General features: G+C 56.7%; 3 protein-coding genes across 22 annotated transcripts in view; 1 reads left to right on the top strand and 2 right to left on the bottom strand.

Moving 5' to 3' along the window:
- Positions 1-1,326: 1,326 nt before the first annotated feature.
- On the bottom strand, positions 1,327-5,895 carry SOHLH1 (spermatogenesis and oogenesis specific basic helix-loop-helix 1). Of its 3 annotated transcripts, none has more exons than XM_072778627.1 (8): positions 5,782-5,895; positions 5,382-5,510; positions 4,766-4,913; positions 4,231-4,352; positions 4,053-4,144; positions 2,728-2,917; positions 2,206-2,294; positions 1,327-1,723 (listed from the first exon to the last, which is right to left on the bottom strand). In XM_072778627.1, the coding sequence occupies exons 1-8, from the start codon at positions 5,820-5,822 to the stop codon at positions 1,506-1,508; spliced, it is 1,029 nt and encodes a 342-aa protein (XP_072634728.1). In that variant the 5' UTR covers positions 5,823-5,895; the 3' UTR covers positions 1,327-1,505. The 3 variants fall into 3 exon arrangements, with proteins under 3 accessions (XP_072634728.1, XP_072634730.1, XP_072634731.1); XM_072778629.1 differs by having other exon boundaries at positions 1,328-1,723; positions 2,206-2,276; positions 5,782-5,892; XM_072778630.1 differs by lacking the exon at positions 5,382-5,510 and having other exon boundaries at positions 1,328-1,723; positions 5,782-5,894.
- Positions 5,896-6,960: 1,065 nt separating this feature from the next.
- Positions 6,961-67,397, top strand: KCNT1 (potassium sodium-activated channel subfamily T member 1). 14 transcript variants are annotated; one of them, XM_072778639.1, is made up of 33 exons: positions 6,964-7,103; positions 18,274-18,432; positions 41,925-42,004; positions 42,630-42,729; positions 44,867-44,905; positions 45,213-45,269; positions 46,030-46,078; positions 46,148-46,207; positions 46,385-46,459; positions 46,533-46,616; positions 47,211-47,305; positions 48,134-48,314; positions 49,922-50,086; positions 50,249-50,385; positions 51,477-51,540; positions 51,657-51,765; positions 52,267-52,375; positions 52,899-53,048; positions 53,203-53,441; positions 53,641-53,875; positions 54,995-55,100; positions 55,961-56,133; positions 56,500-56,571; positions 56,849-56,983; positions 57,224-57,335; positions 60,428-60,529; positions 60,847-60,930; positions 61,023-61,151; positions 61,466-61,486; positions 61,981-62,305; positions 63,427-63,489; positions 66,238-66,322; positions 66,401-67,397. In XM_072778639.1, the coding sequence occupies exons 1-33, from the start codon at positions 6,982-6,984 to the stop codon at positions 66,438-66,440; spliced, it is 3,756 nt and encodes a 1,251-aa protein (XP_072634740.1). In that variant the 5' UTR covers positions 6,964-6,981; the 3' UTR covers positions 66,441-67,397. The 14 variants fall into 14 exon arrangements, 13 of the variants coding, with proteins under 13 accessions (XP_072634743.1, XP_072634740.1, XP_072634739.1 ...); XM_072778636.1 differs by having other exon boundaries at positions 6,967-7,103; positions 66,423-67,397; XM_072778642.1 differs by lacking the exon at positions 63,427-63,489 and having other exon boundaries at positions 6,961-7,103.
- A 9,912-nt stretch (positions 67,398-77,309) lies between these two features.
- The window catches only part of CAMSAP1 (calmodulin regulated spectrin associated protein 1), a 63,688-nt gene continuing 1,416 nt past the window's right edge, over positions 77,310-139,581 (bottom strand). For 2 of the 5 annotated variants that reach the window (XM_072778631.1, XM_072778633.1), the window contains 17 exons: positions 118,798-119,060; positions 117,677-117,838; positions 105,802-105,882; positions 104,770-104,802; positions 102,012-102,153; positions 94,487-94,626; positions 94,302-94,398; positions 89,969-90,146; positions 89,532-89,623; positions 88,955-89,039; positions 85,574-87,959; positions 84,138-84,274; positions 83,687-83,895; positions 83,462-83,564; positions 82,094-82,209; positions 81,549-81,667; positions 77,310-78,454 (listed from right to left, as the gene is read on the bottom strand). In XM_072778631.1, coding sequence (XP_072634732.1) covers positions 78,152-78,454; positions 81,549-81,667; positions 82,094-82,209; positions 83,462-83,564; positions 83,687-83,895; positions 84,138-84,274; positions 85,574-87,959; positions 88,955-89,039; positions 89,532-89,623; positions 89,969-90,146; positions 94,302-94,398; positions 94,487-94,626; positions 102,012-102,153; positions 104,770-104,802; positions 105,802-105,882; positions 117,677-117,838; positions 118,798-119,060 — 4,646 coding nt within the window. In that variant the 3' untranslated portion in view covers positions 77,310-78,151. The remainder of the gene's footprint in view (positions 78,455-81,548; positions 81,668-82,093; positions 82,210-83,461; positions 83,565-83,686; positions 83,896-84,137; positions 84,275-85,573; positions 87,960-88,954; positions 89,040-89,531; positions 89,624-89,968; positions 90,147-94,301; positions 94,399-94,486; positions 94,627-102,011; positions 102,154-104,769; positions 104,803-105,801; positions 105,883-117,676; positions 117,839-118,797; positions 119,061-139,581) is intronic. The other 3 variants (XM_072778632.1, XM_072778634.1, XM_072778635.1) reach the window with 3 other exon arrangements.

The following is a 139,581-nucleotide window of genomic DNA, read 5'->3' on the forward strand; positions in this document are numbered from 1 at the left end:
ACTCCTGATCTCCCCTCCCTGGGTGCGGACCTGAGGTCAGCGTGGGCTTTGGGGGCCAAAAGCAAGACTGTTCTAGGTCAGCCTAGCCAAAATCAGCTGCCGTTTCCACAGAGCCATGCACCTACTCCCAGGTGGGGCTCACAGTCCCACCGTGGGTCTCCCTCCTGGCTCAGTGAGCCTGAACCTCACAGCGGCAGTACCCAGGCATTTGCTTCAGCCCTGACACAGCTGTGCCCAGGGTGCTGGGCTGACAGTAGGGTGCCCGAGCATCCCACCCCACCAAAAGGAGGCACGGCCTACGCTTGAGAAGCACACACACACACACACACGTGCACACGCCAGTGCTGATGCCCGCAATGCACGCACACGAGGACCACGAGGGTCCTCAGGACTATGGTCCGGGGGTGATCGCTGCCCCCATGGGCACCTGGCCACCCCCAGGCTCCCTCCCCCTAGCCCCCGCCAGGCTCCATGAAGGGCTCACTCTGCCAGTGCTTCCAGCCCACGCCAGCTGCTCCTCACCTTTGTTTGCAATGACTCATAGAATGAATCGAACTTTCCGGCTGCAGGAATGGAAATGCATTCAGGTGTGGGACAGGCAGCCTGGGCAGGAGACTCAGGACTCACAGTCAGGAGAACCTACTCTCCTGGAGGGCAGAGAGCCCTCTGGACCCTGAGGCACTCGCTGGCCTGGAGGGTCGCTAGAGGCCTGGAGCCCAGCATCTCTGGGAGGGAACGAGCAGGAGCAGAGTAGTGAGGCCCTGGCCAGCCTGGGGCTGAGCTGAGAGATGGTAGGATGCAGGGCAGGGTCAGCCCCGCTCGACCTCAGGGGCTTGGCATGCTCCTCCCAGTAACCCAGGCCTTCCCCAGATCCCAGTAGTCAGGAGCAGCTAGGACTGGGCTGTGCCCTCCAGGAGAAGACTCCAGATGTGGATGCCAGGTGACCTCTGCCACAGGCTCCCCCCACACTCGCCCCGAGTGACAAGTGCAGAGAACCCCATCTCAAAGGCAGAGAGGCCTGCCCTTCCCCGGCTGCAGCAGGACACCAGGACCATCCAGGGCAGCCTCCTGGGCCTCGCTCCAGGGCAGCTCCACAGCTCCACAGCTCAGACCAGCCTCAGCCACTGGAGAGGTGGGGTCCCCTGCCGGACTCTCTGAGGAGCAGGCCAGGAACCCAAAACTCTCGGCCCCAGAGCCCTCCCCAGACTGAGGAGCTATTTACGGACACCCAAGGCCAAAAACATCACAGAGACAAAACCCCAGGCAAGTGCCCGCACTCTGAGCGGAAGCTGCGCCATCTGCCCAGTGAATTGCACTGATTACACAGAAGCTCCGGAAGTTCTGCTTTCTGCAGGAGCACCGGCCTGCCTTTAATCTCAGCCTCCACCACCGTTACCCCGCCAGCCATGCGGGAGCAGGGCACAGCTGCCACCCGAACCCAAAATAAGCCACCAGGGTGTGTGACACACGTGTGCAACACAGGCCCAGTCCCCCGCCCCCCCGGCCTAGAAGGGAAAGAAGTCAGGGAAGATGCTGTCCACCTCCTCCCGCAGGGCCAGGCTGGGGCAGCCCACGTCCGAGCCCCACGGCTCCAGGGGGCCGCCCAGGAGCTCCTGGGAGCCGGGCTCGGGGTCTGTCAGGAAGCTGGGCTCTGCCCTGTCCAGCAGACTGCTCCTGGCTGTGCTCCGAGAAGGGACACTGGCGCCTCTGCCCTCCAGAGACCCTGGAAGCAGATGCAACATGTCAGCCTGGGTACCTGGGCCAGGCATGGCGGGGTCAAGGTACAAGAGGCCCACCTCTGCCTGTCTGTCCTGTCCTGTCCGACTTGGCTCCTGAGGGCCATGACAGGCAGGCGAGCCCACACCTGTGGCCCTGCTGGAGACCCAGGAGGGCCCATCCGACCACAACAGAAAACCACTGCCCACAATGCTAAATCTCAGACATTCCATTCATCACGGATCCGGTGTCCTCAAGGGGATGTTTAAAGAAACAACACAGACCCCCCCACCACTCCCCACTGCCCTGGAACAGCAGGAGACACATAAGCAGCTCCACGCACTAGGCTCACACGTGGCTCCTCGTGCACACAGGTCACCTTGCACCCCCACCCTGATGACAACCACCAGCAAAAGAAATCAGCTCAGACGCAGACACCAGATCTCAGTGTCCCACAGCAAAGAAAAACGCTCACGTCTCCCCGCTCACCCAGCCACCAGTCAGGACTGGCGTTCAGCAAGAAGGACATCCCGTCTTCCACATCACATCCTGCTGCAGGCCTGGATGGGAGCAGAGAACTTCACCCTTGGTGATCCCAGGCGACCCCACTCCTCAAACCACAGGAGGAAGGTACGGGCCCTCGAGGGTGGCTTCAGGTGCAGGATGAACAAACAGGGTGCCCCCCACCAGACCCTGAGCCCTCCCGCCAAGGACAGACTGGCCCACCACGCTGCCTCTGTTGGTTTCCCTCCAACCTCTGCCACGCTCCCTTCCCACGGCCCAGCTGGTGCGTGCTCACAAAACACAAACTCGTTTACTACCAGCCGAAACACAGACCGCCTAGAACACGACAACGTTTTCAGAAACGCGTCAGAAAACCACACGGCAGCGTCTGGCTCGAACCGGTCTGGGCTGGCAGCTGCGGCCCAGGCACAGATGGTGAGGGAGGGGTGCAGACTTCCCGGGGGGTGGGGGTGCGGGGCTGCTGCACACGCCCACCAGGGCACCCACCTGGGGTCCAGCGTCATGATGGAATTGGCCCCCTCTGCCGGGGGCTCCCCAGCCTGGCACAGGCAGCTCTGAGCCTCTTCGCTCACCAGGGGGGAGGATGGCTGCCAGGAGTGGGCAGGCCAGGGTGGGGGCGGCCTCAGGACCTTGGAGGGACTTGGGCCTGGGGGCTGGGAAAGCAGGCTGCAGGGCTCTACGACAGAAGTGAGATGCAGGGGAGCCTTCCCCACGTGGGGAGCAGCCCTCCTCTGGAGACCCCCACACCCATGTGGTGCCCGGAGCAGGGATGAGAGAGCTCGGGGCAGCACACAGACAGATGACCCGGACACGAACGCCCAGGGCCAGTCAGGCTTCTTGAAGCAGATACCCACCTGGCCTCAGTCAGCCCCTGGAGCTCTGATCCGGGACCCTACCCATCTGCCCTCGTCCCTACCCCGGCCTCCGCCCTCAGACCTAACTCCCTGCCCCATGACCTCTGCACTCTCCTGCCCTGCCCGTGGCTGCCAAAGGTCCCTGGAGGCCCCAGCTCCGCCGCCAGCCCTGGGGACAGCAAGCCCCCGCTGCTCCTCCGTGGGCACATTCAGGCAATCAGCAGGCACATCCTTGGTTCCTGTGGTGCTCAGACACTGCGGCACAGCAGTCACATGCATGAGGCCTGAATGCCAGCACCGCCAGTCGTGCCCACAGAGTGACAAATAGCTAGGATCCGGGGTCCGGCACAAGGGAGGCACAACCATCAGAGGTGCCCCGCGGGCTTGGCTGGCACAGTACCAGAGAACAAAAGCCCTCCCTGTGCAGAGTCTGTGACTCACTCAATTACAGGACAAAGGAGCAGGACGATGCCTGAGAAGGGCAGGCCAGGCGGGGGCTGCTCAGGACAGTGAGCACAACAGGGACGAGGAGGACGGGACGTGCTTCCTGCAGGACCCAGGGACCCCGAGAGGTCCAAGGTGAAGGAGACCCGAGGAGTCGTCCTGGGGGAGCAGCAGCTTGGACCCTGCTCCCCAGCAGAGAATGGGACAAGGATGCCCCAAGAACAACCCACCACCTGCAGCAGAGAAGCCAGGGCAGCTCAGCCTGCACCCCTGCCCCCCATAGCTCCCATTAACCTGTTTTCACCACAGCTGAGGGCAGCGCAGGGTCCCTGAGCTACACCCCAACACACAGGTTTGTCACGATGAGAACGCCAACAGTACGGGTTCCACCCCCATTGGGGAACACACTCCGCCACTCCCAGGGTCAGACCCAAGGCCGTCCTGCAGCGCCTGTCTGTCTCCCCTCTGGCAAGGACACCAACCTCACAGGCACCGGTACCCACTCTTGCTTACCAGGGAGGGCTGGTGGCCCATCCAGCACCTCGGCCACCCCCAATGGGGCTTCACCCACTCCTGCAGTGGCACAGTTTGGAGGAGCCTGTGGCCTAGGTGACACAAAGACAGATGGGGAGCCCTGAAGGGTCTGTGTCTGCAGTCCTCAAGAGTGCCCAGCTACACAAGGAACACTAACATGGTCAGGCCACACGCTTCCAAGTCACAGTCTGGTGCCACTGCTGCAGCTGGACCCAACATAGCCAGTTGTGTGACGTCCTTCTGCCACTTGTGCCACGGCTCCTTGGAAGAAGCAAAAACCTAAAAACGAATACAAGTGTAATGGGTAACAGGTCATTATGCTTAATCATCCGACACCTGAGAAGAGTAGGGTGGGCTGTGGTCTGTCACCCGCTGCCCTACTAGGGTGGCAGGGGCTCAGCTCAAGTGCAGATCCTGGGCTAGAAAAGCAGAGCACGGACGACAGGGCTGTAAGGGACTGACATGGAGACCAGACTTGTTTCCCGGGGCTCCTGCCTCACTTGGGGAGGCCACCTGCTGACAGGGGGAACCACCACAAATGGAGGATTGCCAGCCAAGATCACAGTTCCCCTGGCAGCACCACACGCAGAGGGGAGACCAGGACCTCAGGACTGCAGGGAAGTCAGGGCTGCCCCTCAGGGGGTGAGCTGCCCCCCAGCAGAGCAGGGACCGGCAGCACAAACACCACTCACGGTGTGCTGCTCCTGGCCCGGCAGCAGGGTGCCCACGAGCCGCAGGAACTGCACGGACATCTCCAGGACCGAGGCCATGTCCTCCCGCCGGCCATCAAACCGGGGCAGCAGAGCCCGCAGGCGCTCACAGCTCACGGAGATGCGCTTCCTGCTTGCAAACAGCCGTGTCTGTCAGTCCACATGGCCTGGACCAGGGGGGAGGACCCCAGACGCCAGAACACCCCTCAGAGCCGCCCCCAGGGCCTCCTCAAGTAGAACAAACCTGCTAGTTAGCTCTCCAAACAATATGAGCCCTTCAGGGTCACCCGCCACAGGTTACCCTTACGTTTGTGCAGCAGTGGCCAGCCCTGCCCTGGATGCCCCCACCCCACCCCACCCCACTAGAGACCCCAAAGGCACAACCTTCAGCTGGTCAGGAGGGCTACAGAGGTGGGCGTTCTGGCTCAGCCCAGGAGGAACTAATTGTCCCCTGGCCACAGGGCAACCTCGCCCCCTGCCCCAGCTGCCTACAGCCCCTGGTCCCAGCCTCCATCTGATAGCCTCGCGCCCCCCTCCCCCGCCCCCCAGCAGCTCCCCTGCAAGCCAGAGATGCCCTCGGGCCTCCAGGGCCACCCACCTGCGCTCCCTCTCGCTGAGCACATTCCGCGGGAGGCCAGGGCCTGGCCGCTCGGGGGCCGCCTTGACCCGGCCGGAGCCCTGGCCTCGCTCCTCGCTGCAGCCCTGGGCGCTGGGCGGGGAAGGCCCGCTGCCAGCAGAGACAGAGCAACGCGCTCTGTCAACTCGGGAAACAAGCCGGGCCCCCCGGGGTCCCCATGGACATGACGTCTCTGAGGGGCCCCGGGGCGGGGTGCTGGACCTGGTCCTGCTGGGCCCGCCCTCCCCCAAAGGCCCTGCTGCAGGCGCCCTACCCCAAAGGGTCACGCCGGCTGAGGCCCTGCAGGTCACTGTTAGGACTGGGGACCCACACACACCCCAGGCAGAGGCCTTCCACCTGACCCGGCACCCCAGGCCCTCACCTGCACCCCACAACGCCAGCCTCAGAGCTCCGGAACGCCATGAGCGCAGCTGCAGAGACGCAAGCACACGCCCAGGACCCCCACGTGCCGCCCCACGTGCCGCCCCACACTCGTGCGCACGCGTCTCTGCCGCTGGCTCCGCCCCGCACATGTGCCCCGCCCCGCCCAGCACGTGCCCCGCCCCGCCCCCACCGGCCCCGGGGCCCCAGGTGTCTCCCTGGATAAGTTGCTATGAAGCAGCCACGACCGCCTGGGTCCTCCTCCCTCCTCTTCCCGGGGGTCCCCTTCTTGGGGGTCGCCGCTCCTCTAGGTGTGGCCTCCCTAGGCGCCGCCCCCTAGGGAGGGGGCACGAAAGTAAAGGTCCTAAAGGTTAACTTTGGGAAGGGAACGAGCGGGAGAGGAGAGTGGCGGTTTTCTGGAACCCTCAAGCAGCACACATAGGAGCCCAGGCTCCTGCCTGCGCGGGCACGTGGGCCAGGTGTCAGGCCACAGGTAGGGCTCCCTTGGCGGAGCAGTTAGGTGTTCCCTGAGCTGTGGGAAAGGATTAGATGGGAGTTTCTGGAACATTGTTTGGCCAGGAACCCAGCGCGGGGGTCCCAGGGGAGAGCGGGAAGGCGGGCCGAGACCTTCCCTGACCCAGGTCTGTGGAGGACACCCACCTGCCCCTGGGGCCAGCATCTGCAGCGCACCTGCACCTGGCCCCGGAAGCATGTCCTCTCCCCCGCGCTCCACCCAGGAGCCAGGGGCATGCCCACAGCTCCCCCTGCGCCTCTGCACACCGGCTTCCCTGCCCGCGCCGTGCCCCCGCCTGCCCTGGGCCCCCGATTCTCGCCACCCTCTCAGCTCGCTCCCCAGGGTCGCGCGGGTCTCGGGCCGTTATAGGTGCCCGTGCCCTCCTGGGGCTGACCTCCAGGGACGGGTGGGCGGCGTCTGCTCGGAGGACTGAGGCCCCCCCCCAGCAGGGGCGAGGGGTCCTGCGCCAGCGCCACCGGGGACCCGCCCCGTCCTCCGCCCGGCCCTACGCCGCCGCCGTTCGCCGCGCGGCAGGCAGGGGGCGCGCCCTGCCCGGCGCCCGAGCCCCGACCCTGGAACAGCCGTTTTTTTCCTGTTTGGGGAGAGAAAAGTGCAGTGTTTCGGGGGAAAGCAGCAAAGCGCAGAAGCTTCTCCCTCGGTTCCAGATTCGAGCCGCCCCCGCCGCGCATGCCGCTCCCCGACGGGGCGCGCAGCCCGGGAGACTCTTCCAGGGGGTCGCGGCCTGGGGCGCGCGGCAGGGGCCACACCAACCGGACCTTCGAGTTCGACGACGGCCGATGCGGCCCCAGGTACAGCCGGTGCGCCCCTCCCCAGGCGGAGGGACCCCAGGACCCTCGCACCCCAGAACCCCCTTCACCCTGGGGCCCCCGCAGCCCAGGTCCACCTCCACGCCCGCCGCCACCTACCGCGGGGACATAGGACCCGGCGCCTGGAGGGAGAGGCGGGGAGTGGGGAGGTGAGGAGAGGGGGTAGGGAGGGCGGGGCTGGCGTCTGTACCACGCGGCGCGCAAAGGTGCCTCAGCATCTCCCAGGCGCCAGGAGGTGCTGCCCTGGGGGGGCTGGGGCTGCGCGGGCCTCCACCGAACAAACCGGGGGTGGGGGAGTGGCACGATACTCCACACAGAAGCAGGTGTTCAAGGGCCGCACTTCCCAGGACCGACCCAGATGGGCTGTGGGAGGCAGGTGTACAATTACGCAAAGGACAGGAGTCCTGGCTTTTTAATCAGGAGTATTGTCTTATCCTTTTTTGGGAGGGGGGAGGGGTGGTCCCCGTTTGCCCAGGGGGTGAGAAGAGGACCAGCTGATATGGCTTCTAGGTGGCTTGGGAGCCAGCCGCGGTTGGCCACTTTTCACCCAGGCTACCTGTCCCAGGATGCCGTTTTCCTGTCCAGCCAAGTGACTGGCCCAGAGGGCACATCGCTTTGGCAAGGCCTGGGGAAGGCAGAGTCCTAGCTGACTTGATGGGTAGCTGTCCCAACCAAAGGAAGGTCATGCTGGGTGGTAGGTCAGCCTGAATGGGGAGGTTCCGGAAAAGGTCATGCTGGGTGGCAGGCTAGGTTGGATGGGAAGCCCCTGGGGGAAGGTCATGCCGGATGGTAGGTTGGGCTGGATGGGGAGGGCCCAGAGAAGGTGAGGCTGGGTGAAGATCCACCTCCGGGAAAAGGGAGGCTGGGTGAGGGCCCCCTAGGGAAGGTCAGGCTGGGTAAGGACCATCCCTGCGCCGCCCAAGGAAAGGTGGGGTTGGGCTGGAGTGGGAGCTGCTGCGACAAGGCTGCTGGGTTAGGGAGACAGGCTGTAGCTGGGAGAAGGAAGAGCTTTCTGGGGGGAATGAGGGCCTGGGTTGGGGAGCTTCTGTGGGGCAGCTTCCTGTACCAGGCTTCACAGCAGGGGCCCCTCTGGAGTCCAGGGGCCTGGCTTTGCTCCATCTCTGGACCTTGGGTGGGATTCTGTTTTGAAAGGTGCTGCATGGTATCAGTAACAGTGCTGTGGTTCTAGGCAGAGGTGGGGGTGGTGGGATAGCCCTGCCTGCTGCTGGCGGCCAGCCCCCAGGCTGTAAGATGAAGCACGGAGGGTCCTGGGGAGGGCTTCTGGCTCTCTGGGCTACAGGAATCTCTATCTTGGTGTCTGGACCCTAGGTCTATCCCTGGGATGTGGGATCCCAGGCCCCAGCCACCCTGTAAGATCACTGGATATAGTCCTTATTTTCTTCTTTCCCCAGGAGTAGATGTCACTGCCCAGCAGGTGACAGCTGTTATGGAAGGTGCAGGGGCCTGGGGAGGCCCTGTCCTGCCCCAGAGCTAACCAGTGCTAGCCTTCTGGTCCAAGCCCTCTGGCCTTTCCCAAAACTGCCCATTCCCCGCAGCCCTGCCCCTCCCCACAGAGGGCTGGTGTGGCACCCTATGCACCCTGATGGCAGAGGGTGCAAAGATCCGGGGCTGGCATCCTGCCAGGGTATGTGCCTGGCTGGAGGTCTTGGCCAGCCCTCCAGTCCCATATTAGGGAGCAGTGCCTGCAAGGCAGCAGGAAGTGGCCCAGGCCCTGTGGGAAAGGTTCTCAGGGCTTGAGGTACAGCATAGCTCTGGCCAGCAAGAGGGCGGTTTCCTGTCCTGGGGAACTGGAGGGAGCTCCAGGGTCTGCCTTTGGTCGGGAGAGTTTGCAGCAGCAGCTCAGGAAGACAGAGGTGAGTGAGAGGGGGACAGAGGCGAGGAGTACCCCCTTGGAGCTGTGTTTCTGTCTGGGGGCTGGTCCGTGGGTGTGACCTGTGTCTGCCCGTCCAGCTACGCCACAGCTTCCGGGCATGCAGGTCTGTTTACCAGCTAGCTTGTCCACACGTCTACATCTGAGTAACACGTGGAGTCGCCCAGGAAGATCGTGGGGTGGCTGAGGTTGGGCTTTGTCATTGTGACTTCCTTTTCCCACGAAAGGCTAGTGACTGGGCGTGAGTTCTTTCCCCGAGCTTTCTCGCTAGGCTTCCAGGGGAGGCAGGGGTTTGCAGGCCGCTCCCTGAGGGCTGCCTGCCTTCAGAGTGCCAGTGCTTCTGTTCTCTCTGATGAGCCCCAGGTTTTGAGCCCTGGGACAATCTGCCTGAGAGTGTCTGGAGCCCTGCGGATGCAGGGGGCTGCTGGGCGGGTAGTGGCCAGACCTGAGTGTGTATGTGGCTCTGTGCTCACATGTCCCAGGAGGAGAGCTGGACGGGACAGGGTCAAGGCTCCTGATGTGTGTGTGTGGGGGGGGGGGGGGGACTATGTGTGGATGAGGCCACCCACATGCTCACCTAAAATCTTGATCCGCTGTGGACAGGACGTGAGGCTCATACTAGGTGCAGGTGGGTTTAGAACGTTTCCGGGGGGTGGAGGCAGGGCCGGGCTGGCTCCCTAGACTGGAGTCCCTGGAGAGGCCTTCTGCAGAAGTTGGCTCTGTCATCTGGAGCTGCCACAGGGGGACGTGTTCAAGAATCCTTCGTGTACTCACTCTGGCCCGTTCTGCGTGGGGCAGTGGGGTCTGGAGGCCTGTGGACGTGCCAGCCGCCCTAGATGCCAGCTCTTGCTGGCCCGTGGCATTGCCCAACATGTTGACAGTGACTGGGCCAGAGGCTCCTTGCTGAGGACCTCAGCTGGTACTGGTTCCCTGAGGGGAAGGGCAGCCACCGTGTCTTCGCTGATAGAGGGCGGAGGGGAGAGAGAGAGAGAGAGAGAGAGAGAGAGAGAGAGATCCAGAAGCCCCAAGGGACCCAGTTCCAGGCTGCTGGGAAGCCGCAGGTGTCATGGCCAGGAAGGACCCTACCAACGTGTGAGGCGGCTGAGACACAGCGCTAGCATCCTAGCATGTCACTTTTGTCCACTTTGTCCCTGCCAAGTAGCCGAGCCGCTGGAGCTGTCACATCAGGACAGAGCATGATCTCCTGTTTCTCCCTAGGGCTCAGGACAAGAGGTGGGGTAGGAGAGCAGATCAGGTTCAGCATCCACATGGAGCGTGTGTAATTACCACCCTGGGTGGTGCCAGGAGGTTGGCCACAGTCGGGGGAACAGAGGTACCTGTGGTTTCAGGTCCAGTGGCTGAGGACCTAGAGGACCTGGTGGCCTGAAGAGGTCTTCCTTGACCCTGTGGGTCAAGCAAGGCTCAGGGAAGCTGAACACCACCCAGCCAGGTAACTGCCCCTTTGGAGACCCTGGCTGCGGTCTGGGGCATTGTGCTGGTGTTGACAGTGACATCTTTGGGCTCACAGTGGCCTAGGGTCCTGGAGAGGTGGACAGCCCAGCGTGGAGTCCTTGGGGGAGCCCTCAGGGCATTGGTGAGATGTGACCCTGGAGATACTGGCCAGTGTCAGAGGACAGGGAGGCTGGCCACAAAGTTGGGCTCTCTTGGATGCTGAGAGCATGTGGCTCTAAGAGCCAAGGGGCTGCCAGGAATAAGGTGTCACGCGTGGGCAGAGTAACAGCCCCACCTGGGCTTCCGTTCCAGATAGGGCCCCGGGGTACCCCTGCTGGCCATGCCAGTTCTCAGAGGCACTCAGTGTGGCCAGCACGGGGACTTGTGGTGGTCCTGAGGGCTGGTCAGGGGCAAGACAGGGGCAGATGGGCAGCCCTTCCCCAGGTGGAGCCCCTCACTGGGCGCCTCCAAGCAGCCACCGTGCATCCAGCTGGAGGGGCAGGTGCTCGGGCATCTTGGCCAGAGAATGGGATGCAGCTCATGGGCAGGATCAGCTATGGGTTGTAGGCCTAGTAATCTGGACATGGACCTATCGCCTGACCCTGAGTGCCCCAGACACGCTGTGTCCTTCTTGTGGGGGTTGGGGGGAGTTGTGCAATGGGGAGGGTCTCCTTAAAAGGCAGGCCCAAGTGCAGATGGGCAGGCAGGCAGGAACTGCAAATCCCCGTGGTTTCTGCATCCTCACAGGTGGATCTGGGCTCAGGGAAGGCCAGTGGTGGGGATAGGTCCCTGGGCCGGAGGCCCTGTGTCCACACCACTCCCGGGTCCTGCCTGCCCGCCCTCTGGGTTTGCTTGGTGCACAGAGAAAGCTGCCATGAAGTGTCCATTCCCAGCTGCCTTCTGAGCTTTCACTTTGGAGCTTGACGTTTCTGGGAGATGGTGGGGAGCTGCCATCCATAGCATTGACTCAGAGCCCCTTGCCCTGAGAAGAGGGTGGACGTTCCCCAGAGATGCCTGCCCGCCTGCTGCTGAGTAGCTTGAATGGCTCGGACTTTTTAATTACTGTGCAAAGGAAGCACTTAGCTTTTCTGTTGTGGTCAGCAGTGCGATTCAGCTTTCCGCTTCCCCGGGCACCAAGCCCAGCTCTCCATGGCCCCCCACCCCGACCATGCTGCTGTGTCTTCACGACTCTCCTGGCTGTGGAGTGGGGCTGCTTGAGGATGTTCTCACACCCATACCCATGTTCACGGGCATACTCATGCACGCACATGCATCCACGGGTGCACAGATTCCCCATTCCCTGTGCCTCTGACAAATGTGGCTCTGCAGGCTGCTTGGGAATTCTGAATTGCGTGTGAATCACAGAGGAGCATGTCATAGGAGAGGGACCAGTTCCCTTACAGGAGATGCCCCTCCATCCCTGCAGGCCCTGGGACAGTTTGAGCACTGTAAGCAGTGCAGACCCCTGCAAGGAGCCCTGGGGGAAGAAGGAATGTTCTCTGGGACACCACACGCCTGGCGTGAGGAGCAGCTTCTCCCCAGAGGCCTGCTGGGAAGTGAGCCCAGGACTGGGGGTGGAGACTGGGGCTCCAGCCTGGGGAAGCTGGGGGTAGAGGTGGTCCTGACCTCCAGTGATGGGTCTCACGTGACCTGGGCTCCCGTGAAGCACTGTGGGCAAGACATGGCCTCTCATCCCTGCTGCCACTCCTAACCCGAGGTCGCTGTGCAGTGGGGACAGTCCATGCATGGCAGGCAAGGGTGCCCAGACAGAACTTCCTCTTGTGGAGGTTCTTTTGGAGAGGAGTATGTGCTGCCTTTAACATAGGGGCCCCTGAAGGGACGCTTCTGTGTTGATAGATCTGTGTCCATGTGCGTCACACAGATGCACGTGTTCTCAGCACAGTGGTGTCCTGAGTTAGCGTGCGTTCAGACTGTTCACAGCCACGTCCTGAGGCGGCGGTGGAAATTTGGGGAGGGGCAGCCCCACTGTTGCATCATAGCCCACGCAGATCCAGTGGCACTTCCCGTATCCACGCGGCAGACATGGGCCCGAGAGCTGGGTGCACACCCTCTCTCCCTGCTGTGGGCATTCTCTGACCGCACGTGGCCACCAGCACATGACAGCACCCGACTGTCTCCCCAGCAACCAGTGAGGTGGAAAGCTTTCCCACATATACTTGGCCGATTTTTGTGTGTTCTTTGACCTGCCACTTGCCCTTCCTCAGAGTTCATCTGTGCTTGTGTGTCTTTCCCCCGTGACCTGCAGGTGTTCCCGCAGGTGGCCTGGTGGTGATGGCTGTGCCAGCAGTTGTCCCTGGGGATCACAGTTCTGTCCTCTGTTCTGTTCCTTGACATGCTCTGGTCTTCACGTATTAGATGCTTTCTCAACACCAGACAGCTCTCCCTGCACCCTGTTCCAGTCCTCTCCTCCGTATGGGGCCGCAGGGTGGGGTCTCAGGTTGGCTGCAGCGTGGCCTGAGTACCCAGTTTCCAGCACCAGCCCCCCAGGCCAGGCCCATGTCTCCATGTCCCATCAGTGTGGTTGGGGGACCACCATGGCCACCTCCACTCTCCACTACGTGTCCTTTTCCTCACCAGACCCTAGGCCTCCCACAGCTGTGGCTCTTAGTCCCGACAGCTGCAAGGCGCATCTTGGCTCTTGTTGCACGTTTATTTTTTGGTCTGAATTTCAGAAACAATGAGTCACATCTTGAGAAATTGACCTTGTGCATCAATGGGAGCTGATCACCCCTGTGGAAAATGAGCACCTCGTCCTGCTAGTGACAGCTTCCGGCTTCGGGTGTCCCCTTCGTCCTGTCTGGTGTCCCCAACGGTCTGTCAGCTCTGGAGCCTTGGGTTTACATGGCCGCTGAGAGCAGGGTCTTCCCAAGACACTTGCCACCTTGTTGCACCTGCTCCTGGCTTGTGGGATGTGCTCAGGTGGGGCCCGGTTATTAGAGGCTCTTATTTGTTATAATAGTTTTTCAGTGGATTCTCTTGGGCTTTCTAGATAAGCAGCTGTGCCGGCCACACACCATTAGAGCCATGTTTCTTCTCTTCGGTGTTCATTGCTCTTGCTGTTTTCTTTGTCTGGCGAGCTGGCCAGGACTCCCACCGGGGCAGGCAGACTGGCGTCTCAGGTTGAGACGGAGCAGCTCAGCCTGTTCACCACAAGCACAATGTTGGCCTAGATTTCTGGAATATTCTTTTTGCTATTAGTTAATTTGGGAATGTTTCTTTCTACGTCTGACTGACTTATCAGTGGGTTTTGAATCTTGAAGGTTTTTTTCTGGATCTGCCAATATGATCCACGTGGACATCCTCCTTGAATTTCTGAGTGTAGTGAAGCATGTCATGCTTTTTTAAGATACACATTCTACTTAATTCTGGCCAAGTATAGATCCCATTTGCTGAGAGTTTGCTCTGGCAAACTTGTCTCAGAGGAGACTGCCCAGCATCAGCACTGGTTCTGTGCGTGTGCGATCGTAGTGATGGGCTTGGGCCAGCCTTGGCAAATCAACAGAGTAGCTTCCATCTCTTTATGGGCTCTGGAGTGATTTGACTGAGAGGGTAGAGCTTGAGCATAAAACCACTAGGGCCTGGTGCCTTTGGTGGGAGGAGCAGGTCTTGGGCTATTTACCTTCCCATAGTCCTGCCAATTGACTCCTCGAGCACCAAGTAGGCAGATGTGAGAGGAAGAGAAGCAGAAACCCCTGGCTCTTGGTGGTTCCCCTCACCTCTCAAAGGCAGCCAGCGCATCTGGTGGTAAAGAGGATAGCTCCCCACCCCAGTGGGCCACTACCTAACTGCGGGCACTCTATGAGGCTCCTTAGGCTCATCTCAGACCATAGGAATGTGTGAGTCCTGGCTCTACGCAGATTGCTCTTGGGATCCCGTGCCCTAGCTTGCAGTGGTGGTGCCTGGCATGTGGCTGGCACTTGCTGGCAAGGCCCAGGGTACCACATGTGCACCAAAGTGCTGAGGAGGACTTCCCTCGCATGTTCCGGGCCGTGCACCTCCCTTCTCATTGCCAGCCTCTCTGGCTGGGTCCCCCAGGTCAGCGTTACCGATCCAAGCTCCCCAAAGGGGCCTCCAGCTGACCTGGAGAGGGCAAGCAGGGCGTTGGGCATCCCAAGGAGCCTGATGCTCGGCACTTGGCTGGATGCTGCCGACCAGCCCTGGATTAGATGCTGAAGCGGACTAAGCCATCTTGTGCTGGGGGTTACACTAAATCTCTCATACTCACCTCCTTTTTGCCTCTTTATAACCAGCTTGGGAGGATGGATGGCCTCCTCACTACAGATGAGGGGCCTGAGGCTCAGAGAGGGGTGATGACTCCCATGGGGCCACCCAGTGTGACCTGATGGGATGGGACTGAACCACCCTCAAGTCCTCAGGACCCCTGGCTGCTGCCTGGGCCTCCTGTGTGTGTGCCCTGAGAGTCCCCAGGAGGAGTGGGGACCCCCTTCCCTGCCCGAGGACCGGGGCGCTGCTGTGCCCTGGCGCCAAGAGGTGGCAGGTCCCAGGGATGGGGTTCCATGTCTTGTCCTGAGGGCACATGAGAGCTGGGGAGGCTGCCAGAGCACTCAGCTCTCATAGAAAGCAGCACATCTTTGCATCTTTGGTGTGGTCGTGACAGGAGACATAGAGATAATGGGCACAGGCTTTCCAGACTTCCTCTTCACCTCCCTTAGGTCAGGCAGGGAGAAGAGAGAGGGAAGGGGGGCTGTGGACTGTGTCTGGGCCAATAGGCCAATAGAATAGAGAGGGAAGGGGGGCTGTGGACTGTGTCTGGGCTCAGACTGTGTCTGAGCGGACTCGCTCAGCCTTGGCAGGGACGGGACAGCTTGTTGCTCCCACAGGTCTGGAAGCCCTTAGGGAGGGACACACACCTTGGGGCTTAGGGGGAGGTCTCAACCAGACCCTGATGGCTTGGGGAGTACTGCTCGGCCATGCCCCTCCTACTGCAGGCACCTTCCCAGGAGCCCCCCTGGACCCTGGCCCTCAGCTAGCACCCGGCCCTGGCTGTCAGCCCTGCTGGGGGAACGAGGCAGGATGCCAGGTGGCCTGGGGGGGGGGGGTCTGTTCACTACACTACGCTGGCCTGAGTGTCCAGTGTCACAGTGGCACCGTCAGGGAGGAGGGGCCCCACACCCTCATCACCCGCCCCGGGCCTTCCCCACCGCCGGTGTATTTCCTGTTCCCCACGTTCCCCTGAAGCAGAGGATCTACCCTCTGAGCTTGTCCATGGACCCCGCAGGCCTGGGCCTTGAGGCTGGGGGAGAGAGAAAACCCACAGCTGCTCAAAACAGGGAAGGAACCGGGCAGCGGTGCCCAGGGAGCCAGCCGACGGTGGGGGTCCTGCCATCGAGAGAGGCTTTCTGCAAGAGAGGGGCAGGACAGAAATGACAGCCCCCAGGCTCCAGCCACGTGGTCCCCTGCCTGCCCGCACCTCCCCACAGCCTGGCCAGCTTGTGACTAAGGAAAAACATGCAGGCACACTGATGTAATTAGGAAAATGTTATTTTTCAGACACTGCCAGATCCTCAGGGTTGACCTTATAACCTGGGAAAATAGCACGCGGGCGTGTTGGACCTGCGCCTGCCACTTGCAGCTCTGGCCTGGGGCAGTCCTTGAGCAGCTCTGAGGGCTATAGGATGGGGGTGCCACAACCCCCCTGCTGTGTGTCCAGGGGACAGGGAGCACGGGACAGGCCCTTGCTGGGGGCTCAGGGAATGTGCTTGCCCCTCGGGATATGAGGAGGAGAGGAGGTTTCTAGGCACCCGCTGGCCTGCCTACTGCTTGTGTGGACCTTGTGCTCCAGGTGAGTGAGAACCCCCCTCCACCAGCCACTCCTAGTCTCTGGGCACAGCCTGCCCTCAATTTCCCAGCTCAGGGAGGGGAGTATGATCACCCTGCCCAGAGCCCAACTCCTGTGTCCTCCTGTTGAGGCAGAGAACACCGTCCCCCAGCTCCTCCTGCTTTCCCTACAGCAACTTAGGAGGGGCCCAGGAGGCCCAGCCCAGGGCCCACCCATAGCTGGTGTGGGGTCTTGGCTCTTAGAGGAGCCTGGTGAGGGTGAGCCTAGCAGGTGGAGGCGGTGAGGGGAGAATTCTGGCTTTGTCACAAGCATCCCATCGTGGGCTATCTGGGAAGAAACACCCGGGGGTGACCCGGGGCTGGACTCACCTGGAAGGTCAACTGATGCCAGAAGACCAGGAGTCCAGGGTGCTGGTTGAGGTCAGGAGCTGGGTCTCTGTTTGTACATCTATGCCATGAGGATGCGTTAAGAGATGTGCAACTGCTCTGCTGGGTCAGGTGCCACCGTGCTGTTGTGGGGACTCAAGGGGTGGCTAGTGATCCTCTCACCTGGAGAGCAGAGAGGGCTGATGTGCAGAGGGCTTTGGGGGCTGCTGCCCTAGAAGGCCAGGAGCCTGAGGTGGCTCTGCTGGCACCTACCCCCTTGTGTTATGGGTTACTAGCTAGAACTCACTTTGAGAGATGGGCCCAGGAAAGGGGCAGGAGCCCTGGAAGACACATGCATGTGCTTCAGAAAGCTGCAGGCCACCAGGGACCCCCTCGGTTTGCCTAGTCTGGCCCCCAACCCACCACAGCCAGGTCTCTTCAACTCAGGTGATGGGGCAGGGGTCTCTGTGGTCTCAGAATCCAGGTGACACCAGCAGGGGCTGCTGGGCCAAGGCCCAGAAAGGTCCTGTCCTTCCCCAGGGACACCCTCTCCCAAGTTCTGATTCAAGCCAAGCCACTCATCACCAGGGATGCCAAGGACAAAGACCTTTAAGTCTCCTGGTCAGTCATCCCAACGCCCCCCCCCCCCCCGCCAGTAGCCTGAGGGTCTGGGAGGAGGTCTTCTGGTCAAAAACAGGTGTTCTTGCTCTGGAGGAGAGCTGAGCAGACAGCCTCAGTAGCAAGGACTGTGGAGGGGGCTGCTGGGAGGGCTTCATGACGCTGAATTGGTCTTGAGGAACCTCCTCCTGTGCCCTGGAGGTGATTTAGAATGACCCCAGGCCGGTGTGCATCCCCATGGCCACAGGCCTGGCAGGCAGGGTGGGGCTGCAGAGGGCAGGGCAGGGGCTGTGGGAGGTAGGGCCTGGGCTGGGAGGGGGTCTGGGGGGGTGCAGGCCCAGGAATGCATGCTGACCAGGCAGGGTGGAACTTGTGGAAGGAGGGGCAGAAGGCAGGGATGAGGGGGGTGCAGGGGCATGGAGGGGGGAAACCGGTGCCTGGTTGACCTAGCAGGGGGTCTACAGGAGGTGGGGCCTGCATGGGGCTGGGGGTGGGGGAGGTAGAAGGGGGTACTTAGGAGTGTGGGCCAGGCAACTCTGGGCTGACGGGGGTGGGAGGAGAGGGGGCAGGGGTCTGGGGAAGGTGAGGGATATTGGGGGGGACAGGGGAGTGCAGGCTGGGGCCTCTCTCAGCTGTCCTGTGTAGGGGGGGCTGGGAGGTTTGCAGAGTGGGGGTGAGGAGATCTTGGGGAATGGAGGCTGGGACCTCCCTTGGCTGACCCATGAGGGGGAGGGTGCAGGGCGTCTCTGGGAGGTGGAACAGTGGAGGGGGGAGGTGGAAGGGGTTACTTAGAGGTACAGGCTGAGACCTCTCTCTACTGACCCATGCAGGGGGCGTGGTCTGTGGAATGAGGGGGTGGAGGGGGATGGGGGGATGCAGGCTGGGACCTCTCTAGACTGACCCATGGGGGGGCGGGGGGAGGGCAGGGGTCTGCGGGAGGCGGGGGGGGGGGGGGGGTGGCGCGAGCACAGCGCAGGCTGAGGGGGCGCTGGCGTGTGCCCGCAGGCAGCCTGGCGGCAGGGACAGCGGCGGTGGGGACGGTGCGCACCCGGACACTGCCAGCCTCAAGATGAGTGACCTGGACTCGGAGGTGCTGCCCTTGCCGCCACGGTACCGCTTCCGGGATCTGCTGCTGGGAGATCAGTCCTTCCAGAACGACGACAGGTAGGGGGGGCGGCAGCGGGCTGCACGGAGCTGTCCACGGTGCTGAAGGCCAGCGTGCCGCTACCCTTCAACTTTCCCGGGCTTCCGGTGGGGAAGTTGGGGGGCTGGGCGGTGGGGGGGGCATCTTAGGGGAGGGCCCAGAGGATGGGATGGGGCATCCTCTGGAAGACCGCCCCCTGGGCCCCAGCCCCACTCGCAGCTCTTCCGTTCTGGGGGACAGGAACGGACCAGGGCCGGAAGCAAGCCCGTGGTGAGTCCTCCAGAGTCCTCCAGACTCTGGCTGGGGCTGTTTATTATTAGCCAAGGGAGTGTCTTTCAGGTTTCTGTCTTGGTGACTTACAGGGGACGGTGGGGGTGGGGGTGGGGGGGGGAGTGGGAGGGGTCAGGAGAGACCACATTCCCTCACCTCAAATTCTGCTGGCTGGAGAAAAGCAAAATGAATCCGAGCCTGTCGGTAAGAGACCAGCAAAACCAGCTCTTGGGAATAATGCATCTGCCCAGGGAGCTGGCAGGAAGCTGAAGGAAACGTTGCTTTTCTCTGCCTTTTCCCCAAATAGCTGTCTTGGGTAAACACCCAGCACTTTAGCTCTGTCAGCCTCAGGGGAGGTGCTTTTACGCCTGCCAGTGAAGGCAGCACAGGGACTCACGCGGAGCTGGAGCCTGTGGGGTTTGGGAAGGAGCCGGTTCTCCTCGCTTCCTGTGTCATGTGTCAAGCCCGCCCCCCCTCCCCCCGCCCACCATCCTTGGCACCTGCAGGTCCTCCCCCGTCCAGCCGAGGACTAGCCGAGTAGGGGTCCAGGTCCCCCCATGATGCAGGCCTTCCCATCAGCACATAGGGTACGCAGGTTGAAACTGCCAGATGCAGATGGAGCCCTCTGGATGATCTTTGCTGAAGCTTCAGCTGGGGAGAGTCACATTTGTGAATGAGGTCTATGTGTAAGGGCCGTGCCCGGGAGGAGCAGCCAAAGCGTGTGGAAAGAGGTTTTAAGATCACTGTGCCCCCCACCAGAAACCAAGCATCCGGCCAGATCACACCACATCTGGTAGTGTTCTCCATAAGTGGGGAGGAGAGAGATGCTCACAGTGCTTCCACACTCACCGTCAGAGTGGCTGTATGTTCAGAGGGGCTTTCTGAGCTCTGCTTCCCCCTGTGGGACTGAGTATTGCAGTAGTTAGGAAGCCCACTCGAGAGCACACGCCCAGGAAAGAGTCCCACTTTGTTCTCTGGGGAGGCAGAGGCAGAGGGGTCAGGAGGGTCCTGGTGTCTGGATGTGGTCGGGGCTCTCCTGCCCCCCTGGAATGCAGGGCAGGGCTGGCGGCTTTCCTGGGTCGAACGCCTGTGCTGAGCATCTTCTTCAGGCAGCGCCAGCCCCTCAGCGCCTACCCCCCTGGGTCTCAGTCAAGTCTTGGAAACAGCAGCCCCAAGGATTTTTCCAACGTGGGCAGGAATGGCGTCTGTCACCCCAACTAGGCCCGAGGCCTCCGGTTGCATCGATAAATGCCAGTGCCTGTGGTTGATATGATTAGAGCGACACATCTTTCTGCTTTCAGGAGTAGATGGTTAGAGGTCTTATCCCTACTCACCCAGAGAGGGGGCATGGGGCCTGGGTAGAGATGATGGCCCTTGGAGGATCCAGGGGGCTCCCTGGTGGGGAGAGGGCTTCCTGTTTGCACATCTCTTGCTGGCTTCCTGGTGATGCTACCCCTGTTCACATGGGGGTCAGAGAGGAGCCTGTGAGGCACTGTGCTGACTGCCCAGGGTTCCAGGAGCAGCCAGCTTGGGTGGGGAGCTTTCTTCTACCCCCTGGCAGCCACTGTACCAGGACCCCAGTCAGAAGGCCTTCTCTGTTTTCAGACTTGGCTCAAGTGTGGCCTTGTCCCTCTCATGAATCCCTCCTGCTCACAGGCTGTGCTCTTAGGTCTTAAGGGGAAGGCAGTGCTGGAAGCCAGGACTCTGTTGGGGAGTGGGGGCGGCTGAGACCACCTGAGACCCCCATCCATAAGGACACATTCGCAGGGAGGCCCAGGCTGTACTCTGAGGAGTACCCCAAGCTCAGGGAGGAGGAGCCAGGGGAGGCCTGACTGTTGGAGGTGCCCTCCTGGATGCTTGTGACATGCATCTCTAGAGCCTCTCCCTCAGTCCCCTCTTCATCCTCTTTGCTGTGGATCACTGAATCCCAAAGTAGGGGATGGAGGCAGGACCCGTTCTACACATAGAAACCTTGTAAGGATGTTTTGGGGTCAGGGTGCTGGCATGGCATCCTGGGACTACAGGCTGTCTCTCTGTATCATGAGGCCTGGGGGCCTGAAGGGACCCCACACACCATCAGCAGCATTGTTCTGGGGCCCTTTCCTCACCCAGCCCTCCACTTGCAGCCTCTGTGCCCCTTGGCAGGCTCTGTAGGGTGAGCGGGGGTGCAGCTGCCCTGACTCTTGGCAGGCTGTGAGTGGGCGGGCAGGGCTGTGGGCTTCCTGCTCTCCAGAGAAATAAAGCCACCAGCAGTGAGTCACTGCAGCCTCACACGCTGTGGCCTTGGAGGGAGGGAGGGACTCAGCCCACGTGAGCCAAGGAGGCTGCCTTGGCCTCTAGGGGGCCTGGGAGGGGGCCAGGCAAGGGAGGAGGACAGAGCCAGAGCTCACAGACCTTCCAGGGAGCAGCTAAGATCTCAGGGCGACCTTCACCACTGCCTGCGGGGCAGGGCTCTCAGCAGAAGTGCACCTGTACTGTGCAAGGCCTGGACTCAGGGCTCCCCACCCCATCCGGAACAGCTCACTGGCCTTGTGCCCAGAAACCAAGGAGCAGCCCCCACCCCCATCCACAGCTGACCTTCTGTGCCCTGGACACCTGAGCTGTCTGGGCAACAGACAGGGGTCTGAGTGCTTCAGAGCTGGAGGCTGCAAGGCCCGGCCCACTCTGAGCCCTCCTCTTGGAAGAGGTAGTGACAGCACACGGCACCCCACAAGGTCACAGAGAGGAGACAGTGACTCAGGTAGGGGCTTTTGTCATGGTAAGTGTTTCTCCACCTCCTCTCCTGGAATGCGGATGGGAGGCTTTCAGGCCCACCCACCCCCCAAGTCAGGAGGATGCAGGTGGGCTCTGTGCCCCAAGGATGGGGGGACACAGGGGCTGTCACGCTACAAGGAGCAGAACTGTGGGGTGGGGAGAGCCACAGGTGAGGACAAATGGCCTGGCGTGTGGCCACTCCTGGCCTACATGCCCCTGATCACCTGCTCTCCACAGCTGCCTGCCTGGCCAGGACCCAGCCCAGCAGGGGCCAGAACAGCTGGAGGCCATGTCAGGGTCAGTGCCCGCTCCTCTCCCCAGGCATCTGTGTGGAGGATGGGTGGACTCTGAGAAGCATCTGAGGATTGGGAGGCCGGTGGCAGCAGGAGGGACACAGAGGCCAGGCCTCCAGGGTTCGGGATGCCATCCAGAAGGACCCCATTCAGCTGTTTGCCTTCGTTCCTCTGACAGCAGAGGATGGAGCCTGACTTGTTTCTCTGGAGTTGAGCAACGCCAAATATTATTTCACACCACAAGCTGGGAAGCGGGAAGACAGGCAGTCCTGCACTGCAGGAGCGGAGGACAGACCCCTGCCAGCCCTGCTGCACCAGTGATGGACAGACAGGGCCCCTGGGGCAGGGACTCCTCAATGCTCGGTCCACTGGGGACCCTCAGAGCCTGCCTGGGTGCACAGAGGAACTGGCAGGGCTGGGGTTTCTGCAGGATGCGTGCCCCTCCCGGTCAGCCAAGCAGAAGGGGTCTGGTGTGGGGTGAAAGCCCGTCTGGAGTAGGAGCCTCTTGGAACAGTGCTGCCCTCCTGAGGGACAGAAACTTCTGCAGCTCAGCTGTAACTGTTAAAAAGTGAACGTTACTGAGCCTCTCCTGAGATGCACCAGCCCAGGCACAGCTCGCAGGATGTGAAGCATCCCAGGCTGCTCCCTGAGGTCCTTCCCCCACCTGGGGCTCCTGCAGATGTGGGAGAAGCACCCTGGGAGGGCAGCAGGTTGGGGGTGGGGGACGTGTTCTTACTGTTGCAGGGCCCAGGGCTGAGGACCCTCCTGAGAGCTGGAGAGGGCAAGCACTTGTGGGGAGCTCTCCTCTGGAGGGGTGTGCGGGGAATATTGGGGGCTGTGGAGGGAAGCCACAGGGACAACAGGCTGGCCTGCGGTTTGCACCTGTGGGTCCTCTGTGGACTGATGAATGCAGAGGGCACTGTCCCAGCAGAGGGTGACCACAGCCATGCCCCTATCCGTGCTGGCCAGGCCAAAAGAGGGGCTGGCTTGGCATCGGAGGAGCCCCGCTGCTTTGCTCTGGGAACCCTGGGTCCTTCCTGCATGCAACTGCTGGGCTCAGGCCTCCTGGGGGTCTGCCTCTTGTTCCATACCATGACTCATGGGCAGGACTGGGCTGGTGGCTCCATAGGGTGGGTCAGGGTGGGACCCCCAACTCTGCCCCAGCACCTTCTCCTTGCCCTACCCTGGCTGGCGGCCTGTGTCCACTGCAAGCTCACAGGCCTCCGAGGACACAGCTGGTGGGGCCCAAGCCTGGTTGGGGGTCTCCTGCCACGTCAGCTCCGTGCACAATAGGATTGAATGAAGCCTGGACAGGGGGGACATGGAGCTAAAGCCAAACCCCTAACCTGCCCCCAGAGACCCTGCTCAACCCACAGCAGCATCCAGGCACCCCTGCACAGTCCATTGCCCCCTGGACACCTGCCTGCTGTCACGTGGTCTCTCTGATGGCTCCCCCATCTTTGTCCTTGGTCCCCTGACTCAGACTCAAAATTCCTACATCCACCATGGCTCTACCCCACCTCAACCCCGAGGCCTTCTGCCTCCTGCCTCCAGGATCCAGTCCTACGTACCCCCAGCCCCCATGCACAATCTGGGCAGTTTCTGGCTTTATGCCGTCAGAGCTGTGGCCAGGGCGCCGGCGTATGGGCACCGGGAGCTGATGTTGGACGCCACAAGGCTGCTTCTCTGGGGTTCTGTCTGCCTGGGACATGATTGAATCAAGGAAAAGCCTGGGGTGGTGCCAGGTTCTGGCCAATTCTGGGAGTTTCAAGGAGCTTTTAGGGAGTAAAATTTGTGTCGTGGTTTTTCCAGTCACCTCCCAGGCCCAGGGCTCATCACCTGCGTCTCCCCCAGGGTCCTGTGAGCGGGCTGGGGCCCCCCACAGGGAGCAAGGGCCTGGGACACCTGGGACGTGGCCAGGTAACCCCTCTGGAGACCGGGCTCCTGGGGGCAGGTCGTGCCTTCCTCCAAGTGGGGGGACTGGGGCCCCCTCTCACAGCCTGGGAAGGTGAGCAGCAGGAAGATGGAGAGTAAAGGGACCACAGTGGGGGTGGGGGTGGAGAGAGCGCAGGTCCATGTGTGCAAGACCCGTCAGCCGGGTTCTGGGACCTATGTGTGCACTTGTGACCCGGGCACACCGCTCAGTCTTCTGAGAACTGGGGGAGCCTTGGTCCATGTGCCAGCAGCCCCCTGCCCATGCCTTGGATGTGTCTGGGAGTCCCCACGATGGAGACCTGGGTGTCCCCCAGGAGCCACGCTCCCCATCCTGCCCCTGGACCATTCAGGGCAGCATGCATCTTGGCCTCCATGCCTGCATCCAGAGATGCGTGTGTGTGACTCAGAATTCAGTTCCTCCCGAAATAGTGCAGGGCATGCACAGACACCCAGTGAGGGGGCAACCTGCACCCTTCAGAGTCCCAAAAACCATGATCCATTCTGGTTTCAAATTATAATTCCCTTTGGCACCTGATGTGCATGCTTTCCACGATGTATCATCTAGCACTGGAGGTGTGTTGTTCGTGGACCGTCCCGCCTCACACCCACCTGGAACAGAGGCGGGAGGCTGTTGCATTCAGGCCACGCCGCAGTCAGCTCCAGCTGCAGGACAAAACACCAGGCAGCTTAAACCAGAGACACTAATTTCTCACAGTTCTGGAAGCCAGAGCTCGGAGGTCAGGGTGCCAACACGGTACTGTCCTGCCGATGGCCCTCTGCCGGGTCACAGCTGCCTTCCCGTGTCTTCACGTGGTGGGCAGAGGGAGCTCTCTGGCCTTAGCTGACTCCGCTCACTCCCGGGGCCCCCCTCCTAACAGCATCACACTGGTGAAACGGGGGGGATGCACATGTTCCATCCACAGTGGGCTTGGGGGGTACGAGGTGATACCACAGAAGTGGCAGGTGACCCTTTGTGGGATGAAGCAGCTGTGCTTTGACTTCAAATTCTGTAAGCTTTGAGGGTGTCCCAGGAGAAGCTCAAGGGAGAGCCTGCCTGAAGCGCCCTGTGCCCTCCAGGCTGGGTTCGCACATGTTGGTTAGGGTGGGTGCTAAGCCCCGGGACAAGTATCCTCACACAGCTAAAGCCACGTGAAGACAAGGGTAGAGGCTGCAGGGATGTGGCCCCAGGCCAGCAGCAGGGGCCCTGGGAGTAAGGAGAGGCAAGAAGGACCCACCCTAGGAGCCTCCAGAGGGAGTGTGGCTCTGCCCACACCTTAATTTCGGACTTCTGGTCTCAAGACTGTTGTCTTAGGTCTCCCAGTTATGGTGGCCCCAGAAGGTTGACACCCCCGTCACAGGGTAAAGTGGGGCAGGGGGGCAGGCGGCCTTGAGAAGCCAGGGACCCAGGGACCTGGCACCTGCCCCCTTCTCTGGTCACTAAGGGAGTTTCCGGTGTGGGCTTATGGGGGGTGCCCTGACCCTGTCGGGTGGGACCCCAGGCCCTTGGAGGGTGGATGGAATTTGTGAATAACATGGCCCGTCCTTTTGCTGGGGTCCTTTCCGGGGCAGGTCCTCCCTCACATTGAAAATACACTTGTAAGCGGAAGTGCCGGAAAAGAGGCCCCCTCCCACTGGACGGGTGAGCCCAGAGCTGGAGCCGCTGCCTCCCACGCGGGCAAAACAATGGCTCCTGGCTCTGAGGGCTCCAGAGGAGGGGCTGTAGGGGCCCCCTGCGTCCTCTGTGACCTTGACCCCCATGAGAGCCCAGGAAGGAGGCCACTCTGCAACCAGGGAACAGCAGGGGGGAGGGGAGGACAGAGTGGGAAGGGGTCTGCACTGTGGGCGGGGGGGAGTTGGGGCCTTGTGCAGGTGCATGGGTGTCCAAGAGGACAGGTATAGATGGCCCAGCTCCTCCTCACAGCCATGTGGTCCCCAGGGGCAGCCCCCCCCCCCCCCCCGAGCCTGGCGAGGCCCTGTCTGCCTTTTCTAGGGACAGGAACTCACCCCCAGGCCCCTAGGAGTCCAAGTCTTGGCTCCTTCTCTCCTCCCCATCCCCATTCCAGCCTCAGTGGGTCCCTCAGCCTACTTTGGGGCCACAGAGGCTGAGGTGAAGTCCCCTGTGGATGGCCCCTGCATCCAGCCCCTGCAGACCCCCAGACCTTGCAGAGGCCCTGCCCCACCCCATCCACTAACTAGCCTCTCACTGTCTGTCTTTCTCTGCTTCTCTGACCAGTCTGTCCTTTGTTCCAGGGGCCCCTTCCAGAGCAGTTAGCCAGGGTCCAGGAGCAGCGAGGAGGACCCCAGCCCTGTGTCCCCTTCTGGAGGGCAGGGTGGCTAAGGACTCCAGCTGAGCCTGGCCGTGGCCATAATGCCCATGAGGGGAGATGTGGTGTCATGGCCAGGCAGCCAGCTGACCCCGTGTGGTGTCAGCACCCCCACATGCCAGTCCTCACATCCCTCTGGACCCTCCGGGCAGGAATGGGGCACGCAGGCAGACTGGGGGAGCTGCCCCAGGAAGACAGCTAGGCAGGGCCCAGGACCCCTCCCAGGTGGGCCAGATGCTAGCCCTCAAGGGATGTCCACATCCTAACCCATGGAACCATGAACATGGCCTTAGATGGCAGAGACTGCAGGTGGGACCCCAGTAAGGATTTTAAGATGGGAAAGTACCTTGGTGGCCGTAAGTGCTCTCACAAGTGTCCTCATAAGGACGCAAGAGATGTTAAAACGATAAATCTCGTGATACACGTTTTACCACAATTTGTAAAGAGAGGCAGAGGGAGACTTTACAGAGAAGCTCGTGAGGACGGGGGCAGAGATCAGAGGGATGTGGCCACAAACCAAGGGACACGGGAGCCCCCAGAGGCAGCGGGGGTCCCCCTGGAGCCTCTGGGGGGCACAGCCCCACGATGCCTGGATTTTAGCCCAGCAGTACCGACTGTGGACTCAGAACTGGGCGGGGAGGATCTGTTGGGGGGGGGTGTCCCCTGCGATGGCAGCTGCAGACACTCGCACACTGGAGCACAGAGAATTATCGGGGAAGTGAGTGTGGAGAGGAGTCGCCTCGTTTCTGTGTGGGGTATGGAAGCCCCAGCTGTCAAGCACCCCAGGCACCCCGGCCAGCCCCTTGCTGGGAAGTGTCTCCTGGAAGCACATTCCCGGTGGCATGGATGGGGCCTCCCTGAGATCCACACTCCGTGCTGGGTCCGGGAATTGATAAAGGGCACGGAGGGAGAGAGTGGCCAGTGCGGGTGGGGGGGGGGGGGGAGGGTGGTCCGGGGAAACGAGCAGGGCAGCCTGGAGGACAGGAGAGAGTCTGCCCCTCGCGGCCAGTCTGCTCAGCCCAGAGTATCGTGTCCTGTCTGGTTATTAGGACCCACGAACCCATCTTGATCCAGCGCAGCTCCTACCGGGCATGGCCCCCAAGATCTGCATGGCTGCCCAGAACTGTGACTATGATGACAAGTTACACCCGGGTCTGTGAGATGCTCCGCCGTGTCAGAGGCTGAACCTCGTTCTGAAAGTGACATGAAAGTCACATGTTTGACTTCTAATCCCCACCCCCCCAGGGCCTTAGAAGGTGACCTTGTGTGGAAGTAGGGTCATCACAGGTCATCAGTGCTCATGAGGTCGAGGGGGACCCCGCTCCAATATGACTGAGGCCCTTTAGAAAGGGGGAATTTGGAGACAGGCACAAAGAGAAGACCCCCGTCTGCAGGAGAGGAGGAGGCCCCAGAAGGATCCACCCCGCCAGCGCAGCGGCCCTGGGTGTCCAGCCTCCAGGACCTGAGACCTGCCTTTCTGTTGCGTGAACCACCCCATCCCTGCTGCTTCCTCGCAAGTGGCATAAGGGATCCTGCCTTGGGATGAAGGTGACCAATCTGCTACCTTTGAGTTCATCGAAAGTTGATGATCTGAGTGGGCCCAGGCTAACCTCACGAGCCCTCTGAAAGTGGTGCGTTTTCTCTGGCGGGAGGTGGGAGAGGTGGCAATTTGGGGCATGGGGGCACCTGGTGTGCCACTATGGGCATTAGCAATGGAGGGGCCACGGGCCCAGGTATGAGGCAGCCCTCCGGAGCTGAGCGGGTGGCAGCCAGCAAGAATGGAGGCCCGTCCTACTGCCGCCAGGAACCAAATCCCGCCGGGGTCTGGGTGAGCCGCCAGGCAGGGTCCCGCCCAGAGCTGCAAGCGAGAGCCCAGCCCCACTGATGGGGCCTCAGCCTCAGAGGTCCTGAGGAAAGACCCAGCCATGCTGTGCTCGGACTTCACCCCTGCAGCGGTGAGTTACAGGGAAGTCGTTTTAATCTATAAAGTTGGTGGTCGCCTCTCCCAGGGCACGTCAGCCTGTCCCTCCACCTCCACCTTTCCTCGTACTCTGGCTCTGGGGTCCAAAGGCCCAAAGGACCGAATGAGAATGGCCTGGGCCAGAGCACATCATAGGTGACGTCATGGCCACCGTGTTGCCTTGTGGCCTAGGTGGCCTGCACTGCCACAACTGGTGGCACACCCCTGGCACTGCACGGACCCTGCCTGCACCCCACCTGCCTCGTCCTGTGTCGTCCCTGAGCATGAGACACGCTCTTCTGTGAGTGCAGCTTCTCCTTCATCGAGGGAGCCGGTCACACACCCTGACCCGTCTTTCCTGATGAAAAGGCAGGAAAACGTGCACCATCGTTTCATTGCCAGCTTCCCGACTGAGGCAGCATGTTAGGGCGGCCTCAGTGGTGGCAGCACAGTGGCTGCCTTTTTGGGTCCTCCTCCCAGGAACGAGGTGCTTGTCCAGAGAGTCACATAGATCCAGCAGCGTCCCCTCAACACGGGCACATCCCTGTCCCTGGCCTCCCAGGGCACGTTCCCTCAGGTGCAAGAGGGACTTGATGAGGTTAAGGCTCTCGGTGGGGGGGGGGCTCCTGGATCATCTCTGTGGCCCCGCGTTGCCATGGGGTCCTCAGGGAAGGGACAGGGAGAAGCTGGCAGAGGAGGGGGGATCCCCTCCCCCACAGCCTCCTCAGGGAACCGGCCCTGCCCACGCTTGGATTCTAGGACTCTGACCTCCAGGACTTTGAGATGGTTAATCTGCGTTGTTTTAAGCCACTAAAATTGGGGTGATTTGTCACAGCAGCAGCAGGAAACTGCTTCACCCTGATTTAATCTTTGCCAGTCCCAGCTTGGTCCAGTGAGAGCCCTTCCAGCTGGGACCTGCACCTTCTGTCCAAAACTCCTATTGTGGTTGATGCACGTAACATAAAATTTGTCATCTTAACTATTCTAGAGGGCACAGATCAGGGCTCCAGGCATATTGACATCATGCAGCCGTCCCCTGCAGGACCTGTTCATCTTCCCAAACTAAACTGTCCCCATGAAGCACTGGCCACGTCCCTCACCCCACCCCCCCCCACTTCATGTCTGTGGATCCGACTCCTCTGGGGCCTCCTGGGAGTTCCCGCTTATACAGCATCTGTCCTCCTGTGCCGGCTCATCTCTCTCATCGCTGTGTCCTCAGGTCCATCCACAGCATAGCAGGTGCCGGGATTTCCTTCCTTTTAGGGCTGAGTGATGGTCCGTGGTGTGGACGGAACACATATTACCCATTCTTCTGTCGACGGACCCTTGGGATGCTTCCGTGTTCGGCTGTTGCAACAGTGCGATGGACACAGATGTGCAACCATCTCTTTGACCCCTTGCTTTCAGTTCTTGGGGCACGTACCCAGAGGTGGAGCTGCTGGATCCTATGGTAACCCTAGTTCTTTGAGGAAGCTCCAGACCCTTCCATCTCGGCTATAGCATCTCACATTCCCAGGAAAGAACACAAGGTTCCAATTTCTTCACATCTGGGCCGGCACCTTTATTTTGTGTGTGTGGAGAGCAGCCATCCTGGTAAGAGCGAAGTGGCATTTCATTGCACTTCTGATTTGCTCTCCCCTAGTCTGGCGATGTTGAGCATCTTTTCATGGGCTTGAGGTTCATGGGCCTGGGGCAGCAGCCTGGGAGGCCTCGCTTCCATCCGGGGACAGCCAGGCGCCACCTCAGCCAGCTGACAGTGACAGTGATCAGGATACCCTCCAGTGCACCTCTCCCGATGTGGGGCTGTGGGTGAGGATCCCTAGGACCCCATGGGCACACACCAGCTTGGCTTCAGTGGCAGGGCACCTGCTGCTCCGGAAAGCCTGCAACCCTGGCCTGTGCTCTGCCAGCCACTTGAGTTATTCGGCGCTACCTTTCATTAAGTCTCTGCATCTCCCCGGGTTCAAGAGGCTCCCGGGCCAGCCCTCCCACCTGCCCACCCACCTGTAGGCATCCCACCTGCAGGCCTCACCTGCTCCCAGGTCCCTCTCCAGCCCAGCTGCCCTCACAGTGCCAGGCGTGGGCGCCTAGCGCCCCACAAGACGGTGTCTGGCAGGCGCTTGAAGGATGTCCAGAGTGGAGCCAGTAGCCTGCCCCATCTGCTCCTCCCATCCTCCCCATCTTGGGGCGCCAGCACCCACCCATTCTCTCAGCCTTGATGGATTACCCCGCCATCCACTCCTCCTGTGCTACTTCTACCTGTCCTCTCCTCCTGTGCCCAGCCCAGCCCCTCTTGGCACAGAAGATGCAAAATGACGACCTGCCCCCCCACACACACACCGGGCTGCTCGTCTGTGGCAGGAGTGAAGCAGCATTTGTAGTGCTTGAGAAAAGGGAGACTGCTCTTTTTGTCTGCCCCTCCTGCCACAGCCTTGGTGCTCGAGCATGTCTGACCCTAGTGGGAGTGAGCAGTTGGGGATGCTCCCCATGGTGAGCCACGGTCAGGGAACATGGCACCTCGGGCTGCTGCCCCATGCCCGGGGTGGGGGGTGTCCCCCTCCACATACAGGAAATGGACCATCTTCTAAACTGGATGATCATTTTCAAAATAAATCAAACCTTACATAAGTGATGCAGCGGGCCAGCTGGAAGGGCCTCTGCCACCCACGGGCAGACGGAGCAGCACTGACAGTTGCCTGGTGGTCCTGTGCACATCGGCCAATGGTTTCCATTAGGTCACATCATACAATGTTAGAAGAAACCTTCCCTCGTCACCTGACTCTTCCCCTGGACTGCAGCAGCCATCACTCCATGAGGACCAACTGCCCTCTCAAAGTCCAGGGACAGGAGGACACAGCAGCTGTGGCGACTCAGAGGACGGGCTAGATGTGTGGGCTCCGTGCCGTGGCTGGGAAGTGTTGCCGGCCCGTGCTCGTCCAGGTGGACACTGCTGCCCGGTGCCTTCTCCGCCGGGCTGCCGCTCACAGTCATTGCTCGAGGCGCGTGAGCTCGTGTCCTGTCTGTGGGTGAAAACCCATCCCAAGGAGCCCTGCACCTGCTGGGGTGGCCAGGCGAGCATCCCTGCCACCCAGCGCTGCTCCATTATTGACTGACACCAGGGCATAGCCCAGTGGCCGGTGCCCCAGAGCTGGAGAGGCATGGAGCTCTGCCCAAAGCCCACTTGCTTTGTTTTGTGCTCCACATCCTGCATCTCGCTCACCGGCAGGAGCCCTTCCAGCGCTCATCACCCACAGACGCTCCGTGTCACTCCACGGGAAGGGTGATGCGTGGCCACCATGTCCTCGCCCTTCCCACCAGGGGCAGGCAGGGGGCTTGGCCCACGTAAACACCTCATTCCCCTAGGGCAGATTCCTAACAGAGAACGCAGTCCAGAGAGGTGATGGGGGTTTGCTGAGACCACCAAGTGGGGAGACCACCGTCCGTGCCTGGGCAGGTGGGCACCTTCCTCCCACAGACCTTCCGTAAGCCAGGCAAGTTGGAGCCTGTGGTCTGGGTGTGGGTTTGGGCAGGTCGAGAAGGCCTGGAGCCCCTGGCCACTGTGGAGGACAGCTGTGCAGCTCAGCACCCCCTGCACCCAACGGCTCCAGCCAGAGCCTGGCACCCCCAGCACCAACACCTGGCGGCCGTCCTCACCTCCCGGGGCCTTTGCTCTGCTGCCCCCTGCCTCCGGCCCTGGGGAAGCCACCTCCTACCTCAGCACCTCATCTCCCCACTTTGCAAATCCGAAATCTGCGCTGTGTCCCTGAGTTCTTCCTGTGCTGTGGGGTGACCAGGGCCACCCCAGCAGGCCAGAGGCGCAGACAGGGATCCTCAGAGTAGCTGCTTTGTTGGAGGCAGGGCTCTCGTGCCTGGCCCGGGGCCCAGTCCAGCATCTGGGCCCTGCCTGGTGAGTGCCCCCTGGGCTCCAGGACAGATACAGGGACAGGTAGCAGGGAGGTAAGGAATGGGGGAGCTCGGAAGACAGAACACGCATCTCCCACCTGGCCGGGGAAGGGGGGTGCACCTCGGGGCGGCCATCCCGAGCCTCCCTCCCCACTCCGGTGATCCCGGGACCTGCACGCAGGCGGCCTGTGGCTTGGGCCGGCGGCCAGCCCCAGGGCTCCCGGGGCTCAGAGGCTCCTGCCTGCGGAGGTGAGTGGCCGGAGCCACCAGCTGTCACAGCGCCACTACTGCGCCCCTCCCCCAGCGCCGCCGTGACTGTCGTGATTCTTACTACTACTTCCGTTACAGGGCGGCCCTGGCCACGGGGCGCCGAGACCCCTCCCGCCGGGGCTCCTCGCGTCCACCCCCGCCTCCCGGCGCCCCCCGCCTGGCCAGGCCGACCCACTGCGGCGGCGGCGGCGCGGGGAGCGCGGGGAGCGCGGGAGCGCGGGGCGGGGCGCGGAGATGGGAGCGCCGCCCCCGCCGCCTCCCGCCCGTGCGCTCCCGCAGGATGGCGCGGGCCAAGCTGCCGCGCTCGCCGTCCGAGGGCAAGGCGGGCCCGGGGGGCGCCCCGGCCGGAGCCTCGGCACCGGAGGAGCCGCACGGGCTCAGCCCGCTGCTGCCGGCCCGCGGCGGGGGCTCCGTGGGCAGCGACGTGGGCCAGAGGTAGGGGCGCGCGCCTGGGGACCCGCGTGCCGCCGGGAGGGGCTTTGCTTCTGCCGCTCGCATCCCGCACGGGCTTGCTCGGCTGCACCTGCCAGGTCGCCTGCGGCCCGCGGAAGGGAAGGGAAGGGGGGGACGGCTGGGTTCCCCCCTCGGAACCCTTACCCAGGGGCCCCGAGCCTGTGCTCCCCCCACACACACTCCTGCTCCCAGTAGCCGGTACCGTGGGCCTGCAGGTAGGACTGGAGGGGAGAAGGAAGAGAGGACCCGGACACTACCAGGGGGCTCCGTGCTCCCAGCCTGGCCCTGGCCCCGGCCCCCTGAGTCCCACTCCTGTTGGTTCCGGCAGCTGCTTGTGGGGAGACAGGGCCAGCATCTGCATCCCCACTTCAGAGGTGGGCAGCATGAGGCCCAGGGAGGCCGCGGTCCTGGCCAAAGGCTGCAGAGCAGATTGGAGCTGGGACTATGCCTGGAGCTCAGGCAGCCAGGGTGCAGGAGGCCAGTTTCTTGGGGAGGGGGTATCACAGGCCCTTCCGCAGCTCCTCAGAGGGCAAGGTTGAACGCAGCACCCCCATTTCACGGATGAGGACACTGAGGCCCGATCTGCAGCTCTAGTATTTAGCCAGCACCTCCTTTATGCAGGGAGCCTTTCTAGATGCTGCTGGGGGGGAACAGAGATGAATCAGACCCGCCCTGGTGTGGGCACACGTGGGCATAGGAACCTGTGTCTGGCAGAGACGTGCAGGCTGAGCTGGGGTGAGGAGAGCGGGGGCTCCCAGGGCTGCTGTCCTTCAGGGAGGGGCACCAGGAGGCGGTCGGGCCCTCCAGGCAGGGGCAGGAGCCAGGGCCAGAGCCCGGGGGGTGGGGGCGCAAGGCCTGGTCAGTGTTGGCAGGAACTTGGCTTGGCAGATGGCAGGGTCAGGGGTGCCCAGGGAGCCTCCGCCCTGCACCTCTGCCCTACCTTCACATCCCATTCCTGGCCCCTGGGAGCACCCCCAGGGAAGGCTGCTGCCCAGCAGTTACTCCCATTTGCCAGAGCAGACTGCTAAGGCTGGAGCTTAAGTGCCCAAGAGGCCCTGGAGCAGCTAATGGGCAGCCTGGGTGTGGGTGGGAGGGAAGTGAGTGCTGCCAAGGCGCTGAGGACAGATTCTTCTCTCCATCCACCTCTCGGACGCTGTGGGGGGCAGTGGTTCCAGAGGCTCTGGTTACAGCCAGTCCAGCCCCTGCAAGAGATTGGCTCCCCTGCTGTCCCCGTTCCTGCAGGGACGCAGAGATGGCAGGTCCTGCCCAGGCTGCCTCAGCCCGCAGTGCAGAATGGAACTGAGATGTCAAGGCCACCTCCTCCAGGAAGCCCTCTCCCATCCCATCCTTGTGCTCTTCTACCCCCAGGTCTGTACTGGGCTACCTTACGCCATCCCCAGCAACCCCGGAAGTATAGGGTCCTTGTCAGATGCCTCCTGCAGAGTAAAGGGAACTGTCTGTAGCTGCACAGTGTTAGGGCCTGAAGCCCTGCAACCTCGTGTCCCCAAACGTCAGACACGTGCCAGGGAGTTCGTTCTGGATGGGAGCAGAGAGCACCACAACAGGTTCCCCAGCAGAGAAGCACTTGCAGGGTTTTTGCTCCTTGGGAACTCCAGTGTGACAGAGTGTCCCCCGCAACCAGGGCAGGTGATAGGGGACCTTCTGTCAGAGGGAGCCAGCAGCTGGAGCTCCAGAGCTGGCCGCATGTGCCTGCCTGCCGCCTTCTAGGGCCAGCGGGCATCAGAGCTCCCTGGGCCTTGAGGCAGCATCGGCCTTCCCCAGGCTGGCCCAGAACCTCCTGGAGGCCTCACCATTGGTGGAGGGACTACAAGGCATGAGGAGATCCTGCTCCCAGTGCCATGCCCGAGCCCCCCACCAACCCTCAACACAGTGCACCCTAGTCACAGGGGTGTTGGGGGTCTCCCACACACACACACACACACCACCAACCTGAGCTCCTTGGGCTCTGAGTCCTAAGTCTCCCCCTCCTCCCTCTGTCCCTCCCCTCCTGCATGTCTTACAAGTCCAGGACAAGGAGAGGGCAATGGTTTGAAATTGTGACCCGGGGGCAGGAGTGCTGGGGTCCAGTAAACTCCCCACGTGGGTCAGTGCTGCTGGGGCTGGGTGGCCTTGCCCTTCCCAGGTGCTGCTGCATGCCAGGTATGCTGATCCAAAGGACAGACAGGGATGGAGAGGAAGGGCCTGGTTACTGGGCACTCCCCCCCCCCCCCAGGTATGGATACGTTCTGCACCGAAGGAGGGGCTCACTGGTTCATCCTTGGAGGGGAAGGCACGATGGCAGCCCCGTTGAGATGGGGAGGGCCGCAGAAGGATCTAGGAGGGAGAATCCAGGGAGTAGTGGGCAGTGGTGGCAGGGTGTGAGGGGCACCCTGTGGACGGCTGAGTTTGGGGTAACTGGAAGCATAGCCGGGAGGAGAGAACCCCAGGGGCAGGGCCCAGGCTGACTAGTGGGACCCTCCTGTGGGTGTAGATGCCCCAAGGGGGGAGGGGAGGGACAGGCAGCCAGAGGCCAGGGTGTCCCTGGAGCAGAAAGAGAGGAAGAGGGGTCCCCAGGGTGGAGGGGGAGCACGAGGGCCTGGGCAGAAGTCTTTGCCCCACCATTGGCAGTTTCAGAGGAGGGGACGTCCTCAGAGGGGTCCCACTCAGAGCTGGGCTGACAGGCAGGGTTTGAGGGTGAGGGGATCTCCAGCTGCGGGGGCTCTGCCAAAGGCCTGGGGGGTGGGGGGTCTGAGGGGCAGGGCTAGAACAGGTGGTGGCAGCACCCGGCAGGATGGGAATCCGTGAGCCCCCCTCCCCCATGGGGACTGCATCGAGTGGCCACTGAGGACAGTCCATCCCTCAGGGCTGCATCTCTGGCCACTAAGGATGGGCCTGGCCCCTGGGCCAGGACTGCAGGGAGGACCTTCCAGCGGCCAAGTGGGCCTGCCCCACTCCCCACCCCTGGGCCTCCCCAGGCACCCAAGCCCAGCATGAGCCTCCACATGTCAAGGTCCTGCTTGCCAGCTGTTCTGGTCTGGACCCTGTGTGTTTGCCATGACCCCAGCCTGTCTGTCACACTCCAACAACAACAGGTCCACTCCCCTCTCCCCCCGCCGGGGTCATGAGGCCTCCGTGCTCCTCCAGGAACCCCACCAACCCCCACATCCCCCTAGCACCCCCCACCCACTCTCCGGGAGTTCCTGGTCCCAACATGACAGCTGTGGCCCTGCCAGGCTCCTGCCACCCCCTGGTGCAGCTGTCACCCCAGCTCAGGGCTTGGGGCAGTGCCTGGGCCAACACAAGGGAACCTGAGCCAGACAAACATGTAGAATCTGTTGGAAGCTCCCAGTGACTTTAAGCTGAGGCCTGGGGACGCCCCTTCTTCCCCTGCTCCGTATGGAACCTGGCACCTCAGCACACCCCATCCAGACTTCGTCCTCCCGACTGTCCCACGGCCCAGCCTTGCCCACCCGAGCACCAGGAGCTATAGGGGTGGGCATGTGCCTGTGGCCTGGCCCAGGGTGAGGGGCTGACCCAGCCCTATAGGCCGGCCCCTTCCTCCCTGCCCATGGCCCTGGGAAGGCAGTGGTCCTCTCTGAACCTTGGCTTCCTCTTCTGAACCTTGGCTGCTTTGAGGATTAAGAGAGGTCCTGAGGTCCTCTGTGGAGTTGCTGGCCCCAGACGGACACATCATCAGCAATGAGAAGACTTGGTGCACACACACGCGCACACACACAGACACACACACCACTGCCAGCCCCTCGGGCCAGTCCTTGGAGCCCCCCTACCTCCCACCAGCCCAAGGCCAAACATCTTGGTGTCAGCTGCCTGTGGCCAGGCTGGGAGAACCCTAGGGCAGGCTGCCCAGGGGGCAGCAGCTGTGTGGTTGCTGGCCCAGTGGAGGGGGCACACCTGGGCACCCCCTAAGAAGCACCAGCGCCCAGCTTAGCCTATCCTCCTGCTGAGAAGTCACGGTGCCCTGCTGGTTGGCTCTGTGGCTAGGCCCATAGAGAGCAGGGGAGCAGAGGGGAGGTGGGCAGACCTGACAAGGATGTCCTGGCTGCGGCACCTCGTGTGGGGACTGCCCCTTGTTGCATCAGCTTCTGGGTAGACAGGGGGGCTGCCGGTGCCTTTCCCTGGAGCCAGGGTTGTGGCGCCTGGGGTAGGCTTGGCGGGAGCAGGGACAGGGAGTGCTTGCCAAATGGGCTGATCCTTTCCTAATCCCTGGCTGAAGGCCGGTGGCCTTGGCCTTGGCCTTGGGTGGGATCCAGCCTGGGCAGGGGGCGCATGTGTCTGCACTGCTGCTGCACTGTGCTGCTTTCTCGGGCACCGAGAGAGCCAGGCCTGGTCACTGCCCCGCTGCACACGGCCTCCTGTGGGCACCTCTGCCTGCCTGGGGGCTCCGCGAGTGTGGGGTGGGCTGCACATGGGTGCAGACGGACCCTGCCCGTCTCGGACCCTGCCCAGAGCCTCCTCAAGGGCCTGTGCCCCGGCCTGTTCCAGGAGTCCAGGCCCTCGGTCCATCCATCTTCCACGTGGACGTGACCTCTTGTGTCTGTCCCCAGGCTTCACGTGGAAGATTTCAGCCTGGACTCCTCTGTGTCTCAGTAAGTGCTTGTGGGGAGGGGCTGTGTCTGGGATGGACAGGTGTCCTCACACCCCCAGCAGTCCCTGGGAGGAGGGGGCTCAGACCCTGCCAGCTGTGGGGAAGACCCCAGTCTGCCCAGCACCACTTGCCCTGCAGCTGGCCAGGAGCTGGCATGAGGTGCCCCCAGCCACCACCTCCTGGCAGACAGGGGCCGCCAGCCTGGGGAATGATCTGAGGACAGGACAGTGGGACAGTTGTGGGTCCCCAGGGAGAAGCCCTGGAGTTGGAAACCGGGCTATCTGGAGGCGGAGACCCACAGCCCCCCTCGGTGGTGGCCAGAACCCTTGGGAGCAGCCAGCTGACTCCCAGCCTCTGCCTATAGGGTGCAGGAATGGGGACCCCCAGCCTCTGCCTATAGGGGACAGGTGCAGATGACTGCATGGATCTCCTGCCTCAGCCAGCCTGGGTTATGTGTGTAGGTCAGATCTAGGTCAAGTGGAGGGTGGCTTTGAGGCCGGGGAGATCAGAGTCTTCCTCAGAGCAGCCATACCCTGCCTAGGCTCTCAGCATTCTGTGTGGCCACCAAGTGGGCCCCAATTCTATTCATTAACTTTGTCAGCAGCTGCTGTTTTCCCTGCTGCCTGTGACTGGGGCCTGGGGTTATCCCAGCAGGAGTGTGGGAGCTGGGAGCCTGGGCCACAGGCCCCCATGGTGCGGCTCTGATGGATGGGGTGGAAGGCCCCTCCACCACCTGCACAGCTCCCTGGGGGTATGTGGACAGTGCACTCATCCGAGGGGCCAAGGCTGAAGGTCTTACCCCCCACTCCCCAGAGTTGGCAGTGGCAGCACAGACACCCCGCGCTCCCCCAGCCACCCGGCCCAGCCTTGGGGGCCAGAGCAAGGTCAGCAGGTAGCCCTGCAGAAGCTAGCCCATGGCAGTGGCCAGAGGAAAGCCTTTCAGTCCCCCAACCTCCCACTCACCCACTGAGGTGGACCCAGAGCCACCCTGATGAAGGTTGGGGGTGCCGGGAGGGAAGTGGCCACCAACCCCCCACATTGAGTCTACAGGCTTGGGGCTTGGAGTGGTGGCGACAGAACAGCCTTCGTTCCCACCCCGCCAGCCCCAGTGCCCCCCACCCAACAGGCACCCCTGCCAGGGCCCTGTGCCTCCAAGCCCGGCACCCTGCCGGGGCACCTCCAGGAAGTGCCAGTGCAAGGGGGTGGAGCAAGCTGCATGTCTGTGCTGATCTGGGTCCCTGGGCCAGTCACAGGCTCTGCCCTTTCTCAGAATAGACAGCCTCAGGTGGTGGTGAGGCCTGTCTCTGGCCGGTCAGTCTGCGGGTTCCAGCGTGGAGGGAGCCCCCAGGCACCTGCCCGAGAGCCACCAGCACACAGCGGCAGATCAAGGGAAGCAGGCAGTCAGATTGCGACCCCATGTGAGTGCCCGGCTGCTGTGGCCAGGCGGGAGGGCCTGCCTGTAGCTACGTGCTTAGTGTCTGGCCACCCTCCCCCAAGGCCAACCGCCTGGCTCTGCCTCTGGAGCTTCCCGGCGGCCATCTGGAATCCCTGGAAGGCCTGTTCCCTGGGCCTGCCTGTGGGCCAACCGGTCAGCTTGCTGATCAGCAGGGAGACATGCAGCCCCCAGCCTCCCCCTGCCCAGCTCGTCACTGGGCAGCTGCCCTGGCCTGGCAGGTCCCATCCTGGTATCTGGTGGGTGAGGTTTGAGCTGTTTTGCTGGCACGGGGGGCGGGGGGGGCTGCTTGGGTCCATTCCAGCGTGGGCATGACCGTGGGCATAGGCAGGCGGGGGGCTCAGGCTACACAGGGGGCCTGGGCCCGTGTAGACAGCAGCCAGGTGCGCCCACTCAGACAGCAAAGCCAGCTGGGGATTGACCTTCCACCGCAAATATTTGAGAGGCCCTGGTCCCAGGGGGAGCTCAGAGCCCATGATGCCTGGGACCCCCTGGGTGATCCTAGCCAGTCTCGGGCCTGGCTGGACTTTCATCTCCGTGCACATAGGGAGCCCTCTGAGGGCCCCATGGCAGGGCTCTGAGATGGCCCTTCTATCTGCAGTCTGAACCCCTGTCCTCGCCAGGGCTGAGGACTGTCCCAGGGATAGGCCCTAGGTTCGGCCTGTCCAGTCCTCGGGGCCAGTGGCCTGACCCCAGGCACTCCTCCAGGGGCTGAGGCCCTGTAGCCTCTGGGCTCCAGACCAGGCCTATCTGGTGCATGCCCATGGGGCACCCCTGCTGTAGACCTTCCTGGGCCCCTGGCCACATGCAGCAGGGGCCTTGGGTATGCCCAGCTGTCCCCTCCAGGCCTCCTGCCTGGTGAATGAACAAGAGCAGACCCGTAGGAAGGTAGACCCTCTGCCCCACGCTGGCCTGTGGCACCCAGGCAGTGCTCGCTGGCAGCTGGAGGCCGCAGCACTGTGTGTGGGAGTCCACCCCACCTGTTTGTGACACCTTGTGTCACCCGCTGGCGTCCAGCCTTCCAGCAGGAGCAGGCAGGGAAGGCAGTTGTGGTGGGACCTCGGGAAGGGGGGCTCCCCACGGCGCAGGGGGTGGGCACGTGGGAGGCAGGTGTGAGTCTGACATGGGGGAGGGAGCAGCCTCTGGCCTGGGGAGGTGCTGGCCCAGTGGGCAATGTCAGGGGGGGTCAGCAGGGGCTCAGAGGAGAGCTGGGGTCTAGAAGTCAGCTTGCACAAACAGACCAGGTGGGCATCAGAAGGGACCTGTGAGCAGCGCTGGGCACCCCATGTTCAGAGATAGGATGGGGAGAGCTGAGGAATCTGGGGGAGTCAGAGGTGACCAGAGCCAGTGGGTCAGGGAGGGCAGCGTGATCAGTGCCTGGGAGGCTGAGGAGGAAGCAACCAGATGGCCACCAGCCACGTGGGCAGGCAGGGCCTTGCTGGCTAGGAAACGAACCTGAGGGGATAGCACGGGTGGGGCAGGAGACCCCTGTTGAGGTTTTGCTGTGACAGGGCAGGAGAGTGGCAAGGAGGGTGTGTTCCTAAGCTGGGTGCTCTGGGGCCCCGGGGAGTCCTCAGGCTCACTGAGTTGCATCTGCCCCCTGACCTGACCAGACTAGGCCCAGGTCCTGCCGGACTTGTCAGACCAACTTCCCAAAGAGCCCCTCAGGGACCCCCTTGACCCAGCTCCAGGTGGCACCTAGAGAGGAGGGTGGGATTCAGGGGTTTCACAGAAGCCCAGAGAGCAGGAGGAGGGCTCTGAGGAGAGAGAGGAAAGGAGTCTGTGCTGGGGTACAGTGGGGCTCCAGGGGTGCTGAGTACTAGGGTGTGCTGGGGTACCATGGGGTATGCTGGGGTACAGGGTGTAGTGTGGTACCAGGGGGTGTACTGGGGTGCCATGGGGTATGCTGCAGTGCAGAGTGTTGGTGGGTTGCAGGGGGTGTGCTGGGGTACCATGGGGTATACTGGGGTACAGAGGTGTACTGGGGTACAGGGGGTGTGCTGGGGTACCACCGGGTGTGCTGCAGTGCAGGGTGTGTGCTGGGGTATCATGGGTATACTGGGATACAGGAGGTGCAGGGGGTTGCTGGCTTACAGGGGGTACACTAGCCACTGGCTCTGGGTTTGGACCCCACTGGCCCACTATTCCGGCTGCAGGAGTCCAGGGTGGGGCTGGACCTGCACCAGGACCCAGTGGGGAGGGTCCACAGCACCCCTACCTCCTCAAGGGACCCTCCTCGAGCCCTGTGACCAGCTGAGGCCCCTGTGGCTGCCCGAGGCCCCAAGCCCACAGCAGGTCAGGGTGTGCCAGCACCCCGCCCGAGGCCCCCCAGGCAGGTCCAGACAGCTACGGTGCCTGCATCTGTGCCCAGCCTAGGACGGGCTTTGGAGACCAAGGATGATGCCCGCCGCTCCTCAGAAGTGAGGTGGCCAGCCCTAGGCAGGGCAGCTCCGGTCAGCTGTCAGGGGGACAGCCTGCTGATCTCTGCTGGTGGGAGCTGGAGCCCAGGTGCAGGGGAGATCGCCCATGTATCTGGGGCCTGCCCTGGAGGGTGACGGGGCAGGCGGCAGCCCTGGCTCCAGGCCCTCACTCCCCCGGGGCCTGCCTGCTGTCCACACCTTCCACCCTGCTAGAGCAGCACCCCCACCAGGCCAGCGTGGGCCCAGTGGCCGCAGGAAGCCCTGACTGAGGCCAGGCCATGTCCCCCCAGGTACCAGGTGGCCCCCACAGCGACTCCCTCATGACCTGTGGGTCTGCTGTGGTCCATTCCCTGGATGCTGGGAGCCTGGGCAGGACTCAGAGCCTGTGGGCACCACCAAGGGTCGGGTGGGCCCGTGGGGGGAGGGGAAGGCCACGTCTTGCCAGTCCATCTGCCTGACCATCTTGCAGGCTGCAGCGAGTCTCAGGGCACAGCCACCAGGGGCCATCAGAAGAAGCAAATGACCGTCAGTTTCCAGAACTTTCTGTACAGATGATCTGGCATGTTTTGAGGTTGTGCTGAGGGCCACACAGGACATATTTCATCCGGGTGGCTGGCTGCCCGTGACCATCATGGCTGGGGGCCCATGGGTGTTCACCTCCGGGGGCCCTGGAGGGCTCTGGTGTCCAGCAGGCAGCAGCCGTGCCCAGTGGCTTTGCATGGGTGGGCAGGCAGGTGCGTGGGACACCGGGGGACCTCCTTGTCCTGCCACCGCCCTCTGTCTGCTCTACTCCTGGGGTGTGGGAGCCGGTCCGGCCCTGCTTGAGCCTCCCACTGGCCAGAGCCCCCCATGTCCCTCTCCCTGCCTCCAGGGTCCAGGTGGAGTTCTACGTCAATGAGAACACCTTCAAAGAGCGACTCAAGCTGTTCTTCATCAAAAACCAGAGATCCAGTGAGCAGGGGTTGGGGGGATGGGGCCCAGGGACTGGTGTGGGGCAGGGGTGAGGTGGCCAAGTCAATGATTCGGGGGCCTATGGAGGTGAGGCCCAGGAGCCTGCGCAGAGGAGAAGTTAGGTCAGTGAGTGGTGGGTGCAGGGCATGGTGGGAGGGTCCCTGGTTTCAGCTTCAGGCCACCTTGCCCCAGTGGGAGGTGGGACCCAGAAACTATGGGGACCCTGCCCCCCTGCTGGACACCAGGCTGGGCTGGGGCCATCCAGGCCACGGGCACAGCCTCCTCCATGGCACCCCACCCATCCCCCAACAGGTACCTGCTTTCTCAGCAGGAGCTTGGCCATCTCAGACCCTTCCTGGGGTACAGGATGGGGGATGGAGAGTGTCCCCCCAGGTCCTAGTCCATGAGGTGCCCCCCAGGCCTCCACCCTCCTATCCCATCTGTAAGGCAGGACAGAGATGGAGGCTCTTAGAGGCTGGCCAGGTGGCATCCCCCCCAAGAGCCCCTCAGTCTCTGGGGGCAGTTACACCCAGGGTGTCCCAGGGGCACCAGGAAGTCTGTAGACAGGGCCTGTAGTGTGCCTCCGGTGGCCCAGGAGCCCCGACTTGTCCCCCGTCCACTGCAGGCCTGAGGATCCGGCTGTTCAACTTCTCCCTGAAGCTGCTCACCTGCTTGCTGTATATCGTCCGCGTGCTGCTGGATGACCCAGCGCTGGGGATTGGATGGTGGGTGACCTGGGGAACTGGGGAACTGCACCGGCAGCTCTGCCGGTGCAGAGGCCAGTGGGGTCGGCCTGGGATATGTGCCCCTCGGGGAGTCCCTCATTCCCAGCATCCTCCTGCACGGAGCAGGGCCGAGGATGTTTTGCTCGGGAGGAGGGCGCCCTGGCCATGGACTGTGGCCAATGTGCACCTACTGGTGCTTGGAAGGGCCCTGCCAGTGGCTCTGCGCCACCTTCATCCAGGGTGGGGGAGCAGGATATAGCCAGGCAGGGCCTCCTGGTTCCTTTCCCAGGGCTGCACGGGGCCCCATCTGTCCCTCCTGGGCTCCTCACTGCAGGGAGCACACTCCGCCCGCCCCCTTCAGGTCTGAGCTTTCTCTCTCGCTCACGGGCTCACAGATGCAGCCCCTCTCGCTGCGCTGTCTCCCTGCCACTGTTGCTGCCTGGCATCCTTGTGGGAGGCACTTCTCCTCCCTGCAGGCTGGTGGAGTCCTCTCTGTGCCCATGTGGCAGCCTCTGGGACACCCTGCTGTGGCCCCTCTCTCCCACGCCAGAAATGGTGTCACGGCCTCGGAAGATTGCACCCCTTCCCCTCCACTGTCTCTGGGCCTCCGATGCCTGGGTGTGTGGCTCTGGACCATCCCATCCCCCCTGTCTCTCTTGTACTCTTTCCAGGCAACTCCCTTAGCTCTGCCTCCAGCTCTGGCTCAGTCTCTCCGCACCATGCTTTAATTCCTGAGAGTTCTGTCTTGCTTTAGGCAGACACTGCCTTCCCGCTTCTCCGGAGGTGATGCCTGTAACCCGGATTCTTTCTTATGTTTTTTTCTCTTTGGCTCCGTCTCTGCTTCTCCTGAGCTCCTGCTGAGTGAGTTTCCTCAGCCGCTCACACCAGGGGTGGGAACTCAGATGCTGAGGGCCCTGAGGTCAGGTTGGGCAGCCTGGTCATCACTGTCAACCAGATGAACTGAGAAACCAGAGGCTTGCTCCTCAGTGCAGTCTTCCCACCTCTTCCCTGGGGCTTAAGCGTGGCCACCAGGCTCCCAGGCCAAGCCAGGGCCTCAGGACAATGCAAGTGGAATTTAACCCCCTACATGCAGCTGGGCTTGGTGACCCCAAGTCAGACACTCTTCATCCCTTGTCTTCATCCCAGGTGGGGTTGCACAGATCCAGCCATGGTGGTTTGAAAAGGAAAACAGGGATCTAACAGAATCTCAAACCACTTTCCTGAGTTTATCCCACCTTCTCCCATTCCCAGAGGCTCCTGGGGCATCTGGTTCCAGATCCCTAGAGGAACCAGGTCTATTATTTTCATTGCCCAGGGTCTAGCATGTGGATGGGCAAGTGGGTGGGCAAATGGATGGAGGAGGGGACTGGTGGAGGTATGGGTAGAATGGACAGATAGGTGGGCACATGGATGAATTATGAATGGATGTGTGGTAGATGAATGGTTGGATGGATGAATAATGGATTGAGGGATGGAGAATGAATGTGGATGAGTAGTTGGTTAGATAGAAGGCAGATGGTGGGTGGATGGTGGATGAGTGGTTGGAAGGACGGTGTATGGATGGATAGATGGATGGTTGGAGGAATGGATGGATGGGTGTGTGGATAGATGGATGGATGGATTGATGAATGGTTGGATGGACAGTGTATGGATGGGTGGGTGGGTAGATGGATGGATGAATGGGTGGGTAAATGGATGATGGTCGGATGGGTGGGTAGATGGATGGATGGATGAATGGTTGGATGGACAGATGCGTGGATGGATGGGTAGATGGATGGTGGATGGGTGGGGTGACAGCCAGCCACTTCAGTGAGCACTGAGTTTGCAACAATAGCCCCAGTAAGGCTGAGGGGGAAGTGGGTCAGTTGGAAAACAAGGGAGAGGGAGCTGCCTGTCACCATGGGGCTTGGTGAGAGTGAGGTCCCCTTAGTCAGTCAGCCTGGTGTTGGTTACATCCAGGGGCAGAAGGAACAGGTCTACTGTGTCCCTGCCACTGTCCCAGAGGCTGGGCATCCAGCTGGTATAGAGGTTTGATCTTGGGAGTGACTCAGAGCGTGCATCCTGGGGCCTAACCTCCGGGTGGGGCTCAGCTTTCGCTCCCTGTCCCACGTGCACCGTCCATCCTTGTTTGTGGCAGCTCCCATCTCCGACTCTGGGAGGCCCTGAGCGTTCTACGGTCAGTCTCTGATCACACCACGCACAACCCTCCCCAGCTACCTCCTGTCACGCCAGACAGGATCCCAGCTCCTCCCTGGACCCTGTCTTTCCCATCCCCAAGCCCCGCCTGCCTGGGGGTCTGCAGCGGGGCTGGGGGGTTGGTTGGGTTGCAGGCTGCCTCTTAGCCTGTCTGAGATGCTAGTAGCTGGCCCGGAGTGTGGCGGGGAGGGTGGCCTGCCGTGCTCCCTGAGCCCACAGCAACCTTGGGAAGGGTCTCTGCGGGGGCTCAGGGGCTCGGCTGGCCGGCTCTGTCTCCCTCTCTGCAGCTGGGGCTGCCCAAAGCAGAATTACACCTTCAATGGCTCATCCTCCGAGATCAACTGGTGAGTTCCTGCCCACAAACCAGACTTCCCCTGGCCCAGTCCTGGGGACTGTCCGCAGAGTACCTGAGGCCTTGGGGCAGTTCTAGAGTTACAGGCATCACCACAAGTGACTTGACTCACACCCCACCCCCTCCACCGCCAGCTCAGCCCCCAGGCCATGGGTGGGGAGGGGACCAGTAGGGAGGGCTGCTCCTGTTCCTGACACTCTCACCCAAGGAGAGCTATGCTCCCGTCACGCAGTGGATGTGACCCCAGAGAGACCGTGGTGCCTGGTCCGGAGTTTAGGATGTGTCCCCAGAGGCTCGGCCACCTCCTGGATGGATCGGCTTCTGGCTTCCTGCCTCAGTCTGTTCGTCCCCAGCACCCAGAGCCTGTCTGCAGACAGCCCTGTCCTTGCTACCCTTAGGGCCACCCTCCTTCCGACAGACCCCACCCTGGGGAGCTCTGCTGGCCTGGGGAAGGAGGGAGGCCAGCCTCAGTCTGTGCTTGCCCCAGCAAGCCTGCCCAGGGTGAAGGGCCCCTGAGCCCGCAGCCCTGCCCCATGGCCCTCAGCCTTGGGCCTGGCCTCCTTTCCTGGGGAACCTCCTCCACCCATCCTGATCCCTGATTCATCCTGACCAACCGTCCTGTCCTTTTCCTATCTCTGGGGGGGGTGGGGGGGTGGCTGGTACCCTCCATCCACCTGAGCAGCAGCTAGCAGTCAGCAGATCCCCGGGGGGCTGGGGGCCACAGCCCAAGGCTCACCTCCCTCCCTCCCCAGGGCGCCCATCCTTTGGGTGGAAAGAAAGATGACTCTGTGGGCGATTCAGGTGAGTGGGGGGCGTGGCTCCGGGTGGGCCTTGCCCCCCCCAGCCCCACTCAGTCTCCGCCCCTCCTAGGTCATCGTGGCCATAATAAGCTTCCTGGAGACCATGCTGCTCATTTACCTCAGCTACAAAGTGAGTACCCCCTGGCCTGAGCCTCCCCTCTGACCCTCTGACCTCGTCTCTGACCCCTCCCTGACCTCCTGGCTAGCCTGCCTCCCCCCCACTCCCTGACTTGGCTGGCCTGTCCTACCCCCACTCCCTGACCTCCTGGCTGGCTTGTCTTTCTCTTCTTGCCCTCATGGCCCCCAGGGGAACATCTGGGAGCAGATCTTCCGTGTCTCTTTTATCCTGGAGATGATCAACACGCTGCCCTTCATTGTCACGGTGGGTGAGCAGCCGGCTGAGGAGTGGGCTCCCCCAGTCCCAGCCCCAGCCCCCTGACCCGTCTCCTCCACAGATATTCTGGGCGCCCCTGAGGAACCTGTTCATCCCTGTGTTTCTGAACTGCTGGCTGGCCAAGCATGCCCTGGAAAACATGATTGTAAGCCATGCCGGGCCACTCCTGTCGTCCCGTCGTCCTGTCCTCCCATCCTCCCGCCCTCCTGTCCTGGGACCCCCGGGGAGCTGGCTCCCTGCCCTGGGTGTCCCAGGAGGCAGAAGTGTGCGGTCACCGTGGGAGGCCTGTCTCTGTCCTGAGGCCCATCACTGAGCCCCGGCCTCCGTGGCACAGAGGAGGTTCAGCCTGGAGCACTGCCTGACCAGGAGTACGTGGCGTAGGGATGGGGGCTGAGGGCCAGTGGCCCACAGAGACCAGGCCCACGTGACCCAGGGCCATGGACAAATCCTCTGCTGAATGTCTGGCCAAGATCCCTTAGCAGCCTGGCAGCAGGAGCCGTCTGCCCCAGCGCAGGCCCCCTTGACCCCCCATCCTGACTAAAGCCGGCGCCTCCTGTCCTGTGCCCTCGGCCCTGCACCCGGGGGACGCAGGGGGGTTGCGGGGAGCAGGGGGCTGAGTGCAGATGTCCGCAGCGGGCCCCCACCCCCTCTCTCACCCGGAGCACTGGGATGCACCGCCGAAGGGCCCGGGTTCGGTGGCAGGTCCCCGCTGCGCCCCTGACAGCCCCGTGTCCCGCAGAACGACTTCCACCGCGCCATCCTGCGCACGCAGTCGGCCATGTTCAACCAGGTCCTCATCCTGTTCTGCACGCTGCTCTGCCTGGTGTTCACGGGGTGAGTGTGCCCTGCAGGGGCCACCAGCTGGGGCAGAGCCGGGCCTTGGGCCTTGGTGTCCAAGAGCTCAGGAGGGCCTGGCGGTGGCAGGTGGCAGTCAGGCCCCAGGCCCGGGAGGAGAGAGAGAGGGCCACGTGCTTCTCCCACACCCTGGGGACCCGCAGACCTCAGCGGAGACACCCAGCTGGCTCACCCCCAGCAGCCAGGGCATCCACCTGGGCCCCGGGGGATCTCTAGGCATCTCCCTGGCCTACCCCATGGCATGCACTGGGGGCCCCCTAGGCCCTGCCATCAGCACCTTCTGTGTGGGGACTGGGACTCCGGGTCACAGGTGTGGGAAGTAGAGCTGTCCGGTTCTGAGCCCAGGGGAGGGCTGGGCAAGCCCGACGCCCAGTGTGACCTCCTGGGTGAGGGTGAGGGGTGGGGTGGCATGTGGGGGCTCACCGCTGGTGGCACACCACCACCACCCCCTGGTCCCCAGGCCCACACTTCGCCAGTGCAGCTCTGCATTGGCACTCAGGGCACGTCTTCCAGGGGCCTTGAGAGCGCCACGGGCTGGAAGAGACCATCCGGCGGCAGATCTGCAGGGCTGATCTGGGGGTGGGGGCATCAGGAGCCCACGTGGACTGAGCTGGACTCAGAACTCGGGGGTGGGGTCCCCCTGGCAGTGATGAGGGCACCTGGGCTCTGCCCTGTGCCTCAGGCTTCCCAGCAGCGCTCAGCCCAGCGTACGGGTGCTGAGGTCCCATGGGCAGGCAGGGCTCCACCCCAGGGGCTGGGAGGTGGCCGAGGCCCTACCCGCAGCCCTCCAACTGCCCGGACCCCCAGGACCTGTGGCATCCAGCACCTGGAGCGAGCAGGTGAGAACCTGTCCCTCCTCACGGCCTTCTACTTTTGCATCGTTACCTTCTCCACTGTGGGCTATGGTGACGTGACGCCCAAGATCTGGCCATCCCAGCTGCTGGTGGTCATCATGATCTGCGTGGCCCTTGTGGTGCTTCCGCTGCAGGTGAGCCTCCGCCCCCCGCCTTGCACGGGAGCAAGCAAGGCCAGGGAGAACCAAGTGGGACAGGAGGTGGTGACCCCTTCACAGCAGGCCCTGTTGGTGGGGGCTGGGGCTGGTGAGGCCAAGGCCAGTGGGGCGAGGGCCAGGGGTGCGTTCTCCATGGGGGACAGTGGGCTGACAGTCCTTTGGGCTGGGGGCCAATGCTCAGGAGCAAGGATGTGGCCGAGCTCACTGTGGGAGCGGCTGCTCCCCACCCCCATGGAAGGGGTGGTCCCCACCCCCTCGCTGTGTTCTTCGGCTTAGTCCACGCCCAGTTAGCGCACTCAGAGGATTGCTGAGACCATGGCATGCTCGCTCAGTTTCCATCCACGGGGGGGGGGGGGGGCCACCGCAGAGCACCCTCCCCGGATGGCCATGGGCAGACATCCTGTCCCCTGGTCTGCCCTGGGGCCCCTGCAGGAGGCTCCCTTTCATGCCCCCATATCTGGAACTGCCGGGAGCTTGTGGCTGCATCCCTCCCATCCCTCACGTGCCTCCTCCCTGCGTGTCCCTCTGTGTCCTCTGTCCTCCTTTCAGGGGCCCCAGACGTTGGAGGAGGGTCCACCCCAGTCGGGTCTGACCCCACCTGACCTAGTCACACCCGCAGAGACCCTGTTTCCACATAAGGTCCCATGGGGAGGTCCCGAGTAGACGTGAATCTTAGGGGACATGGTTGAATCAGCATGGTCAGGCCATCAGGTCACCCCCATCCCACACCTCGTGCCATCTTACAGATGAGGAGGCTGAGCCCAGAGCCCGTGACCCACAGCCCCCAACCCACCCAGATGACCCCTGGGCCCCTCTGGCCGTGTGGCCGGACCTGTGCTTCAAGGCCACGGGGTCCTGTCACTGGAACCTAGTAGATGTGCCATAAATTCAGACGCAGTCCCATTTCAGGGAGATACTAGCATGTGGCCCTGACAGGTGAGCCCCTGGGGGAGCTGCTGCCGCTGACCTAAGCTGTTACACTCATGGCTTCAAGGCTGGAGGTGGAAACAGCTGGAGATGAGTCAGCCCGCAGGACAGGCCCTGGGCACCCCGCAACCTGGCGGACCACGGAGCCCTGCCCCCTTTGCTAGGCCACGTCTGTCCCTCTTGCTCCTGATTTAGAAGGACATGTTGCAAGGCCGGCATCAGGAAGCATGGGCGGGTGGGCGGCATCCCCAGACCTCGCAGTCTGGACGTGGGCTTAGCCCCTGCGTGCTGGAAATGCCCTTCCATGCCGGGAGTCTGAATTTCTGACTGTGCCTGAGAGTTTCCTAAGACACCCTCAAGCTTCTCCAAAAGGGGTCTTCGGAGCTGATGGCGACCCAGAGGTCTCCTGGTCACCTGCATGTCCTGTGCCGGCTTGGGCATTGCCTGATGGTCCTTGGTCTCCAGGGCTGGACGCTGGGTGTCCATTTGGCCCCTGGTGGTCCGTGTGTGGCCTGTGCTGCCAGCGCACCTTGCTCTGTGCTGTGGTGGGTAGGGGGGTCTCCACGTGTGCCACTCCCAGGAAGGACAAGACCCTCCCTCATATGGCCCCCCGAGCCCTGGGCTGCCTGGAACGCACTTGCTGTCCCTCCCTACAGTTTGAGGAGCTGGTCTACCTGTGGATGGAGCGCCAGAAGTCAGGAGGGAACTACAGCCGCCACCGGGCCCAGACGGAGAAGCACGTGATCTTGTGTGTCAGCTCTCTCAAGATCGACCTACTCATGGACTTCCTGAATGAGTTCTATGCTCACCCGCGGCTCCAGGTGAGGCACCCTGGGTGCTGCCTCGGTTTCCCCACCCATGCGGGGAGGGGGTCTCCGAGGCCGCACCATGGGCAGGCCCACCTTGCTCTCCTGTCACCCACACCGTCCCGGGAGGTCTGGGGGTCCTGACACGTGACCGGACTGACCCGGGCCCACCTGCAGGACTACTATGTGGTCATCCTGTGTCCCACCGAGATGGACATCCAGGTCCGCAGGGTCCTGCAGATCCCCCTGTGGTCCCAGCGGGTCATCTACCTCCAGGGCTCTGCGCTCAAGGACCAGGACCTCATGCGAGCCAAGTGAGCGGCAGCCCGGGGGTGAGGGTGTGGCCCTAAGCCTGTCTGAGTGGGGGCCCAGGGTGGGGCAGGGGGGTCGGCTGGTGTGCAACAGGGCCATCAGGGATGGGCCATCGGAGACGGGCCATCGGGGACCGGCCATCGAGGACTGGCAGCAGCTCCAGCTCTGTGCCCGCCGCCCGCCCAGGCCAGCCAGGCCCCACGCTGGCCTCACCTGGGAGCGCCTGCCCTCCTGTGCCCCAGGGTCAGGCTGCCAGAACTCCCACCCCCACAGCTCTGGCGTCTGGGGGACGCTGCCATATTTCAGGAGTAGCTGGAGCTGGAGCCAAGGTGGGAAGACGCGGGCTGTGGGCAAGGTTTCTTTTAAAGACAAATTAACAGAGTGACTTGAGGCAAGGAGACTAAGTTAGATGGAACTTTCCAGAATGTGCCAGGAGAGTCCCACTCATCACATCTTCGTGCCAGGAACCTCTGCTCATCCTTTGTGATGGAATGTGGGTTGTCGGGGCCAAGGGGAAGCAGGAGACCAGATGCCTGGGGCGCCCACCTGCCCACCTCCTGAGCCCTGGGTCCCACTGTCCACCTATAAAATTCTCAGGGAGTAGGCCAGCACAGAGGTGGCAGTGGCCAGCAGCCTGAGAGAGGCAGGGGCCTGGCAGGGACAAGCAATAAGCCAGGGTGGGTGGGGCACTGAGTGACATGGTGGGGAGACCAGGCCTCCCTGCCCTGGGGCGTGAGCAGTCCCTCGATGCCCCTGCTGCAGCCAGCGGCTCTCAGGTAGGAAAGGAGACCAGAACTGGTCATCCAGGTCCCCAGACCTTGGGAAGGACAGGACAGCAAGCGGGCAAAGTCCGGCATCTTCACCACCAAGCACTGCCCACCCCACTCTGGCCCCAGCCCAGCCCTGGCTTAATGGGGTCTTAGAGGGTGGGCTCCCTGTGACTGGTCAGTGCCCTGACACCAAGTCGTCAGCCCAGAGGGAGGTGGGGTCTCGACAGGGCCCACCCCCTTCAGCCTCTGCCCCAGAGTCCCTGACACTGTCTGAGACAGGAGCGCGGACGGTCCAGGCAGCGCTCAGACCTGGTGCTTTGCAGGATGGACAATGGGGAGGCCTGCTTTATCCTCAGCAGCCGCAATGAGGTGGATCGCACAGCGGCGGTGAGTGCCGGCCCCCCAGCCCTGGGGCGGGAGCTGGACGACACCTGAGGGCAGAGCCCCTCCCCTCAGCCTGCTGCCACCCTTAGAGCTGACCGGCCACCCCCCGCTGCTCCCAGGACCACCAGACCATCCTGCGTGCCTGGGCTGTGAAGGACTTTGCGCCCAACTGCCCCCTCTACGTCCAGATTCTCAAGCCCGAGAACAAGTTCCACGTCAAGTTTGCAGGTAGGTTGGGGGCTGAGGGTATGCACGCAGGTGACTGTGCATCTTGGCAGGTGGGGGGTTCGTGAGGGCTGGAGCCCCCCAGAGCCCGCCAGGGCCTAGCGGGGGCACGGCTAAGTGTGCTCAGCAAGGCGTGGGGGGCAGTGGGGCCCTGCAGGTCTCGCCGCGTGAGAGGACCGTCCTGTACCCAGGGCCCAGGATCGGTGGTGCGTCCGAGGGGCATCTCGGAGGGCACGTTCCCGCTGGGTCCCCCGGGGGCAGGGCAGCACGCAGCACGCAGCCCTGGAGCCCTCACCATGCGGGAGTCAAGCACAGCAGGGCTGGGGCGGGCAAGGGGGCGCCCCAGGGAGGGCAGCGTCCGCATGTACAGATGCTGCTCAGGCAATGAAGTGTACCACGTGCGCATGGGTGACAGCGGGCAAGGGGGCACCCCAGGGAGGTCAGGAGGCATCTGCTGTGGGGGCAGCGGGGGCCGGGGCGGCAACCTGGCCCCTCCTGCCGCAGACCACGTGGTGTGTGAGGAGGAGTGCAAGTACGCCATGCTGGCTCTCAACTGCATCTGTCCTGCCACGTCCACGCTCATCACACTGCTGGTGCACACATCCCGCGGCCAGTGAGTGTGGGGGCGGGGGGATGTGGGAGGGGCGGGGCAGGGAGCAGCCAGGGGGCTGCTGGGCATCACAGGCAGGGCGGGGACGGGGTGATGGGACAGCCCTGGATTGCTGGGGGGAAGGTGCGTTTGGTTCACCCGAGGCACCACTGGAGGCTCCCCAGGGACCAGGTGGGGGGCCCCTCATGAAGGTCCTCAACTCCTGGGGGGGCCCAGGCAGGGGTGCAAGACGCGGGCCTGGAGCTCCCAGGAGAACCCACAGGCCGCCAAGGTCAGACTCAGCCCCAAAACACGTGGGCACCCCCTACAAGTCAGACCATTGTGTTTATAGCTTTTAAAACCTGCTCGGGTGACCCCTCAGGCCTCCCCCTTGCCCAGGTTTAGCCATGCAGGGAGGGGTCAGAGCTGGCCTTGGGGCCTCCACCCACAGCCCGCAGCTGACCCGGGGAGGGGTGGGGGCCCTTGGCAGCCCCTATGGAGCAGGAGGGTGGGCCTGCCTAGGTGACACCCACCTGCCTGGCCCCAGGGAAGGCCAAGAGTCCCCAGAGCAGTGGCAGCGCATGTACGGACGCTGCTCAGGCAATGAAGTGTACCACGTGCGCATGGGTGACAGCAAGTTCTTCCGCGAGTACGAGGGCAAGAGCTTCACCTACGCCGCCTTCCATGCGCACAAGAAGTACGCACTCCGGTGGTGGGGGGCGGGCAGGGGCCTGGGGTGCCCTGGGGGCTGGGGGCTCTGGCATCCTGATGGTCAGCCCGTGCCCTGTGGCACCATCCGCCCGACCCACTTGAGCCGCCCCCACCCCACCCCACCCCACCCACCCACCCAGGTACGGCGTGTGCCTCATCGGGCTGAAGCGGGAGGACAACAAGAGCATCCTGCTGAACCCTGGGCCCCGGCACATCCTGGCCGCCTCGGACACCTGCTTCTATATCAACATCACCAAGGAGGAGAACTCAGCCTTCATCTTCAAGCAGGAGGAGAAGCAGAAGAGGAAGGGCCTCTCCGGGCAGGGCCTATACGACGGCTCCTCCCGCCTGCCTATGCACAGCATCGTCGCCTCCATGGGTGAGGCCCCGGGTCCCTGGTTGCCCATCTGTCCCACAAGGCTGTCCCCACCTTCCCGCAGGGCCCTCATCGGCATGGGCAACGCCAGTGAGCGGGGAGGCTGGCCTGTTCCCGGGGTCCCCCCTCTGCTCTGGGGGCCAGTCGCCCCCTGGAGAGCCTTGAGAGGGGCTGCCTTCCAAGCCCAGCCGCTCTGTTCCAGGGACAGTGGCCATGGACCTCCAGAACACGGAGTGCCGGCCAGCACAGGGCGGCGGGGGCGGTGGAGGCGGCAAGCTAACGCTGCCCACAGAGAACGGCTCAGGCAGCCGGCGGCCCAGCATTGCGCCTGTTCTGGAGCTGGCCGATAGCTCAGCCCTGCTGCCCTGCGACCTGCTGAGTGACCAGTCAGAGGACGAGATGACGCCATCGGATGATGAGGGGCTGTCTGTGGTGGAGTAAGTGCCATGTGCAGGGACAGAAGCTTTCTTACGGGGCGGTGCTGGGGGCTGCGGCCAGCATGTGTGGAGGGAAGTGTCCCCATGGGCCGAGTTGGGACTTCATGGGAGGCCGTGTTGGCAGATGGACCCTTGTGGGGAGGGACTCTGCACAGTGTGAAAGCCTAGCTGTGCCGCCTGTCCCCCTCCCCCGTTCCTCCTGAGCCCTGGGCAGCTACACCTCCATACCAGGCCTGCTCCGCGGAGGTGGTGGTGCTGAGCATCGTCCGTCCATGCAGGTCACAGGGAGGGGGGCCTCAGTGAGGCGCCTGGAGGCCCCTGGGCCATCCTGAGCCATCTCTGCCCTGGCCTTGGGGCCAGGACTTCCTGCTGCCCCATCCTCAGCTACTTGGCCTGGGCCTGGACAGACAGACAGCGCCCTGACTGCAGGGCCACAGCCAGGTGCCAGGGCTGCCCCAGCGAGGCTGTGGCCACTGCCCCTCTGCCCCTGGCCTCTGGCTCCTCGATGGAGCGAATGTGCCTTAAAGATGGACTGGACCAGCTCTGAGATCCAGGAGGGTGCCCAGGGCTGCTGGACACCAGGGGCAGGTGGCGTGGCTGGCCACTGAGGCCGTGTCCCTTAAGCCAGCTGCAGACAGAACAGATCCGCTCCTGCTGCTGGGGGTCTGGCTGTGGCAGGTGCCGCCCCCGTGTGGTGTGTACTGGGTGCTGCTGGGGAGCCCAGCCCAGGGCATCCAGCACAGAGAGGCCGAGGGCCAGCATCTGGCCACAGCTGGGGTGCTGAGGGCCTCGGGGAGGGCACGACTGGCCATCAGAGTCCCGTTAGGTCATGCCCACGATTCCAGGCCCTGTGTAAGCTCATACGTGTGTCCACGTGTATGCGTGTGCATGTGCAGGATGCCTGGATTCTCACCTTGGGCCCCAGGGAAAAGGCTGTGGTCCTCCCCCCACACGCAGCCCCCAGAGCAGGGCCCAAGCCACGGGGTCTAGTGCTTCCATGTGGCCCCCAGGGATGGCCCTGCTGTGCTGTGGGGCCTGGGGCAGGGTGGCCAGGCCGGGGTGGCCGGGGCCAGGGCAGGGGGCTAAGATGTAGCTGGAGCCCCCTGTCTCTCGTGCCAGGTACGTGAAGGGCTACCCCCCCAACTCGCCCTACATCGGCAGCTCCCCTACCCTATGCCACCTGCTGCCTGTGAAGGCGCCCTTCTGCTGCCTGCGGCTGGACAAGGTGGGTGGACCCACTGCGCTCTGTGTGACTTTGTGTTTTGAGGGAATTGCAAACTTATGGAAAAAAGTTGCAAGAGGAGAAGGAGATCCTGACCTTTGTCCAGATGTGTGCATTTGCTCCCGTCCTCCACAGATGTGGGGCCACCTGAGAGCAGGGATGTCCCTCAGCTCCCCTGCAGGTCCCTGGCCGCCTGGAGCGCACCCCTCGTCCCACAGGCCTCATGTCCTCCACCGCAGCGCGTTCCCCCCTTCGCTGCGCCCTGCCGTCGTCCTCATCTCACTTGGCTTGGGCGTTCAGAGGCGTGGGCCATGGTTTGGTGGCACTGCCCTCGGGTGGGGGGGGTCTGCGAGAAGACCTTTCTCGTGAAGAAGAAGGTCTTTCTCGTGAGAAGACCCCGCATGTGCACCCCGGGGCCCAGTGTCCAAAGGTGACACGTGTGCTTGGGGGCATGACACATCCCCAGGGGCGCCAATGTTGAGCGTGTGGGACAAGTGGTCACCCGGGTCCCTCCATTTTCGCCTTTGTGGAGAGTGAGTCACTGGTGGGAAGGTGCGTAGAGATGCGGTCACTGAGCTGCCCGTCGCCTGGTGTCTCTTGTCCAATTAGCTTTGCCAGTGTGCTGCTGTGGGCAGCACCTCCCCTTCCACTGGGCCTCGAGAAGCCTCTCCTCACCCGCCGGCGGGGCCGCAGGGAGAGGCTCCCCCAAGGGACTTTTAGTATAGAGGAGCCCCTCTCAGCTCACCCCTTCTCCCAACCGAACTGCAATGCTCTCTTCTTCCCAATTAACCCTGGTTTTACTGGTAAAGGAACACAGTTATATTTGCAACTAAGGGCTGCCTCGGCCTCCCGCCTCCCCGCAGGGCTGCAAGCACAACAGCTACGAGGACGCCAAGGCCTATGGCTTCAAGAACAAGCTGATCATCGTCTCTGCGGAGACGGCGGGCAACGGGCTGTACAACTTCATCGTCCCGCTGCGCGCCTACTATAGATCCCGCAAGGAGCTCAACCCCATCGTGCTGCTGCTGGACAACAAGTGAGGCCGCCTGCCTGCAGATGCCCAGCCCCTCCCCTGCTGCCCCTGGGCCTCTGGTCCTGGGGAGCACCCCCTCTTCCTCCTTCTGCCCCTGCCCACTGCAAGCCCCAAGGGGGCCAACGCCTGCCCCCAGCATCTCTGCCTCTGGAGCCCAGGGTCTGACCTGGGCAAGTCCCCCGGCCCTGGGGCCTTGGTCTTCCCTTGGGTGAGATAAAGATCAGCCCCCTCCCCGTCTCTAAAGACCCCCCCAGGCCTGACAATCCATGGGCCTGGGGTCCCCTGCTCACCCGGAGCAGGACCCAAGCTGGGTGTGGGGGGCAAGCGGCCGAGCAGGACAGGCACCCCCAGGACCTGCCCTCCCCACAGGCCTGACCACCACTTCCTGGAGGCCATCTGCTGCTTCCCCATGGTCTACTACATGGAGGGCTCCGTGGACAAGTAAGATGCTGCACCACCTTGCCGTGTCCTCACCATGTCCCTGCACAGCCCAGAGTGGAGTGGGGGCATCAGCCTATTCCTCGGCGCCTCCTCTCCCATCCTCTCCCCTCCTCTCTTGTCCCTCCTCCAGTCTCCCGCTCCCCAGGTGTGGGGAGGTCAGGTGGTTGCAGACCACCCCCCATGGAGGGGGAGGGAGGGCAAGGTGCACCTAAAGGAAGCTCCCAGGACCCCCAGCCTGGCCCTGATCCACCACCCCTGGCCACACGCTCTCCCCCAGCCTGGACAGCCTGCTGCAGTGTGGCATCATCTACGCGGACAACCTGGTGGTGGTAGACAAGGAGAGCACCATGAGCGCAGAGGAGGACTACATGGCTGACGCCAAGACCATTGTCAATGTGCAGACCATGTTCCGGTGAGAGGCCGTGGGCTCACAGCCAGGGCTGGTCCTGGGCCAGCCCTCCAGCCATCAGGGAGCCCACCCCACAGCTGCAGCTGTGCCAGGGGACCCCGCCCTGGACCCCTCCTCCCCCATCCATGACCAGGGGGCCCCGTCCTGACCCCCTCCCCACCCGTGACCGGGGGACCTCTCCTGAACACCTCCCCCACCTGTGACCAGGGGACCCCCCCCCCCCCGCCAAACCTCCTCCCTCAGGCTGTTCCCCAGCTTAAGCATCACCACGGAGCTCACCCACCCTTCCAACATGCGCTTCATGCAGTTCCGAGCCAAGGACAGCTACTCTCTGGCTCTTTCCAAGCTGGAAAAGGTGAGCAGCCCTATCTTCCCTTCCCTCCCCCTGCCCCACCTGAGCTATCAGGATGCAGAGCCTGGGGGTGGGCAGGGGGCTCTGTGGGCACAGGGGCCATGGGCGGCCCAGGCACCTGCTCTCTGGCCAGAGGGCATAAGAGATGGGGACTCAGCTCCTGTGTGAGGCTCCTGTGTCACCCAGGCCAGGGGCAGACATGGCCCCCTGAAAGCAGGGTCCAGGCCTGGCTGTGCCCGGGGCCAAGGCTGCTGTCGAGTCCATAACAACCAGCACGGGGGACGCTGAAGACGCCCAAATGGAAACACAACTGGCCTCAGGCCAGGTGCTCACAAAGAACAGGGTTAGAGAGGAAGTCTCCTCGGGTCACACGGTGGAGCCAGGGCAGGGTGAGGTCCACTGTCGGTTCTTGGGGCCCTGATGAGGGCGTCAGCGGGTGTCAGTGTGGAGCTCCGGGGCACAGGGACTGGCCAACAGGGATGCGGGTCCCGGCGATATTTCCCCCACTTGGGTACCAGCACTAGCACCACACAGCAAGGAACAGGCCACGCGCTAGGGCGAGACCAGGGAGCAGAGGGCACTCACCGTGAGCCCCGCACTCCCGGGCCTGGGCTGGCCCCACAGCCGCCCTCTGCCTCAGCCGGGCCACCAACACTGAGCTTCACCCTGAACCCAGGTGGACAGCACAGGTGCCTCCCACCTGGTGGCCGACCAAGGGGCCCCCAGGGACCTGGCACTCTGCATGCCGCAGGGGCAGGTGGAAGCTGGGCAGGTGGCCTCAGGCCCTTGGAGGACACAGAGGGGCTCCTGGCTCGGCACAGTGGCCAGAGGGACCTGGGTTTCCCGTCCCACCCAGGCCCTCCCTGGAGTGTGTCCTGCTAGGCCCCCAGGGCTGGTTCTGGTCCCGAGGCCATTGGCCGCCCGTGGGCCGAGCGTCTGTCTACTGGAATGACTGGAAGGTGGATGTTGGCCTCAGCAGCCCCAGCGTGCCCAGATTCTGTCCAAACGCTGGGGCTGCTGCCCGGGATCTGAGGAAGATGCTCTGGTCCCACCGGAGCAAGGATGGGGTGGCTGGCACAGCATCAGGCTCTAGGCTGGGGGTCTGGCCCTCACACGCCACCCCTCCGAGGCCTCACGCACTGCCTGTTCCAGGACACTGGCTTCCAGGCGGTCAGGCCTGCTTCTGCTGGCAGGTGTACCCCTGCCTCGCTCAGGATGTGGGCCCCATCGTGTGGCTTCGTGCTCTGGGCCTGGCTGCCAGCGTGTGTGACTACAGCTCTGGCTCCTCCTGACTGATGTGGGCCAGGGCCCCCCACTGTGGGTCCCCTGCCCTCCGGGCACAGCCTGCCTCCTGATGGCTCAGACAGACGACCAGGGAGCGGCGTCTCCCCACAGGAGCAGCAAGACTAGCTGGGCTCATGTCTTTAAAGAATTAACGGCGGCAGCTTATTTTTATTTTTATAAGAGCATGTGTGTCTTCTGCTTCAAGGAACATTGAGACGACAACCAAGTTTTTGGAAAGGCACTCCAGGGGTCTCCTGGGCACAGCAGGGGGACGGCCAGGGAGGCGGGACCCAGCTGTACAGAACCCCTTCCGCCCACGGGAGCGGCTTGTCCACGCCAGGCCCGCCCTGCTCACAGCCTTGAGTCCCTCTTGTGCCAGCCACAGAATTGGCTGCATGAACACGCAGGCCCCGTGCCGGAAAGGCCAGGGACGTGCTGTTAAAGGCGCAAAGCCCGGCACCTCCCCTGCCACCTCTGAGATCCCGCGTGCTCCTCCGATGGCACCGCTGGTGAGGATGCAGGTGTCGCCGTGCACCTGTGTGAGGCTGCTCTCGGGCCTGGGCCTGCAGAGCCACATGGTGTGTGTCGTGCCAGATGCATCTCGCTTCCCCGGACAGGGCAACGCTGCCAGAACCTGCTCCACAGCATCGTACCCCGATGCCCACACCCTGTGCCCCCTGCCGTCAGCGGGCTGGGGAGGTCACACGGGCGGGAAAGGCCCTTGGGCAGCTCCTGGGTCTCCTGTGTCCATTGCCCCGCCTTCTGCCTTTGCAGTGAGTCTGGTCCCCGTGGGAAGGGGACTGTGGGCTGATGAATCTTGGTGACAGGGTTGGTACCATGGTCCCAACTAGAGGTTGGTCATGGTCTAGACAGAGCACCGTGTGTGGCTGAGGGACCCTATAGACAGGGATGGTCCTGCGTTGTCAAGTGCACCTGACGTCCTCACTGGGGACCTGACAGGAGGGAGGTGGAGGGTCAGTGTTGGCAGACGCGCTGCCGGCTGTGGGGTCAGAGGGAAGGGCTGCAAGCTGAGGGACACCGTCAGCTTCTAGAAACGAAAACAGGAGAGGACTGTCCCCTGGAGCCACCAGGAGGAGCACAGCCCGCTGACCCCTGCATGCCACCCCATGAAGTGCACTTTGGACTTGGACTTGTGGAGCTGCGAGGTTGGATCTGTGCCCAGCTGGAAGCTGTAGTGACTTGTTTCTGCAGCTGCGGAGCCTCCTTCGGTGGGTCCTGGAGCTCTGTGCTCACGGAGCATCGTGGGCACCACGGAGGAGGAGCAGGGATGCGGGAGCAGCGCACGCATTCCAATGATTTCTGCACATCCCCGCTCCACTGTCCCACCCGACTTCACTTAAACACACAAGCTTGGGGATAAAATTACTAAGATTATTTTGAATCTTGAGAAGCCAGAAGCAGAGCATCAGAGCACATGTGGGCCCCTGGGATGTGCAGGTCACACACCATGGGGGGCGGGCCCTGGTCCCTCCTGCTGAGCTCTGGCCTCCAGGGCATCTTGAGGGGGAACACACAGCTGGATGCTGGTGCCTGAGGTCGGCCCGTGCCGGTGCCCAAGGTCGAGTGCTGGTGCCCGAGGTCAGCCCGTGCTGGTGCCCGAGGTCGGGTGCCGGTGCCTGAGGTTGGCCCATGCCAGTGCCCGGGGTCGGGTGCTGGTGCCTGAGGTCAGGTGCTGGTGCCTGAGGTTGGCCTGTGCTGGTGGGCACTCAGCCTGCACCGGCATGCACCCCAGCCACCTGTCCTGAGCCACTGTGGTGCAGGCACCAGCCTGAGGCCCCCCCTTCCTGCAGAGGGAACGAGAGAATGGCTCCAACCTGGCTTTCATGTTCCGCCTGCCATTCGCTGCAGGCCGCGTCTTCAGCATCAGCATGTTGGACACGCTGCTTTACCAGGTCAGCAGGGTCAGGGGCCGAGGGGGCGCCCAGTGGGAGCCCCAGCCTCCTCTCCATCCCCAGCCAACCAAGCCCAGTTCCAAGCGTCCGTCCTGGGTCCTAGCCGAGCAGCACATGCTCGCCCCTGGCGTCCCCCACAGTCCTCCTCTCGGCAGCCCCTGGGTTTCCAATCCCTTCTGACCAAACACACGGCCAAGTGAACTACTGAAGCTGGCCAAGGCTTCCCAGTGGGAGGCTGTGGGCACCTGGCAGGCATGTGAGGGGCACGGCCTGTCCCCGGGTGCCCCCACCTCACCACAGCCTCCCTCTCCGACCAGTCCTTTGTGAAGGACTACATGATCTCCATCACCAGGCTGCTGCTGGGCCTCGACACCACGCCAGGCTCCGGCTACCTCTGCGCTGTGAGTGGACGGGGCCGGGTGGGCAGGCAGGCAGGTGGGTGGTCCTCAGGGCTTCCCCGGGGCTCTCCAGCTCAGGGCCCCACTCATTCTAGATGAAAGTCACTGAGGAAGATCTGTGGATCCGCACGTACGGCCGCCTCTTCCAGAAGCTGTGCTCCTCCAGCGCCGAGATCCCCATCGGCATCTATAGGACCGAGTGCCACGTCTTCTCCACGTCAGAGGTTCGAGGTGGGGCAGGGTGCTCCTTACATGGGGGCTTGCGCTGAAGCTGCCCATATGCTGCCACCGCCATGTGCAATTGTGGGGTCCTGGCCTTTGCTGTCTGGCCAGCCTGGGGTCAGGGTCATGTGTCCCCCGCATGTGGTTGGATGGCTGTGACCCTCAGGTGGGGCTGGGGTGCTCGAGGACGAGCCGGAGCCACTGTGGGCAGCCTGCCACGCTGGTCCCGAGCCCACGAGGGGCTCAGCAGTGTCCAGGGCTGGGGGCTGGGGCAGAGGCGCCCACAGCACCCAGGAACCTCTGGTCTATTTTGCAGTCCCATGACCTCAGAGCCCAGGTGAGTGGCCCCCTGAGCCTCACATGAAGCCGTGCTGATGCGTGGTGTCCTGGCTGTGCTCCCCCACCCCAAGCCTGGGGGTTGTGGGCCCTGGGCAACAGCCGGATCAGGGAGCATGTCCCCAGGATGGTTGGCCGTGGCGCAGCTCAGAGAGGTCCCATCGTGGCAGGCGGCCTCCTCCCTGCCGGCCTGGACCTACCTCCATACCTTAGCCCCTCAGGGGAGCTGCCCGGGTGGGGGTCCCCACTGGCACTCCCCATTCTACCACACTGCCTGTCCCTGCCCTCCTGCTCTGCGCAAAGGGGAGTCAGAGGCACATGGGGTGGCCGTCCGTGGTGGGTGGAAGGAAGCAGCCCCGTCCACGGGGATAGACCTGGGGGGCCGGCGGCTCAGGAGAAAAGCGTGGAGCTGGCACCCCCGCTGGCCAGGGACGGCAGGCACTCACGCCTCCGGGGCCCCGGGTGCCATCCCCATCATCCCCCCACCTCGGCCAGTCCCAGATCTCCGTGAGCGTGGAGGACTGCCAGGACACGCAGGAAGTGACCGGGCCCTGGGGCGCACGAGCGGGTGCTGGTGGCAGCACCCACAGCCGGCACGGGGTCGGTGCAGACCCTGCTGAGCACCCACTGCTGCGGCGCAAGAGCCTGCACTGGGCTCGGAAGCTGAGCCGCAAGGGCCCCAAGGCCGCGGGGAAGGCGGCAGCGGCCGAGTGGGCCAGCCAGCAGCGGCTCAGCCTGTGCCGACGCTCCGAGCGGCAGGAGCTCTCCGAGCTGGTCAAGAACCGCATGAAGCACCTGGGGCTGCCCACCACTGGCTACGGTAAGCGCCCGGGCGCCGCGGGGCCCCCACGAGGCCCGCTGGAGCCCCCAGGCCTGGCTCTGAGCCCTGGCCTCAGCGCTCTGGGCCTCGGTCTCCTCATCCGAGGCACAACAGCTGCAGAGAGCCCAAGCCCGGCCTGCGGGACCCCAGGAAGCGGTGACGGGGGGCCGGGCCGGGCGCAGTCCTTGCTCGGGGACAGGTTAGCCACCTGGTCAGAAGCACCGGGCGCTGTGTCCTGGCGGAGAGCAGGACGGTGGCGGGAGACCCGATGGCCCGCCGCCACCCCTCCTGGCCTTCCCAGCCGCTGGGGCCTGTGGGGCGCGTCGGGGGGCTGGACCAGGGCTGGGACTCGCCTCCATCTATCGTGTCGGGCCCACAGTTGCCCCCGAGACACAGCCGCCTGCCTCGGCAGTGACCGCTAGGTGTCGGGTCCTGTCGGCAGCCCCATGTCTGGGGAGCTTATCTGGGAAAGTTCCCAAGCTCAGCCGAGAGGTGCTGCCTCCGTCGGCCGAGGGGCACCCAGGGTCCCCGCCGGGGTCCCCACTGCTGCCCGTCCGCACCCACACGCCGGGCTGGTCGAGCCTCCATGGCCGTTGGGCTCGTCTCGGGGCCTCTGCCTGCCGCTCTCCCCGCCCTGCTTCCTGTGTGGCCCAGGTCAGGGGCCCTGGTGCCCCCCCTAGGGTGGGACGGCAGGCTGGAGTCTGAGGGCCAGGCGACTCCCGCCCGCCAGGCCAGGCTGCACGGTTCACCTCAGTCTCGCTCAGCGCCCCCTGCCCCTTGGTGCTGTCCCCCCTTTCAGGGATGATGGGGGAGCAGATGCCAGGACTCCGGGGGTGTGCGCGGCCCCTCGGCGGGGAGCAGCAGATAGCAGTACTGGGCCGCGACCCCAGGGCTGCGCCCCTCCCACGTGCCCCCCGCCTTCCCCAGAGTTTGGCAGGGGGGAACCCACTTTGCTGCAGACCAACTCGCTTCCCTGGCGGCTGGCGCTGGCTGCCATCTGTCCCCGTGTGGATGGCCTTCGGGTGCCGCTGGCTGGCCCACCCCCACCGCCCTGCCGGCCGCCACGCTGCTTGCTGACCTGTCTCTCTCTCTGTCTCTGTCTGTCCCTCTGTGTTCCGTAGAGGATGTAGCAAATTTAACAGCCAGTGATGTCATGAATCGGGTAAACCTGGGATATTTGCAAGGTAATTCTGCTCCAGCGGACGTCAGCTGCCACACGAGGGGACAAGCCAGCCCGTGGCCAGCGGGCAGCCTAGTAGTGCCCAGGCAGGCAGGCAGGCAGACAGGAGCGGAGACAGGACAGGGTCCCCACAGGCAGGGCTCCACGCTCCTGGACCCCCCCTCCCGTCACGCAGGGACCCTGACCCCCTCCTCTGCGTCTGCAGAGGGCGGGACTGACCCTGGGGAAGGTGAAGTCCATGCCGACACCCCGACGTCACTGTGTGCTCCAGGGCTCCCCAGTGCTTTGACCCCCCTGGGTTCTGAGGCCAAGCCCCACTGTCCATGTGTCGGCCCTGACCCCACCACGGCTGGCCTGAGATCCCGGGGACCCTGAACTCACCCAGACCAAGGGAGGCACCCAGACAGCTGGTGCCAAGCCTGGGTCTCCTCACACGCACTCGGAGTGCGGTGAGGCTGGGCCAGCACCTCGGGAACCGGGGTTTGCTCTCCCCTGGGCCGAGTCAGGTAGACCCTTGTTGTCCATTCCCCAGTGGGACTTCGAGAGGGACAGTCCATCCTCTTTGCCTGAGACAAAGCCTGTCCATGCCCCCAGGTCTGCCCCAAGACCCCCGAGGAGTCAGTCCAGGCCACAGGCCCTGCTGTCAGGACTCCTTCCTTCCCTGGGACTCCAAGCTCATGTCCAGGCGCCTGGAGTGGCTCCCCTAACCCCTGTCCAGGGCTGACCCCAAAGGGGCTGGTCCTTGTGGGCTGGAAGACAGGTCGGGCCCAGTAGGGAGAACTGTCAGGGTGCTGTCAGGGGCTGGCCCAGCGGGGCCCGAGCCCATAAGCATAGGCATCTCCTTAACCTGGAACCGTGATGGCGTTCATGGACGAGCCCCGGGGCCACATGGGTCCACGTCTAGCAGCTTCCATGAACAGGTCGCCCCCTGTACCCAGCCGCATTCGTGCCTCCCGACGAGGCTCCCAGGCCAGGGTGGCCTCACCTGCAGGGTCAGCAGAACTCAGTGGTGTTTCCTGAGGGTCCCCCCACGTGTGGACATTGAGCAGTACCTGGGGTGGGATGCAAAACCAGAGCACAGGGAGCCCTGTGAGCCAGGCCCCCGGGAGGGCATCATCTGGTGGATGGCCCTCTGCTGCCACTGTGCACCCTCTCCCCACGCTCGCTGCCAGCCTCGAGGTGGTCAGGTGGTCAGGCATGGGGCTGGGGGTCAGGAGCCAGGGGACGGGGCGAGGGAAGCACTGGTCTGTGGGATGGAGGCCGGGGAAGGCCAGAGTAGCAGGGGGTGGGGGCAGAGGAGGGTGACACCTCCCTCGGTCATTGGCCAGGACAGCTGCCATCAGCCCCCTCCCCAACCCGAGCTCAGTCGTCCCAGTGTAGCTGACCCGCCTTGGAGAACCCAGGGTCAGGGGCTAGTGACCCAGCACCTGCCAGCTCCTGGCACGACCACTGGGTCCCCACCCCACGCACCCCCCTCGCAGCCCAGACCCCCAGACACACAAACCGGGCCTGGCTCCGTGCGGCCCCAGGCTCTGCTGGTCATCACCTCACGGAGGAACAGGGTCCAGGCTGGGTGGAGATGGCCCCACGAGGCAGGGCCAGCAAGTGGGGACGGGCGCCCAGCTCGGGCTACCTGGCAGCGGAGGGGGGCCCGTGGGCACTGGGAGGGCAGCCAGTGGCTCCAGCCCCAACACCAGCCTCTCCAGTTTCTGTTTCCCAACCCCGTGCATGTGCCTGCATGGCCGTCCCGCTGATGCCCGCAGTGAGTCTCCAGGAGCCGCCTCCCCCTCCACCTGGCACCCTGCATGCTCCCTGAATCACCCCCGAAGATGCACCCGGGCCCAGGGCTGGGAGCTGTGCACTCCCCACACAGCCACCCTGCTCTGAGGCTGGCAGCTTCCACCCCAGGGCCCCTGATGCGGGTCGTGGGAAAGGAGCAGAGGGAGCCGCAGTCGCCGAGCAGAGTGAGTCAGTCTCCAGCTGACCCTTGAGTGGACACAGGCTGGCCAGGGTCCCTGCCTGCCCAGGAAGCTGCAAGGCTCAGACTCAGCCTCAAACTTCCTCGGCTTGGAGCCCAGACACAGCCCCAGCCAAGCTGGCCAACTGGCCGCTTCTCCTGCTTCCCAGGGAATCCCTTCCTTGGGGGCCTGGCCGGTGCAGAGAGGACAAGACCCGGGGCGTGGGCCACCAGGGCCAGACCCTGCTGGAGGGCCATCCCCTCGATGGCCGCCCTGGGTCAGAAGGTGCCTTAGATACAGCCGCATGGGTTCTCTGAGGTCACAGGCCGTCGTGGTCCCAGAACGCATTCCCCTCACGCTGGGCCGCATCCCCACAGCCACCCGTGAGCCGGACACTAGGCTGGCCCCGCGCGCACCGAGGGGCCCATCTGTGGGGAGGGGCCTGGGGGACCCTGCGTGCTGATGCTGCAGGAGCAGGTGTGGGGAAAGAGGACGTGCATCCAAAGCAGACGCAAGCGAAGGGTGAGGGTGGCTCGCCCGGCCCGGGGGTGGGGGTGCAGGGCAACGAGCAGGTTGGCTGGGTCAGGTGTGTGCAGGCGGCAGGTGTGCTCCATGCCTCTGCTTGGGGCCACCACGTGGGAGCTGCTGGCTGCGCAGGTGTGGGTGCAGCCAGCGCTGCTGCCCCTCATGGCCAACCCTTGCCTGGGCCCTGTCGGGAGGCCCGGAGCCCCCTGGCCCCGCGTAGGGTGGGCAGCGGCTGAGACGTGACCACCTGGGGCCCGTGTCCTTTACAGATGAGATGAACGACCACCAGAACACACTCTCCTACGTTCTCATCAACCCCCCACCCGACACGAGGCTGGAGCCCAACGACATCGTGTGAGTACCTTGTCCCCCGGCCAGCAGACGCCGTGTCCCTGCGCTGGGTGCCCGGCCCGGGGGGAGGGCAGCGTTCAGGGCTCTCATGCTCCCCCCGCAGGTACCTCATTCGCTCTGACCCCCTGGCCCACGTGGCCAGCAGCGCCGAGAGCCGCAAGAGCAGCTGCAGCCACAGGCTGGCCTCCTGCAACCCCGAGACCCGCGACGAGACGCAGCTCTGAGACAGCCCCGGGAGGAGTCCTATCCCCACGTCGGCATGCATCACACTGCATGGAGGGCAGGGTCCCTGCCGCGGCCACAGTGGCCTCACCCATGGGGCTGAGGGAGGAGTGAGCCCCCAGCACCCAGAGAGGCCGGCGGGGTGGCCTTTTTAACCTGTTTTTACGGACCTTGCCACCTGCATCCCCACACGTCGGACCACAACTCGTGACCAGGTCTGGCTGCGGCGGAGGGAGGGGTGCCCACCACGGCTGCGCTGCAGGGGGAGGCTGGGTGCGTGGGGAGGGGAGGGGCCGAGCCCCCGGCAGCCCCACACGCTCCCACACGGCCCTGCATGCTCACCGGCTCACGTGGAGGCCGTGCTCTACGGCCACGTGTGGACACCCGTGGACCTGCTCCAGCCCGGACAGGCCCCAGCTCCCTGCGGTGGGCAGGAGACGGCAGCCGGGAGCACAACGGACATTGGAAGCCAGGGAGGGTCTCCTGGCTCGGCCAGGGTACCCCTACCCGGGGCTGGGCTGCTCGAGGGCCCCCCTGACCTACAGGGGCTCCGGCGACGAAGGACTCTGTGGCTCAGAACAAGAAGACGTCCCCCTGCTGCGGCCTCATGTGAACTGCTGCAGCCCCGCAGGCGTCCCAGGGGTGGGGGGGCACGTGTCCACGGCCGCTGGATGCCCGCGCGCACCCGACCGGAAGCATAATGCCCACTGGGTTGCTGGCCCTGGTTCCTGTCTGCGGAGGAAGGACGCAGCACCCGTCACCTGTGACCTGCCCCTGGGCTTCCCTTCGACTGTGGCAGGTGTTGCACGGTCAATGCTGGAACCTTCTATTAAATGGATGCTGTCTGCAGATACAAGGGTCGGTCATGGGGGGTTACCTCTGTGGCCTCGTGCTCTAAGCCTGGGCCCACCCCCGGTCCCCCAAACTCGAGGGTGAGACCCACCTGCTGTGGCCCCTACCCCACCCGACCCTGCAGGGAAGCCCCCACCCGGGGCAATGCTGCAGGCCGGCGCCAGGAGCAGGAAGCAAGCCCTGTGGCCACTGGGCAGCCAGGCAGTGCAGGGTGGGGGCCCCAGGGTGAGCACAGGGACCCCCGGCTCTGCCAGAGTCCAGCACCTGTGTGCTGGGCACCCACCTGCTGGGTAGGGCTGCCACGGGGACAGGCACCGGCACGAGGACATCCGTGCTCATTCTGAGGGGTGCTGCTGGTCACGAGCATACCCCAAGAAGCTGGGTGAAGGGGCAGGGTCGACGCAGCCTCCAGAAGGCAGCAGAGAGGCCTGCAGCAGGGAGGGGTGTGCGCCCCACGCCCGGCCTACCGGGACTCCTGCCCACGGTGATCTGCCAGCCCTTGGGGTGGCAGCTTGGGGCCAGCCCAGGCCGAGCGGGGTGTCTGTGGCTCACGGGGTTGTGCCGGTGAGCACTTCCTCCCACACCAGCACCAGCCGTAGGCGCCATCCTGGGTGTTGGGGGTGGCGGGGGGACATGCCCTGCAAAGCTCGAGCTGGGCCCACCCGTGGAAGTAGAGGATGCACCAAAACGCCTCCAAGAGTCCAAGTGACGTGCTGGGAGATGAAACGATACAGAATTGTGTAAAATGCCCTCAAAATAGCAGAAGGCAGGAGGGAGGACACAACAGCAAGGGGCAGGAGCCGGGTGTCTGTAGGAGGAGCTCCCGAGCCCGTGCAGGCTCCCCGGGACCACTGAGGCAGGCGGCCCCCCACATCCCAGGCCTCGTCCTCACCCTGGTGCACACCCTGGGGTGTCCTGTAAGCAGCAGGCCGGGCTGGGCTGCGGGCCTAGGAAGACGGCTGCTGAATGCCGGATGGGACCTGTGGGGCAGGCCGCACACTGACATCTTGGTCCGGGGCTGGGTGGGGCTAGGGGAGCACCGCTGGCATCCCAGACCCCTGGGGCAGCACCCCCAATGAGGTCAGCAGGAGCTTGGGGACCCCCCCAAACATGGGGTCTCCATCCACTCCCGTTGCAGTCTTCTGTCCCAGGTGTGTGGGCATCTGCCACAGACCCCCCTTGCAGCCCACCTTGGGGTCCTGGGGCGCCCACCCTCCGCCCAGAGCTCCAAGGTGGCCCCAGTGCCTCCTCAGGGCTGTGCTGAGCTCGTGGGACCCCGGGGAAGTGAAGGTGGACAAGAGGCACCAGATCCAGGGCCGTCTTTTCCTTGTCCTTGACCCAGACCAGGATCAGCTCACTGAGCTTTGGGCAAAGTCTCTGGGGACTCGTGCTCAGGGCTGCAGTCCCTTTGCAGACCCACATGGGAGGACGGTGTCGATGACCGGCCACCGCCCCACCTCCAAGTGCCTTAAGCACCTGCAGGTTCCTTACTGGGCCTCTTTCCAACACGCCAGCCTCGCTCCTCCTGACCCGTCTGCACAGTGCGTGTTCTGACACAGCTCGTTACGAGTGGGTCTCGAATCACTGGTCCACACGGAGGCTGTCAACCAGCCACCTCGCTGGACTCCAATACCTGCCGTCTGTCCGTTTTTGCTTTTCTACGAGGGCTTTCACATTTCTGCAAATAATGACTTGGGTTTTCCTTTTCCCTCCTTTTGTTGACCTTAAAAAAAGAAACACCGTTGTGGGGCAGCGGGGGAGCTATTTTAGTGGTAAAATGAGTTTATTTGAGAATAGCAGGGAATTGCAACTCAGGACGGGCAGGGTCAGGCCGCCTCGCCGAGTTGTTGGGGTCCCTCCTCCTCCTCCTGCAGGGCAGGCTCTTCCTGTTGCAACCAAGGGGAGTCCCACGTCACAGCTCGTTTCTCCTCCTCTCACGATGGAGGCTTGGGGGGGGGAGGCGGTCCAGGGAAACCCTGGCCAGTCACAGCAGCCGGAGGCAACCAGGCCTCCCTCCTGACCCACATGGAGATCCTTCCTGTTCAACATGGGGTTTGCTGGGGGCCCCCGGCAGGTGGCATCAAATGACACAAGTTGTAACCGCACAATGACGACGTAGGAGCAGGTAGAGAGTGTCAGCGCCTGGTCAGCTTGCGGTGTCCTCTCTCACGCTGTCGCTGTGAGTTGCACCATGACGGTCTCATTCCTGAGTGTGGCGTCCTAATCTTCCAAAAGCGTGACTTCAGCTCGGCTTCTGCAGGAAGTGGACGCAACACCCGGGTCTCGAGCCTCCTCTGTCGGGCTCTGGTGCACAGCTGCGCTGGCTTCACCCACTGGCTCTGCTGGGTTCTGTTAGTTCGTCAACACACTGCATTTCTTCAACTTTTACTATTATTTTAGCCTCCTCGATGAAAGCTCATTTCGTTTTTTCTTCAGTCTTAATTTTTAACAAACGCATATAAGACTGCAAGTTTCTGATGGCTTTGTGAGCACGTAGACAGTGACACTCCAGAAGATTCAAGACATTCTTTTTTTTTTTTTTTTTTAAGATCTTCTTTATTTACAAGAGACACACACAGAGAGAGAGAGGGAGGCAGAGGCACAGGCAGAGGGAGAAGCAGGCTCCCCACAGGAAGCCCAATGTGGGACTCGATCCCAGGACCCCGGGATCACGCCCTGAGCTGAAGGCAGATGCTCAACCGCTAAGCCACCCAGGGATCCCAGATTCAAGACATTCTTGGCGGGAGCACCTGCTTTCCCAAATATCACGACTTACGAGCAGACCCCAGGAAGTAAGACCTGGGTGAAGGGTGCAGAGATAGGCAGATGCCATATCCTCTGCCGCTGCAACCCCACGAATGTCCTGTCTCGCCAGGTCTGGAGCTCAGGATGGCAGCACAGACCTCACTGGTCAGATCCAGGTGCACAGGCTTCAGTCCTGTCGGGAAGTGCAAGGGCACCATCTGTTGTCTTGCCCTCTCCAGACCCTGGAGGGCAGCCACATTCCGTGGCACTCTATGCCCCCCCTTGTTGCCACATCTCCTCTGATCGCACATCGGAGGACATCCTGGGCTCCCCAGACAAGCGGGGTCACTTCCCGTCTCAAGGTCAGCTGACAGGCAAGCCCAGTCCCTTCCACAGCCTGACTCCCTTCACCATCAACCGAGCACAGTCATGCACAGGTTCTGGGGATGAGGCCGTGGACGCCTGTGGGGCCATCCCTCTGTCTGACATGTCACAGCGGGAGGCTGGGGGCGGAGGAGGTGTCTAAAGGGCTCAGGGCCATCAGGCCTCTACAGACACACGGAACCAGCTGCTGCCTCACACTCGGCCACAGAGGCCCGTGCCAGGTACAAAGGCCCAAACACAGAAGCCCAGGGTCCAGGTGTGAGAAGTCACTTCCCAAACAGCTCCATAAACTCATGGTAGCTCCAGAAAGAACTATGATCATTGGGCCAAATAAGCCTGAATGACGTCTGTTTATCACGATGCCAATAGGACCATAGAAAGCCACAGAATGAGCCATTCATATTATCTTTTCTGTATTAACCTTCAAAACCTTTTCTGCTGTAAATAAATTAGAAAAAGACAGACAATCCAGCAGAAAAATAAGCAAAAAAACTTGGGACAGCTTACAAAAGAGGAAAACTGAAGTGACCAACATGGAGACACAGGGACAAGACATGGGGACATGGGGACACGGAGACATGGGGTCGTGGAGACACAGGGACACAGGGACACACTCTCCCCCACTGAGCAGGCAGATGCTCCATAGAAGCCCTGAGAGATAGGGGTGTGCTCCCAACGCCAACAGTTGCAGTAAAAAAGCCACGATTTGGCCTATGTTCAACTTGCGTCATCAAAGATTCCTGTTTAGGTTATTTTAAAAATTTCTATGAATTAAGAAAAAAGCACCAAGCAATGAAACCAATCTCCTGGAACGGTGGGCACAGGCTGGGAGGATGCCCCCAAGGAGCACGCACGTGTGACCGCACACACCCGGGACGAGGCTCCCACCCCGAAGCCGGATCACGGGCCCCCCACGAGCCCCTGAGCTGTACACAGGCTCTGGGCACCCAGAACAGGGTGAAGTCCTGCCCTCGACCTGCCCTGAGACACCAGAGCCCATGGGCACGTCTCCCTCCCTGTCCCTGCACCGTCTGCCCAGAGCACCCCACCCTCCCCATGGGCCTCAAATGCATTCGCCGCGTCTCCCCCAACATTTGAGCATCTCCCAAGTCACGACTGTCTGAGGACCAGTGGGGCTTCTTTCCCGGAGACTTGAGGCCTCGGTGCATCTGGAGACCATGGACGTCCTCACCATCCCTGCCGCTCCGCCAGCACAGGACCCGGTGCCCCTCGTGTGACATCCAAGCCCGCAGACACCCGGGGCGCCGTGAGCCGTGCCCCTCGGCCCTCAGCGCCCAACTATTCACACATCTCATACTTTCCGTGAAACTCTTAGTTTCTAAATAAACAAAAATCACATTTAATTGTCTGAAAAGCAGGGATTGTTTTATTTAACGAATGCACTCCTAGTCCAGGTAAGAACAGAATTCCCAGTAGGCAGGAGCACCCAGCATCCCCTGCAGGGCGGCGCGGGCCCTGGGAGAGCTGCCCACCCTCGTGGGGAACCTGGCATCCCTGGCTTCACATTTCAGGGTGAGGCCCTCTGCCTGCCTTGACCCAAGTGACAGACGAGCAGCCTCCTCGCGGCCTCTGAACCAGCTCTGTGCTAACAGCTTTTGTTGGAGAGCGAACATGTCAGGATGGCAGCAAATGACTGCTAATAATCCCTCAGGCTGAAAAGGCAGATTCACATTTAAAGAACAGAACCTCCAGCACCAATCTCCAGATGCTCAACACAGGGCGCCCAGACATCTGCGAGGGGAGCAGGTGGGCGAGGCAGCGTCACCCTGATGGTGCAGGTGGGCGTCCACAGGCCTGCTCCGCGGCGTACAGGTGATGGGGCTGCCTTCACAACCACGTGCCACCCGTCCTGAGGAGCTGACATGCCCGGGCCCTGGCTGTTTACACCTTCAGCACCGCCCCCCACCGTCCATCCCGCCCTCCAGTCCCCTGAGGATGCTCATCACCGGAATTAAGGCCAGTTGTTCACCGGCTGCTCCCTGGGCCTGATGCCGTGCTGAGCCCTCAGTGGAGGTCAGCGGGGGTCAGCGGGGATCAGCAACCAGAACAGCCCACACTGTCGAGACGCCACCTGCCTGGTCAGCACCTGAGGTCCCTGAGACTGGCCTGTGTACTCCCTGGCCCTGTGCAGAGCCCATCTGGGAGCTTCTCCTGGGCATTCAGATCCCCTGTGGCCCAGCAGGGGCCTATTTGGCCGGGCAGTCCCATGCGCTCCCAAAGACCGTCCACCTCATCCTCCTGCCACCCTGATTATTCCCACCTTGAAGGCACCTGATACCCTCCCATGGGCCGGCCTCGTGTGGCCTACGTAAGGCTAGGGGTACTTAGGGCCCCGCCGAGCACACGCCCTTCCCTCCCCGGCCTGGGGGACCCCGGTCCACGTCTGATATCAGACCCACAAGGACCAGGGCAGTGGTTCTGCTCAGCTGCTGTCCCAGGCTCCTGCGCGCCGGTCCCCACAGGGTTCGGTGTGGCCGTGTAGGCCTTGAGCCTCCCCACCCAGCAGTCTCAGGGTCGCAGGGGTCACTCACATGGCCTCCTGGACAACATCCATCTGGGGGCAGAAGGGCCAGCTCGAGCCACCTCTGCTAACTATGCCCATCCAGGGCTGGGGGCCCAACCCGGGCACCAACAGCCAGGGGAGCATGTCCTCCACGACCCCTCGCCCAGGTGCTCATTGCCCAGCCCCGGTCCCCAGCCTGGTCCCCGCTCTTGGCTCCTCGGGACACCGCACTTCGCACCAGCCGAGGAACGGCCCGTGTGACCCCGAGGGAAAGACGCATTGTGCCCCAACCCGCACGTGGCCTCCGTGATGCCCGCACATCCCTGTGATGTTCCTTGGGTCAGTGTGTGCCCAAGGAACGCACGCTCTCCTGGACAAGGAACAGACTGCCTGGTAAACTCAGGTGTTTTTCACTGCCCCAGGTCTGATCTGAATAAACACACACAATTATGAAAACAGCAGTCCCTCTCGACCTGGCCAGTGGTCTCTGACTGTGCTTCACCTTCATGTCACCCCAGCAGGGTGGCAGCAGGTACACAGCCAGGCCACTGGGCAGCCGACTCCTACTCAAATGGACAAGATAACGATGGACAAACACAGCACATGAGCAAAATATTCTAGGGAGGATTTGCTGACAAATGTTGGGAACCATTCAATTAAAACTTGGACCAAATGCTTTGCAAAAACTTATGCATCGTATACTTGAAATTCGTTTAGTTTTTTGTAGGGATGTTTCAGTTAAAAAAAAAAAAAAACAAGGATTATAGGTAATGAAACCAACAAGAACTCACCATCTAGAATAAAAGGGCAGAAAGTAAATTCTGTCTCCTACAAAACTGAAGACGAGAGTTCCATCAGCTTGACTAAATCTATCCACACACAAACGAGCAAACCCCGCCCCCCCCCCCCCCCCGCCCGCACTGGACCCGCGATCCCTGATGCCTCCTGGCCGCCCTCACATGCAGTCCCCTAGCCCCGCTCGGCCCTGGGCTCCACCTGCCACCTAACCCGTCACACGAGGCAGCACCGCAAGCACCCATGGGTGTCCTCTTCCTAACAGTGAAGTCAGTGAGGGAGGTTTCTTCCTAGAATAAGAGATGGACGACACGGATGATGCCTCGTGCCTGGTACTGTGGGCTTTTCCCTCCCTGGATCTGCGGTGACAACAATGTCACACCCTGAGAACATCATCACCCCTGCCATTGCTGCAGGACATGTGCAGGCCGCCAGCAGCATGTTCCGGCAACCCCGACACCAGACGGCCGTGCCAAGGTCAGAACCTTGCCTCACCCGGACTGGTGACGTGCTCCCGGCCAGGCCAACGCACCCGGAGCTCCCGCTGCAAAGGCCTGGCAGCTTCCCGTCCAAACAGCCAGGCTGCAGATGCCACGTCCACTGGCCTCTGCTTTCACGGAAAACAGATTTAATGTTGCTGCTGTTCTGCAGCAGGAACAACTCAATTTTTTCATTGCCAAGAAATCTTTTTCCCTCAAACCTTTCACAAGCCGCATGCCTGCGTGTAGAGTCTGCGCTGTGGTTTTCACTACGTTTCTGTGCTCGGTTACTCATTCCCACTGTCAGCGGCTTTGGCCAGACACTGCCCTTGCTATTTAGGAGAGAATTCAGAAACCATAACTTGTTCTTTGTAAAGAAGTGAGGACCACGCGAGGTAGAGGACATCACTCCCCTCTGCTCAGTCAGACACACGAGCACGTGGATTTTCCCAGGAGGGAGAGAAGCAGAGAGCAGGACAGGAAGACTGAGACACCCCAAGATCTCAGGCCACGTCCACGGCTCAGGCCTTCGTGCGCGACGGTGAAGACAGAGTCTCCAGCACAGGTCCACTGGGGACACTGGACCCACCGGGCACCATCAAGGAGACTGCAGCCGGGTGCCCTGAGCTGCTGGGCACGTCCGGCTTCTCAGACGGTGCTGATGGGCTCGAGCAGAAGCGCAGCCGTGTCCCTTCCACGCATGACACACTGACAGACGTTCAAAGTCAAGGCCATTCTGCAAGTCAGTGCCAATCATCAAAGGCGACCCAAGTTAATCTCAACCCAAGCTCATTCCAAAAGGAAAGCTTATTTCTAGTCAATACTTTCCCTGCCAGGTGACAACCAGAGTCACAGGAGCAGGGGTACAACCAAGAAGTGACTCTAGAATTCTTCTCCTCCTCACCTCTGCCCTATTGAAGGGCAGGCTCGGGGCCTGAAGACCTGACCAGAGGCGGCTCCAGAGCAGCGCACGGAGGACATGGAGTTGAAGGACCCACGGGCAGGCCAGCCACCTGCGCCCACACACGTCAGTATCTATGGCACTCGTGCATGCGCGTGTACAGACGCAAGATAAATGTGAACACATGACTCACTTGTTCAAGTGTTACTCGTCTTAGAACACCAACCCTTCAGGCTCCTGGAGCTCCATGTTGACACCCAGGACTCACATGTCAACTTCAAGCAGTTGGTTGATGCTTTCTGTGCAAAGTCGAACCCAGTGGCTACTGGGCAAGCACAGCTTAATGCTGTCAGAATTCCGAGGCAATAAAAAGATGTGCCACTTTCTCATCATAGGAAATTTGCAGCATGGTGCCAATACTGTAGGGGCTTTGGAAGCCCTATCACCTGCTCCCACAGGACTCAAAGACGTTTGCCACGTCAAACCAGAGAGGACTAAAACCTCAATCACAAGATGCATCCTATGTGTGTAACTCTTCATGGTAAAAAAGTTTGCTCTGCCCATCAGTGCACAAAGAACCCAAAATGCTTCTGTCAGCCATTGAAACATCATGCACTGGCCTGGAGACAGGGTATCAGGAATGTCAGATGCAGGCACCTGGGGGGCAAGGTCGGTGAAGCATCTCCAGCTCAGGTTGTGATCCCAGGGTCCTGGGGTTGAGCCCCGCATCGGGCTCCCGCTTCCCTCTCCCTCTGCACCCTCCCACCCCTGGCTTGTGCTCACTCACTCTTTCAGGTAAGTAAAATCTTAAAAAAAAGTCAGCTGCTAAGTTTAGTGCCTGTCGATGTAACAGTGACAAGAGCGCATGTGTACAATGTTTGAGATACTCTGTATGCTGACTGATCACATCAAGAAAATCCGGAATTTACCCAGAATGTAATTTCCCAGCACTACACCAGAAGCACCCGAATCTTCCTTAAAAACAATCCCGCTCCACTTCCTTCAATGGGACTCGGCTCTAAGTCGGCAGAGATGCCGTCACATGTTCCAACTTCACAGAGGGAGCAGTTAGGGAGCCTCCTGACTCCACAAGGTAGAAGGACGTGATTTTCTGGGAGAGGAGGGTTTGCTGACTAGGGGAACTCTTCTGAAGCAAAGAGCTCAGACACTGACCAACAGAAGGAGCCACAACCACCTCACACGTGTATGATTCATAAAAAGCCAATTGGTTCGTTACTTTATTACATTTTAGTGATTTCTTAAAATAAATATAATTAAAGAATATCAAACATACACTGAGAAATAAAGCACACAGGTGAACAGCATGGGAACAAGAACGTTAACTCAGGACCCTTCAGCACTGAGCTTGGGAATCACCTGGCCCCCACTATGTATTTACAAGACAGGGCTGCCACTGTTGCGGGACTGACAGACCGATGTGCCACCGGGGGACGGAGGGTGGAGACGGGGAGGAAGTGGGAAGATGGCCCACAGTTCCTTCCTGTGTTTCAGAGCCTGTTCCCTCCTTCCCAAGGTACAGAACTCACTTACCTTTCATCCTAAGGTTAGGAAGCAGCCACATCTGCCTTTTTCTAACAATCTTAGTGTTTTCTGCAGTTCGAGATAAATTCAAGTAATACTCCCAAGGAACATGTGCAAAACTAATGTAAGTGACTCCAGGATCTTCGGCAGTTGAGCTGAAATCAAGGCTCAGAGCGGCTGGTCAGGCACACAGCGTTGGCAGGACTGCGGCCGTGAGAGGACCAGGAGGGGCAGGGCACGCCCACCTCCCGGGAGCATCTGGTCGGGAGAGGCGTTAATGACCATCTGGACCAACATGGACAGAACCCGAAGCTGTTCCACTCACTTGGAGTTCCAAAATAACTGCAAATAACCACTTAAATTGTTTTTAAATATGCAACAAAAGGATCGACCTAACTGGAGAACCGCACACTCCTCCTCTTAGGGCATGCTGCTCTTCAGAAGCAAGAATCGAGACAGATGAATCATGACATGATAAAGCCACTAAAACCACCATCAGCTTAAGTGCATCACCTCTTAAGAGAAACATCCTCAGAGTGAAAAATATTCTACTTTACCAAAATCTGCCTTTATTAAAGTGAATAAATCATTAGAGGACTATCCAAAACTCCATGAGCGATGGCTGTAATTTGCTCAGTCTGCCTACTTCCACTCGGGCAGACACTGGCTGACAGTACCACTTGCCACCCTCATGATCACGTGCCAGCAAGAAATCATCTCCACGTCTGTAAACGTCATCTTAGCAGAAGACAGACTTTGCAGATTTTCAGTGCTTTTAGTGAACTGGTATTTTCAGTAAACGTTTTCTGAGCAGCAAAGAACAAGAATTTGTTTTCAGAAATCTTAGAACTGGATATAAACATTGGCAGTAGACACAATCAATAAATATCATACAATTTCTCAAATGAACAAGATTTCCCCAATTTGAATTCTTTTCCTAAAGACATTCAACCACCCTGACCCGAGACCAAGCGTCGGCCCCACTGCCTCACAGGATTACAGTCGGCCAGCACAAGGGGCGTCGGGTCACGTGCAAGTGGGGAGGGGGCAGGAGGTAAGAAAGCGAAGGAGATCACTTTCCATTCACAATGAAGAGAACTTCAAGTATAGGGTCTACGGCCTGGAGACCCCACCATACGTACACCCCTTGTCTGACCCTCCATGGCTGGCAGCGGCAACGGCATCCATGAGCCACTCAACACAGTGCCTCCTCCTCCTCCTCCCAGCATCCTGTGTGTATGCCTGGAGCCAAGGGAGGCACCTCTGCTGTTCACCAGAAGCCTCTCCGGAAAAGGTCTGTGACTACGCACACTTCGTACCCAATGGATGAAAATAATAAATACGAATCCTGTCCACACATCCTTCAGACTCGCCCGCCGGCACCGGTGTCATTTACGAGTCTGGGTCTTCTTTGGCACCGCGGGCCGCTTGGGCTGCCACAAGTGGTTGTGAATTGTGAGAGCGTCCACGCTGACGGACATAGTTTTGGCTGGGATCAGGTTAAACTGTTTTCGATCTGAGCTGTATTTATACAGCTTGTCAATCATTTTCTTGGTGATGCTCTTTGGCCCCGTGCCAGTTAATTTGTAGATCTCTTCAGTGTCAGGATAATAGCAATAAAGTGCTCTGAACTGGCAGCCGGCATCACGGAACAGTATGATGTAGTGGTTGGCGTCACACTTCTCTAGCTCCTGTATCGAGGGGGTAAAGGAAAAGAGAGGAGGGCTTGAGAGTTACACCAGCAGTTGGAGCAGCTAGGGCTCCCCGCTTTCAAGAAGGCCTGCCCACACCCTGGCCCCAGTCTTCCCATTCTGACTGCCAGCAGGGTGGCACCCACCGCTGAGACCTAACTTAGGCAGTCTAGGCTCGAGAGGAAAAAGTGCTTTTAAAATTGAGTGAAAAAAATCACAGAACACCATGAGCCACCAAAGAAACACAAGTCAAAACCCACTCTGTGGCAGCACAGCACGTCCACTAGGAGGGCCACAACTAACAAGAAGATGGCAGCCAATATGAGGGGGTTGTGCAGACCCCGGAGCCCCCCAAGCAGCTGGAGGAACAGAGATCAGCTGGACAGCCACTCCAAATGCTAAGCATAGAGTGACCCTGTGGTTCAGTGGTTCCTGTCTAAGGCAGAGACTGGAGAAGCTGAGCAGCTACATAAAACCTCGTATGTGAATGTTTACAGCAGCAGGATTCATCATCATCAAAAAAGTAGAAAGCCAGACGTCCTCCACCTGGAGAACAGATCAACTGTGGCCTTTCACCATGATGGAGGAGGATTTAGCCATGAGAGAGTATGAGGTGCTGGCATGCAAGGAACATGGATGAGATGAATTGTGAGGCCATGTGGAGAAGACGGCCCCGAAAGGCCACAGGGTATGGGGTCTTCTTCATGGGATGCATCCGGGAGAGGCCCACCCAAGGACAGTAGGTTGAGGGGAGCCAGGTAGGGTATGGCTACATGGACAGGGTTTCTCTCCATGCTGGAATCAGAGCTGATGGTCGTACTACTGTGCAAACAGGAGGCTGCTGAGCCCACAGGGTGGGCCTGTGGTGCGTGGACAACACGCCAGCAAACCTGAAGTAGCACTATGGGTATTCATGACAGTAACCACTGTGCTGGCTCTGAGCGGCAGAATGTTTTCGTGCTAAAGCCTAGTTTAACTGTCTACCCCACACCGCTCCCCACCGCGGGTCTCAGAGCCCAGCGTCCTCCCACGGCCATGGCCACGCACTGCCATCACCCGCTCTGCCCCACGTGCACCGGGCTTTTCCAGAGGTTACGTGACAGGCGTTCCCAGAACCAGCTACCAGCAGAAGTGAACAAGGACCCAATCATTTGCTATAAAGTCAGGATTTTAAAATATTTGTAAAAGTGTAAAACAAAGCCACTGTTCTATTTTTGCTTCTGGAAATACACTCATTTTTCATAAATACATTATTAGTTTTATCAGTATATAATGAGCTTGTTATGGACTCCAATAAATCAACACACAAATATGTATTTTAAAAGATTAAGAGGGAAAACCAGAACCCAAAGTGTATACAATATTAATTTCGACTAAATAAAAACTATGTTTAAGCACAAACAGCAAGATGTGAATGAGCAGCACCTGTAGACCCTAAGCCCTCCTGCCCGCCCCGGCTGGCAGCCCGTCATCGCCTTCCCTGCCCTCCCTTCCTATTCCTGCCCCCACTCTCATCCCCCTCACTTCTGTCCTCAGCCCTCCCCTGTCCACCCCTGCACTCACTTCACTGAGAGCAAAGTCAGGGTCCCTCCACCGACAGAGGCCCTGTGGGGGCTGCCCTGTGCCCTCGGACCTCCCTGAGCTCCTCCAGCCCAGCGGCTCACCACCACCGTGGTGCCCGCGTGCATGCCCACAGCATCCTTTCCCAAACGCAGACAGCCACTTGCTGGGGAGATGGCCCCAGCCAGCCCACTGGCCTCTGCAGCCACCCACCCCCCCAGCTCTCCCTCTGCCCTCCGGTGACTCCTCCAGGTTACTTATCACTTCCCTGCACCTGGCATAGGCCAAACGCAGCCACCACTGCAGCTGTAAAGTTTTATGGGGACAGAGCTACGCCTCTGCATCCAGTCTGTGGTGGTTTTCACTACAACAGCAGAGCTGAGCCCTACCTGGCCTCTTCCAGAATGAGTCCATGACTCCTCTCCTCTATCAGGGACTGCCTCACACTCTAGACGGTCAGCTTCAGAGCTGGACTTTCGGTTTTGCTCGCTGACTGATGCAGTGCAGCGTGATAACAGCAAGGAAGAGGCATCCCCCACCTGCATGGTGCAGAGGGCATCACCCGCCCTGACGGTGCCAGTCAGGCTAAGGACATGCAAGTTCTAATCTTTTTTTTTTTTTTTTTTAATTCATGAGAGACATAGAGAGAGAGGCAGAGACACAGGCAGAGGGAAAAGCAGGCTCCATGCAGGGAGCCTGATGTGGGACTCGATCCCGGGTCTCCAGGATCATGCCCTGGGCTAAAGGCAGGCGCTTAACCGCTGAGCTACCTGGGCATCCCGCAAGTTCTAATCTTGACTCTGTTTCCAACTGCCTTGCAGATCATCTTCTTGCTGAGACCCTAATCATCCCTCCTTTAAAGTGACCAAGGCCTGACAGCATTTTCACAGCAGATGAAAGAAAGGCAGCGAGTGCTCAGCACAACAGAACCAAACAACAAACACTTTGCCCCCTACCTTCCATCTCTCCAATGATCTGAGAGCTGAAACTGGAGCCAGGCCTGCCACCTCGCCGCCCCTGCATCCCTCAGGACACTCCTGCCAATTCCTTCTATCTCCACCCAACACCACCTGCCACAGGCCTCAGAGCACAGGAACCCGGCCCCCTCCGGTACCTACAAGGCCCCCTGCCCTCCACTAACACAGATTGTACTAGCTCTCTCCACCTGCTTCACACCAGAGGGCCCCTTCCCTAGACTCCGGCTCTGTCCCCAGGGCAACACCTGGAGTGTGGTTCGTCCCAAGCCTGCTCTTCCTCAAGCCATCCCTCCTCCTGCACCATGGAGCACTGTACAGACAGCTCCTGTGCCATCACGCTCTCCCATATGCCAACCACAGGGCTACCTGGCAGGAGTTTGAAGCCAAACCAAGCAACACCCACATGTGTGAATAATGAGGTTCCATTTTAGGAAAGGCCCCTAATTTACAAATATCCTTCATTCCACATAAAAACTTGGTGGTTAATAATATTGTATGCCAACTAGACTTCAATTAAAATAAAGAAAAAAAATTTAGTGCTGATGTTTGATACTTGCCTCTAATATTGAATTCTTGTGAGGTTCGTTCACTTTTCCTGCTAAACAGCAGTGAGAAATGGCATTGTGTATAATCGGTTTGTTTGATTTGCTACTGGGCTCCTTAAAGAGCTTGGGACCTGTGAAAACAGGCAAGATTCCCAAATTATACTCTGCGCACACGCACTTGCACACGCACACACACACATATACACACATGAAAACCCCAGTTTCCCAGAACCAAGTGGCAGCCAGGCTGGGTCAGTGAGGTCAATGTTTTTAGAAAACAGAACGTTAAGAGCCCACTTCAAATCTGTCTGAAAGAATCCATTCCGAGTTGCAAACTTTAAATTAAGTAAAGGGTCAAGATAGTTATGACTTTGTCCCCTTTCTACTTCACTTACTTTGATATATAAAGGAAAACACCCAGGAACAGTAAATGTTGAACATCTAAGGCTCCCAGTGCTAAGGACGCTCCTGGGTGGGGCCACAAGGACTGGGAGGTTACAGAGGTGCCAGGGCGCCAAGCAGGGACCAGGCAGGGATGCACCCGTGACGTCTGTTACCTGTATACTCGGCCACAGAGGCGAGAGAGGATGCTGCCGACGCTGTTTCCCAGTCTCTATCCGTGCTCCTGCTGGGGTTGCGGCTCAGCGTGGGCAAGGCTTCCAAAGATTCCACTCTGCGGAAGGAAGGGTGGGGTATGGATGGTCGTTGGAGCCCTTCGCACCCCCACCCACCCTGACCTAAGCCAGGAAGGAGTGGCCATGTGGAGGAGACTTTGGCAACCAGGCAAGTGACCCCACCAGTCTGCTCTGCCTGCGCAGCCCAACTACAGCCCTCGGGCAAAGTGCAAAGTAGGACACCTCAGGTAGGACCAAGTGACAAAGCAGAGACACTACAGGGACATCAACCTCCATCGGGGGTCCATCCAGGGCTCCACCCCCACAGAGATGGCAGCAGTGCTGTGTCCCTGCAGCTGGGAAAGCTGGAGGACAGAGTTTGGGACATCTGTGCTGCTGACACACAGGGGACAAGACCTCGAGAAGGAAGGAGATGGCACAGAGTGGGCGGAGCCCCAAACCCCAGGTCTCGACGATGCTCTGATCCTTGACAGGCTTGAGCACAGCAGAAGCTGGTGGGTGCTGCATGCGGCTGCTCACAAGGAAGCAGGGCTGACGGTGAAGCCAGCCCAGGTGACTGGTCAGTAGGACAAAACCCCAAGCAGGATCCAGAGTCCCTGAGATGTGGCCTGTGCAAGGTCCCAGGGACAGCAAGCAACCAAACACATGAAGAGGGAGGATGGTGTGGCCATGGCCATAGGACGATACACAGAGTAAAGGACAGAGAACAAACGGAGGCCACACACATGGACGAAGAACAAGGCTATCAGCAGGGGTACTCAGGCACCTGAGCAAACAGTGGTCCCAACGAAGTCCCCAGCACATCTACCCAAATTACTGTTCAGTCACAAAGGGAGGTGTTCCCAGGCAGCAGAAACTATCACCTTCAACAGGCCGAGGAAGCACAACACGCCTGATGGGCTGCTTACCAGGGGCACATGGCACAAACCACACCCCAGGGAAGGCTAGTGGGGGGCGCCCATCACAGTGCCTGGCCTGCACTTATCAAAGGCATCAGGGTGGGGGTGCCTAGGGGGCTCAGCAGTTGAACGTCTGCCTTAGCTCAGGTCATGATCTCAGGGTCCTGGGATCGAGTCCCGCATCGGGCTCCCTGCCCAGCAGAGTTGCTTCTCCCTCTGCCTCTCCCTCTCCCCACCCTCCCCAGCTTGTGCTCACTCTCTCACTGGTCTCTCTCTCAAGTAAATAAAATCTTTAAAAATAAAAATAGAAAAAAAAAAAAAAAAAAAAGGAGTCCCCATGAAACCATCACAGAACCAGAGCACATAATCGCTCCCCATGTTCACCCCTTACCGCTGGGAAGGCGTGCCCCCAGAGTGCACACTCTCAGGCTCGGTGGTTGCTGCAGAGGCCAGGGACAGGCTGGATCCCGACTGGGCCCGGCTCAAGTGGTCGGCTGCGGGGACAAGAGAGCTGCCTCAAGGCCGCCGCAGGCCCCACCCCTGCCACGAGCCCCCTACCCCCCACCTTGGGCCCCCTACCCCGCACACCCCACATACCCAACATGTGCCCACTTACAAGTTGAGGAGCACTTGGTCCCGGAATCGCTGCATGACTCCTCCCGATGGACGGACTTGGGCCGCGGCTTCTTCGGCTTCCCTTTCGGCTTCCCCAATCCCTGCTCCTCTAAAATCTGCTGCTGCTTCCTGCGCAGGTACTCCTGTTTGATGAGTTCCCGCCGCGCCTTCTCCTCCTCCTTCCGAATCCGGTCTTCCTCCGCTTTCCGCCTGTAGACACAGCGCTCCGTTCAGAGGGCCGGCACCTGCCTGCATCACTGCACCCCCACACAGTGCTGCGACCCTCGAACAAGCACCCAGAGCCCCGGACCACCATGTGAATCAAGGGCGGTGAGCCCAGAAGCTAGTAAACCAGAGCTTGGCCTAGCCCCGAGAGGTGGTGGGATGGGGCCGAGGGACAGGAAGGGGAACCTGACCGTCAGGGGCGGGGGGCCGGGCAGGAGCCAGGTTACCGGGCCTCGTCTCTCTTGAGCTCCACCTCCGCCTCCAGCTGCTGCTTCCGCACACGCGCCTCCTCGGCCTTGCGCTGCTGCTTCAGGAGGAAGGCCGCCCGCTTCTTAGCAAGCTCATCTTCTGCCTTCTGCTCATCCTACAAGCCGGCAGTAGCTGTCATCCATGGGACACGGCCCCCGACACCCCTGCACACTCCCCGGCAGCAGATGTGTGCGCTCAGAGAACAGGTTAATGCACGGTCCACTCATGTTCTCACCTTTTTCCCTGAGGATGGCCCATCTCACAGATGCTAAAACACTAAGGAATAACCCAGCCACCCAGAAAACAGCCCCATCCATCACCTATTTGTTCCCTACTGAGTCTGGTTTACCTCGGTTTCCACACACCAACTGACCCCTGAAGTGATACTTATTCAATTACATTTTTAAAGCATTAAGCAAAGGGGCCTGAGTGGTCGAGCATCTGCCTGTGGCTTGGGTCATGACCCCGGGGTCCTGGGATCGAGTCCCATATCAGGCTCCCTGCCTTCTCCTTATGTCTATGTCTCTGTCTCTCTCTCTGTGTCCCTCATGAATAAATAAATAAAATCTTAAAAAAAAAAAAAAGCATTAAGCACTAAAGCCTGCTTGCTTGTGAGAGAAGACAAACCCTATGCCCTGAGGGGAAAAGACACGCAAACCAGAAGGGAAGCTCCCACAACCCACCTCCCCATTCTACCTAAGAAAACACTATAAGAGGAGATCCCCGGGTGGCTCAGTGGTTTAGCGCCTGCCTTCGGCCCAGGGCGTGATCCTGGTGTCCCAGGATTGAGTCCCGCATCAGGCTTCCTGCATGGAGCCTGCTTCTCCCTCTGTCTGTGTCTCTGCCTCTCTCTGTCTCTTAAGAATAAATAAATAAAACCTTAAGAAAGAAAAGAAAAGAAAAGAAAAAAGAAAAAAGAAAAGAAAAGAAAAGGAAAGGAAAGAAAAGAAAAGGAAAGAAAAGAAAAGACTACAAGAAAGGCAGAGACCAACACGCAGCCGCCCCAGAGCTATCCTACCTGCCCGGCTGCTCTCACACTCGCCGTGGAGGCCAGATTCAGCCCACCATCGGCTCCCGCGGAGCCCACGAGCTAAGAATGTTTACATTTCATTAAAGGATCAGAAAACCATCAAAAGAAAAAGAACACTCCGGCACATGAAAATTATGTGGGATTCCCATTCGGGGCCTATCCAGCACTACAGCCTCATAGGCACACAGCCACGTGTGCTCCAACAGGCACTGCCCATAGGTACTTCCAGTGGAGTCAGGTCCTGGTGACAGAGCACGCAGGGCTCGCCAAGTGACACTTTCCTCCCAGGCCCCACTCTGACCGTAAGCTTCTAAGGCACCCGCATGACCAAGGACAAGAGAGGACACCTGACACCACCTAACACAGACACCAGCAGCAGTTTACCTTGAAGAAGAAGCCGACCCCTGGCTTCTGATCACCTTCGCTGGTGAGATCCACTGAGCTCTGGGGGCCCTCTGTCTCTCCGTCCTCATCAGGGGCCTTTAGGTCTGAGAGGTCCACTTCAATGAGACTGGCCTTGCCCCTCGGGGGCTCATCTGCAGGGATATTCTCCTTCCCTGAGACAGCAGGGGAGCTGAGACCTGCCTCTTTCACGCTGCTGTCCAGAACTTCTTTGAGGCTCATTTGTTCAGACAGGATGTTTGCGTCTTTGGAAGAAGGCGAGACAAATGTCCGCTGGTTGCTTTCATCATGGAGCCTGTAGCTGTCAAAGAAGCACTTCTCATGAGGGTCGTTTCCAGGCTCGGCCACGCTGTCCCAGCCTGGGTCAGAGGGGGTCCGAGGGGGGAAGGACCGCAAGTGAGGGAGGGTCTCTATACTGGGTGTCGGGGTCTTGCTTCGGGAGGAAGCCTGCTGTCTGTCTCTGGGTACTTTCAGCTCAGCCGGTCTCCCTGAGCGGGAGTTTCGGCCCTGACCCTGACCAAGACGAGGTGGTTTGCGGTGACCTGTCGTCCCAGGGGGAGAGAGCGGCTCCACGAAGTGGATCGCCGTCCTGACCTTCTGGTCCTGGGTGTTCGGCTTTGTGCCCGGGGCGGGGGCTGCAGGGGGCTTCATGAGCAGCTGTTCCTGCTGCTGCGAGATCCTCAGGATGGCCTGCTGCAGCGTGCTGATGGTCTCGTTGAGCTTCTCGATGGACAGGTCACACTCACTCACATCCACCGCCTCACCAGCATCTTCCAGCAGGGCAGCGGAGAGCACTTTGGTCTTTTCCAGCTCGTGCAGGGTGGCAGGGGCTTTCACTTTATGCTGAAGGAGAACCAGGCTCTCTGTGTCCACGTCCGGAGACGGCAGGACGCCTTCCCTCCCCTCCTCCTTCAGGAGGAACTCTTCCGTCCTGGAAACTCCACCATCAAAGTCCTCTCCATTGTGCTGGGCATAGTCCCCCGTCAAGTGGTCGGGCTTCCGGGGCTGGGGGGCGCCGTCGGCCTTCCCCTTCTTGACCACGTGCAGGAAGGCGGCCTTCCCTAGCTTCAGTCGCTGCCGGGCAGACAAAGCCTCCATCTTCTTCTTCTGCGCCTCAATGGCCCTCCGCTTCTCCTCCAGCTGCATGTGGAGCTGCACCAGCTCGGAGGCCAGGAGGCTGGCATGCTCCCTGCTCTGTCTGTTCGGGCTCTGCTCCCTCCTCTGCTTCCACGTCGTCAGAGGGGCCGGGCAGCTCTCGGAGGCGTCAGGCGTGGTCTTCTGGGAGCTGCTGGTGCTGGACTTGGTCTCACAGCTGTTGAGCCTCTGGAGCTTCCGCTCCGCAAAGCTCGTCATTCGCACGCTGCCGCTGGCCATGGAGACGCTGCTGACCTGAGACACGGTGCTCAGACATGGGCTGGAGCGGCCACTAGCATCGTCCTTGTCTTCGTGCTCCTTCACCTTCATGTCCTCTTGCAGCTTTGCCGACTCCTCCTCACCGATATACCTGCCCATGAGCACGGGGTGGTCCTCGCCAATGAGATCCTGCTCAGCTTCGTCCAAGTCGGCCACATCAGAGTCAGAGTCCTGCCTCAGGACGGGCCACGGCTCTAGGTCGTGGGCGCCAGGGCTCCGGGCACAGCCAACACAGAACCTGCCCTCGCCATCTTCATCGGCTCTGGCTACGTGAAGAAAGAAGCCGTCAGTAGACTGTCCCTGAGGTAACAGATCGAAACCACCAGTGGCCAGAAGCCCACCGCGGCCGTCCCCTGCCGCCTGCGGTCCTGTCTCAGTGGGCACAGGATCCATGCCCACAGGCAGCTCTGGACAGGGGATCGGAGTGAAAGTCCTACTCAAGTCACGGCTGCCGTGACTGCTGGGCGCCCTTTTGCGCACCAGGGGCTGGTGGCCCTCACTGGGCCTCTTGGACGTGAAACTCCGTGGCCGCCCCTCTCCACACTCTTCCTCCTTGGCGATGGCCTGCTTCTCCTTGGCTGGCCTGAGCACAGCCGGCATCAATGGCTCCAGGAAGAAACTGTCAGGCTTACTTTCCAGCGTGTCTGCAAGTCTGTGGGGAGACCTGGCACTTGTCGGCAGGCCCCGCTCACCGCCATGGGGGGCCACATCCGTTCTAATGATGGCCACAAGCTCTTCGTCCTCATCCTCGATATCAACATTGTTCAGCAGGCTTTGCCCATCAGCCTTCAGCGTTGTGGGCTGTGGCTGGTTCTGCGGAGTCAGGTTAATGACATTAGAGGCCAAACTATCCTTGCTGATGGAGCGGGCCAAGCTGACGCTGTCACCAGAGCCAGGGTCCATGTCACAGCTGGCAGCATGATGCAGGGCGAAGGGTGCTGGCTGAGACACAGGCCTGCAACGTGGGAAAAGCAGCCCATTGGACATGCCACTGTCTATACAAAGGGTGACTCAAACATACTGGGTGATGATGCTAGTTATGGAAAGAGAGTACAAATCTCAAGTCTAGGAGATTTAAGCAAACCCTTTCCCAAGGCGAGGGACAACCAGAGACCAGCTTAAGTGTGGCAATTCTCAACATTTAGGTCCCGGGACCCCTTTACACCCTTAAAAGTCTGGGCCTCAGAGAGCTTTTATTATATATTTATCAATATTAATATTTATCACACTAGAAATTAAAACTGAGACTTTTTTTAAAAAACGACTAAAGATTACAATAAACTAGTCTGAAAAATTTCATATTTTTGGGACACCTGGGTGGCTCAGCAGTTGAGCGTCTGCCTTTGGCTCGGTGTGATCCCAGGGTCCTGGGATCGAGTGCCACATCGGGCTTCCTGTGGGGAACCTGCTTCTCCCTCTGCCTGTTTCTGCCTCTCTTTGTGTGTCTCTCATGAATAAATAAAATCTTAAAAAAAAAAAAACATATTTTGTAAAATAAAAAAGTCTACAGCATGATACACTTTTATTTTTTATTTATTTTTTTAAAAGATTTTATTTATTTGTGACAGACACAGAGAGAGAGAAAGAAGCAGGGACACAGGCACAGGGAGAAGCAGGCTTCATGCAGAGAGCCCAATGTGGGACTCAATCCCGGGACTCCAGGCTCAGGCCCTGGGCTGAAGGCGGCGCTAAACCGCTGAGCCACCCGGGCTGCCCATGACACACTTTTATAATTGTCTCTCCTGTTGGCCCAGACGCCCACGTGTGACCCTGATTCAGCCCTGTCACAAGAGTGAGACCAGCAGCGAGCACCCCAGCACCACCAGGAACCGGTGGTGACCCGCGGACCCCTGGGTGGGTCTCCGCGAGCCCAGGGGCCTTGGACCCCACGTGCAAAATTGCTGTCAGCCTAACGAATGCACAGAAACTTATCTGAAACACAGAGGTCACCTGTTCTTTTTTTCTGGCCATGCTACTGCTGCCCCCCGTGGCTGCCCGTCAACTCGGGTTAAAGAATTGGACCGGTGTCGTTGATCTGCATGTAGAGGAAAGAAGGTGTTTGATATTAAGTGGCTGATTTCATAGCATCTGCAGTTCTTTCAACGTAATAACCATTTCTAAGGAAATGCACCCTAACCCAGTACCCCAGAACTGCCTGAGAAAAGCAGGTAAATCTCACACCAAAGGAAATTTCCAGTTTCAATAAGTAACACATAATTCAGGGATTAGTCCAAATCATGATATAACATAATCAGAACTTACGTAAACATCAATAGAGAAGTTCTTGCTTAGGCACAATGTAGCAACTTTATGTATACTTCATACAACTTATTAGATTTTAATGATATTCTCACTGTAAAGACTGTAATTTCTAAGGAATATCAGTATAAATTTAAAATGTTTTCTACCATAATCTTTCTCACTAAAATGACTACATCACGGTAGGAAGGTTCAACTTGAGAACGCTTATTCCAATTAAGTTACAGGAGGAAGGACAGAGGAGGGTGGAGGGAAGCAGTGCTCTTACCAGGAGGGCCCTCCCCCTGCACGGCCTTCTGCTGTCTCTGTCTCAGGGGCAGTAAAGGGTGGGACGGGCTAAAGGCAGAGGCCCCTTTCCCCCTAAATGGAAAGAACAGGAGAGCATCACTGGCTGATCGGTCTGCAAGGTCCACAGCAAATGTACAATAAACAGCAGCACGAATTCATAGCAATCAACCAGGAAACCAGAGTTTCTCTGGGAAAAATTAATTCTTAAACAAGCCAAAGGAGAACCAAGAACTTCAAACCTGGGATAAATATCCCCAAAAGTGGCACTCGGGGTCACGGTGACTTGTGATCACCACCTGCCTGCCTGGGGGGCCCTCCACTGCCAACCCCCCAGCACCTTCTCCATCACCCCTTCAGAAGGACACTGTGATTCAAACTACAAAGTGACAGGAAAAGGGCAGCGGGATGCTGACTCACAGGTGCTCAGGCTCTTCCGGGCGCAGGCGCTGCCTGGGGCCGCCCTCGGCTGGCGGCTGAGTGGGTGGCTGCGGGTCGGCCGGGCTTGCCACTGCGGGGCTGCCCAGGAAGCTGCGCTTGGTGGCGTTGGAGATTGGAATGGGAGGCCGACTGCTCTTGTGGTGTGACACTGTTTTAGCTGCACAAATGGCAATTTATAGTAATGTTCACATTATTACAGTTACTCAAAACAGAAGCACCTAAAAAAAAAAAAAAACCTGCAGCTTTTATAAGAACTAAAAATAATGTGGGACTCCTGGGTGGCTCAGTGGTGGAGCATCTGCCTTCGGCCCAAGGCATGATCCCAGGGTCCTGGGATCAAGTCCCACACTGGGCTCCCTGCAGGGAGCCTGCTTCTCCCTCTGCCTATGTCTCTGCCTTTTTCTCTGTGCCTCTCATGAATAAATTAATAGAATCTTAAAAAAAAAAAAAAGAACTAAAAATAATGCAACTTTTACTTGAAACCAAACTTCTCAAAAAAACTGGTTTCAAATTCAACAAATGTATCTTGCAGTAATGAATACTTCAAATATTATACCAAAATTAAAAGCTACACCGCAGATTAGAGCAAGAAGTGGTGAAGCTGACTGGTGTCTCTGACCACCCCTCCACTGACCACTGCGGCTGTCCCGGGCTCAAGACAGTACCAGTCCACCTGTCCCGGGAGAAGAAACCAAGGATGGGCGGCTAGGGTACTGAGGGCAGTCCCCCTCCCCACAGGAGGTGCTCCCACATGCCCCACCTCTGGGCCTGAGGCAGGGTCTGTGCCTGGAACCAACCACCCAGACAAGAGTTGTCACCAGAGGTGAGCACCCACAACCCCGAGGTAAGACCACCCAGCACTGACCCCAGAATCTGACCCCTCAGGGACAGACACCATTTACTCAGGAGCCTCTGTGCTGGGGACAAGGGACACTGGAGATGTCCCAGACAGCTGGACGCAGGTAAGAGTCCACACCGACACCCTGAGGCCCAAAGCATCACTGCTGCCCTTCCAGGATAGGGAAGCAGAGGCTGACCAAAGTCCAGCTGCCAAAGGATTGCCTGCTTACATCCGGGGATGAACATACATGATAGCCAAAGCAACAGCCACACGGTGCTAGGAATGCTGCGGGGAGCCCGAGAAGCTGCGCCCCACTCCAGCCCCAGCAGTAAAACACAACTCCTCCTAATCCCATCGGGGGACAGTGACCACCAGCACCCCCTCAAAGACCCAAAGGACACAGAGCCATAGACTCTATCTCCAATTCCCAAGGCTGCCTTGGAAGCAACCAGCTGGGTCCTGGCCAAAGTCAGCCAGGAAGGAAGGCCCAAGTGTAGCTGCACTGGCAGAAACATGTACAGCATCCTCTGGCCTCAGGCTCTGAGCACAGGTGGCCCCCTAGACTGCCAGCAGGCAAGCAACACCTCAGAACCAAGACCGGGGGGCCCAGGGGTCAAGGGCACCCAGGTCATCCCATCCAAAGTAAAACACAAACTGTACCACCCAGGGCCTGCATCCAGCAGGAGGGTTCTAGAGGTGACACAGGGCGATCTGAATCCTGCTCCTGCCTAGTGACACAGATGCCGTAAAGGGGGCACAGAGAGCTCCTCCACAGGCCCAGGCACCGCACTCCAGGTACCAGAAGGAGAGCCACACGGTCTACAGGTTCCAGTGGCTTCAAACACCACACCCTGGGGCACCTGGGGGGCGCTCTGTCGGTTGAGCATATGACTCTTGGTTCAGGCTCAGGTCACGATCTCAGGGTCCCGGGATTGAGTCCTGCATCAGGCTTTGCACTCAGCAGGGAGTCTGGGATTCTCTCTCTCCCTCTGCCCCTCCCTCAACATGTGTGCCGTGTGCACACGCTCTCTCCCCCCCAAAAAAATAAATCTTAAAAAAAAAAAAAAAAAAAAAAGGCAAAATAAGCCCTGGCATGCACTGGGCATGGCAGAGACCATGTGCCTTGACCACAGGACACCTAGTGTCTATATCCAAAATGATTTGTCCCAAGCTGAGCACTGTCACAACACTCCCAGTAATGAGGGCGAACTGGCCATCAAACACGCACCCCAACTGTCGGCACCTCAGGCTGCCTGTGACCTCCACCACAGCCCCAGCAGCCCTGCAGCCCCGCAGCCCCTGCCTAGAGCCAGCCACGTGCTGGCCAGCTGATAAAACAAATGCCCAAGCTGGGTGAATAGGTGGGTCAATTCAGAATGTGGAAAGGTGCTGCTGGTCACTGCCAGCCAGCCAGCCTGTCATCAGATCCCAGCACACTGACACATGCATGAAGGGCCAGAGGTGAGGGGACCCATACGCAAGAGGCAAGAGGCAGGCATGCGGCCAGCACAGAGCCCCTCAGAGGGCACCAGTCCTCGAAAAGGCCAAATGACCACTTGGTAGCATGTCTACTCTACCAAGTTCAACTGTGGGAAGACCAGTGACTCACGTTGACAGACATACACACACATATATTGCTTGGAATCTGCCTCTCCTTTCTGCAGGGCTCAGCCGCACCTACAGCCAAAAGCTCATGGCATGACCTGGCTGCCCAGCACCCACACGGCCAGCATCAGACCAGGACACGCCTTACAGAGAAAGGGGCCGGGGGGGGAGGGACCGTCGTGAGCCCCGCTGTGCAGACCACATCCCAGAGTGAGCCTCACACGCGCTCCCTCTCCCTGCACTGCTGCCTCCAAGCCTCCTTCCCACTTGGTCTAACAACCCACCTCCCATCCTTCAGAGGCCAGCCCTTCCAGGTCAGAGCACACGTCACAACACCCTACGATCAACACCCTGCAGTTTCCCATCTGCAACTCCTGCGCTGGCTCTGCTCCAAAGGTGATTCTCAACCCTCGCTGCCGAGGGAACTCCCGTGGGGGTGGGGGCAGGGGTGGGGGATGCTGAGATGCCTGGGAGAGCACGGCAAGGTCCAAGGCACAGGGAAGGGTCACGGGCAGTGCGTGACTGCACAGGACATGGTGGGGAGGCAGGCAGGTGAGGTAGCCCTACTGGCAGAGGCAGAACGGGCTACCGGGCTCTCAAGGAAGACATGGTGCTAAGGGTCCTGAGCTGGGTGGCAGTGGCAAGGGGGGTACCACACCTGCCTTCTCCCCCCAAAACCCCCACACTGTTCCACTATCCCACAGCCAAGCTGCTGGGGTGTCTGCTCATCACTGCTGTTTTCACTAAGTAGGCTGAGCATGTTTCCACAAGTTTATCAGGCACTTGGAGTACGACTCTGCTGAGCTACTAGTCTTTTGCTCATTCTTCTATTCTTTTTTCTTACTGATATGCATGAGCTTTTTACATACTCTGGGTGCCAGGGATATGCTCTGGGTGCCAGGTATAGGTTCTGGGTGCCAGTTATACTGGGTACCAGGTATACACTCTGGATACCAGGGATACACTCTGGGTGCCAGGTATAAGTTCTGGGTGCCAGGGATACGCTCTTGGTGCCAGTTATACTGGGTACCAGGTATACACTCTGGACACCAGATCTATGCTCTGGGTGCTAGGAATATGCTCTGGGTACCAGGTATAAGTTCTGAGTAACAGTTATACTGGGTACCAGGGATATGCTCTGGGTGCCAGTTATACTGGGTACCAGGGGTATGCTCTGGGTGCCAGTTATACTGGGTACCAAGGATATGCCTGGGTACCAGGTATAAGTTCTGAGTACCAGTTATACCGAGTACCAGGGATATGCTCTAGGTACCAGGTACCTATGTAAATTTTGTAAGCATCTTCTCCCCCTTGTGACCAGTTGTTTTTTTTTTTTAACTCTTTATCTTCTTTCAATAAAAGGAAAACCTTAATTTTAATGTGGCTGTATTTCTCATTATTTCCTTTGCCACTTTTTTAGATTCTTTATAAGGACTCACAAAGACATAAAGATACTCTCTCATCCTATCTTCTTAAATCTTTATAGATTCTCAAATGCTGGCAGATTTATTTTACCCATGGTAAGATTATTTCTTTCTCGTGGACAAGAGTGGAGCTTCCCAACTAAGGAGGCTAATCAGAACCATCCAGAAGCTCTTCTCCAAATAAGCTGGGATTCTGATTTTACAGGATAAGCACAGGCCCAAAGCCACACTCCTCTGAAAAGCTCTTGGAGTAACTGCTATGGGCCACAGTGCAAAAGCAGCAGACAGGCAGTGAAGACAGCAACATAGCTCTCCGTATTCCCAGGAGAAAGCACTTCAACACCATGTCATATGGAAAGGCAGAGACCCACGAAGGGGACCTTCTCTATCTGGCATCTCTCGGACAAAACAGCTACCAATTCCCAGAAGGTTTGTCACTCACCATCTTTCGGTTCCTGAACATCCCTGGGCTGAACAAAATCCGGTTTGACGTTCTCAAACCACCAGAAGAGCTCAGCAATAAAAACCATAACGTTCGGCTAAAGGAAAACATACAAAAACAAGGATCCGTAAGTAGCTTATTCACTAATGGTTTTAAAAAATGTGTCTTTAATAATTCACGGCTACCTTCAACACTAAGGGAGCATACAGCATGTCTTCTAAGGTGAGATAGAAGCATTTGTTCAGATACTCATTTGAGAACTCTCTTAGAAGCCGGATGTTGTACAGGCTGTCAGCCATCGACGTTACCTCCTTCAAGCATATATCTGACGGATAAAGAGAAAAGTACGATTTATCACAAAGATGGTCTCCACCCTAAGTGTGCATACGTGTATGTATGTTTAGTTCTGCCCTGAACACATTTTAAATGGAGGGAATGGTAGTATTTAAAAGGGTAGCACTACAGACTTAAAGATCACAGTGAATACAAGTGACACTAAATACAGAAAGGGAACACTCAAGAAAAAGATCTGAGCATCTCCAGGATCTGAATTTAACTGTTAACATCTAAAAAGCCTAAGAGAAACTCTCCATGATCTAAGACTGGGGCTCTGGAATAGACGGCCCCCACCTTGCAGTTTATCAAAGGGCCTTGCTGCACGCTAGTTAATGTTCTACCAAGCTTCTTTCACCAACTGGAAATCCTCTGCCTGAAGTGATCTCCACTGGGGGGGTGAGGGGGGCGGAGCACAGAACAGGAAACACCAGGCTCTCCAAGGAATAATAGCAAATACTACTGATCACAAAAAAAATCAGGAGACAACACCCAGCAGAAGTCTCCCTCCGTTCAAAAGGTTGGGACTGCAGCTCCTGGCATCTGGGGTGGGACAGTCTATCATGTACATGGCTCTGCAGGGGGCCAGACCCTCCAATGAGTAATTCCTGCTTGGGTGTCAAGTACTGGGAGAGTGGGTGCTGGGGGACAGGGCGGAGAACAAACACCAGGACACAGCTCAGGACTAATGCAGAAGGAGCTGCGCTGAGCGCTTATGGTGGTTCTGCCACAAATACACCTAAATAAGAAAACAAGCTCAGAAGTATAACTACTAAAATAATAATTTCAATAATTATTTCTAGAAGCACGACCGTGGTGTGCCACAGTCTCTGATGGACAGGGCCTGACACCACACCCTGCACGGTCAACTCTCCAGAGAAACCTTGAGAAGCTGGGTAACTGAGCATGCTGATACTGCTCAGAAATGCTTCCTTACCTTAAATTCTGCTTATGAAATATTAGGGTCAGATACCCCAGTACCCTCCACACAGATGGAAAAAGTGCCTACCATACCTTATCTGATTCAGATATTTCCTCTCAATAATAAAATACTACCGACTATATTGAAGCCCACCCCTACCCCCCCTCCTGCTGCATGACCCCCTCCCACATGGGTGTCAACGTTGCCACAAATGCTGTGTGTCCATCAACACGACACTGCTGACCTGGCTTTCTTGAGTTTTACATATAGGAGAACACACTCCGCCCATCATTTCATAGCCTGTTTTTCCCCCAAACTCAGTTTTAAGTTTCCAAGACATCTATGTTGACAGGAGCAGATTTCATCGTTCATGTGAATGGCTATACAGCATCCTGCGATTTTCACTATTACGCTGGGAGAACCAAATTTGTGTGCACTCTCAGCACTTGCAACACTCCAAGAAGGGGCTGGCAGGACCAGGACCTTCGCTCTGCACACCTGGCCACCTGCCCACTGCCGCCTGCCAGCACCACCTGGGCAGGTGTGAAATCCTCCCTTCCAAAATGGCACATCGCTGGCCACTAGTATGGGGTCATTCTTGACTTCCTCTTCTACCAGAAGCCTGTTCTTTCTCCCAAGGTTGTCCATCTTCTTCTTAATTTGTACAAATTCTTTACTCATTGTGGTTACCAGAGGATTTATATGATGATCCTTTAACGTATGTCTGTTCCAAATATTTTTTAAGGATATTATTTATTGCTTCATTTTGTTCATACTGTTCCTTTGTCGGCACACTGAACTGTATTATGATTAAATGTAATCTTTTCTATTGCTCGTGCTTTTTTGTAATTTCAATAATCCATCTCAACACCAATGTCCTAAAAATATTTTCCTGTATTATCCTCTCAAAATTCCAAAGTTTTGCTTTTCAGGTGTAGGTCTCTCACCCAAGGCAGGGGCGCCCACCTCAGGTGGACTGAGGCCACACAGCCTCCCCCACGGACGGCCATTCCTCCATGGCACTCTGCGCCTCACCAGCACCAGGCCCCTGGAATGCCACCAGTCTGGCTCCTCCAGGCCATGTGATTCTCCCAGGCCCAAGCCACCCAGTGTGGCCAATGTAAAGTTCAACAAAACTTGGTCTTTACAGGGACAAGTACCCACATTCTTATGCTTCAAAATCAACTTGCCTGAAACTTGCAATAACCCACAACAGAATAATGAACCCATGGATTATAATCCACTGGATACAACAAGAACCTGTGAGGCCTTCCTGATATAAATCAACACACGAGCAGTGGCGGGAAGACTACACCCCCTGCAGCACAGGCTAACAGATACATGTGAGAGGACCACCAGCAGAGCAAAGCCTGATGAGAAACAGGCTTTCAATCTGAGCCCCTTCCCCAAACTACTAATGAAAGCAAAAACTAGTGGTCTTAGACTGGAGAAGCCCGGCAACACCACCTGACCCAAGGGCTCACTGACACTGGGCCCACCCTGGGAAGACACACCCCTTCTGGGGCATTCTTGCTGAGAACGCAGGCCCTGACACTAACCGGGAGGACATAACAGACCCAAACAAGGGACACTCAACAAGCTAAAGAAGCTGCTGTACTCCTGGAAAGGTAAAGACCAAGAAAGACAAGAAAGACTGGCAACCGGCTGCAGATGACAGGGCGCTGCAAAGAGGCTGGACACCTGCTCGGGCAGCGGGTTGGGCTTGAGGCTGCACGGGGAGCAGCGGCGGTGGGGAGAGCACCGGGACGCCTGACAGAATCTGAGGGGACCATGCCTTAGTGCGTCAGCTTTCCCGGTACTGCCTCCAAGTCTTTCTCCAAAGGTTCAGATGAAAACCTAACAGCAAGAACATCTGGTAAAGTACAGCAAGCATTCCTTGCACGTCCTCCTGTAAACGTAAACCTATCCAAACAAAATGTTACAAAACACTAACCGTGCCCCTTTGGCCTCCACTTTTCCACGAGAATTTTTACGGTACTTTGTCCATTTCTGTAAAAATACATTTACTGGACTGGTAACAAACAATCCAAGGAAATCACAATCTGTACACCGATTCTCGGCATCTAAGAATATAGTTTAAATCTTCTTCCAAGGACCATAAACAGACCCTCCTTGTTCAGGACTCAGGGCCGGTGGCTTCCAGAGGCAGGACTGTGAGGGCAGGACCCCGAGGGCAGACTAGGTAGATGGAGCCTGTCTGCAGCAGGCTGTCCGGGCTGAGAACCTGCCAGCTCACATCCCATCTATCACAGGTGGCCAGCGGCTTCTAACAGACCGTTTCCTGCACATTCTGAACTTGTCCACGGTAAGTTCTCCCGCCCTCCTGTCCCCTCACTTTTCCACCTCTTCTCACCTGTTGTCCACTTTGCTTTTGAGATCTACTCTCGGGAAGAGCTCTCCAAAGCTGCCTCCGGCACTTGAACAAACTCTTAAATATCAGTAGCCACATCTTATCTCCAAGAGTCCATGTGTGCCCAGTTATGCTGCACACCTGTATCTGACCCTGTCTTCCCGACAGTCTCTTCCAGCACCCTGTCCCCGGCCACAGGTTCAGGGCCCTCCCTCACCTCCCGTGTTTTCTCCTGCCCTCCTGCACGGCCTCTGCTGACTTGGTCTCGCTTTCAGGCTGGTGCCCTTCTCAAATGTCTGGGGATTGGCAGCCACCCAGAGTCGAGGGTAAGAGGGCCGAAAGTAGGCTTTGTGGTGAGGCGGCAGGCAGGCCCTCTTGGGGGGCCGTCAAAGGGCAGCGGCTGTGAGACTTCTGCACAAGGCTGGTGTCTGCAGAGGCGAATCCTTCCCCGTTGTCTTTTCAGCACTGCATATGCATTTATTCATTCAATGATATAAAAACTGTCAATATGCCATGAATGATATAAAACACATGTTCACTTAAAAAATTGGTAATACAAAGAAATGCTGGTAAAAATCAAATGTCTTCAAGAGCTTTATTTTATCCCACTTGATATGATGAAAGTAAGGAAGATGAGAGGGAAATTACAATTTTTTAAAGTATAAGTGACATACAATATCTTATCGGTTTCAGATCTAGAGCAGTGACTCAACAATCACAGACATAAAACGCTCATGCGGGGAGTATGGTCACCAACTGACATGGCACTAGGCTGTTGCAGCATTACTGACTGCACGCCCTGTGCCCTACTGCTCACCCCGTGACTTACTTTCTAACTGGAGGTTTGCCCTCCTCACCCTTCACCTATGGCGCCCACCCCCCCTCAGCAACCACCACTTTGTTTCTCTGTATTTACCACTATTTCTGTTTTGTTTGGTTTTTCACATTCCCCACACAAGGGAAATTATATTTCTCTGTCTTATTTCACTTAGTTTGATACCCTCTAGGTCCACCCGTGTGGTCATGAATGGCAGGATTTCCTTTTTTTCTATGGCTGCATAACATTCCATGGTGTACAGGTACCGTATCCTCTTTATTCATCAATGAGTCCTTCCCCATTTTGAATGTAAGCCGACTGACACCACGGAGCTAATGAAGACAAGTGGCTTCCCGGGGCAGGCAAATGGAGAGGAGAACCAGCTCCACCTTCCAGTATGAAGAAGTCTACACAAGGCCTTGATTTCAGCATGCCACCTCAGGCCTGCCTGTACGTGAGACATCTGAGCCTAGAGCTGTGTGCTCAGCTACCCCCAGAGCATACACTCGTCTCCCAAGGTCTGTGGGGAGATCACCACTGCCTCATGGAGGCGACAGGACTAGTCCGTCATTGCAAGAACCTCCACCAAGTCACCGCTGTATCCCACGTCCTTCGCACGTCCATTCAGCTGCCTTTCCTGGATGTACAGGAGGGCTGGCCTGCTTCCCTGGCCTGAGCTCCTCTGCTGCTCCGTAATTAGGTGCTCGATGCTCCAGATGTGTCCTGCTTTTCTCCAAGATGGAATCTGCAATTCAGCTCCTTTGTGTCGGGGATTTCTGACCACCGAAGGGGAGAGAAAGCTACTACTCCTCATTCTCCTTCCTTCCACTTTCTCTGGGCTTCTTTCCTAATGCACTAGATCAACCTAGTTCATTCATTTTTGAGATTCCTCATTTTCCAGAATGTGCCCTGAGGCCATGCGTTTGCCTTTCCCGGTGGCCTGCAACTGCACACAAGCTCGGGTGTGTGTTGTTCACTCGTTATGCAACAAGCGTCTACTGAACATGGACCCATCCCAGGCACGAGTGACATGGGTGGGACGTGTCACTGAACAAAACAGATAAACACCCTGCCCTGTGGAGCGCACACAAGAGAACCCCACTATGACTATGGCTTTGGTCCACAAATATTTCAAAGTATCTTCTTTGGTTTTTAAGCATTAAAGATTTGGAGAAAGATTTCTCATTTTACTGCATTGTGGGAAAGGTATCCATTCTCTGCAATCTGTTGAGGTTTCTTTCGGGGGTTTAATCAAGTCCATTTTTTACAGACAGCCCCCACCCCCACCCCCTGGGTTGCTTATTTTAAAAGAGCGTCTGCTGTGGCAGTGTGTGTACTGGACCAATCCTGTTCATCGTGTCTGAATCTTCCATGGTCTTCCTCCACTCATATCCGTGGCTCCATTAGTCAGTGTCTGTAACTGAACTCAGGACTGTGACATTTTTAAAACCTACACTAATGTGCTGTTGTTGGACGCCACATGGCTCAATCAACACCGCCACATCCTCCCAGGCTCCCACCTCCTCCTTCATGAGAACTCTTTTTTATTTTTTTAATTTTTATTTATTTATTATAGTCACAGAGAGAGAGAGAGGCAGAGACATACGCAGAGGGAGAAGTAGGCCCCATGCACCGGGAGCCCGACGTGGGATTCAATCCCGGGTCTCCAGGATCGCACCCTGGGCCAAAGGCAGGCGCCAAACCACCGCGCCACCCAGGGATCCCAGAACTCCCTCTTGCTAGACATTCATGGACAGGTCAGAGGAGCAGGCCAGACACAAGGGAAGCTAGGAGCTGTCTGCGCTGGTGAGCCAGAAGGCAGACCTGAGAAAGACCCAGAACACAGAAGGCGACACAGGGAAGTGCCAGTACACACTGAACCACCCCACTCCCCCATCTCTTAGGGTTCCACCCTTTATGTCCTTCGTCATCTTGAGCATCCTGTGTTCTTGTTCCAACACTCCTTTTCACCCACACCTGGGTGCCAAACCTGCATGTTGTAACTGCTGGTTCTGCACAGGCTGTTTCTCCACATGGCCCTGCTCTCCCATGAGCTCATCTTCAGCAGGGGGTAGTTACTTTCTGTGGGTACGTGGTGGCCCTGGCCCCATAAGCACAATTCCACTCTCCCTCGTGCCCCACCTAAGACTTCCACTAGTGATGGGCTTAGTTCAGGAAGAACCTTCCCGTTGCCACACAGGCAGCATACGTATCAACCCCTTCGTGCCCCTGATGCACGCTGGCAGCTGTTTCCTCAAGAAAGACCTTCACGCCAGGCCTAGGGCCACAGTCCTCAGACAAGCCTCCTGTATCTTTCCATGGCCAGTACGTGGGCCTTTCCTAGTCCCTTTCCTGGTCTGGTCACAATGCTCACAAACACACACGGGCACGGGCCCGAGGCCAGATGAGCATGAGAGGCCTGACAGGGGTCAACTCAGGATTTTCACTCCACGACAGAGACCCTCTCTGGAACTAGAGACTCTCCCTTTCTTTCAAGTTCAACTATCGTTTTAGCTACAAAAACTATATAATCCAGCACTATTGTAGTTGAGGCAGGACCAACTTCTGCTCCATTCCCTGGATATTTCACAGGTAGGGTAGTTGGCTGCACAAGCTCTTGGCCTGTATCTCCCTCCCTCTGAGAGAAAGGATGCTTAGCAAACATAAATCAGAATTCCTGTGCCCAAGGCCCCGGCAGGCATCTGCTGTCATGGGGTTCCCTGCTCTGCCATCAGGCTGTGAGTGCCTAAGAGACGCACTGGCACTGTAATGTCACCAGCCTAACACAGGAGTCGTTCATGATCAGATTCTGCACTTTCCCAACCCCAGACAAGATTCTAACTGGTTTTTGTTCAAGTAGGACGTGGAGCCCAACACAGGGCTTGAGTTCACAACCCTAAGATCAAGACCTCGGCTGAAATGGAGAGTCAGATGCTTTACCACCTAAGCCACCCAGGCACCCTGCTGCTAGAGGTTTTAAACCAATTGTAGCAAGACAGACAAAATTCCAACCCTTCCAAAATGTAAGAAAAGTCACATACTTAACACTTTACCCAAATACTTTCAAAGTCCAATTTCTCCATGAGATAAAAGAATGCAAGTTAAGTATAAGCACATCATCCTCGTACTTTTTTTAATCTGTATGAGAATATCCCAGATGGTATCAAGACTGAGTGTGCTACTCCCCATCTTTTACATGTTTGGACCAGTGTGCGTGTGATGCTCCTGGAGGACCCAGGTCCACTCCAGGGGAAGCTCTGCACTCACCGTCCAACTTCATGTGCTCTGGGCAGTAGTAGTGGACCACAGCCAAGAGAGCAGCCCCGTCGCTGCCGTCCCTCATCAGGTCCTCCAACAATGGGAAGTAGGGTGGCTGCCTTGTGGACAGGTGCTCTCGGCGATAGCGCACCTGCAGTTGATAAAAGGAAAACAGTCTGCACATGATGTGCCTTCACAACGACTGATGTTATTCTGAGAACTCATGTAATGCCTACTGGATGACGGTCAGAACAACGGCAATCACATGGGAAAAGCTCGAGAGTCTGGATGACATCCTTTGCCTTGAACACACATGCCAAGATCCAGGGAACCAAGCACCATGGCTAACCTGGGAGACAGCAACTGACTGCTGATGGCGCCAGGCCATCCGGGGCTAAGGGGCACACAAGAGCAGAGGCAGAATGCACGGCTATGCTACCAAAAGCCGCACACTCTGAACGAATGAGAAACAAGTTAAATGGTGAACAAGCTTAGGCTCAGAAGACCCGCCTTACTACTCCTTTTCTGAGTATTATCAGCATTAACCTCAGCCATCAAGAAAAGTACAAAACATCATTAATATACGGTTTGAGAAATTCTCCAAACCAGGTTAGACAAAATGTCATGTATACATCAACTGGACCCTCTGAGAACTACGGCACAGCATGAGGAGACTGAATGCATGCAAGGTGCTCTGGGAGACAGGGGGCTTTGCAAGGTTTCCATACTTCTGCCTTCGGAGGAGAGGGTGTGCACTGTGTTCTGAGCCACCCCCAGCCTCCCAGCGTGGCCCCCACAACTCAATGTCTGGTTACGTGTGTGCAGACACACAAGCCGCCAAGGAAGGGGAGTCCACGCAGTCACCTGTCCCAAACGTCCTGCTGCGCGCTCGCTCAGGTTCTTCTGCGTTAACATTCACAATACAGCTGCATCTTCTTGAAGGGAAGAAAGTACACAATACCAACAAGAGAAAGAAAACCAGCAGTCCATACTAACGACTGTGGATTTCTGAGACTTAGGCAGAGGGGTTCAACCCAAAGAAAAACCATCTCTCTCGGCAATCGAGAATTTAAAGTTGTCTGAATAAATGTACAGGGGAGAATAATCAATACTAATATTTGGCGTAAGACACACCTAACATATTTTTTCAAAACAGGAATACGGTTTATTTCATGTCTGTGAAGTCTGTGTTGACGGAGACTTTAACTTGTTTCTCAGGGCCCGTAACACAGGCTACAACAGGCAGCCCGCCCGCACTGCCCATAGGGCTGGTCTGGGGCTGCAGCATGCAGGGCACAAGGGCATGCGCCAGGCCAGGCCTCCACAGACACATACACACACGAGACAGCACACATGGTGAGTGACCACAGCATGCAGTAAAGCAAATGGCTTCTCCAGTGAAGATGGATGGCGTGTGTTTAAAATAAGGGAAAACAACTGAACTGCAGGATCCAGAGAGCTTGTGTGATTACTACCTCCAAGCCAGCTCACTGAAACCTCCAGGCCGCAGCCACCAGGGCAATGCGTCTCAGCCTGCCGGCCTGACCACACCCTCCCATGCCCATCCTCACCAGCCCGTCTGCTGGACGCTGTGGGCACAGCCATGGCTACCATCATCCACAAGGGAACCTGCAGGCTCACTGCTCTTGGTCACCTTTTTCAGTTTCTGTAAGATCTTAGCTGAGACCTAGCTTCTCACAGGACAGTTCAATTTCTGACAATATCCTCACTAAATAACGTAACTTAGTATTTACCTCTCTGGCCTTCAGGATTCAGAAGTGAAGAGGTGTGTAAATACTAACAAGGCTGTCCTCTTCCTTGTTACTCAGTATCTCCAAGAGAAGCAAGGTCATCCCCAAAGTTGGCCACAAAGCAGAACAGATCACATGGATCCCGCTGACCAGCTTACAGCCATGGTATTTCCCTTGTGATAAAATTCAAGGGACCACCTGGTCCGAATAGTTAAACTAAAAGAATGGGCAATTAAGGTCTCCATAAAGACCTGTGTTCCAAAACTTCATTCTAAAATGCACCACCTGGAGTGCCAAATAGTTTTCCACAGGAATTGTGTAACAAACAGGCTCTGCTTCTAAAACACACAACAAAGTAGAGCACAGCTAAAACTGTAGATCCAAATCACGACTCTAACTTTCTCTGGGAAAATTCCTATTTAATGTTATGCTGGATTCCAGAAATCCTGTATCCCTGCTGATCCAATTCAGACCCTTGCCTGGCTGCTCTTTTGCCCTCCTCAGGCTGGCGGGCAGGCAGCAGGGTTGCTCCACACACCCCAGCAGACATCTCTGAAGAAGGAGGTCCCTCTCTGCCACACGAGCAGCCTTCCACGAGGCACGCTACCTGCATTCATCAGATGACCCATGTTACACTAAGAGATGTCACGTTAAATACCACCATTAGGGAAGATAAGTAACTTGGAAATTAGAGGATTCCTTCTGGTATCTGCTAGAATAGGGATGGATCCTCTTTTATGTCCATTGCATAAAAAAGTAAGTGTCCATAAGAAGAAACACAAAACTCTATCTGTAAAATTACCTAAGAAATTGGGCAAAACCAGAGTGAGTGTGGTCTACAAAAAGCCTATTGAGCCCAGAATCAGGTTATCACTCATACTGTAGAAAAGCAACAATACCAAAGAGGACATTAAACAAAAGAAACAGGTTCAGGTGTGAGTAGCTGTTTAATGGAAGCAAGTGATTGCAACAGGATGGCTGTCTGGATGCAGCTGGCGCGCACGGAGTTCACTTACGGGCACTAACTTCCAGTACCACTTGGAGGGGGACTGCTCAGGAAGCAGGGGAGGAAGCAGGAGAGAGTGTCACAGCAGGCAGGCCACGGATGGACCGCATCACACACACCATCACACATTCACAAGAGAGCTGGGATGTCCTCTGAGAGGTAAGTCCTGTCCGGGGCCCGTGACCTGAACACCCTCTATCATCACATGATGGAAGTGGAAGGGCACAGGCACCTCCACAACACTAGCCTCTGCAAGAGCAAAGGAAGCCCTGGAAACTCGGCATGGGCCAGGCATCACGAAGGACAGGTGCCAACTGCAACTCAGAGAGGCTCTCAGTGCGTCATCTGTGCCCATCTGAGCAACACAGGGGCTCACAAAAGTGTGGCCCAGGGTGTGGTGCCCCCAGCATCCCCAGAATCCAGGAGCAAGAGGAGGCGGCAAGGGGACGCTGAGACCAGAGATGCAATCAGGCCACATTACATGTTTACGATGGATTCAGTCACACACCTGCTTATTAGCAAAAAAAAATACTATCATAGGGAAAGGATGGGACAGAAATGACCAGAATGTCTAAGGCACCATCTGTGTCATTTCATGAGACACGTAACATTATCTGCCTGAATTCCATGCAGGGTTTTAGAGACACACCACCAGCTACACTGGGCCTCAGAGGCAATATAAGGGATCTTCAAGGGCACCTTTGACAGCAGGCAATCTTCTCAACTGGTGAAATCTAGAAGCTAATTCCCAGGTAACCCTGTCCACTCCCCATTCTTGAGCTTCTAATACCTCCCAACGTCTCCGTCACCCTCCAAAGTTAAATACAAGACCACCCCCTGGCCAGGGAGAAACGAGGAGCACACTGCCATGCCCACCTCCAAGGCACTTGCAGAGCCAGTCTGCCAGGAGACCTCGGAGTCTCACTCCTCTCTGGGGCAGTGCAAATAGAGAATAAGCCAGGAGTCAACACCGACACAATTCTTTCAAACTGGGAGCAATGTTAACTAGAGGCATTCCAGAACAGTTAAATTCACCCTTTACCTTTTGATGAGCTGGACTTTCCAATAACTGCTGTTTTAACTTAACTTCTTTCTCTGTTATCTCTCTCATTTTAAGATTTACCTGAAATAGAAGAAAAAAGCATTAAAAGGGCAATGGCAAAAAACAAAAAATAAAATAAATAAAAGGGCAATGGCTTCCATATCTTCACATCTATTTCTTCACTCTGCCACCCGGAGACCCCCCCACCTCGCTTGTTTGTGTCCCCTTAGACACAGGGATCATTTAAGACAATTATACATATGCAGTAATATATGTATTCCACAGGATCTGGGCTCAATGTGGGGACCAAAGCTGGCCTGCCACTCCAGGAAACATTCCGTGCCTCTACACATCTTGTGACACTTGCCACCTCATGACAGAGCCACATCGCGAAAGCCTGGGACGCACAAATAGTACAAGCTGTCACCATCAGCAAATGCCACTGCTGAGACCATGTGGCTGGGACACCCTGCTGCTGAGCCTCGCAGGTAGCTCACATGTCCCCTACCCATTCACACGTGACACCAAATAAACATTAATAGTAAAATTTAATTGTACACCCCTTAAACAACGAATACAGCTTATTAGAAATTAAAGTATTCTCTCCTGAATGATTAACCCAAAGATAAAATCAAAATTGCAATTATAAAATAATACCATGGAGGGGCACCTGAGTGGCTCAGTCGGTTGAGCTTCCAACTCTCAGTTTTGGCTCAGGTCATGATCTTGGGGTCCGAGATTAAGCCCCAAGTCGGGCTCTTCACTCAGCATGGAATCTGCTTAAGGATTCTCTCTCCTTCTCCCTCTGTCCTTCCCCCACCCTGTCCCCCACGAAAATAAATACATCTTTAAAAAATAAATAAAATCATGGAGAAAAATACTCATCAATGCTTCAAGGGATGTGGTCAAAGCTACAATCAAATGAAAAAACAGAGAACTAATGTTTTATTAAACTAGAATACAGATAGGGCGTCTGGGTGGCTCAGTCAGTTAAGTGTCTGCCTTCAGCTCAGGTCATGATCCCAGGGTTCTGGGATAGAGCATCAGGTTTCTCCCTCTACCCCTCCCCACCACTAGTGTTTTCTTGCTCTCAAATAAATAAATCTTAACACAAATAAACAAGAATACAGATAAATGAACTCAAGCAAATCAATCAAGAAAGTAGAAAATCTGTCTTAAAAAGAAGAAAAATCAATATACATAAATTTTAAAGTAAGTGAATCAAAAGAGATGGACAGATGGATAAATAATAGAGCAAGTATCACAAAATGTAAAATTTAAGTGTAGGTACATGGGTGTTCTCTGTATATTTCTTCACATTTACAATTTTTCATAATAAAAAATACTTTGGAAAATGTGCTTCTGTCATTTGCTAGACAGCTTTCTACTGTGGAAAGGATTTTCCGATTAGACTGATGGTGACGTTAACGAATGTAATTTCTGATACCGTTCACGAGATCTGACAACGTTGAGAAGATCTCTACAGCCCTCCATGCACCATGCTCCAAATGACCGGTGTGTGAGTTCACAAAGTTGTGGTGAGTGGCAGGGCCAGGAAGAACACAGGAACCATAAGTGGACTTTTAATATGACCAGAGACAGAGGCACTCAGGTGGCTCAGTGGTTAAGCATCTGCCTTCGACTCAGAGTGTGATTCCAGGGTCCTGGGATCAAGTCCCACATAGGAAGCCTGCTTCTCCCTCTGCCTAGGTCTCTGCCTCTCCCTGTGTCTCTCATGAAAAAATAAAATCAATTAAAAAAATAAATAAATAATAATAATAATATAACCAGAGACAAAAGTCACTGATCTAGTATCTGGAACAAATAAAGGAATTCTTATAACAATAAATTGACAAAGAATCTGATTTCAAAATGGACAAAGGATATAAAGAGAATTCTCTCCAGAGAAGACCTACAAATGTCCTACACGCACATGGAAATGAGAAGAAGCTCCCATCATTAGGGAGATTCAGACCTAAGCCACGAGACACCACTTCACATCCTCTAGAACGGTGCACATCAAATAATCAGAAACTGAGTGCCAGCAAGGACGTGGGACACTGGAAGCCTCAGACACTGCTGAAGAAATGTAAAATGGTGCACTCCTTCAAGAAGGTAAACACTGAGTTTCCGCCCAGGAATTCCATCCCTAAATACCCAAGAAACTTGGACACACATCCAAACAAAATCTCATACACAAACGACCACAGCAGCACTATCTATGACAGCCAGAAAGTGGACACAACCCCAACGTCCCATCTGCTGATGAGTACACAGAGACAGCATGGCTCATCTGCACAACGGAGGGACCATTCAGTCGTACAAAGGAATGAAGTACCGGTGCATGCTACGACCTGGGTGGCAGGAGAACACATGACACCGAAAGAAGCCAGACACAGAAGGCTGCAGTATATGGTCCTGCTGGTGTGTAATTCCCTCAGCTGGCAACTCCACAGAGACAGGAAGCAGGTCTGTGGTTGTCAGGGGCTGGGGTGGGGACAAGGAGTGAGTGGTGATGGGTAGTTTCCTTCTAGACATGATCAAAACGTTTGAAATTGGTGATGACAGCTGTACAACCTTGTGAATATATTAAAAACTACAAGGGGTGCCTGAGTGGCTCAGTCCATTAAGTGTCTGCCTTCGACTCAGGTCGTGATCCCAGGGTCCTGGGATCGAGCCCCACAATGGGCTCCCAACTCCATGGGGAGCCTGCTTCTTCCTACCTCTGCCTCCTCTCTCTCTCATGAATAAATAAAATCTTAAAAAAAAAATGGAACTGTAGACTTTAAAATAGCATATTTTATAATGTCAATTTTATCTAAAAAATTTTTAAGAATTGGTAATAGTTTCAAATCTCATATTGTGATTAATCTTTGAAAACTACTACTTGGGGGCAACCCCAGGTGGGTCAGCGGTTTAGCGCCGCCTTCAGCCCAAGGCGTGATCCTGGAGACCCAGGATCGAGTCCCACATCGGGCTCCCTCCATGGAGCCTGCTTCTCCCTCTGCCTGTGTCTCTGCCTCTCTCTCTCTGTGTGTCTCTCAGAGACAATAAATAAAATCTTAAATAAAATAAAATCTTTAAATAAATAAATAATAAATTAATAAAATCTTAATAAATAAATAACTAAATAAATAAAATAATAAATAAATAAAATCTTAAAAAAAAAAAAAAGAAAAGAAAAGAAAACTACTACTTGGGCATCCCAGGTGGCTCAGTGGTTTAGCGTCACCTTCAGCCCAGGGCCCGATACTGGAGACCTGGGATCAAGTTCCACGTCGGGCTCTATCCCATGTCAGGGTCCCTGCATGGAGCCTGCTTCTGCCTCTGCCTGTGTCTTTGCGCCTCTCTCTCTCTCTGTCTCTCATGAATAAATAAATAAAATCTTAAAAAAAAGAAAACTACTGCTTTTTGGGTTTCGGTGTACAAACAAAAGAGAAGTGCATATGGACTTGCAGGGAAGACAGTGAAATAGGAGGACCCTAAGCTTCCCTTGTCCCACAGATACACCCAGACATCATCCACATCTGTGCAAATAATCCAGAAGATGGCACAAAGACTGGCAGCCCAGAGTCTGCACAGCTCATCATAAAGAAGAGGCCACATCGAGAGTAGAAGAGAGGATGGCATCCTGCGACACTATCATCTCAAACACATCCATCCGCACTCTCCTCTCTTCAAGCTATGTATCCACACAAAGATGCATCTTCATACACTTCAACAGAAACACACTGTAGCAAATTCCATGCAAAAGCAGATAAGAAAATCCAACTTATTTTCCAGGAGGACAGATACTAAAGAAATGTACAAAACTGTAAAATATTTTTTTCTTCTGGAAATAGTTATTCTTCATAAAAATACATTATTTATAATAATTACTAACATGAAATGAGTTTACTGTTACTATTAAGCAAATTATTAAATTTTTGTTTTTAATGTCTAAATGGTAAAATATTGATTAAATTTTTTTTAATTCTTTAAAATACATTTTTAAGTAATTTTTAAGAGTGTAAAGTGGGGGACACCTGGGTGGCTCAGTGGTTGAGCGTCTGCCTTTGGCTCAGGTCGTGATCCGGGAGTCCTGGGATCGAGTCCCGCATCGGGGTCCCTGCATGGAGTCTGCCTCTCCTTCTGCCTGGGCCTCTGCCTCTCTTTCTGTGTCTCTCATGAATAAAATCTTGACAGAAAGAGTGTAAAGGGGACCTGAGACCAAAAGTTTGAGAGCTCTTTATCTACACAAAGGAATGAGCAATAAAAATGGAAAGTCTGGGGATCCCTGGGTGGCGCAGCGGTTTGGCGCCTGCCTTTGGCCCAGGGCGTGATCCTGGAGACCCGGGATCGAATCCCACATCAGGCTCCCGGTGGAGCCTGCTTCTCCCTCTGCCTATGTCTCTGCCTCTCTCTCTCTCTCTGTGACTATCATAAATAAATAAAAATTAAAAAAAAAAAAATGGAAAGTCTGTGGATAAACAGTCCCTATTTTCAATTATATTAGAAGATATCTGGAGGCCCCTGGGTGGCTCAGTCAATTAAGTGTCCAACTCTTGATTTCAGCTCAGGTTATGATCTCAGGGTAGTGGCAAGGAGTCTGCTTGGGATTCTCTCCCTCTCTCTCTGCCCCTCCCTGCCTTGTTCACACATACTCTCTCCCTCAAATAAAAAAATAAATTAAAAATAATAATAATAATGAAAAAATAGAAGAATCTAACTGTTGAAAGCAAAACTAGTATATGTGAGATAAAAGTAAAGTAAATGACAACAGCATCATGGAGGCCAGGAAGGGAAATGACATCATTTGTGAAATGGTTATCACTGTATCTAAAGTAAACTATAAAGAACTAAAGACACATATTGTAAACTCTTAACCAGCTCCCAAAAACTACTGTATAAAACAGAGTACTAAGAAATACCCAGTCCAGGGCAGCCCAGGTGGCTCAGCAGTTTAGTACCACCTTCAGCCCAGGGCGTGATCCTGGAGGCCCGGGATTGAATTCCTCATCAGGCTCCCTGCAGGGAACCTGCTTTTCCCTCTACTTGTGTCTCTGCCTGTGTGTGTGTGTGTGTGTGTGTGTGTGTCTCATGAAATAAATAAAATCTTAAAAAAAAAAAAAGTCAGAAATAACCAGCCCAAAAGAAGCCATAAAAGAAGAAAGAAAAGGAAAAAAATGAGATAAATAGAAAGCAGATAAGATATCAAACCTGGATTTCTCAATAATCACATTAGATGTAATTGGTCTAAACATTTCAAAAATAAGGCAGACTCTCATTTTATTCTTTTTTAAGATAAAAAAGATTTTATCTTTTTATACATAAAAAGATAAATGTGTGTATGTCTGTAGTAATGTTTCCTGTTTCTGGCTCTGGGTTATTCCTGTTACTTTTTTTCTTTCCTTGGTTTGGTTTAGATTGTCAATCTTCTAAAAACCTGCTTTAGATTTTTACTGATTTCTTTCTTCTATTTTGGGTTTAACTTCTCTTACTTTTAATTAAAAGTAAGGCTCAAGAAAGAGGAACCTGGTAGAACCTACAACTCTTGATCTCAGGATTGTGTGTTCAAGCCCCAAGTTGGGTGGAGAGATTACTGAAAAAAGAAGGAAAAGGAAAAGGAAAAGGAAAGATAGATGAGAGTAAAAAAATAAAACTATGAGGAAGGGAAAGGATACATCACATGGGCACCAGTGTTTAGAAAGCTGGAGTAGCCACACTAGAGGAAACAAGGTGGACCTAGGGACAAGACCATTGCCTGTGAGAGAGATAGACATTTCGTGATGACCAAAGGATTGATCCACCAAGATGATACAGAAAGCCTCCAAGATGCAAACATACCAGCAGACTACAAACACCAACACAGCAGAGTAAAACCAATAACAGACAGTGCAGACCTCAAGTCCTGTCACAGTGGCCATGGGCCAGGGCCATGAACAGCACCCACAGCCAGTTTGTGCCCACACGCAGAGCACCATGTTCAAGAGCCCACGAAACATTCTACAAAACCACACGGTGGGCCATAAAACAAATCTCAATAGATTTGGGACCAAAATCACAGACTATACTATCTGAGCACAACAAATTTGAAAGCAAAGTACTCAAATCTAGAATCACCTTCCCCAGATGGGTGGAAACCAAACCACACTTTTCTCGGTAACCCACAGAGAAAGTGGGACCCTTCAGGTGAAACTGAAAATGGGTGATGAGGACCAACACCACAGCACACGAACAGGGCAGGCACCTGCTCAGAAAGGAGCTACCAGCCTGAAATGAACAAAGGTTTGAAAGAACTCACCTTCTACCTTAAACTAGAAAGGAAAGCAAACTGAATTCAAAATAAATAGAAAAATTAATTTAAAGTAAGAGAAGTTAAACCCAAAATAGAAGAAATCAGTAAAAATCTAAAGCAGGTTTTTAGAAGATTGACAAACCAAACCAAACTAAGGAAAGAAAAAAAGTAACAGAAATTACCCAGAGCCAGAAACAGGAGACATCACTACAGACATACACACATTTAAAGGATAATAATTTAGTTCAACCATTTAAATAAAATTGAGGAATTCCTTGAAAGTCACAAGTTACCAAAACTGGTGCATAGATACAAAACCTAAAATTGGGCAAAACATTTGAACATGCACCTAACCAAAGAATATATAACAAATGTCTTCAGTTGTTAGGGAAATGCAAATGAAAACCACGCAAGATAGCTTTACACATCCACTCCAACAGCTCCCACTGAAAGACGGACTATGCCAAGCACTGCCAATGGTCTGGAGCAAATGGGACTCCCTTAGCAGTAGGAGCTTCAAATGGCATCATCACTTTGCAAAATACTTTGGCAGTTTCTTCTAATGTTCACTATGTCCTTATCGCTGACCTGGCAATTCTACTCCTAAGTATGCTACTCGAAGAATGAAAACACATCTGCCTGTGAGACCTGTACACAAATGTTTCTTGCAGCTTTATTCACAAGAGACAACTGTGGAAACAACCATAGCGTCCACCATCGGGGAACAGGGAAACTGCTCTGTTCATACAATGGAATACTCCAGAGGATGAAAAGAAAACCACTGACAGGTGCAATTTCAGAATTATTGGGGCGCCTGGGTGGCTCAGTGGTTAAGCATCTGCCTTCGGCTCAGGTCGTGATCCAGGGTCCTGGGATCGAGTCCCACATTGGACTCCCCACAGGGAGCCTGCTTCTCCCTCTGCCAGTGTCTCTGCCTCTCTGTGTCTCTCATGAATAAATAAAATCTTAAAATATTTTGGAATCATTTTGTTCCACTTTTCGTTTTCATTTTGTTTCATTTTCACTTCTTTTGTGAAAGAAACCCAGACACAAAATGAGTAACATACACATGATCCATTTCTATCAAAACCTAAAAGAGATAAAACTAATTCCCAGTAAAGAAAGCACATCAGTAGTAACCCAGGCTTAAGGATTAACTGCAAAGGGACACAAAGGAACTTTTTGAGGGTGATGGAAATGTTACCTTGATTGTGAATGTTAAACAGATAGCCACTTGTCAAAACTCAAAGAAATGGGCCTATTTATCGCATGCAAATCATACAGCAGTGAAACTGGGTTTTGTTTGTCAAAGACTAAGGCAACTGGCTGGGCATCAAGAAAAATTTTAAAAGCCACGGCAAGATATGGTCATGGTAAACCTCCAGAACTGTGGGGATAGAGGACAGCTCAGCCACACACACAGAGCAGGGAATCTGGAGAAAAGCACGGTGGGGAATCCCCAATCCTAGGGAAGGCAGAGTGCCTGAGCACCCACGGGGAGAGAAAGAGGCTTGTTCAGAAGCTAGGAAACGCTGGGAAAGCTGCAGCCTCTAAGCATGGTTCCATGTCCAGACGTGCTCCCAGCAGAGGCACAGGCTGAGAAGGAGCCAAGTGCACTGGCCCAGCATGGACACCAAAGGGTCTCCAAATGGTTGTGAGGCAAGTGCCAGAGGACAGGTATGCAAGAGCCTACATAGCCACCACCTAGCCACCCCAGGCGGGGCAGGACAGTCCCTGGAAGTGATGCGAAACAGAAAAAAACTCAGGTTGCCTGACACGCCTGTGACTCTAGGCTGAAGGGGGTGACAGTACCCAGACACAGAGTCAAACATGAAAAGGAAGCAAACCCACAGAAATACCTTCCCAAGTGGAAATAGGCCAGCTCGGCAGTGAGAAAAGCTTCAAGGTGTACTCAAGTGTACTCCCACAGCAGGAACCTTGGGAACACTATCTATAACCACAGCAAAGAAGATTCAAAGATTGATGCTGGAGAGAAAACTCACCATATGTGAAATCTCAAAAGCCCGAACCTTATTAAACACGTAGCAGTTTTCAGTGGCAAGAAAACCCACCTGGCAAAATAAAGGTGGAAAGGCTTTCAGGCCCAGCTCTAAGCTGTCTGGCATCAGAGGACCCACATTACAGAGGCCCAGAGCCACAGTCCATGTAGGAAAGGCTTTGTGGAACTCACATCTCATCATAGGTCAGGGAAACACTCTCAAGTGCACAGAGCATGGGGGCGCATCTAGCCCTGCATCAGAGGAGCCCTACATGCAGCAAGTGCCAGAAACCTTCTGAGTGAGTGCACCCCTTATCTGACACCTGCAAATCCACACTGGAGAGAAACCACGTGAAAGTAGTATGTGTGGGGGGAGCCCTCGGCCAGAGCCCACCACTCAGTCATCATCAGAGAACACACTAGGGAAAATCTATCAATGTAAGAAATTTACATTCATATGGAAATGCTAAGGAAATAGCAAAACATGGAAAACACTGAATAAAAATGTAACTCTTGGGCAAGGACAAAAAATGATCATGAAAAATAATCAAGTATTAACTCCAGGAAAACCAGAGTGTGGCACAAGAAAAGGGTCATGAGCTGTGAAAATGTCATTCTTAGTTGTGGTAATGTCACATCTGAGTACAGATCCAATCATCGCAGGCCATGTGACCACAGCTGGCCCACAAGGACCCAAGGGGAGGGTCACATGTGCTAATAGTAAATCCAGAGGCAATGCCTACCACAGGCGGATACAGCATCAGTAAGAGTGCATTTCTTTAAAATACAGAGATTAATACCAGAAAACACATGTGAGTAGATAAAAGTGATGCTGTTGAACCACGTGAAGATCATGTTCTGTGTATCAGCCAAGTCCACAAGCAAACACAGGCAGCAAGAAGCTGGAAAGTTATATATAAAAATATGGCATATGGAGAACACCCTTAATATACAAGAAACTTGATGAAGCAGAGGAGAAAAGGAATATACCCTGCTTCCAAAGAAATATGGCCAAAGATAACAAACGCAATTTACCAAAAAGAAGGACAAATAGCCAAGCATATACTCTATTTTTTAAACATTGATTTTACCAGTGAATGAAAAAATAAAAGAAAAAGCACTATTTTTCACCTTTAAAAATGGCAAGATTTTTTTTTTTAAGATTTTATTTATTGATTGATGACAGAGAGACAGAGACACAGGCAGAGGGAGAAGCAGGGTCCATGCAGGGTGCCCGACATGGGACTCGATCCCAGGTCTCCAGGATCAGGCCTTGGGCTGAAGGCGGCACTAAACCACTGAGCCACTCGGGCTGCCCCAAAAATGGCAAGGTTTTTTTTTTTTTTTTGTAATATCCAATCTATGGGAAATCATGGAATAAGACACCTCCACGGACTCACAGTATGAAAAAAAACAGTACAATCATTATGGTCAGAAATTTGGCAAAAACCAGTCTAAAGCCTTTAAAATTGACCCTCAGCTACATGGCAATCACTGCCCCAGTCATGCATGGGAGGAATATGCTCATGGCCACCTATGGAGCCAGCACACCCGGGCCTCAGCTACCCTTCCCCATAGCGCCAAAGCCAAGTCTCAACTTACAGCTGGCACCTGGAAACACCTAATTGTGTTATGGGCGGGATACCCTATGGAGGCTGTGTGGAACAGATGCTAGCCACACCTTGTGGCAACCACAGCATGATGTACAGACTCGTCCAATCACTATGTTGTACATCTGACACTAACACAGCACTGTATGTCAATGACAAAACACCAACGACACTTGAACTCTTGACCATAGGAGGTTCATTTTGGGACTTACAGAAATATCGCCCAAGAAGCACCTGGGTGGCTCAGTGGTTAAGCATCTGACTCTTGATTTTGCCTCAGGTCATGATCTCAGGATTGTGAGATCCAGCCTCAAGTCGGATTTCATGCTCAGCACAGAGCCTGCTTAAGAGTCTCTCCCTCTCCCTCTGTCCCTCCCCACCACTCTCCTTCTCTAAAAAAAAAATAAATAAAAATAAGATTCAGTTTTCTATGGACACATGTACCAGTCCTGACATCATTTTTTAACCAAGGTCTTGTGGATGCTTCCCACATGCACAGGATTACACAAAGCCAGAGGACAAGTCAGACTTGTGCCCACCGCCAAGAGGTGACCTTCTGGCCAATGGTCAGCTTCCAAGTCCACACTAGGACCCAGAGGTTCCAGTGAACACTGAATAAGCCCTGTACCTCACTGAGCAGAGATTTAAGGTCGTCTGCCCATTTATTTGATTCCCCATTTATTTGTCTTCCCACATCTGGGTAGAAAACCAAGTGAACAATAGGGCATCTTGGTTAGAAGTCACAACACGGCTTTGACATAAGGCCTCCCTCCTCACAACAATGAAGGAGGCCCTTTTAAGGGGGCCACACACCACGGCCTGGCTTTGTCATGCTCCTTGACCAATTCCACAGTCACCAATTTTTATCCTGCCTCTTATTAAACCCTTACATAATAGAGAATACATGCATAAACTATATAATGAAACCATTTAAAATTTGTGGCATACTCAAACAACTTCACAGGGAAGTTCTATTTCCTCCTCTTCTTCTATTTCCTCTGCTTTATTAGCCAAGGGTCCCTCAGTGCACACCTTTCTGTAAATAAGGATGCTTAACAACCAAAAAGTCTGGGTAAGGTAATGCTACAAATGATCATATGCCACTAAAAATACTCTTTCTATACGTTGTATAAAAGATTACACTGTAAGCTTCTAAACATAAAAGGAGAAAACAGCACTTAGAAAAATACCACTTTTTTTTTTTTTAAGATTTATTTATTCATGGGGGGGGGGGGGGCAGAGACACAGGCAGAGGGAGAAGCAGGCTCCATGCAGGGAACCCAGTGTGGGACTCGATCCTGTGTCTCCCGGATCATACCCTGGGCTGAAGGCGGCACTAAACCGCTAAGCCACTTGGGCTGCCCAGAAAAATACTTTTTTTTTTTTTAAAGTATTTATCTTTTTTTTTAATTTTTATTTATTTATGATAGTCACAGAGAGAGAGAGAGAGAGAGAGAGAGAAGCAGAGACACAGGCAGAGGGAGAAGCAGGCTCCATGCACCGGGAGCCCGACGTGGGATTCGATCCCGGGTCTCCAGGATAGTGCCCTGGGCCAAAGGCAGGCGCCAAACCGCTGCACCACCCAGGGATCCCAAAATACCACTTTTAATCATCGAAATACCTTATAGAATCAAGCACTCCTTGAATGCACATAAGTGCTGAGATAAAAATAAACAGAATGTAATAATTCAAACCATAAACATGCACTACTCATCATACCCCGCTCACACCCTTCCTTTTCACGTTCAGGAGCACACCTGTGTGTTCTGTTTGCACTGTAGTAGACACACTGCTGGACACAGCACATTGATTTATTGCTTCTGTGGCCCCTGCTAGGGCCTGGTTCTCAGCATGACACCCGAGGAGGGTGCTTCCCCTCCTCTGGCGGGGAGAGCACCTGGCCCCCAAGGAGCACCCAGCCCATTCACACTGCTCTAGGAGACAACCCGTGTCCCTTGTTCCATTCTGGCCATGGCTCCCAGCACTCACCTTGTTGACCCAGAACACCATGGCATCCTCGAGGTCGTATGGAAGCTCTTTCGAGGCACTGAATGTTGAGAAGCGCTTGACGCTGGCCACTACCTTCTCGATGCTGATCATCTCCACGGTGTAGGCCATCATGAGGGCATCCACCATCGCCATGTGGGCACTCTGGGAGCAGAGGCAACAGTGAGGGTGGCCCAAACCCACCTCTCCTATGAGGTTCAACACAGAGACCCTGCTCACAAACTCTGACCCAATTCTGTTGTTTCGAGGTCATTATCTGCATGTTACCCATCCCCAGGGTCCAGCCAGCTCAGCACCCTGTAGCGTGGAGGGCTCTGAGCCTTTCTCATCTCCACAGCAACCCAAAGAGCCCCAAGGGTGGCATCTCTACTTATGCCTAAGGGAAAAGGCACAAGGGGAAGAGATGTGCCCGAGGCTGCATGACCACGAACAGGTCCCTGGGTACCAGTCAGGAGCTCTGCATGCTAAAATTACACCACACCTTTGCACCATTTCTTCCCAGAACTCAAAAGAATGCAAAACGCCAATGAACGGCCAAACCCACAACATGGGAGGCACCAAAAATCGCTGACCCAGAGGAGTCTGGAAAAGTCACATCGGCGGTGCAGCTTCCAAAGAAAAAATGGGGAAGGAGAGAAAGAGGTACATTTACTTCTTTATCTGGACACAAAAACATGACACACATGAAACAAACTGACAGGCTAGGCTCAACAACTGTTTACCAAAACATCTGCAAAAAATGTGCCTCCAAATGTTTTCATTAACATGCTTCAATGTAACCCTGGCGTCCAGAGCACTCCTAGGGAGGAAGAGAGCTGAGAGGAAGTGACTCCTTCCCCTTTCTCCAAAATCACAGCACTAAAAGAGATGCACAGCTCAGGATGTCACTGCACAGGCGCAAACCTTGGCCATCCTGTGGGACACTCAGGCTTGTGCCATCTGCGCAAGTTTTGAGGCTGACTTCACCACAGGCGTGCAGCTGAGCTGCAGAGGGACAGCTGGCAGCATGACAGGCTGGAGCGCCGAGCAGGTGCCGTGGCACCAGAAGCAGTCACTGCTGGGGAGAGGCAGCCCCTGCCCCTACGAGCACACAGGATGCTCACCATCTTTATGGGCGCGTGGCTGAGGTCGGGATCCGTCACAGGGGTGTCATCGCTCTCCATCACGTAAATCCCTTTCCGGGACAGGGCTTGGATGACAGACTGGTGTCCCTGTAAGGCGGCCACCTGGTCCCCCTTCAGGATGAGGCTGCAAACACGGCAGTAAAGCTCGCTGGACAGCAGGAGCTTGATGACAGGCGGTTTGATGTGCTCTTGCTCATACTGGTCAATGTAAAAGGGGTCCCTGAGGTCCTCGGGGATGTTATCTAAGCCAAGGAAGAGATTACCACATGAGCATGACACGTTATGTTCAAAATGCTAACAAAGGACAGAGTTGCCATTCATCACGATGGGTGACTAACAACATAAAAAGATCCCACTACAAACGGCACCATCCCACACACCTTCTCCACCTGCAAACAGGCGGCTAACCCCACCTGGGCGGTGTGGGTAGTGCACACCCCTTAGCAACCACACCACCACACCCAGGAGGAGCAACTCTCCTGACATAGAGTAGTGAGAAGCAGGTGTGGGAGCCCTGGGGGGCAGTTGGGGCTTGGCGGCATGGCACCTGCTCACGCTCGGGGGCTGCATGCAGCACACAGGACCACCCGGCACCTGGTCCCTATGGGACGGTATGCAGCACACCCCATGTCAGTCCTGGGGAGGGTATCAGGTGCATCTGTTTTCTGACATCCAACGGGAGAGGAGAGCGAGGCCAATCACCATGGTTTTTACAGAGGGGAAGGCTGGGCTGCGGGCATCATGACAAACTCCAAACAGCAGTACCAGGCCTTCACCTGACTTTGGAGCAGGCACATCGGTGCCACATGAGCTGTGTCAATTAAACATCACCACGATTCCATCAAATGGAGACTTCTGTCCCTGCGTTACACATGGGGAAATGGAGGCAGAGAGAGTACACCATGTGCCCAAGGTCACAAGCAGCAGAGACCAACTGTGAACCCACCTGACTCAGTATCTAGACCACTTCCCACACAAAAACACCAGCCACCCGTGTACAGCTGGGGACACTCACTTTCCAAATGTCTGGAATGGCCTCCCCAATGGCGTCCCTCACGCTTGCTCTGCAAGATGTCAACAACAGTCCCCCCAAAAGTGGGGGACACTCTGTACTCAAGGAGACTGGGAAACATGAAGTTACAGAGTCAGGATGACCTCTCCAGGGAAGCCCACATACCTCTGACTCTCCAGCCCTGGACCTCCACCATGGTTGAGTTCTGGAACCATCCCAACCTGCAGAAGGCTTCACACAAGCCTAGTCTCTCCAGGAAGGCTGGTGAAGGAAACCCCCATGCCAGCACGCCCTCTCCCTGCACCATCCTGGAAGAAGGGGCGACCTTACCAGTGACCTCCAACCGTACCCTCTACCCTGTTCCCTGCCCCTCGCCCTCTTCCTTGTCATGGGCACTATACTCAGAGCCCTGAATCACTTCATTGTGGGTCTGGGGCTGCTCCATGTCTCCGCCCATTATTTCTGACAGTAACTAACATTTCTGCTGCCCTTTTGTTTTCAAGCACCGTGGTTCAGTTCTGGTTCACAGAGCCTTAGAGCCCCCACAGCAGCCCTGTAGGCACACAGGGCCAGGGCCAGGTCTGCAAGGCTGGAGGGACATATGCTCGCCTCAGGGACAAACCAGCAACCTGCTCAGGGAGGAACAGATCCTGTCAGAGACCATCCTATTCTGTTATCATCCCAAGTTCTGAAACAGATCATACCTGTAATAAAAGAAGGGAGTCCCAGTGCAAAACATGGTGGGAAGAGATTTCTGCTTTCTTGGTAGGTGATGGTGACATGTGAGTGGGAGGCTAAGGGAGGGACAGGAGCCGTCCCAGGAGGACACACGTGGAGGACTCAACGCTGGTCCCAAGCAGGATGGAAGTCGGGGGGAGGACACCGAGCCAGGGAGCCCACGATCTGAGTAGGTTGTCAGGAAAGGTGCATGGCTGACCCGGGCAGGAGGGCAGTGGGCCAGCTGACACTGCTCAGGACAACCCCCAGGCTCCTCCATCTCTCTGCCTCCGTGGGAGGGGCATGTGAAGGCTGCTGGCCATGGAGCCTAATCTGCCTGTGAGTGAACTCTACCTCCCCCCACCCCGGGCTCCATCTCAAGGTCAGCTGCTCCAACCAAAAGCTTCACGGTCATCCAGTTCTCTTCCTGCCAAACCCCTGGCAACTCCAACTGACTTTCCCTTTGAAATATACCCAGAGAATGACAACCATCACCATGGCACAGTCCCCCTAGCCCCAGCCCCTCACCTCTCACTTAGGTAACTGATGAGCTCCCCTCTAGGAGTGTAGAGGCCTACGGACTCAGCACAGAAAGGCCCCCCAGAGTCACAGCTCTGAGAGGAGACAGGACACAGCCCAGTGGAGGGCTGGCCCTAGGAAGGACGGGAGTCCAGGGGTACAAGTGTAGAAACACTCTAGCTCAACACAGACGCCTGGCAAAGCTGGAGAGAGCACCAACCACGGCTCCACAGAGCCTTCCCTTTCACAGCCCCCTGGGTAGAAAGGTCTTCCGTGTGTGGCCCACTTAGTGGGAGCTTCAAAAATAATATAAATTGATTCGAACAAACCACTTTTCAATTACATATGAATATGAACATAGGAATCACATAACCAAGTCACATAAACTGCAGATCCAGGATCCCGTGAGCTACAGGGAAATGACACATCGGTTCCAGGTAAACGCCTGGACTTTGACAAAGGCCTCCTGCTGCCAGTATCCCTGCCCATCCCCCCCACCAGGGCACCAGCCTCCTACCTGCACCCCTCCAGCGCCTGCCCCACCCTCACTGGGGAGCAGGGCCAGCTAACAACCTGCTTCCGTGGGGTCAACTCCTGCTGGGGCCTCTCACCCAAGTTCTGAAATCTACAATCAGTTTTATTCAGGTCAACAACTATTTACAAGAAGACAATTTTGTAAACACGTTGAATGTTACCAGTAACTTACTCTTCCTTTCGTCTACAAACCAAAAGAACAATTTGTCAGAATTATTCACTTGTTTAGTTATTTACTGAGCACCTCCTATGGGCCTAAACCACACAGAAACGAAGGGAGTCAAATGAGGTAGAGCCACTGCTCAGGGGAAACCCTCAAGACAACCAAGAAGTGAATGACCTGCAGACAACACGCTGGGCACCACCCAGATGGGGACAGGGTGCTGGGGTGCTGATGAGCCACCGAGCCAGCACCGCGGGGCAGGGAGGACAGAGAGGCTTCCTGGGGAAGGAAGCAGCCAGGCTCTCAGTGGCCAATGGAGCAGGAAGGGAGAGGATAGGGACACACAAGGGAACAACCCTGACGAGAGGAATCTGGAAAACTGCAGCTGGGAACTGCAGCTGCAGCCCGGGGCACAGGCCACATCTTCGCTAGCCCAACGGGCAATCAACTAAGTACTGACCACCTGCCTGCCCCAGGAGGGACCTGGGGCATCAGTGGGGTCCCTCGGGGCCTGAGGCCAGCCTGTAGGAGCGCATGTGACAGCCCTGGGGGGGAGGGGGTCAGGGAAGTATGAAGACAGGATCACTATCAATAGAGCCCCACTGCAGTCAGTGGGCCTAGTGATGTCAGAGCCCAGCCATGAACAGGCAGCCCTGGAAAAGGGTGCAGGCATCAGGGTCTAGGTGTGACCAAGACAGACAGATTTCCCACTGTGCCGATGAGACTCAGACTGGTACCGTCTACTGTCAGGAACCAGAAGCACAGGGGACAGTCAGGGCAGAGGGATGCTCTCTCCTGGGTATGACGTCTCTGAGGTGCCTGCGGGACCCTAGCAGAGATCTCAAAGAAGGCAGCAAAAGACAGAGATCAAAGTGCAGGAGAAAGGGGCTGGCAGCGGATGGAGCCCGGAACCTACTGCATTAAATAACGCAGCCACAGGTAGACGCTCTCACCCAGGGGAGCACACAGAGAGGGAAGAAAAGCTGGTCAGACAGCTTGGGGTAGGCTGGCCAGGAGCCAAACACTGACACAGGGAGGTGGTCAGGGAAGGGGCTGCAACAGAATGTGGGCTCGGAGAGAACATTCCAGGCAGGCATGATCTGTGAGATGACACACAGGAAAGATGGAAAGGTGTTCACAGATTCACAACCAGGAGGCAGCGCTGGCCTTGGGAAGAGCGGCATGAGGACAGGCGAGGGACGGAGGGGCTGAGAGGCCAGCACGGCCTCCGCCCTGAGCGAGGCCGTGGGGCCCACAGATGGCAGCATGTGAAGGCCTCAGACTGTGGAGGAACACCAGGAGCCTGGAATGTGGGAGCAAGGGGTGAGGGGGAAGCCCCACATCTGGGGCTGAGACAGATGGACAGAAGGACAGACGGATGTATGGAAGGAAGGATGGAAGGACAGACGGGCGGGAGGATGGATGGACAGAAGGACAAACGGAAGAAAAGACAGACGGAAGGACAACCAGAGGGCGGGTAGGGCGAGCAGCAGGTGTAAGCGCAGTGGCCGCATGCTGTAGGGACTCCCACCTAACACCAGGAAGGCAGGAGGCAGGGTGTCTGCTGAGCAGGAGGGCCCTAAGCAAGAGGGCAAGGCTTGGCCACCCAGCAGAGCTGTGGCCAGGGCCCCAACATGGCCTGAGTGGCAACCACAGTGCGATCTGGGGGACAGCGGTGCCGGTGACATGGGCCCATGGGGACAGCACATACACGGCAGCTGGCGGGTAATGTGGGGACCTCATGGGGGCATGTGACAGGCGGTGTGAGGGACAGGGTCGGGGGGTGCTAACTGCAGGAGAGAGTGGGAATGGGCAGCAGATGCGTGGGGGGCAGAGTGCACGGTCTAGAAGACAGGCAAAGGGGTGCAACTGGGAGCAGACCCCAAGGGTGGCCTGCCTCACATTGGCCTGCTGCACTTCCTACTGGGCTGTCCCCAGGGTGGGGCAGGTTCAGCCAAGGCAGGGACGTAAGTCACGGTGCTGAGGGCAGAGCTAGAGTCTGTGAGTCTCACCCAAGCACTAGCTGTCCCTCTCATCCACAGGCCGTCAACAGGTCAGAGAGATGCATCAAGGAAGCACCTGGGCCGTCACTGCCCACTGCACCAGGCTCCATCCCGCGGACCGACACCATGTCCCCGCACCCACAGCTGGCCAAGGCAGCCCTTGCCAATGCCCCGCTATGGCCCCCACTGAAGCCCGAGACCCCAAAAGGCTCTAGCTTGGTCTATGGAGAGCAAAGCCCATGCAGCTGCCAGTGACCGGCAGGACAGCACCTCATCACCCAAGCCTTTTAGCAACCCCGCAGTGCCCAGCCCCAGTGTAGACCAGTTCCCACCACATGTGGGTGCCCAGACATCAGCATGTGTGCTGCTGAGAATCACCACTAGAGGCTCCAAAGGTGGCTTTGACAGTCTCCATCGAGAAGACACCTACCCGCTTCTCACTGTGGACACGTGGAAACAAGCCCTCACAAATCATCACACGGGCAATAAAAAGAGCCAGAGGCCTTCGAATTCTGCCCACACCCAAAGCCTGAGCTGGAAACACCAAACAGAAAAGAAAGAAAACCAGCTCACTTGGGCAGAGCCCACAAACGCCGACCCCCACACCCGGAAGGCCCCAGTACCCAAGCCGTACCTCACAGTAGCAGGAACAGGGCACCCTGCGGGCTCTTTTCACCCCCCCCCCCCCGTTTTGCTGAGGCAGGTTCAGCTATAGGAAACACACAGACTTGTCTTCTAGCCAGACCCCTTCTAGGAGAGCCCCTTGGGGGCCCCTCCCTCCCCAGAAAGCAGGAGGGGTGCTGGACACAGAATCCTAAAATCTGTGTGGACTGTCCTGGACAACCCACGTGGCCCCTGTGTGCCACCAAGGAGCTTGATCAGCATAGCAATGACTCGAGAACGACACTGGGGCCCAGGTTTCAAGGTGGTATCCTGTGGACAGGCCAGATGGCCCAGAGGCTTTGAAGACTAAACCAGCTCCAAGCTAAGGCCCACACACAGCAGGCCATTGGGACTCAGTCTCTGCCTAACTGGGATGAATACCTATTTAAGAAAAAAACAAAAACGGGGCAGCTGTGGGTCTCAATAGGTCAAGTGTCTGCCTTCGGCTTGGGTTGTGATCCCAAGGTCCTGGGATGGAGCCCCACATGCTCCATGGGGATGGAGCTTCCTGCTCAGTGGGGAACCTGCTTCTCCTTCTCCCCCCACTCATGCTCTATCTCTCAGACAGAATCTTTTTAAAAAATAAACAAAAATAAAAATTTTAAACAAACCCAATTCTCTAGATTTTAACAGGAACCAGAGTCTCACTGTAAGAGTCAGAATGTTCAAGATACAATCCAGATTTACTCCGCAAAGAAAACAGAGTAGGGTACCTAGGTCACTCAGTGGTTGTACATCTGCCTTTGGCTCAGGGTGTGATCTCAGGGTCCTAGGATCAAGCCCCATGTCAGGCTCCCTGCTCAGTGGGGAGTCTGCCTCTGCCTCTCCCTCTGTTCATGCCCTCATGCTTGCTCTCTCCCAAATAAATAAATGAAATTTTTAAAGTAAAAAAAAAAAAAAAAGAATTAATTAAAACTTTGAGAAACTCCAGGAATAAAGAGGTCCCAGAATGGAAGGAAACCAAAGACCAGAGCAGAGGCGGCCAGGTGCTGGTGAAGACAAGAGTGGGTAGGAAACCTCCCAGCCTCCTCCACCGCGAAGTGGAGAGGCAGCGGCGCTGGCCCAGCACACAGCACCACTGGGTACCCCTGGGACGCCGTGGAGCCCTAGCTAAGGCGGGAAACCGACCCATCACCCTCACCTGGCCCCTCCTCCCCCCCTCCTCCACTCCCAGGCCCAGAGTACAACCACTTCCCAAGGTTGGCCCCTAGGGAGGGAAGGTGATCAATGGGAGGAGTGGAGCACAGACCCTAAAGCCAGAGTCCTGGCAAGACCCGCCTCACTCAGGCCTCAGAGACTCCCCAGAGAAGCAACAGCCCGTGCAGCTGACACCCCAGGGACCGCGGTGCATGCGCCACCAGCAGGACCAGTGTGAAGGAGGTGCAAACAGAGTACCCCGTCCCTGGCAAGGGAAGACTCGTGACCCAACGTGGCCGAACACAAGAGTAAGTCCCTTTACGCCCCTGCATGGGCAGGAGCACTCCACTACCGGACGTAACACAGTCCACAGAGAATGAACACCTTCAAGGGCGGGGCCGACTGACAAGAGAGCAAGGCTGGAACACGTTCCAGGAGAATCTGCAATCCAGAGCCCAAGCTCCTGCTGGGACACACTCCCCAGATGGTGTGTTTCATCCTGTGTCCCAGGAGGACCTGTCCATCTAGGGCAGGTGCAAAGAGGCTGAGCTGGGGCACCTGGGGGGGCGGGGGGCTCAGTCAAAGAAGCATCTGACTTCAGCTCACGTCATGACCTCAGGGTCCTGGGTTCACACCCCATATCCGGGTCCCTGCTCAGTGGAAGCCTGCTTCTCTCTCTGCCCTCCCCTCGCTCGCATGCTCAAGCTGTCTCTCTCTCTCTCTCTCTCAAATAAAATCTTAAAAAAAGAAAGAGGGTAAGCTGCATTTCTGGCACCTCCCAAATTCTTAGGGCAAAATTTGGTCTTCAGACAATGGGAGCAAGGAATCCTGGTGACCTTGCAGACGCTCTCAGCTGGGAACCCCAAAGGCTGCACCATGAGAACAAGCTTGAACCGGAAGCACATCAGCCCTTGAGAGCACCCTGAGCCACACACTGGAGTGAGGAGGTCGGGGGCTGGGGCCAGTGTCTGCAAATGCATGATTCTCCAGAGGAAGGCACCATCTCAGGCTGCTGATGATCCTTACCGTCTTCCAGATACTTCATCCATTCAGCACAGATGAAAATAAGCAGATGAGCAAAATGACAGGCCATCCTGAACAAAGCCAGCAGAAACAGCAAGTGACAGAAGCCGGCTGACAGGCCTGCGGCACTGCCAGGCGAAGGAGCACCAGGACAGCCTCGCCCCACTGACCACGACCAAAACTCTGCACGAAACCAAAAACCAGCCACGCAGGGATTCTCAATGTGAGCAGCACATTCAACTGTGGGAGCAGAGGCAAAGCCTGCAGAAGCAACATTTATGGGGTCCCAGTTCTGTGCCAACTTCCCCTCCTGCCTTTGACCTAAGGGCAGCCCGACGAAGCACCATACAGCAGGCGGACAAATTCTGACAGAAACCGGGCCCTTCCAGCCAGAGGACCAGGGAAGGGACCCTGCCCATGAAGCAGGAGTGGGGAGATCCCAGGCTCTCTTTCCCTTCCCTTCCAGCCTGGGACAGTTAGAGAACAGCAGGGACAGGGACAGTGTAGCAGGCAGGGCTATAAGGGGAGGGGCCTCAGAGGTCTGAGAGGTGAGGGCACCTACTGTTTCTGTCCTCTCCTCCTGCACCAGGCACGCAGAGCTGCACGGTGAGAACCTGGGAGGCGGTCACTCCACGTGAAGCCCTGTCCTTCCAGTCAGAAGAGAAGAGGGGCTCTGCAGAGCCACAAAATGTAGGGGGAAAGGAGAGCTGGGAAGGGGCCTCCTAACTCCCTGTATGAACCCACACGACTCTGAGCTACGTGTGTGAGGACAGACCCCAAGAGCCAAACTGACCTTGAAACTACTGCACACAAATGGCAAAACAGTGCCCTGGCCTGAACCTAATGGGGCGTTTACTACCACCCGGCCACAAAACATAGCAACAGTACCGGAAGACTTTAGCAGGACCCAGAAAGCAGCCCACGATGTGATATTCAAAATGTCCAAGACACAATCCAGAATCATTCAACATATAAAAAAATAGCAAAGAGGTGTCTGGGTGGCTCAGTCGATTGAGCTTCCAACTCTTGGTTTCAGCTCAAGTCGTGATCTCAGGGTCATGGGATCAGACCCCATGTTGGACTCCCTGCTCAGTGGGGAGTCTGCTTGAGATTCTCTCTCCCTCCCCCTCTGCTCTCCCTCCATGCACTCTCACTCACGCTCTAGCTCTCTAAATAATCTTTAAAAAAAAAAAAAAAGTAGGGGAGGCACCCAGGTGGCTCAGCAGTTAAACATCTGCCTTCAGCCCAGGGCGTGATCCTGGAGTCACAGGATCGAGTTCCACATCGGGCTCCCTGCATGGATCCTGCTTCTCCCTCTGCCAGTGTCTCTGCCTCTCTCTCTCTCTCTCTCTGTCTCTCATGAATAAATAAATAAGATCTTTAAAAAGAAAAAGAAAAAAAAAAAAAGGAAAATGTGACCAATTCTCTGGGGGAAAAAAATCAATCAACCGATGCCAACCCTGAGATGACCAAATGTCAAAATTATCAGACTTAAAGCAAAGATTATAACCAGGTTCCATGAGGTCAAGGTAAGCACTCCTGAAACAAATAAAAAAGTAGTAGTTCTCACCAGAGAAATTAAAAAAAAAAAAAAAGAAAAAAAAGAACCAAAATTTGAGGACTGAAAAAAATGATGTATCAACAAAACACTCACTGAACAAGAAGGAGAATAAAGAGGACGGGGAAGCAGGTCAGTGAAGCTGATACATGTGCATGAAACCATCAACCCGAAGGCACAGACTGAAGAGAAGGAAGAGCCTCAGGGAGCAGTGGGCCATTAGAAGTCTAACAGCTGTTCCTGCAGAACAGACTGGTGCCCAAAAGCATCTGAATAAGTCATGGCCAAAATTCCCCCATATTTGGTGAAAGACACCTATTTGCAGGCTCAAGAAGCACCGCAAAACCAGACAAAACCGACTGGAAGAAAACCGTGCCCAGACGCTCCCTAGTCAAACTACAAAGAAACACAGATAAAGCAACAGGCCCTCGGGACCCGTGGTGACGCGATCAGCCACAGGCCTCCCCTGACCACCCTTCACACGATGAAAGGAAAAAAAGACAAAAGCACTTTGACAGAAACAAAATTTGGAAATTACAAAAAAGGAAAAGAAAAATGAATTTGGCAGGTTAGAAAAATGACCAAGCATAAGTTCTGGAACAGAAAAATCCAGTAACTAAGCTTCATTTCATACACTGGCCTGTACAGCAGAGGACACACAGCAGAGAAGATCAGTGACAGACCCTGCAAGTGTCACGAAGTGTGACTAAAGCCCATACAGGAAGCAGAGAAGGATGGGAACCCTGGGTGGCGCAGCGGTTTAGCGCCTGCCTTTGGCCCAGGGCATGATCCTGGAGACCCGGGATCAAATCCCATGTCGGCCTCCCGGTGCATGGAGCCTGCTTCTCCCTCTGCCTGTGTCTCTGCCTCTCTCTCTCTCTCTATCATAAATAGACAAAAATTTAAAAAAAAAAAAAAGGAAGCAGAGAAAACATGGGACAGGAACAGCATCTCACCAGACGAGATTTTCCCATACTTGTAGACTTCACAAAACCCAGCAGGATAAAAAAGGAGATGTACACACCAAAGAACATCTCAGTAATACCAATTAAACTGAAAAACAACACAAAAGCTTAGAGCAGCCATGAGGGAGGGCCCTGTAGCCAAGGACAAGGTGGCCCGGACACAGCCTTCCCCACTCCTCCTGCTAAGCAAACCCATGAACCTCGGAAGTAAGTCACAAGACAACCAAGGCTGCCCAAGGAAGGCAAACCGTCCTGGGACCCTCGGACTGGAGGAGCAGATGGCAACGGGGCCCCTCACAACCTCCCACCTGACAGAAGGTGACCAAACCTGGTGTCTCCTGACCCTTGGCCAGGGGCTCCTTCCCACCCAACGCTGACCCAGAGTCCTACCCACCACAGCAGGCCAGCGTGGGGGACCAAGGGGGATGGAGAGGAAGCCCCACTAATTAGCTCAACAATGCCCCCTGCCAGAAGTACTCTCCTTCCCCCGACCCTGAGACACACACAACCCACCCCCCCGCCCGACCATGTGCACGGGGGACCCCATCAATACAAGTGCCAAGTCTGGGAAATGCTCTGTCCTCCAGAGACGCCAGCAAGCTCTTCTGCCTCCTGAAAGCAGCACCAACAGGGACAGGGGACAGGGAGCCCCCCAGCCACACTAGGTACACATCCCAGCACTGCACTCTGAGGCAGCCCGGGCCTGCGTGCTGCACCTGCCCAGGGGGCTGCTGTAACCAGGACCCAGAGGCTCCTAACACAGCAGGTGGAGGGGCCAGAAAACAATCAAAATTCACTCGTCACACCCAGAACCAGAAAGTCAGGACTTGAAAGAGAAAAGCACACTGACTGATCCCAACACCGAAACAAGTGGAACCTTGGGATGACCTGACCAGGACTGTAAGCCAACCTATCATAAAAGTGATTCTACAAGCAATTACAAATACTCCTGAAACAAGAGAAAATTTCAGCAAAGAAAAAGAAGTTATAAAAGAACCAACCAAATACAAAACTGGAAAACAGCAACAAACTACACGGGCTGGTTAGCCCCACGTGTGATGTGGGGAGGACAGAGGGCATCAGTCAGGAGCTTGTGGCCAGAGACACAGAAGTCCCCAATCTCAACACCACACAGAGGGCACACTGATGAAAAATGAGTGGAACCTCGGGGACCTGCAGGAAGAGAACACGAGAGCCAACGCTTGTGTCACCAGAATCCCCAGGAAAGAGGGAACACTGAGTGGGGCTCACGCAGTACTGGAAGAAATGATGGCTGACAACCTCTCAAATATAGCAAAAACTAGAGACATAAACCCAAAGAAATCCACACCCAGACACACCAAAACTAACTTCTGAAAATCAAAGACAAAGAAAATATCCTTGAACCAACTGGAGAGAAACCCCGCACTCCAAACAGGAGCCATGAGCTTGAGGGACGGCGGGCCTCTCCCAGGGCCAATGCGGACAGGACACAGGACAGAAGTGGCACACCTTCTTCAGGTGCTGGCAGAGAAGAGCGGTCAGCCAGATCCCACACCTGACGAAACTATGCTCCAGGGATGAAGGAAAAATAAACACATTATTATTGCAAAACTTGATTATTTTTTAGGAGATTTATTTACTTACTTACTTATTTATTTATTTTAGAGAGAACAAGCCAGAGGGAGGGGCAAAGGGAGGGGAGAGGGAAAGAATCTCAAAGCAGACTCCACCCTGAGCAGGGAGCCTGACACGGGGCTGAGTTAAATGACCAAGCCAAAATCAAGAGTCAGACACCCAACCAATAAGCCACCCAGGCACCCCTAGACAGAAGAAAACTTTTAAAAAATATATTAATTTCTAGCAAACCTTAAATGAATGCCTAATTGAAGTTTTCCAGACATAAAATTATAAAAGAGGGAATCTTGGAGCATCAAGGAGAAAGAATAACAGAAAGACACAGATAATTTGAGTAAATACAACAGACTATCCTCCTCATGAGTTTTCTAAATTATATCTGGTGACCAAAAGGCCAACACCCTCAGATAACTCATGACAATAATATTTAAAGGTGGGGAGAGCAAACGGACCAAGGTGGAAAAAAGGCTTTTGACACCTGACTTGAAAGGGAGAAAACAATACCAGTCAGCTGGCGTTAAGTCATATATAAATACTCTTAACACCCAGAGCAATTATTAAGAAAACTGTAGACACACACCCAAAAACAATACAAATAAATCAAGATGGAATCTTAAAAAGCTGTCAAGTAATCCACAGGAAGGCAGAAAATGAAATAGGAACAAGAAACATAAAACACAAGATGTCAGACTTAAGCCTTAACTATCGACAATTACTTTAAATGTAAAAACCCTCAGTACACCAAGTAAAAGACAAAGATTGGCAGAATGGATTTAAAAAAAAAAAAAAAAAGTAAAGGCAGTACAAGTACATTCTGTTTACAAGAAACTCACCTCAAACTCACTGATTTAAGTAAGCTGAAAACAAAGGGATAAAAGACGTTACACCAGGAAACATTGTTATCCAACAAACAAAAGCAGTAATAGCTGTACCAGTATCTGATAAAACAGAAAGAAAAATACTAAAGACAAGAGATACACATTACATAACAGTAAAAGGGTCAACCCACCAGGAAGACCCTACAATTCTAAATGTGAATGCACCAAACCCACAGAGCCTCAGAACAGGAGAAAAAATGGACAGAGGCAAAAAGAGAGACAAGTACAGTTAAGGGCCGCAACACCCCTATCAGCAACTGACAGAACCGCTACACAAAAACCGACAAGGAACGAGATCTGCTCACACAACCAAGAGCACTTAGTGGTACATGTGAACACATCACCCCACAGCAGTAGGAAACACACTTCCTCTAGTGCTCATGGAACATTCATCAAAAATAACCTTACCCTGGGCAATAAAACAAACTTTAACAAATTTGAAAGAATAGTATTAGCTTACCACAACAGAATCATACTAGACATAATTACAAAAAGACAAAACAGGAAAATCTCAACACATGGAAATTACATTTATAAATAATTCATGGGTCAACGAGAAGCATCAAAGGAAAAAAAGTTCAGAAAACTGAATGAAAATGAAAATACAACATACCAAACATACATGGGATGCAGCTAAGGCAGTAGCAAGTGGAAAACTGATAGCACCAAGCTCTTACACTAGAAAAGGAAAAAAAAAGCTTAATCATCTAAGTTCCTACCCCAGGAAACTAGAAAAAGAGCAAACTAACCCCAAATCTAGCAGAAAGAACGGAGGCAGGGGTGGCTATCAAGGCAACAGAAGAAAAAGAAAAAAAATAAATAAATAAAGGCAACAGAAGTCTTGGTGGGAATGGAATGTTCCATGTCTATGTTATACAATGTCACTACCTTGGTTGTGATACTAAATTATGGTTTTTCTTTAAAGGTTTTATTTATTTATTCATGAGAGACACAGAGAGAGGCAGAGACACAGGCCTCTGTGAGGGAGAAGCAGGGAGAAGAGGGAGAAGCAGGCTCCATGCAGGGAACCTGATGTAGGACTCGATCCCAGGACCCCGGGATCATGCCCTGAGCCAAAGGCAGATGGCTCAACTGCTGAGCCACCCCAGGGGCCCCTAAATTACGGTTCTGCAAGAAGTTACCACAGGGGAGGCTGGGGAAAGGGTGCCCAAGACCTCTCTAATTTCTTGCAAATGCATGTGAATATATAAGTATCTCAAAATAAAAGTTTAATTTTTTAAAACATTGCCCCAAAACCTAAAAACACTTAACAACATATTCAAAATAGCCAATAAGAAAAAAAAAAAATAGCCAATAAGCATGTAAAAAAACATTCCACCTCATTAGTCCTCAGGGAAATGCATAACCAAACCACGGGGAGATAGCATGACCTGTACACCTGAGTGGCTAAAATTAAAAAGCCTGACAAAGCCACGTGCTGGCAAGGACACAGACCAACTGGAACCCTGACGCTTTGCTGGTGGCTACAGAAGACACACACGCCAACCTTGGAAACCAGCGGGAGAGTTAAACACACACTTGTGACCCATCAACTGTGTGGCCAGGTGTCCCCCAAGACGACTGAAACAGATGCCCATGAGCACTCAGAGGGGCCTTATTCTTGGTAGACAAAAGTCCAAGCGGCCACCCACGAGTGATCGAGCAAGCACACTGTGGGCAGCCAGACAACAGAGGGCCACTGCTCCCCCCCACTCAGCCAAAAGGTCCGCACACGTGGGGTGAGTCTCCATGACACCGAGTGCATGAAGCACTCCCGAGCCACACAGGGAGTAGCTCATGTCTGACTGGAAGTATACAAGGCTCTAGAAAAAAACAAATCTAATCCCCACCACCAGAGCACAGCAGTGAGGTTCTGGGCTGGGACGGGCTACAGGGGCTGACACTGACCCCAAGAGATGGTCAGTGGAAAGGGCTGAACTTGACCATGCTTAAACCTCAAACTACTCTTGGAATGTGTGCACTTTATTGTACCTAAGTATGCAAAGTATCCCTCAACAAAGCTGATTTCCTCAAAGGTCCAAACTAAAATTCTTCACTGTACACCTGCCAAACAACGGGCCTTAACCTACCCTCCGGAGGCTTCTCTGAGAGGTGCAGGTTTCACACGTCCCTTCCCTCCTTAGAAACCTTCCACAGCTCCCCAGTTCACACATGTCAAAAACCCCACTTTACCAACGTGCCATTCCAAGCACTCCGAGATGAGGCCCAGGCAGTTCTCCCACGGCTTTGGCCTTCCCAATCTGCGGCAGTGGGAGGCACCCAGCGCACCACCACCCCCGCTGCAGGGCCAGGCTCACCTCCCCGCTCCTTGCCCTGGCTTCTGTCCATTTCCTGATCTCTGCCAGCTTCTTACCACCTAGGCCACAAAGTCAGCCTCTCTGAATTGAATGGAACATTCTGGATTCCCTCAGGGGAGCCTCACCCTCCCCTTACCAGCTGTGCCTCAGCACCAGTTCCTTTCCTAGGCACCCGTCTCCTCAGTCTTGCATCACAGGTGTCTGTGTGTCAGGGACCCCTGAGTTCACAGCACATGCCCACTGAAATGACAGCAGTAAGTGAGCCTGAAGTGAGCAGAGGATAGTCACGGAGGGGTGCAGAAGAGAACAGGCCAGCACGCACAATAAAAGGCCAGGCCCGAGGGAGGAGTCAGAAAGAGAAACTCAGAGGTGAGCTTCTACCTTAAAAGCAGAAAAGCTCCAAAGAACAAGGACTGAATATTCCTGTCAAGGGAGCCTTGGGCAGGGCCCCACCACCCCCCAACATCAGTCAAGCCCATCTTGGGGGGCCTTGCTTCCCTAACATCTGTCGCTCATCTACTCTCATCCCCTCTGCAGACAAGCTATGCAAGGCCTTGGACGTCAAGCAAAACAGCAGCAGCTCTGCTATGGATTCAGTGTGTATCCTCTCAACTAATGAACTGAAACCTAGCAGGAGGGACGCCTGGGAGGCTCAGTGGTGAGCGTCTGCCTTCCAGCTCAGGGCATGATCCCCAGGTTCCACGATCGAGTCCTGCATCAGGATCCCCCCCAGGGAGCCTGCTTCTCTGCCTCTCTCTCTCTCTCTCTGTGTGTGTCTATCATGAATAAATCATTAAAATCTTTAAAAGAAAGAAAAGAAACCTAGCACAAAGATAAAAGTGTTAGGAGGTGATTAGACCAGGAGGCTGGAGTCCTCATGGAGAGATTAGTGCCCTCATAAGGAGGCTCAGAGAGCTCCCCTGCCCCTCATGCCCCATGAGGACATGACAAGAAGACAGCCATCTCCAAGCCAAGAAGCGGCCTCACTGGACACCAGACTCTGCTGGCACCAGGATCCTGGACTCGCACCTCCAGAGCAGAGGGAGACAGATGTCACCCAGGCTATGGCACGTTGTCATCGCAGCCTGAATGCCCTCAGACACAGCCCACATATTCCACCGACTACAGCACCCACCCACTCCAACCTGCTAGAAGAATCTTGCCAGGCTCTATCTCTCGTCACACCACTCCCTCTACACGAAACCTTCCCAGGCACACATCACAAAAGAAATCCCTAGCCAGCTTGGAACACCATAGACCATCTGGCCCAGACTGTTTCCTAAACTAATCACTACTATTCCAGTCCACAAACCCTGTCATGAGGTTACTCGACTCCATGGCGAGCACTTCTTTCCCTGCACATGACCCAGCCCTCCCTCTACTCCCGGAGGGGCCACCCACACCTTACCCATCCTTCAGGGCCTCTGGCCCCACAAAGCCTCCCCACCGCCCCTTGTGGCCCGTTCACCCACCCGGCAGCTCCCCAGTCGGCCTCCAGACAGCCGTGGTACTGACGCCATGCCACATGAGTTCGTTCCCCTTCACACACTCAAGAGTTTGTGTGGACTTCGAGCAAGTGAGGAGAGCACACATCACATAAGTTACGCCCTATCCTTGTGTAGTGCAGACTACGACAATGTACGTGACAGCTACGTGGTCATCCCTGGCTGGATGCATGTAACGCTGGCTCCATCCAGCGTGTGGAGCCACATCCTGGCCACATTCACGCTGGCTCCATCCTGGCCACATTCAGATCAAATGAAAAATAAAAGCAATCTGAGATTTTTGATAGCCCAACCAGGAAGTGAAAAAGAACACCGTACACATATGGTACCATAACTATACACAAAAAAAAATCAATAACAGGAGAAGCCTGTGAGCTAAGAAGAGGATAAATGTAATATAAAGAAAAAAATATTAAGGAATTTTTCGAAGAATACGTGCACAACTTTAACCTCCAGCAGTGTAAAAGTAGCCATGTTGAGGCTCGCTCAAATTTAAAGGATCAGGACAGTCTGAACTTAGAGATAGATGTCTGTTCTCTGGTTAACACTGAGCTTGTGGCATTGAGACCGGAAAGAGAATGTGTGCAAACCCGTACAACTTTAGAAATACAAACTCATTCATGTTACGGCCGCGAGGACAGAACATAGATCAGATCTCTACTTCAACTATTTCAAGATTTCCAACTCTGGCACACATTTGACAAGCAGCTGAGCACTGCAAACAGGGCACCAATCAGGACAACTATGACCCCTGACCTCACAGACACCAGGCAGCTCTCAGTACACCCAAGCTGAAGGGAGGTCATGCCAAAGGCCAAGTAGTGGCCCCTTCAGTATCTCGTAAACCCAGCAGGTGCACCCAGGCTGCCCTGTCACTTTCAGCTCAGAAGCACCCAAATCTCTTGCCAAGAACAAAAGACTACTAAAAAAATACAGTCTGAGCTCATGAACCAGTAATCTGAGTGAATCACCAGGTAAAAAAACGACCATCTGCTTGCAAATGAGGACCTCCCCACTAAGACTCACACAGCCCTAGTGTGGGGTTCCGAGCACACAGTTCATTTTATTTTTTTATTTGACAGAAAGTGTGCACAAGCAGGGGGAGTGGCAGGAAGAGGGAGAGGGAGAAGCAGACTCCCAGCTGAGCAGGGAGCCCTACACAGGACTCGATCCCAAGACTCTGAGATCATGACCTGAGCCAAAGGCAGATGCTCCTATGGTTCATTTTAAAGAAAGATCAAAAAAAAATTTTTTTTAACAAATAAAATAAAATAATAAAATAAAATAAAAAAGAAAGAAAGATCGCTGTGACAAAGCAAGGTGGTGACCCCTAGAGTGGACAACAAAGAGATGTGGATGCTAAAATCCATTAAGCAAACAGAATCCAGGCAATCCCCACAGTCCATATGACAAGACCACGGCAGCAGCTCCACCGCAGAGACCATCACCGTCTCACAGGCCAGCACGTCACCATGCAGATATCCCATCCCACAACATGCTTTCTAAATGTGTGGTTTGATCACTCCTACTAGAGAGTGAGAGGGCAAGAGTGTCAACCCCTTGCCAACAGTGGGCTCTAGCCAACCCCGTGGACTCTTACCAGCCCAGTAAGCTGCCCTGGTGGCCCCTCCAGCCCTGCCCGCTTTGGGCAGCTCAGCCCCCCGCCACACAGTGTGAGTTGCAGTCAGTGTCAGCCTGGTTTCCAGGACTCCTCAGACAGTAAAATAACTACCATTTGGCTACATAGCAACAAGTCTGCAAACAGCCAGTGCCTTTGAGTACTTTCCCAGATGGTTGTTTCAACATTGTCCTTGGAAGATAACAAAAATTAATACCCTCCCATTATCCCCTGAAACCAAGGCCTAGAAACCTTTAAGTTTCTAAGGTCATGGGCCAAAATCAAAGCAGGAATGCAGCAGCCCCTGTACAGCATCTCCTCTGCAAAACAAATGGCACTTCAGGTCACTCCTTTAAACTTTTTTACAAATTTGTTACAACTTTCACCCAAAATGACATCACAAGGTATTACAGCTAAGCAGGTTCTACTTTTTTATTTATTTGTTTTTTTAAGTAAGTTAAGCTCTAGGCCCAAGGTGGGTCTTGCACTCACGACCCAGAATCAAGAGTCGCATGCTGTACTGACCAAGCCAGCCAGGCACCTCGGGTTCTACTCTTTCTTTCAGACGCTTTATTTTTTAAAGATTTTATTTATTTATTCATGAGAAACACAGAGAGAGGCAGAGACACAGGCAGAGGGAGAAGCAGGCTCCGTGCAGGGAGCCCAAATCGGGACTCGACCCCGGATCCCAGGATCACGCCCTAAGCCAAAGCCAAAGGCAGACGCTCAACCACTGAGCAGGCGTCCCTTGCAGACACTTTTAAATGAACAACCTTCAGCAGAAAATAATTAAACCACTGTCAGGAAAACAACAGTCACCCCAAAGAAGGATGGGGGAAAACCAAGTACAAGGCAGCCCCCAGCTCTTGGCTGTAGCAAGCAGAGCCAAAAGCTGGAGGAGCCTTAATGTATTACCACACGCCACCACCAGGCCTGGCCAAGGGGAGCTCTCCCAAGCCTCCCCATCTACTATAAGTGGCAGACAGTGACCCGGGGAATACTGCGGGGGACACATGGGGAGTCCCAAGAGGCAAAAACAAAACATGAAGGCAGCCTCAGAGCATCTGCCAGCTTTCAATTCCTACACAGAAGGAAAAAAAAAAAAAAAAAAAAACGTTGTTTCATTTAGCTACTTAAATGACAATTGTACAGGTAAAACATTGAAGCCACTTTCAGGATCATACCCCCACACACGGATTCACCATTAAAGTTGCAGATTGAAAGAACCACATCTAATTAACTGGAAACCAACCTGGAAAGACACAGGGAGATGTGGAACCAAAGAAGAAACAAAGAACAGGCCCCTGGATCAGGAGAGGAACATGGGGGTGAGAATCTAAACTATCCACCAAATTCCCCTCCCCACCTTTCTGCTCTCCTGAAAACCAAGACCGTGTACCCAACATCGCGAGTGGGCCATCCAGGCTGTGACCCCACACCAATGACCTACATGCAATCACATCAGCTGAGCCAAGGTGAGTCTTCTAGGATGTGAATCAGGATCTCCCAAATTCATAAATTTAAAGAGACCAATGTACAGAATGGAAGACTTCTCGTTTAGCAAAACTGAATGGAAACCAGATCTCCTAAACTCCGTGTTTGACGAGGGCACTGCTGCAGTGGGAGAGTAACCAAATGACTGATGAGCAACGTGCAATCCAGTCTTACTTAGACCCTCAGACAGTGTCTACTCTCCTTCAGCTCCCACTCACGTTCTATTCTATAAATACCCACCCTTAATAATTTCAACACTGGAAGGCCTGTTTTAATATGAATTTCTGAATTAATTATCTGATGACTCGGCAAGTATTACACAGAGATCTGGTACTGGAAATAAAATTAGACCAACGCAGAGATGCACAATTCCAAATAACTGACAAAACCCACACTGAACGCCACAGCTAAATGCAACCAGATAAACATGCATTTGTTTTGCTAAAGAAATTGGAAAGCAAGCAACAAGAGGGTTTTTATTAAAAAGTATTTGTGGGGATCCCTGGGTGGCGCAGCGGTTTGGCGCCTGCCTTTGGCCCAGGGCGCGATCCTGGAGACCCAGGATCGAATCCCACGTCGGGCTCCCGGTGCGTGGAGCCTGCTTCTCTCTCTGCCCCTCTCTCTCTCTCTCTCTCTCTGTGACTATCATAAATAAATTTAAAAAATTTAAAAAAAAAAGTATTTGTGCTTATACAGCATTCATTACCAGAACCTTAGTCATTTCCATACATGAAATCTTAAAATACACAGGAGTGAAACCTTGCACATATGCCCCAGAAGCCATGCCCAAGAATAATACACTGTGCTTCCGAGCTAAGAACTGGAGCTCTGCCAGCGCCCATGCGTGGTGAACGGGCCTCTGATGAAATACTACACAGCGGTGGAAAAGCAGGAGGTCTGGATGCAGCTAGAAACTAAGATATCGTGTAAGCAAGCAGTGTCTGAAGAAGACATCGCTAGGAAAGGTGCAAGAACACATAAGACTCCATGACTCGGGTGAGGCACACGTAGGTGGTGAACTGCCAAGAAAAGCCAGCTA

The sequence above is a fragment of the Canis lupus genome, chromosome 16 (assembly GCF_048164855.1).
Source record: "Canis lupus baileyi chromosome 16, mCanLup2.hap1, whole genome shotgun sequence".
In the NCBI taxonomy this organism is placed as follows: domain Eukaryota; kingdom Metazoa; phylum Chordata; class Mammalia; order Carnivora; family Canidae; genus Canis; species Canis lupus.

Excerpts from the sequence above, each read along its gene's own strand:
- KCNT1 (XM_072778636.1), top strand. The coding sequence starts at position 6,982 with ATGCCGCTCCCCGACGGGGCGCGCAGCCCGGGAGACTCTTCCAGGGGG. Across the intron at positions 46,460-46,532 it reads CGCTGCCCTTCATTGTCACG|ATATTCTGGGCGCCCCTGAG; the intron begins GTGGGTGAGCAG and ends TCTCCTCCACAG. Across the intron at positions 63,490-66,237 it reads AAACCTGGGATATTTGCAAG|ATGAGATGAACGACCACCAG; the intron begins GTAATTCTGCTC and ends TGTCCTTTACAG.
- SOHLH1 (XM_072778627.1), bottom strand. The coding sequence starts at position 5,822 with ATGGCGTTCCGGAGCTCTGAGGCTGGCGTTGTGGGGTGCAG. Across the intron at positions 5,511-5,781 it reads GCTGGCGTTGTGGGGTGCAG|CGGGCCTTCCCCGCCCAGCG; the intron begins GTGAGGGCCTGG and ends CTCTGCTGGCAG. Across the intron at positions 4,353-4,765 it reads CGGGCCAGGAGCAGCACACC|GTTTTTGCTTCTTCCAAGGA; the intron begins GTGAGTGGTGTT and ends ATTCGTTTTTAG.